The following is a 144179-nucleotide window of genomic DNA, read 5'->3' as shown; positions in this document are numbered from 1 at the left end:
CAACTTCATGTGTTCATTTGACGTTTCCAGCCTATTAACCAAAGTCCAGCTACAGTAGACCATTAGTATCTGTGTTGACTCACTTTATAATAGCAATCTAACTCTCCCACCTTTCACTAAGAATGTATTTGTTCAACTCATGTTGATCTCTACTAAGTCAGTGGAATTCAGCTTTGATAACGTTATGTACAGTCAAATCGACAGGGTTTAGATGGGAAGCGCCCGGGTTCTGCACGAGCGGATATTTTTGTAGGATTCTATGAGTCAACACTATATTGTAATATATTGAAGCCCTCAATATATTTTAGATACGTCGATGACACTTTTGCAGCCTCCATACAGCATTCTTTTTTGCTTTGGAGAAAGAGAATGAAAGTTGCTTGCCTTTCCTAGATGTCTTGATTGAACGTAGTAAGAATTCTTTTCTTACTACAGTTTATTGCAAACGATTTTCACCGGTCTTTATGTGAATTGGGGTTTATTTGTGCCTACCTCTAGAAAAACAAGGTTTATTAAGACATTAGTACATAGAGCCTTTAGAATTTGTTCTTCCAACAAACTCGAACACGAACTGAATATTGTCAAAGACATTTTCATTCATAATGGTTTTCCAGAGAATTTGATTACTTCTATTATTAGTAGTAATGAAATAGAAAAATACAATTCTCCTATAGCCCTTGGTCCGTCCAAGTGTCCTGTTTATTTCAAACTATCTTGGATTGGAGTTGCCGGTCAGTGTTTGGCCAGACAGATTATTAAGTCTGTAACAAATTGTTTCCTGTCTTTTACGGTTAGATTTTATTGTAAAATCTGCATTACCCCTGGTCATGAAGGACAGATTGACCCACATCACACAAAGCAATATTGTTTATTAATTCAATTGCCAGTGCGCTGCTTGCTATATGGGTCGAAAACTTGCAAACACGCATCAACCACCATATATCGGCAGAAATTAGACAAGGCAGCCACGTCGTTTTTGTCCCTCTTCTATCTTGGAACTGCCATTGGCTAACATATAATTGAAAATCCAGCTTGTGTCAATGCTTTTAAAATGAACTGTTTCAGAATATTGCACTGGGCTGACTGTCAAAATCATTTAAAGATTTTGGAGTCAGTCTCAATTTTTTCATGCAAACCGTCGCTTTGCTGACAGAAAGAATTTGTTAAATCATTAGACTTTCTCAGAGATATATTTTAATCGTTCTCATACCCATTCAATCTCAATTATACATGCATTTTATTTTATTTATATATATTTTACACGAATTCTCATTCGTGTTTCTTCTTTCTTTTTTTTATTCGTGTATCTTGTGTGACAGTATAATTCGTTTATTTGTATCTTTTGATAACCAACGATTAACTCCTGATGAATTTGTTGGTGAAAAGGACCCCTAGCTGTAAAAGCACCAGATAGTTTTTGTACCGTAAAAAAGTTATATATATATATATATTATATATATATATATATAACTACTTCATTTACTCACATAAAATTAATATATGAAAGTATAAATTTATGCGTAAACTTTAAGTATTTACTTCAAAAGTGCTCAATACGTAGGTAGAGCTAGTTAGTAAGTTATAAAATATATATGGCGATTAAGCTACACTGAATATTCCACGTTTCATCCACTTTAAGACTCTTCAGGCTTATGCGCATAAGCCTGAAGAGTCCTAGAGTGGATGAAATGTGGAATATTCAGTATAGCTTAATATATTTTATAACTTACTATATATATATATATATATATATATATATGTTTTACAGTAGCATTATATCCGAGTTTTTAAGAATAGTTTGTGTTACCGTAAATTTGATAGATTTTATACCTCGAGTATCTAGTTTAGTAATAAGAATGTTTAAACAAGTTGGTGAAAAAATATATTAAAAAAATATTAAAAATATATTAAAAAAATATTAAAAATATATTAAAGCAATTCAATAAAGAATTTATTTAGTATCCTAATGCTTTTAAATCATATCAAATTAACTAAAGTAGATTAATAGAAATTATCCAGAACCACATGACTAATGTGTAATATATCTAAAAATGTATATATCTGAACAATATATACAATGATGTGTAAAAAAATGTATATATTTATATTATTTTTAATTTTATACAAATTTTTTAAACTAATAGTTATAGAGATGTTACGAGTAAATAAAAATGTAAATATATAAAAATAAAACAAATAACAAAGAAGAGGGTGATAGGTAGAGTGGATTCAACCAAACACTATATAAAGATGGTAATTTGTAAATAATTAATTGTGGAAAAATGAACGGATGACAAAGGTAAGAAGTATTTTTAGATGCCATGAATTTGTTAGCCTAAATTTATCTGGAGGGAAAAACTAGATCTAGTATCAAAAATAATTTTTTTATGCGTTTTAAAGGAGGTGGTGTTTAATCAAAACTGCTGGGGAGTCATGATTTAATATATTGTTTTGTTTCTAAATTCCTGAAACAGTGTCTCATATTAAACAACGGATGATCCCTTTAATGACATTAGTACTATTGTTTGTTCATTTCAGTAAAATTATTCAGCGATACAGAAGATTAATTTATTTACTGACAAAATAATGTTCGAATGGAGGACAAATTTTATTTTTCCCAAAAAGGAAACACAAATGAAGTGGATTGTCCTTAATCCCCAGAGTTTCAAAATAAATATTTTCCTTCTCATCAGAGGGTAGGAATTAGCAAAATGCGGATCATGGAAGTCATACATTTTTTTATATTTTGTACCACAGTCGTCACGGTTGAGAAGATCAACTCTCTCCAAACTCAACTCTGTACAGTCTTACCCAATCATTTGCTTATAAGTAGTCTTTCTTGGTTGTATAATAATCCAAGAGATAGAACACTCCACATGAGCATATCAGTTCAACAAATTCGGTCATAAAATCTATGCTTGGCAAGTGAACTGCTTTCAGTCGACCCTTTGAACAAATTTGAAGGTTTAGTACTAATTCACATTGCAGATCCCTCGAAACATGTGTCTGCCATCATGATGCACCCGGCTAAGAGAGGACAAGTGAGAGCCTAACACTCGTTACCTATTATGAGGTAAGCTGATCTACCGATTTTAGGAGTACTGGACTTACCCAGAGATTATAGATATAGTTATATTGATGTAATGATTAAAAAAACATTCATGGCAGTTATGGCTCCAGAATCATGATGTGTACTTCTGAAACCTACTTTTGTTAATACATGCTTTGTTAACTATACCATTCTGTTTGTATTGATTATTAAGGCTACAACAGTACAATATAAAATAATAGACAATAATTTTTAAAATAGCTTTTTTCTCACAAAAGTTATATTCACTTGTAAAATTGCACTTTTAAATATTTTTATTTCTTAATCGGGGATTAAATAGAAAAACAAATTGTTTGTGTGCTTGCATTTAACTATAAATTGCGTATTTATTTTTAAAAAATAGTTGGGATTTTATCTTAATGATTTGTTAATTTCTCTTTAAACATAATTTACAGTTCTATGATTTACATTGTAAAAGAGGGGGGTAATTTTAACCTTTACCAATCAATATTTTTATTTGTTTTTTCCTATATATTAGGCGATGTAGTAGTATTTACCCCCCTTTATGCGATCTCTCTCTCTCTATCTCTCTCTCTCTGTATATATATATATATATATATATATATATATATATATATATATATATTAATGGCCTGGCAAGGCCACAGGGGAGACAATCTAAGCAAGAAAACTGAAGCTGACTTGCAGGACACTATATATACAAATGTAGGCAAATTTGAGCATATTTTATTAGTTTGAAAATATAGGTTCTTTTTTACCAATTATCATAAAATTTTAACCAGAGAAACATATTATAATCTTCAAAAAGCCTGCAAATTTTAATGCAGTTTCGTCTTAAAGAACCAAAGATATGAACATTTCAATATCCAATTTGGCTACCAGTATAGATATATTCATATATAGATATACCACTTTTTTTGTCAATTTTATAAGTTTCAAATCTCAGCGAATATTGATCAGAATTTAACAAATGAAGGCTCGTTGGAAAGGTAATTATCTGAATTATGTATTGGGCTTTTGACATTTGCCCTTAAGGTCGCACATTAAGGGGGCCATCCATCATCCAGAGCCTATTTTTAGCACTTTTTTACAGCAATAAAATGTTTCAATTATAGTCATTTCTTTTTCTAGTTTTGCATATGAATTTCAAAATATCTGATATTTCTCCAAAACCTCTGGCCTCGATCGAGGAGAGACTAAAATTTGCTGTTATGGTTTCAAAGTATCTGAAATAACAGCAAGGGGAGACTTGATTCCAAATATTTTTCATATGTTATATCTCCCATCTTTGGATTTCATACATAAAGTGAATTTCACGGTGTATAAGGATTATTTGATACTGGAGATATTCATAATCGTAACCTATTTCAAAAAGAGGGAAGATTTAACATATAAGAAATATTTGGAATCAAGTCTCCCCTTGCTGTTATTTCAGACCATTTGAAACCATAGCAGCAAGTTTTAGTCTCCCCTCCATCAAGGCCAGAGGTTTTGAAATATATATATATATATATATATATATATATATATATATATATATATATATATATATATATATATATATATATTTGAATTTCCATAAATAGAATTTTCAAGAAATGTGGGACACGTGCAGTGACATGAATTAGTGAATGAGTTTCTGCTCTTGGGGAGATTGGGGAGGGATGGGATAAAGAGATGTAAGGAGTGGGGAGTTGACTTTAAGTATTATAAAACAGCAATAAAAAAATATTTTAAGAGTCGATTTGTTTTCATGTGTATTTTACTTGTAATAAAATATAGAATCTCATCTGACTAAACATAAAAACGAGTAATTAGTGCTGTTATAACATTCCAAAGTTTTTATACTTAAGTAAGAACTGCCTTTGGTAGACTTCACACGAATGTATTAAACAGAAGAGACATCATCTCCACGATAAATATCAAGATCTACAAAGCTGTCGTGCTCACCAGCTTACTCTATGGATGTGAGTCGTGGACAGTCTGGCAACGGCATGCCAGGAACTAAACAATTTCACACCACCAGACTAGGGAAACTGCTTGACATAGGCTAACAAGAAAGAATACAAGACACAAAAGTCCTCACTCATGCCAGCCTCCCAAGCAATCCTACTATCCTGATGAAAACCCAACTTCATTGGGCTGATTATGTAGCTCACAAGCCAGGCTACAGACTGCCCAAGAAAGTTCTTTGTGGAGCTCCAACAGGGCAAGTACTTCCATGGCAGCCAGAGAAAATGATTTAAAATCACTTTGAAGGCATTACTGAAAGCCTTCAACATTATCCCTCATCAGATAAAAATGAGTGACAGGCCACTGTTCACAAAGGCCCCACCGATATGAAAGTGATGGGAAAGCTGTTGCAGAGAAAGGCAGGAAAGACAAGAAGAACAATGCTTTGAAGTCCTCCACATCTGCTACCATTTCCTGTTCTCACTGCAATTTTGTCATTTTCTTGTTGTTGTTGTTGTTGTTGTTGTTGTTGTTGTTCGTCTGTTAGAACGATCAGGACCGTTTGATGATTCCAAAGTTTTTATATTTAAACATAAAACACAATTGTCATACGGGTTTATTTGATTCATGTCCAGTAATGGAATGGTTCATCTGTTGATTTCTGATAACAATGTCCAATTGCAACTCTTAAGAGAATAATTTTAAACTTCTCTCCTTTCACCAGCAATGCTCGGATCCCTGTTTTGTCCCTAGACGAAATGAATAACACTCCCCTTGAGGAAGCCTCTTATTTAGATTTCTATGACTGACTTTCACTACAGATCTAAAATGCAAGATTTATATCCAATCTCTTATGGGAAAAATGATTGGATTATTTTATCACTCCAGAAAGTACCTGACTCCTGATGCAAACCTCTATTCATATAAGAATGAAACATACGTTCTTAGATGCAGTAATGTTGCTACATCTGAGTTCTCTTGCTTTTGTTATATATATATATATATATATATACATATATATACGAAAGATATTTACTGCAGGTTGACAATTGAGGACACTTCCGGTAGCTGGGGCTTTCGGTAAGATGGTGTTCTGGAAATAAAAATTGTTTTAAACTACTCGAAGTCAATCTCAGGACATCCTGATCCCTACTCACTCATAATGATACTAAATAAGTATCTGCACGGTAAGACAAACTTATTTTATTGTCACGCTCACAAATAGATAAACTTTGCTTATATAAATCACATACATAATGACGTATGTATACAACATGATGTCAGAAGTTTAGGACCCATTTGCTTTGTTGACGAAAAAAAAATAATAATAAATAAATAAAAATAAATAAATAAAATGGATTCGCATTTTATTCCGCCTCCTCCACCTGATTTTTCCTCAGAAAATCTTTCTGAAGACTGGAAGGTTTTTAAACAAGACCTTAAAATATATTTAACAGCAACGGAAAAACTCGAGGAAAGTGACAAAGTTAAAACAAGCATTCTTTTGCAATGTCTAGGCAAACGAGGCCGCAGAATTTATAGAAACTTGGATTTTCAAACTGAGGAAGACAGCCTTAAATTTGCAACAGTTTTAGACAAATTTGAAGAATTTTGTAATCCTCAAAGAAATGTAACACTCTCTCGTTTTCAGTTTCTCACTGCTCGTCAGGAAGATGCGGTATCGTTTGATGAGTTCATTACTAGGATAAAAACACTCAGCCAAGAATATGAATTTGGTGAACCTGTGAAAGTTTAATAAGAGATGTAATAATAATAGGTACTAATGACTCAGTTTACAAGAAAAACTATTGGCCGAATCTGATTTCACTTTGGAAAGAGCTATAAAAGCGGGTCGAACGGCTGAATTAACTAGACAAAGACTGGGGGTTCTACATAAACAATTAAAATCGGTGAACTTTACAAAAAAAATGTTCGTAAAAAAGGAAAATACCAATCAACCACAACAACGATCCGGAAGTGATTTACCACACTCGTCAAATAATAACTACAGTAACGACAAAATAAAAAACTGTATATTCTGTTCATTCTCCCATTTTAGTGGAAACTGTCCTGCATATGGTTGAATCTGCAATAAATGCAAGAGACAAAATCATTTTGCGAGTAGATGTCCTGCTAAAAGAGTAGTACAGAAAGTGTATCAGGAACACCGTGAGGCATCTTCTACAGACGATGATAATTATGAAAATTATGTGGGTAGCATCTCTGCCAAATTCTCATCCAAGGAGAAAAAAGTAACAAAAATCCACAAAGTTAATGCCTTAGCTGAAGATTGGAACATTAATTTACAAGTCAATGGGACGAACATACAATTTAAAATGGACTTCGGTAGTCAAGTTAACATTCTTCCAATAAAAGATTACTACAGATTATCGGTTCATCCAAAATTGCATTCAACCAACATAACACTTTCTGCTTATAACGATACAGTAATACCAGTTCAAGGTAGGTGTCTTGCTCAAGTAATAAGAAACAATGTCACATATCATGTCATGTTTGTCATAGCAGATGCATCTCCAATACTAGGACTAAACACCTGTACTAGTCTCAACCTAATAAAAAAAAAGGTATGCAAAATTAATACAAATAACAATGATTTTCTCTCTGAATTTAAGGAATGCTTAGTATTCATCACATCACAATGGACCCAGAAATTAAACCTATCATAAACCCTCCATGGAATATTCCAGTTGTACTAAAGAAAAAAATTTAAAAAAGGAACTTATAAAAATGACAGAGTTAGGTGTCATTAAACCTGTATCAGAACCAACAGAATGGTTATCATCACTGATGGTAGTGGAAAAACCCAATGGTTCCCTTTGTGTATGCCCACGGAATCTTAACAAGGCTATAAAAAGAGAGCATTATAGGTTACCAACAGCATCAGACATAATACAGGAAATGGCAGGTGCAAAGTTTTTCACTAAGCTTGATGCATCTAATGCATTCTGGCAGATTAAAGTTGATGAGGAAAGTTCCAAACTTGTCACTTTCAACTTACCTTGTGAACGCTACAGATTCACACGTCTACGATATGGCATACACAGTGCCAGTGAAATATGTCATGCAAAAATAGCAGCTATCATAGAACATGTTGAAGGATGCAGAAACTCACAGGATGATATCATCATTTGGGCAGACACTCCAGAACTCTTAAAAAAGAGAACTACTGAGGGTTTGAATGCTATAAGGAAATCCGGCATGAAACTAAATCAATTAAAGTGTCAGTTCAACATAACTGAGTTGATATTCCTAGGACACAAAATATCCATAGAGAGGTTGAACCTGATGACAAAAAATGCAAAGCGATCATGAACATGCCAAATCCAGCAAACAAAACAGAACTCCAGCGTTTTCTAGGCATGATAAATTACTTAGGAAAATTAATTCCTAACTTATCAAATGAAACTACATCTCTTCACCTTCAATAATTATTCATTGAACTTTTGAATAGTCAAGTCGCTGCCTGATGATATCTGTTGTTTGATTGAAACAAGTGGCTATTTGTAGCAGCGGGATGTGAGCATGTTTATATAACAATAAACAAATATATATATATATAAATATATATATATATATATATATATATATATATATATATATATATATATATATATATATATATATATATATATATATATATATATCCATGTATAATATTTTGATTGCAGAAATTCCCCTCTGGACTAAAGAAAATACAGTAAGTTTGCAACAAGAGATGACACATACACATTCAATACATCTACCCTGAGAGCCACTATTTTCTGTGGATTACAACCACCATTTCTGCCACGTTCAGTCGTGATAATAAAATGCTACATTACATCTGATAAGCACCACCATCACAATAGCCACATCTATAGAGGAAGAAGTTCCTATTTTTCTCTCTCAATATTTAGTGCTCCCACAGCTACCAATTGAGACCAGATCAAATTCTATTTTTTTTTTACATAGGCATCACCACTTATCAAGGCCAAGAGCCCACTCGAGGATAAGGATTAAAGAGTGTACAGTAGAAATTGGACAATATAGTAACCGTTAGTAATAGAGATTCGGTAAATTTGTTAACTTATATGGAATGGCTCATCAAACCACCCCCTACCTGACTTTCCTATGCGGACAGACGCCACACTAGACGATCTGAAAACCACCCCTGCTCAGGTGCATGCTATCATAAAAAACCTTGACACCTCAAAAGCATGTGGACCCAATCTTATCCCAGCTGTGCTATTAAAAAAGTGCTCAGCCGAAGTAGCTCCAGTTCTCTCCAAACTCTACAACAAATGTCTTAATGAAGCTTGCTTTCCGGGCTGTTGGAAAACTGCTTCTGTTGTACCAGTATTCAAGAATTCTGGCGAAAGGACAGACCCATCAAATTATCGCCCCATTAGCCTCCTCCCACTTTTTGCCAAAATATTTGAAACCATAATTAACCATGCTCTAGTCCATCATCTTACAGATGCTAAACTACTGACTGACAAACAATATGGATTTAGACAAGCCCGTTCCACAGCAGACATGCTCACTGTGATCTCTGAACGTATATACCATTCACTGGACAAAGCGGGGGAGGGCAGAGCGATAGCTCTAGATATATCTAAGGCTTTTGACAGGGTATGGCATGAGGGTCTCCTCAGTAAAATCAGATCATACGGTATCACTGGTAGAATACTTAACATAATTAAATCCTTCTTAGATAAGAGAAAAATCCAGGTTGTCCTCGACGGTTGTACATCTAAACAATATGATATAAATGCGGGGGTGCCCCAGGGTTCTATCCTTGGACCTCTATTGTTCCTGATATTCATAAATGACCTCCCCGACAACATTGCCTCTGAGATGGGTATATATGCTGATGATACTACACTCTATGGCAGGCACGACAGGAAGACGAATGAACACATTTCTAAAGAAATGGCAGAAACACTAGAGGAAGACCTCCAATCTGTAGTGGAATGGGGACAAAAGTGGTTGGTCGCGTTCAATGCTGCCAAGACTAAACTAGTTTCATTCAATAATTACAAGAAACCCTCTCTACCACCCATAGCAATGGCCAACGACTCTTTATCTGAGAGTCCATCTTTCAAACTCCTTGGCCTAACGTTCACAGGAAACATGAGTTGGAACAATTACATTGAAGGCATTGCCAGGGCCGCTGCAAGAAAGGTGGGCTCTCTCTACCGTGCTAGAAATCTACTAACACCCGAAAGTATCCTGTACCTCTATAAGGCCACCATTCGCCCATGTATGGAGTATTGCTGCCACATCTGGGCTGGTGCATCTGCTACTAGTCTCTCGCTCCTTGACAAGGTTCAAAAGAGAGTCGCAAACCTGATAGGCCCTGAACTGGCATCTAAGCTTCAGCCTCTGTCCCATCGACGAAATGTTGCATCCCTCTGCCTTTTCTACAAGTATTTTAGTGGTGAATGCTCTGACGAACTGCAATCACTTGTGCCCCCACGACGCGAGCACCCTCGACAAACCCGACAGGCTACTAAATCCCACCCCCACACTGTAGAGATCCCTAGATGTAAAAGATCTTTTTACTCCAATAGTTTCTTCCCCAGAACCGCAAGACTCTGGAATTCCATTCCAGGTCCCTGCTTCCCCAACAGTACTGACGTGCAGAAGTTCAAGTGTAACGTGAACCGACACCTTGCTGCCCAAATCCCTACATAGTACCCCAGTAGTTGTTGCCCCTGATAGTAGCCCCCTACACCAAAGTGGCAATTTGCCTTGTTTGGGGTGAAAATGTAATAATAAAAAAAAAAAAAAAAAAAAAAACTTGTTTACGTTAGACTTGAAGACAACCATATTGTAGTGAGTTGGAAAGCAGAAAAATGGAAGACAATTCCATAGGCGTGCAGTTCGAAGAAAGAAGCTTTACTCATGGAATCTACGCTTAGGTTTAGGCACAGATAAAGAGTGTGGGAAACTAGTGATAGTGTTTTCTGTTAGGGTGCTTCTTGTAAAAGTTTGGCGAGGGGGGGGACCATAGAATGGAGCTCAGCCGAGCACTTGCCATGAAAATAAAGATAAAGCGGAGACAAACTCGCAACATCTCTTCTGTGAGAAAGAGGTTGCAGGGAAGAGAAAAGGACATCCCCCACAAGGCTACAAACTCTATTTTGAACTCTATTAAGGCAGGATAAGTCCTTTCTAGCAGCTCCTGCCCAGATGTAGCAACAGTACTCCATCCTTGGACGTACCTGGCTCTTATATAGATAGAGAATAGCATCAGCAGTGAGATATCTACTGGATCGATAGAAGGATACCACCATTTTTCCAGCGGTCTTGGCAACGGAGTTAATGTATGTATTCCATTTAAGATCAGGAGTAAAGGTCAAGCCCAGAAGCTTGTCAAAACATGAGGCCTCCCCAAGACGAGTGCCATTCATTTCAATTGATGCCAGATCGGGATCAGAGCGTTGATGATGTAAAGATAAAAGCTTGGTTTTGGATGCATTAAAAGTAACAAGCCACCTCTTTTCCCATTGTACCACTTCCTCAAGATCAGAGGAGAGAGAATCAGAGAGAACTTGGTCGTTTAGGGTCTTAGATGTGCTACCATAGATAGTAGTGTCATCAGCATAGATGTCTACAAATGATATCATTTAGAAAATCATTAATATAGATCAGGAAGAGAGTTGGGAACAGGATGAACCTCTGAGGGACTCCAGCATTAACACTGTGAGCCTCTGATTTTTGCCCATCAACTACTACTCTTATGCACCTATAAGAGAGAAATGATTTAATAATTGAGAAGACATTTCCAGCTATACTGTAGCTGGAGATCTTGTGAAGTAAACCTTTATGCCATACTCTATCAAAGGCCTTTGACATGTCAAGAGCAATTGCCCTAGAAAGGTAGCCTCCATCGAGAGATTCGCTAATCCTATGAGATATAACTGTAAGCACATCTGCTGTAGATCTAGCAGAACGGAAACCATATTGCGTGTCATTAAGAAGGTTATTTTTGCTAAGATGGTTGATTACTTCTCTATTTAACACAGATTCCAGCAACTTACTCATGATGCACAGGAGACTTATTGGCCTGTACTGTGAGGGAGATGAGCGATCTCCTGAATTCTTAAATACGGGGCATACTGATGAGATTTTCCAGGATGACGGGGAGCAATTCTCCTTAAGACAACGTTTAAACAGTTTTGTAAGTATGGGCGCAAGTTCTGGTTGAAGTCTTTTGAGTACTATAATTGGAATAGCGTCAGGGCAGATTGCTTTACTGGAATCAAGGTTTTTGATTAGCTTGGTAATATCACGTACAGATATTTGTATATCACATAGAATGTTTTCTGATACAGGAGGAAATATTGGATGTTAGCAGCCTTGGTTGCAAAGGGTAGAATTAGCTGCAAAGTTCTTGGCAAAGAGTTTGGCTTTGTCTAATGCTGACGAGATTACCTCACGTCCATTTATGAGAGTTGGGATAGAGCACACGCTTCTGTTCAGGATTCTCTTTGCTATTTTCCAAAACTGGTTGGAATCAAGCCGCTGCTCAGCTACTTTGGACTTGACGGACTGAACATACAACTCTCTTGCATTCTTTATTACTTTTTTTCCTATGATATTGTGCTTGCACCACCATTAACTGGTTATTACATACATACACATAATATTTTTTTTTTTTTTTTTTTTTTTTATTACATTTTCACCCCAAACAAGGCAAATTGCCACTTTGGTGTAGGGGCTACTATCAGGGGCAACAACTACTGGGGTACTATGTAGGGATTTGGGCAGCAAGGTGTCGGTTCACGTTGCACTTGAACTTCTGAACGTCAGTACTGTTGGGGAAGCAGGGACCTGGAATGGAATTCCAGAGTCTAGCGGTTCTGGGGAAGAAACTATTGGAGTAAAAAGATCTTTTACATCTAGGGATCTCTACAGTGTGGGGGTGGGATTTAGTAGCCTGTCGGGTTTGTCGAGGGTGCACACGTCGTGGGGGCACAAGTGATTGCAGTTCGTCAGAGCATTCACCACTAAAATACTTGTAGAAAAGGCAGAGGGATGCAACATTTCGTCGATGGGACAGAGGCTGAAGCTTAGATGCCAGTTCAGGGCCTATCAGGTTTGCGACTCTCTTTTGAACCTTGTCAAGGAGCGAGAGACTAGTAGCAGATGCACCAGCCCAGATGTGGCAGCAATACTCCATACATGGGCGAATGGTGGCCTTATAGAGGTACAGGATACTTTCGGGTGTTAGTAGATTTCTAGCACGGTAGAGAGAGCCCACCTTTCTTGCAGCGGCCCTGGCAATGCCTTCAATGTAATTGTTCCAACTCATGTTTCCTGTGAACGTTAGGCCAAGGAGTTTGAAAGATGGACTCTCAGATAAAGAGTCGTTGGCCATTGCTATGGGTGGTAGAGAGGGTTTCTTGTAATTATTGAATGAAACTAGTTTAGTCTTGGCAGCATTGAACGCGACCAACCACTTTTGTCCCCATTCCACTACAGATTGGAGGTCTTCCTCTAGTGTTTCTGCCATTTCTTTAGAAATGTGTTCATTCGTCTTCCTGTCGTGCCTGCCATAGAGTGTAGTGTCATCAGCATATATACCCATCTCAGAGGCAATGTTTTCGGGGAGGTCATTTATGAATATCAGGAACAATAGAGGTCCAAGGATAGAACCCTGGGGCACCCCCGCATTTATATCATATTGTTTAGATGTACAACCGTCGAGGACAACCTGGATTTTTCTCTTATCTAAGAAGGATTTAATTATGTTAAGTATTCTACCAGTGATACCGTATGATCTGATTTTACTGAGGAGACCCTCATGCCATACCCTGTCAAAAGCCTTAGATATATCTAGAGCTACCGCTCTGCCCTTCCCCGCGTTGTCCAGTGAATGGTATATACGTTCAGAGATCACGGTTAGGATGTCTGCTGTGGAACGGGCTTGTCTAAATCCATATTGTTTGTCAGTCAGTAGTTTAGCATCTGTAAGATGATGGACTAGAGCATGGTTAATTATGGTCTCAAATATTTTGGCAAAAAGTGGGAGGAGGCTAATGGGGCGATAATTTGATGGGTCTGTCCTTTCGCCAGAATTCTTGAATACTGGTACAACAGAAGCAGTTTTCCAACAGACCGGAAAAAAATATGACGACATAATATAATCTTTCCATTTCCCAATTCAAACAAAATAAATTCTCTCTTCTCAAATTCCACCCATTTTGATTGGCTGACACCTGACTATACATCGGAATCCACTTCTACAATAAATAAATGAACGCTCTAGAAATTATGCAATATGGCATTGCTCTCTACAGAAGAAAATCGTGCTAAAAAAACTAACTATATTAAATGTATTAATCGATTGTCACTCTATAGATTAGAATCGTGCTAAAAAAAAAATTGAACATATTAGCTGATTGTCATTGCACAATTAAACACATTAACCGATTTGCATCACTAAAAAAAAAAAACAAAATTAAACATATTAACTAATTGTGGTCGCACTCTACATATTACAATTGTGCTGAAAAAAAAGTTAAACATTAACTTATTAGCATCACTCTATATAGAAGGCAATAACATTGGGGGGGGGTACATTTTTACATTAGCTCCAAGTCTACAATTTTCTTTAACATACTGACTTGGATAGGTTTTCAACTATGCTGATTACGAAAATCTCACTTAAATTTGGCAGAGACAATTACTTTTCGATGGTTGGGGGTGTCTATTTCAAAAGCAATTCTTAACATGAGGCAGTTGGGGTTGAATATTCCGAAAGACATTCTTAACATGGGGAAGTTGGGGGTGTCTATTCTGAAAGCCGTTCTAAACATGTAGAGGTTGGTGTTGTCTATTCTGAAAGCCATTCTTAATATGAAAAGGTTGGGGGTTAGCCACCAACAACAACCGTACTTTAATTTAAACTTTAATAATGAGGGGGGAGTCTGCTTCAATCGGGCAATGCCAGTTAACGTGTCCTGCTAGTATATATAAATATATATGCCTCCCAAAATGCAATGCAAAATAATTGTTTGTTGGGCATAAATCTTGGTCTCAATATTGAAACCTATTTTTGTCTCCACTTGAAATCGTCATCATTTATTTTTGAATTAATCCATGAATCATCGTTGCATAAATTGTTTTTGAAATCATAAACTGCTAGCAAAACTAACTGATTTTGTTTAAAAAATAACGATGCTTTCATACTAGCAAGGATACTCGTCCCAAGAAAGGTTCATGGCATTAAATCACATTCGAATCGTTTAACAAGTGCACGGAGTTTGAACAACAGAATATCTCAAATCAATATTGAGTTTATCAGTAATGAAGAATAAAAACCCTAACGCTATCCCTACCCCTATAACTTGAAACCTTCAAATTATGCAAAGAGTTTGAACAACAGACTATTTCAAAGCAGTATTGAGTTTATAAGTGCAACTTTACCCAACACGTTGTAGCCTCAGTCACAAAGTAGACAAAGAATAGGAAAGAACTTCAACTCGCTTTTCCCCGTTGTAACAATGACATTTATTTCCTCATTCTCTCACCATGTGTTACTTCTCATTATCGTTACGTCGTTACACACGTCTCTAACGTCATCCACATCTCGGAGGTCATTCACATCTCTAATGTGATCGTCTTTTCTAACGTGCTCTTTTTCCTTTTTATAGTATTTTTCTTCACATCTGATGTAATTTCACATGCATTTACATACGCATGTGCCTGCTCTATTACATAAGTAATGAAGAATAAAAATAAAAAATGCATCTTTGATGCTGAATACGAAACTAAAGTGCTTTAAATAATCTTGGGTAAGGTATTAAACCCAACACTCCCCAAATCTCTTCTCATCTTTCTAAGACATTCTTACTTTCCTATTTTTTTTTTTTTTTCACAATCCTATCAATTAATAAAATTTTATCTATTCCAATCCAGTTCTGGATATAATCTTAAACTATACACGTATCTATATGATGAACCCTTTATGTGAGATTTTTTGGCAGAAGAGGAAGTTGGGTAGAATCATCTCTTATTTTTTATTACTCTCAGATCCACTTTGATACATTTTTATCTGTCAGGTTTCATCCATGAATGAAATATTATCGATCGTTTGCCAATTATTGATTGACAAATTAATAAATGACCTTGAAGCTTAATAACTTTCATCAAAATGATTGATTTCAACGTTGAGTGACCCCCCCAAAGAAGTTTGACATCATGGTCTTCTCATGAAAATAAAATCATATCGTATTACTGGATGAATAACAACAACATCAAATCTTTCTTAGATAAGAGAAAAATCCAGGTTGTACATGATATATACATGTGGGGGTATCTCAGGGGTCAAACCTTTATTATTTCTGATAGTTATAAAAGATTGTCTCTGCGATGGTTGTATTCGCTGATGACACCTCTCTATATAACAGATGAGAAAACAAATGAAGCCTTAGAGGAAGACCTCCAATCTGTAGTGGAATGAGGCCATAAATGAATGGTGACATACAATGCTGCAAAGATTAAGCTTCTTTCCTTTAATAATTACAAGAAACCTTTTCAACCACTGGTTGCCAGGTCCTGCATTGTCAGCTAAGCTTCAACCTCTGTCTCATCACCAAAATGTGGCATCTCTGTACCTATCTGTATTTTAATGGAATGTGCTCTGACGAACTGAAAGCACTTGTACCCCCTCTATACATAAATACTCTCGACTAGCCTAACAAGCAGTAAAATTCCACCTGTACTCTGTAGAGATCCCTAGATGCCAAAATGCCTTTCACTGAAATAGCTTCTTCCCTCAAACTGCTTGACTTTGGAATTCTCTTCAGGACCGCTGCTTCTCTGGCTATACTGATATGCAGAAGTTCAAGCCGAATGTGAACAGACATCTCATTACTCAACTCCCTGATAATATCCCTGTAAAATTTGGTCCCAAATAGTATCCCCCTTACATCAAAGTGGCCCTGTGTTTGTTTGTGATGAAATAACAAATAAAAAAAGTTATTTTGAATATAATTAACAAATTTACCATGGGATGTTTTCAAGTTACGGTCAGGTAAATAGAGATTAGAGGAATTTAACATCCATCTTGGATTACTGTGTGAATCTCCTTGAAATCGGGTTGTCAGTCTTTCTTCTGATGTCTTTGTTATGCAAATCGCTTCAGACATAAAGCCACTTGACCTAAGGGTCTAAAAAAATACTTCAAGGTCAAAAACTTGCCTACGATAAGTGTTAGATGGAATATTCTAACTCAGAAAACAGTAATTCTTTCTTCTTCGTCAGAAACATTGCTCATGGAATGTGAGGACTAAAGGATAAAAAAGAAAGTAAGAGTTATACGACTGCCGAAAGTAAACCAAAGATCCACTTCCTACTCACCTTTTTTATGTGTCTTTTAGTGATGGGACAATTCCAATATTTTTCTTGATTCTGATACAATTGCTAATTCTCTTTTAAATTCCTAATACCGATACAATTACCGATTCTGATTCTTTTAGTTATATAGTTGCCCTTTTTAAATTTTTTAGATTACTGTAAAACCAATGACACAAATGTACAAATGCACTTGTGGGGATTGATCTATAATTTTTAGTTTTACTGGTTGTTTGAAATCAACAAATTATTATTATTATTATTATTATTATTATTATTATTATTATTATTATTATTAAAATAAAATACGTATTATGTACGTTTGAAGCCAAAACAACGCATTTATAACAGACATTTATTTATGAACAGACATTTATTTTGTTTGAAATTTATATTGAAATTCATAAATATATTTCGAAGTAAAGCTTCATCTTCAGTATGTATTTCTTTCTTTTTGCCATGTTGATGTTGGAGCAGAGAATCAGAAATCGAAATATATTTATGAATTTCAATATAAATTTCAAACAAAATAAATGTATGTTTATTTTGTAATAATGCATTGGTTTGGCTTCAAATGTATATAATATGTGTTTTATTTTATTCAAACTCAACCAGCGCTTCTAAGTAACAAAAATCTTAACGTAAATCATCATCATCATCATCATCATCATCAGCAGCAGCAGCAGCAGCAGCAGCAATAAAAAATTAAGTTTTAAACAAATTAAAAAAGCATTTGTAGTATCGGAAAATAGGCTCAAATTTTCAAAAAAAGTTCTGATTTTACCAATTTCCAATTCCAATTAATCGTCCTAAAATGTGATTATAACATCCAAGATAAGAACAGTAATAAAAAAAATCCAAAACAAAAAGCAAAGAAATAAAACAATTATTTAGAAAAATTACTTGAGTTTTTTTTTTAAGTTAAAAGACAAAAAGAAAGTTACAGACAACGCCTGTGAAATGCTTGATAAATTTTATGAATTATGAACTTCTGTTGAATAAATAAGCCTTAACCTACATCTTGTTGGCCAGAATAAAATAATAGACCTCCCCTCCTCCTCCCATAAAAACACAACTTGCAACTTAAGTGTAGGAGTAGAGTTAGGGTTAGGGTTAGAGAGGTTTTTTTGGGTTTTTTTTTGAGAACTTCAAGTAAGTTAAGTCAAGAGCTGGCTGACTCTACTTTATTCTGAATTGCAAAACCAGAGAAACTGCATTTATTTATTTTTTTTTAACCCACCCAAACCCAAATTTCTTCTTCTTCTTCTTCTTCTTCTTCTTCTTCTTCTTCTTCTTCTTCTTCAAGGCCAGCACAGTTATTTACTCGTCAGCAAGGTTATGTATGAAGTCATTTTAATGTATAGAGGTAATCACGCTTCCACAAATAGGGGCACTCTTGACGAGTGCATAATTTTCCATGATAAGACAATGGGTATTCTTGGTGGATGTGCTTCAAACGACTGGCAATACCCCTCCATTCCAAAGAAAAGGAGAAGATAATTCCTGGGATAATGGGCTCCCAAGACGAAACAAAGGCATCATTTTGATTCATAAGTCAGCATCCATCAAGCCGGAATAGGCCATACAAAAAACAGATACTACATCTTGAATTATTTTTTTTTCTGCAAATAAAAGGTAAAAATATTAGTCATTTACAAATGAGGGGATTGGTGGGTTATTAATTACCCCCTCGCTATCCCTCCTCCCTAGACATATTCTGACTCGATGCCTACGAGACACTCGAGTGTCTAAGGTCTCTCTTTATATGGGTTTGTCAGAACAACCTGGCATAGTATACTTTTCCCCACAAGAAAACCCTGACTAAATATTAAATCACACATAAAATCGACACAATCCTTTATCTGTTCAGTGCGTCCTATCTTGCCTTGATGTAGTTCAAAAAACTGATTCGAAAACTAGTAGGTAATGCCTTTTCCGCTCCCCCGCAACTTCTTTCCCACAGAAGAAACTTTGAGAGCCTGTCTCTGCTCTATCATTATTTTCATGGCAAGTGCTCGTCTGAGCTCCAATTTATGCCCCCCCTGGCAAAACTTTCACAAAAAACACTTGACTAGCTACAATCATTATCAACAATTTTCCCCACTCTCTATTTGTGCCTAAATCTAAATGCAGATTTCATGAACAAAGCTTCTTTCCTAGAACTGCCCGCATGTGGAACATTGTTCCATTGGACTGCTTCCTGGCTGAATACAAGAATTCAAGTTCAATTTAAACAAGTTCTTATTAAGCTGTCCCCTTTAAATAATCCAAATTCTACTCAATCTAGACCATTAATGGTTACTACCACTTTACATTCATTAACCCTTATCCTCAAGTGGCCTTTGGGCCTTGATAAGTAGTTACTCCCTTATTATAAAAAACGACAAAAAAGCATAGTATTCGTGGCCAGCATAAGATCTCACTATGGCTAATCCACACTGCTTTTTATGAGGAATGCTGCACTTTCTTCAAGTGATGTTACCTCAAGTATTATCAAGAAACTGGATAATCCACCAGACTAGATGAATTCTTGTTCTGGAAGTCATTAAGACCAATAGACCACAAGAAGGTTATACTACAACATATTTAAATGGTCAACTGGGGAGAGGAAAATTATGTTCTCAACTTTTTTACTAACTCAGTATTGAAGATGTAAACGAGAACTTTAATGGGATATTTGAATATCTATGGATTTCATATAAAGATAAAGTGTTAGCCCCAGTTAGGAGGCCTTTGATTTCTGAAAACTTAGAAGTAAAATGAAGCAAGCATTTTTTCTTTGTTTCCCCTTCATCACCAGTCCATCATTTTCACTTCACATATTACCAAAATACCACATTTTTGTATTGAGCAACTCTACTTAAAATATTCCCGATGGTTTCAATATAATTTTGTTTACATATATATATATATACAGTCAACCATATACAGTACTGTTTTGTTGTATCACAACTCATCAGTGCGGCTAGACTAGCACCTTTCTCTAGCTGTGGATTGAACCTACATCGCGTTGATAGTCGACAGTTCTAATCATATCAATGTTCATAAACATCTTATCAAATGTCCATTAAATAAACATTTGCCCATCGCTTTTCAGTGCTCAAGCTACTTGTTTGTTTGTAAACAAACAATGAGCCATGCTTATTGGACTCTCCTGTAAATTTCGACGTATGAGGTTCCAACAACTTATTGTTTAAATACACACACACAACTGACAGCTTATCCGTTTGAAGATTCTCTATGGAAGTGAAATAAATTGATATTAAGACAAGTTTAACTGATTTTTCGTTATCTTTTTTCCTTTAAATTTTCTTATTTGTATATATATACTAAGTATTTTTCAGATGAGGTGTTTTCATTGATTGAGATTGTCGGACTGATTTCCTCATCTTGGTTATTATTGTTACAACGTTTCGGTCGTTTTGCCCTCAGGTGTTTTGTATCGAACTGGGGAACTGTTTGTTAGGAGTCTCGAACCCAACCCTTTATTATTATTACCGTGTTCGGACTCCAGCTAGGCTTTGGGACATAGTTGCTGATTCTCTGTTTTGAATGTTACTTTTTCACTGCCTTCGTTCAGGATTGAACTCAGCACCTTTTGATAACTGTAAACTTTAATACAACGTCTAGGACCACTCGGCCATATGTAACTAGGACAATTCTTAGTTGGTTTTTGTTAATGTTAAACCTATGCTATTATTCAAGGTTTTCTCTCTCTATCAGAGGTGTCCAAATTGCATTCAGCTCTATGCTTGGTTTGCTCAGTAGGTTGTTATGTCCGAGCATGTGAGCTGTTTCTTTAAGTTTTCTCACTTTCCAGTGGGTCTCTCTGTTTATTATTTTTACTTCATCCCATAGGGGGCGATGGTTCCCCCTTCTCCATCCAGACATGGTTGGCTATACCCGATTTTTCCGTCTCCCCTTTAGTTATCGCTTTTCAGTGTTCTTCCACCCTTACTTTAAGGAGGCGGCATGTTTCACCCTTGTAAACCTTTCTGCAACTGCATGGGATGGAGTATATGCAGTTTTTGGTCATGTTCTCCTCCATGCGGGGTTTCACTCGTACCAGGTGTCGTCTAGTATTCAAGAGCGAGTCAACACTCAGACGACACCTGGTACGAGTGAAGCCCCGCATGGAGGAGAACACGACCAAAAACTGCATATACTTTCATGAAATCAGTATCGTTTTGAAGCTTGACCCTTTGGATGACAAATATCAAAAAATTAGCTAAAAACATTATTTCTTTCACCCTCAACTGGGCACTTTTCTACAAAGAGGGGGTGTTTTTTTTTTGCCAATATTTTCAAAAGTCATCCCCTCTTTTCGATTGTCTAGCCTTAATTTAAACCTTCACCACTTCCGGTTTGGCGATAGATGCAACGACAAAGACATCACGTTTTATTTTCACATTCTTTTCCTACTTCGTAGTACAGGTTCGAGCCTACCACTTTTTTTTTTTTTTGCTCAACACACACCTCCAAACAGCCGGGCAACGCCGGGCACCCAGGTTAGTATTATATAAAGTTGATTTATTTAATTTATTTTATATTTAATTCACATTTAATTCGATTTACATTTAATTAAATTTATTTTTAATCATTAGTATAACCTACATCAGCTGCGTTTAAAAACGAAAGTAATTTTTCATTTAACCTATACGATTTTGTTTCACTGTTTGAATTTCATACATGAAGATCACTGTTTTATGCTTCCAAAAATTCAAAATATGGTCAACTCTCAGAAAATCTAAAAACTTAGGATATTTGGTGCATCTAAAATAGTATGTGTACGGCACAATCACGTTGACCCACCCGGTTCTCACCAGATCACCAAAGTTAAGCAACGTTGAACTTGGCCAGTACCAGATGGGTGACCATTTGGGAAGGCTAAGCACTGTATGTACCTTCTGGGAAGATTGGACGTGGGGCCAGCACCCTCACCCTGTAAAAACTCTCCACTACAAAAACATCTACAAAAAGTTGTTGATGGCCTATGCCCCTCTAGGGGCTCAAGGGCTATGGATGGGATGGAAAATAGTATGTGACGAAACCCTCCGCCCGGCAAGGTGTTTTTTTTTTTACCTGGCAATGCCGGGTATGTACAGTATATGTACTGTGTATAGAGAGAGATGGCTCATGTTGCCGAGTTCGAATCTGCTTCCCGAAAAGATTGAAACACTAGTGTCTGTAGGTATTTAATTATTATAGTAAAAAATAATTATAACAGCCCCTTTAAGAAACTCGTTTGTTATCGTTAAGCACGTTCAGTTGAATTAAGTCGGTCAATTTAGCTCTTATGCATAGATCATCGTATAATGATTAAATCACTGTTCTGACGTAAAGAACGTTTAAAATTAAAATGTTTTAATTCAACGTTATTTCACGCAGTTAATGATAGCCGATTGGATACTGTCTTTGCTAATCGAGCCAGAGATGTCTCGTGTTGCGGAGTTTGAATCTGTCGACTGGTGTCATTCGTGACACCCTGCACTGAAGATTCCCAAAGAATGAAACACTGGTTAATCAGAATCAGGAATAATATCAATCAGAACTTTTTAAGATATTATAATCGGTATCAGAATCCGAAAAATTTTAGCCTATTTTCCCATGCTAAAAACGATTTAAAAAAAAAATTGTTTTGTTTTTATTTAAAACTTTATTTTCACTTGCTAGCATAAATAAAAAAAAAAAGATGTTTATTGATTTTAAACTATCAATAAATGTAAAATTTATAGATCACCTCTTCCATAAATGTATTTTTACGTTAGTGAAAATATATTCACATATTATACAGGTTGTTACGGAAATATCGCCCCCCCCCCCAATCATAGCTCAATATTTAGAGATTTTAAAGGGATCAGAATCGGTAATTGTATCTGAATCAGGAAAAAGTATTGGAATCGTTCCATTATTAATATATTAAAATTTACAACAGGAGTTTTGTACATCAATATAAGGTACAATGATAACCCATTTTCTAACCAGAAAGCTTTTGTCCACATAGCATAGAACAGAACGAGGAATCATTTTTTTTCTTTTTGTATTTCGAAAATGACTGTCATTTTAAAAATTACTAGCATATTTTAGATTTATTTTTCTTGAATTGCTACACTATTTTGTTTCATTTCTTTTTGCGAGCACAGACTTATGTTTAGTTGTTGAGTTAATGAAAAGTATATAAATGTGTTTGCTGAAAAAATATCGGAAGCCCAACTTGGCAATTTGAAAATAAAAATTAAATTAAAATTCAAAGCCATTTTGGAAACACAAAACATAGTTACTCGTTCTGTACTATGCTATTTGAGTAAGAACTAAGTGATTATTTTAATTTAAAATTATATAATAAACTGAACCGTACTTTAAAGTTTAAAATATATCCTATAACATTTTTTTCACGTATTTGGATCTCAATTTTTTCTGATTAGCAGATACAAAAAGCACATTGGCATACAAAATCTCTTTTTGACACATTCACCAACCCTGACGGCAATTTCACATACACTCATGACCTCTACTAATACTTTTTAACAGTTGGCTATCATTTTTCCCAATGATTCAGCAAACTTTCTGCCAACACAGTAGGCAAAACAATTTTACATGACTCAATTGTGACCAATGATTTCAAATTGTAGTCATCATTCTTTGAGTTTAAATAACTGCTTAGTGTTCAAACACATTAAGATAACTGCTTATCACCCCTTTGCCAATAATCTACTGGAGAGATTTCACCAATGTCTAAGATTAAACTTAGGTAGATGATTGATCCTAACTTCTCTGAATCCACAACATGTTCAAGTACAACCAAGGATGCTGAACTAATTTTAGGCATGACACTCTCTTTGCCTGAAAATTATTTCATTGGTATGACACTTATTGACCCAACCTCAGTAACTCTTTTCGCTCAGGAGTTATGTCATGGAATGTTACAGTTGAAATTTATCAGACTAAAGCAGTTATATATTACTATGTATGTCCCTCACTAACTTTGAAAGAAGTCAGGAATGACACAGTAAATATGTAAGTTATGTCAACCAAAACCTGTTCAAAGTGCTTAACCATTTGGATAAGAACCTTCCTATTAGCCGGGATTACTTTACTCTCACCTTCATTGATCAATCTGCTTAGAAAATCACCTGTTGTGATATCACCAACTTCAACAAGGAGATGACAGTGGTCAAGTGGTTAACGACACAAAATTACTCACAAAATTACTTTCAAAATTACTTTCAGTTAGGATATTGGTAACCTTCATGAGGTCCCTCTCGCAAGTACCCAATGTCTTTCTAGAAGGAATTCTGACTAGAAAAATACTAATGCTAACAATAGAATCTTCAGATTTATATGATGATGATGATGGTGGTGGTGGTGGTGGTGGTGGTGAACTTTAACAGCACCCAAATACAATGAGTGATAACAGGAGAGATACAATCCAGCTCAACAACACACAGGGATACCAGCAATTCCAGTTAAGCCAACACTTAGAAAAAATTAAAGATTTATTTTCATTTCTAAACGATAAAATCAATTAAACAGAAAGAGGTCATGATCTGCCTTTAGGTTAACACTTTGTTTTATTAGGTTGGTGCAAAAATGAAGTTGAGCATCAAAAACGACATTATTTTTGCACCAACCTTATAGTAACATAATAATAATATAATAATAACATAATAATAACATAATAATAACTAACCTTATAGTAACATAATAATAACATAATAATAACATAATAATAGCCAACCTAATAGTAACATAATAATAACATAATAATAACATAATAATAACCAACCTAATAGTAACAGAACCCTGGATATTATTGGACATAAGTTTGATCTTCACTTGTCAATTTTCTTTGGTTTCTATTTAAACATATCGTGTCTATATCAAGTCAACACACAGTCGAGAAATAGATTAACTGAACTGACATATTTAACACAGCAGCACATTAACTATATAAGTTTATGTTATTGTGGGGGGGGGGTGAATACATAATAAGAAACCCAAGGAGGCCATGGGTGAATTTTCCCTTGCACCCCTCCACAGCTACCAGAGTCATCAGGCCACTATTGAGGTGGCCTGTTCTCTGTTGACTGAGGTATAGCCCTGTGCAATTCTAGGAGGTCCATTCTCCTAGGTTTTACTTTCTCACCCTTTTAGAAGGAGTTAGTTTATTGCTAATCGGTTTTAGTGTCCCTACCAGGAATTCCAATGGGACTGCTCAAGTATTTTTGTAGGCCAGAGTTCTCTTTCCCTATGGTGTTGGTTTTTTAAATCCTACCTTCCGACCTTGTGTCACATCCTTTTGCCATGGGAGGAAGATAAATACCAGCTATCCTTGGCAATCATTCTGAAAACCTAGGGCCCGACCCTTTTTTGTCTGAATGAAGTATGGTCTGTCTCAATCCTAGGAGGTCCACTCTCTTAGGTATTAACCCCTTCTTTGAAATTGGTGGTGGATTTATTGCTAACCACCCAGGTCCATTCATGCTAAAGTTTTTTTTATCAACCAATGTAATCTCTTGGGGAAGCTAGGTTTCTTCTAGATTTCAGCCTTGTGCTATATCTTGCTGCATGGGAAGCAAATAAAACAAAATTGTTCATTAATATGATTCACTTGCATCCAGCTGTCAACTTCCTGTTATCCAGCACTGAGATGTAACGATGGCTAAATGGTTAACGGAATGAACTGACAACCTGAGTGTGCCAAGTTCGAATCTAGTTCATTCCACAGAAACACTTTCACTTAGGGATATTAACAACCTTCACATGTTTTTTTCTGTAAATATCTGATATCTTTCTAGAAACCTGCTTAGCAACAAAATCTCACCCCTTCACTGTTGAGGTCCCTAAATGTCAGAAAGCTTTCTACTCTAATAGTTTCTTCCCTTGAACAGCTAGACTTTGGAATTCCCTTACTGTTGCCTGCCTCTCTGACTGTGGTGATATGCAGAAATTTAAATGTAGCCTAAACCCTTATTAACCTTTCATAGGCATGGTTTCATATAGTAGGCTTTACATCTGAGTGGCGATATGGCTTGTTAGGGCGAACGTGAGTAAAAAAAAATCAGAAAGATATCAGGGAAACGAATGCCAATAAAAATCATTGGATTCATAGGCAATGAATTGGATGCTCAACAACAACGAGCAGAAACCCGATCACTCATCCCAGATTCTAGACTTTCCATCTCTCTGTCCCCAAACGAACCTTTTCAGGGCAACCCACTTTCTACACTGTTATGCGATTCAATCTGCCCTTTTTAGAGCAGCTCATATTCTCCATTATTGCATGATTCAACACGGTCTTGTCTGGACAACTTCTGTTCAAGTCTGCCCAGCAGTAACCCAACTATGGTATAACATCTAGACCAAACTTGACCCACTTCGACTTCAAATGATAACCCAGCAAAGAGAACTGATTCTTCAACCTCAGCAGAATCACTCCCAACCTATATTGATTAACCAAACCTACTGGAACCTTTCTCTAACCTTTGTGATTTTTACATTTGATTACCAATGTAGAAACACTGAAGCGACCATATTATGAGCTGTTTCTCTAACATCAACGACATCTACGTTCAATCACCAATGTTGGAACCCTAACTCAACCCGCTGGGGTTTTTCCATCAGCACCAAAGCCTACAGAGTTTAGACCATTATTGAGATGGCTTTTTGGCTTTTTTTTTTTTTTGAGAAGGGGTTAGTTTATTGCTAATCACCTGAGGGGCTTCTACCAAGGAATGCTAATGGAGTTGCCCAGGCACTTTTTGCAGGCCAGAGAGCTCTTCCTTTAAAGAGTGGGCTCTTTAAATTCTACTTTCAAATCCTTGTGTCACATCCTCCCGCCACGTGAGAGAGATAAATATCAACCCTTTCTGTGAAGTAGGCAACCAACAATCTTTCATATCATGTTCTAGTAAAAATATAGAAATAAGACGTGTTTCATTATACACATGAACCACCAAAATGAAAACTAGACTGGAAAAATATAGTCGCCATCTTTATGAACAGATATACAAAGAGGTTAGTTAAGGAAGCACGATAACTCAAGTTCATAATTTTCTAGTTAAAAGACAGGATAATAAACTTGTACTATTGTACTACTTCAGCTAACTTTTTTTATTCAATTTATTAATAAGAATAAATCGCTTCTTAGTAAGGAGAAGGTAATCTTTGATATTGTACTTATTTATTTTCCTGCTCATGAGGGCAAAATTAAATCCGAAAATGCCCCCCCCCCCACCCTACAGGCACTCTGGATTTGGACAAAAAATTAAAATTCTTCTTTTAACTGACGAAAGAACAGATAGTACACTTTGAATTATTTATTCACAATGAAAATAATTTATTTACAAATTAGGCACAAGGTCATCAAAAGTGGGGGAATTGGGAAATCTGTGATCATCCTCTGTTCATTCTACTCTTAATTTGATGGATTCTGACCCATTTGTACAAGTATTGCTCTTTTCATTTTTTAACCATTTTCCCATCACTTTCATTTTAGTAATCACCCAAATACCACATTTACTTCATTAACAAAAAACTGCTTTTTCAGTTGCCATACCAGTCGAGATTTGTCTTCACCTCATTCGCCAACCTATGGTTTGACTAGAGCCATCAAACTCTTCATTGTACGAATGAAGTATGGTTCAGCTCGGCCATAGAAGATGCAGGCTCCCAGGCATTATCTCCTCTTGTGAGAGTGAAGGTTAGTTTATTGCCGATCGCCTGAGACGTCCTAAGTAGAGAATGCTGACGATTTCAGTCTTGGCTAATTTTGTACTCAACTAGATTATTCCTCTCGGGAGGGAGGTTTGTCTCTCTTTTTACCCTTTATGACTTCAAATTAATTTTATACTACACTTTGAAATATTTATTTGTTGACATTAACAACAAATTATGCAAAAGGCCATTCAAAAATGTGGGGCGAAAATAGGTGTTGTTGTACTTCTTGGTCACAAATACTAATACATGTCTATCCTAGAATCATCTCAGTCAGCAGTCACCACAACAATGCCACATTCACATTGGGAGGGGGCCGTCCTACTTCAGATATTGTTAAATTGATTAGAAATTTTATTGTTCATAGATATATATAATGCACGGATTTCCCGGGATCTGTTAACGAGAAAGAGAAGTTTAACAGCGATGCGGAAGTTTTGTAAAGGCCGTAGCGGCGTTTGAACGCACGCGTTAATTAGAAGGCATATTAGCCACGCACGACAGGCAGAGAGAGAGAGAGAGAGAGAGAGGGTGGGATATTATGATACAGTTAGTAGTAGTAGTAGTAGTGTGGCGCGGCGGTCGGTGAATTAAAGTAGTAGCTGTGATAGATGATGATGCTTATATGAAACAGAGTATTTTGATGATTGTGATGATAGTGGTGGTAGTAGGTTTCCATGTTGAATGTGGCTGCTGCCCTCTCAGTGGTGATGCCTTTACCCACTGACTACTAGGGAAGAAGACGGAAAAAAAAAAAAAATACGGCGAAACATTCAAACCTTCAACTCCTGCCGTTGGATTCATGCATATGTAATTAGTTTGTGCAAAGTGCTGACGAAAACACAACAACGATCATGTCTTTCTCGCACGACGCTGATATTATATCAGTATAGATAAAAACAAGATTTTTTAAAAAAGAAAACGTCAACAGACTCAAGTGTTTTGTCTTGTAATATTTATTTAAAAAAATACTTATTAATTCTACCGTTATAAATTTTTGGATACTTTCCTGTCGTTTTTCAATACGGAGAAACCCCATCTTTCATTTGGCCATTATGAAGCAAGTTGATCATACGCATATATTTTCTTGTCAGAAGGTAAATATAATTTGATTATTTAATTGTATAGTTTAATGTTTATAAATAAATGTTATCTGTTTTGTTTCAGTAAATAAATAAACTTATTTTCATTTGAAGGATTACGAGTTAGATGTTTTGCATGTTTGCTTCGTTGACACTAGCAACAAAACCGCATACTCCTTCTTTCGAATTTGACAATATTTACTTAAAATATTGATATTTTCGTCCGATTAAAAACTTAATTTTTTATTTAAATTTTATTTAAACCAAAAACTATTACGATTGCTTATATAACGTTGAAATGTTTGTGTTTTAGATAATTTCCGTTAAATATACATTTTTGTTTATTTTTACAAAATTAACCTTTCTTACTGTATATACATATAGGAAATATTTTTTTGTATAATGTTTTCGATATGTCGATAGATATTTAAAGATAAGTAATTTTACTACTTACGCAGAATGCGGTCCGTGCGTTGCGTCGCCTGTGATATTTTTAAAGATAATATTTTAAAGTTAAATTAAATTTTTACAGTATCTTATTATAATTGTTAGATGAAAGTACAGAATAGTTACAAAACACCCTCCCCCTCCCACCCATATCAGGAATGTGTTTTTAAATAACGTTATTTCAGCACGGTCCGTATTCTTGGTAAATGGTACTCATCGTGTGCTTATTGTACCGCGCTATTTTGTTATTTTTTTTAAAATATTTTCAAGTTTTACGATATCTTTTTTTTTTTTTTTTTTAATTGTTAGGTGAAAGTACAGAATAGTTACAAAACACTCTCCCCTCGTAATGTTAAAAATGGCTTTCTAAATAACGTTATGATTTTATCAAGGTACAATAAATGTAGAAATACCGTATTTTAAAAAAAAATGTAAACTATTTCTTTTATTTTTAAAATCATATATGTATTTCTGTTGACTGTGAACCCGGAAAACTAATTTTACTCGCTGATATATTTGGAAACACCCCCACGAAAACGTGTAGTAGTTTTCACCTGTACAGGTTTTTGAAAAGAGGTTCACCCACCATCACGCCTGTTTCTTTTTTTTTTTTTTTTTGCCGCGTAATTTATTTCCGTGTGTGTGTGTGTGTGTGTGTGTGTGTGTGTGAAGCTTACCTGTAAATACAAATAAGTTTCTAAACAATTCAACTTCACGTAAGACTAATAAGCACGAATACGTTGTATTTATTAAATATTTTAAATAATATTTAAAATATCTTAGAAAAGATTATCAAGTAAGTAAAAGGGCCACGTCGTCATAACTGCCCCCCCCCCACTTTTTTTTTTTCGTGTGCCAACCCGTTTTATTTATTATCCTCTTTTTTAAGCATTACAAAAAAAAAAAAAAAACGAAAAAGTGATAAAAGACAAATAAACAAATGCTACCAAGGCAAGATAAGTTACTCTTCTACCTACTTAGATATTTTTTTTTTGCGTGTTAACTCATTTTAACGCGTTTATTTACTTTGAAACATCAGCACAAGTAGTGTCGAGTCTTAAATTTGAATAAAAAACATAACCGTCACGGGTCTCGATAATAGCTCCAAAATCGAAAATTAAACAATTCTTATAGAAATCCATTCAATTCACAAATCGTGAGAAAATGTAATGTTTTTAGATTTTCGATCGATTATCGAGACTCTCCGGATAATTGTCTCCTGTTAGCCATTTTTCTTCTTGATCTAACTTAACACTCGACACTACTTGTGTTTCAAAATAAACGCTTTAAAATGAGTTAAAACACCCACAAATATTTATCCAGGTAGGTAGAAGAGTAAATTATCTTGCCTTTGATAACATTTGTGTTATAACGCAAAGGCAACTTGTATATTTGTTTCTGATCACTTTTTTCGTTTTGTTGTCTACTGCAAAAAATGCCTGTTAAATAAAATAAATAAATGTGTCTACTCGGCGTTCTCGGATATAATTTTACTCCCCCCCCCCTTAAAGTTCCTGTGTACTTGGTTCCCCACGAACACGGTTAGACACAAGGCTAAAGTGTATATCAGAGCAAATACTACACTTTGATCCTAGCCAAAAGATCAAGAAAGTAGTAGTATAAATATTTTATATATCTAAGCAAATCGGGCTTGTATTATTGTACACATAGATTCGAAAAAGTTGTCAAAAAATAATAAATTAGACAAAATACTGTTAGAAATTCGCTGAATATATGTTACTGTGACATAAGTTGACATATATTCGGTGGTTTTTTAATAGTATTTTGCTTAGTTTATTATTTATAACACCTTTTCCCGAACTTACCGTGTTAAAGAGAAAGTCGGGCGCCATTTTAAATTTTCCAATACATTCGGTAAACACTGCATGTTTTTCGAGCTGAATAAAAATGTTACATTGAATAAAAACACAAAAAATATATCCAGTTTGGTAGAAAAGTAACTTATCTTGCCTTTGATAACATTCATTTGTTATATATTTGTTTTTTGACAACTTTTTCGAATCTGTGTACAGTAATACAAACCCAGCAAATTTTTATTAGAAAAAAACAAAATTGGATTCTGAAAGTAAAAGTTAATTATAACTATATTATTTATCCCATTAAATAATTAATTGAACCAAATAAAACTATAACTAATGGTTTTAAATAACTGGACTTTCTGCTGAAATAACATTATTTAGAAAGCCATTCTTAACGTGAGGAGTGTTTGGTAACTAGTTTCAACTAACAATTTAATAATAATAAAAAAAAGACAAAAATTGTATTTAATTTGAACACTATTTTAAAAAATAGCGCGCACTTTCATAATTTCTAAAGCTTTCAATCTTTTAATTAATTGAGGATTTGCTTTTCGACATGTTGCTTCTTGCATGTTTCCAAGGGTCACGAGATAAGTTTTAGTTTCAACTATTAAAACGTTTAAAATGGCTGACTTGTTGACGAATTAACTGAAATGCATTCTGGTGTATTTAATTTATTCAAACAGTAAAAACGTTTTTTGGGTTTTAATACTAATACTGTACACATAGATTCGAACAAGTTGTCAAAAAACAAATATATACCAAATAAATTTATCAAAGGCAAGATAAGTTACTTTTCTACCTAACTGGATAATTTTCTAGTGTTTTTATTTAATGTAGCATGTTTATTCAGCTCTAAAAACAGTGTTTACCGATGTATTGGGAAATTTAAAATGGCGCCCGCCGCCCGACTCTCTCTCTTTGACACGGTAAGTTTTAGAAAAGGAGTTATAAATAAAAAGCTATACAAAATACTTTTAGAAACTCGCTCAATATATGTTACCGTAACATAGATTGACATATATTCGTGGGTTTTTAACAGTATTTTGTATAGTTTTTATTTTTAGCTCCTTTTCCCAAACTTACCGTGTCAAAGAGAGTCGGGCGTCATTTTAAATTTTCCAATACATCGGTAAACACTGTATGTTTTTCGAGCTGAATAAACATGTTACATTAAATAAAAACACTAAAAACATATCTAGTTAGTTAGAAAAGAAGTAACTTACCTTGCCTTTGATAACATTTATTTATATATTTGTTTTTTGACAACTTTTCGAATCTGTGTACAGTAATACAAATCCTTATTTAGAAACCCATTCTTAACAGTGTTATTGTTTTGTAACTATTCTGTATTTCACCTAACAATTTAAACAAAAATATCGTAAAAATTTAAACTTGAAAATACTATTTTAAAAAACATAGCGCGGTAATATACGTGCACAAGTACCAGATTTTCAAGTTAAATTCAATTTGTACGGTATTTTGGGGGTGTTTACTGCTTATGCACTTATGTTACCGTGCTATTTTTAATATTTTCAAGTTGAATTCAAGTTTCACGATATCTTTATTAAATTGTTAGGTGGAAGTACATAATAATCACAAAACACACTTCCTATGTTAAGAATGGCTTTCTAAATTATTTCAGCACTGTACAATAAATGCATAAGTACCGTCTTTTGTTTATTATTCGGTGAGAATAGTTGCAGAGCACTTTCTCCTCATATTAAGAATGGATTTCTAAATAACGTATTCTGCATGAGTACTATAATTTCTTAAAAAGTAGAGGTACTTATGTATTATACGGACCGCGCCAAAAATATACGTGCACTTACAGCAATGGTTACCACTTAGAACATGAGGAATTACATTGCTTAATTAATTACATTGTAATTAATACATTGCTAAAAACTATTTGCAGCAATATTAAATGTTATATTCGTTTTCAGCATACCCCAAAACCTATGAAAATTGTCATTCTAAAGGTGATTGTAAAATGGAAAATAAGTAAATTTTACCAGAATAGGTTTCTAAATAATAACGTTCTTTCAGCACGGTCCGTATTCTACCCGATTACCCATCTTTTAATTTTACACGACTGCATTTTTTTTTTATTTAATCGTAAATATGTAAATCACACAGAGGCGAGAAACACAGACACACAAAGTTATCTCATAATTTTATTTTAATCATAGCTTCTTAACTCCATATATGTTTGTACTGTCAATTTATTTTTAACTAGAAAATTTCATTGATGGTTTACGCGAAACTGTAATGTGTTTTTCATGATGATGATGATTGCTTTGGATGCTGAATTCTTCATTGATGAAGATGCTCGCATTCTTGAAACACGTTGTTATTCGAAGAATGTTGATGTATTTTATTTTTTTACTTTTTTTACTATCTTTTAAGCGAATTCTTGCTGATCGTACAGTTTTGTACACTTAATGTTTGTATCCGTCTGGCGTCTATAAATGATGTCTATTTTTATTGTTTCCAAGATTTTTCTTTCAATATCTAAAAGTTAAATAATTCGTTATTTAAAAATTATTCATTTGGTAAAAATTTTATACATTGCCCTCACGCTGTTAATGAAAATTCTATTCATATAATTTCAGTGATATGACCGATTAATAACATCGAAATTAAAAATCTATTTTTAGAATGCGAGTTCAATTTGTAACGTAAAATGATCGCCCACTTCCTAACCAGAAAGCGTTAAGTCACTCGTTTTTTTAACACATAATTTAGGGTGGAATGGACAACCATATTTTTTATTTTGCAAAATGCTTGCTAAAAAAAAAAAAAAAAAAAAAAAAAAAAAATTCTTTCCGTATTCCAATCCCCACATACTTAGGGTTAGTGTTCAGGTTAAGTTCTGATTTTATTTTGCTAATAAAAAAATTAACATTCAAAGTATAGCGGGCCGTTGCGCAATGAGTTTTTAAAAATTACTATTTTGAAAATACAAGAAATGTCGTCCTGTCCTATGTTTTTTCCCCCCGCTTGCGGGGGAAGGCAGATCGGTAGCTCTAGATATATCTAAGGCTTTTGACAGGGTATGGCATGAGGGTCTCCTCAGTAAAATCAGATCATACGGTATCACTGGTAGAATACTTAACATAATTAAATCCTTCTTAGATAAGAGAAAAATCCAGGTAGTCCTCGACGGTCGCACATCTAAACAATATGATATAAATGCGGGAGTGCCCCAGGGTTCTATCCTTGGACCTCTATTGTTCCTGATATTCATAAATGACCTCCCCGACAACATTGCCTCTGAGATGGGTATATATGCTGATGACACTACACTCTATGGCAGACACGACAGGAAGACGAATGAACACATTTCTAAAGAAATGGCAGAAACACTAGAGGAAGACCTCCAATCTGTAGTGGAATGGGGACAAAAGTGGTTGGTCGCGTTCAATGCTGCCAAGACTAAACTAGTTTCATTCAATAATTACAAGAAACCCTCTCTACCACCCATAGCAATGGCCAACGACTCTTTATCTGAGAGTCCATCTTTCAAACTCCTTGGCCTAACGTTCACAGGAAACATGAGTTGGAACAATTACATTGAAGGCATTGCCAGGGCCGCTGCAAGAAAGGTAGGCTCTCTCTACCGTGCTAGAAAACTACTAACACCCGAAAGTATCCTGTACCTCTATAAGGCCACCATTCGCCCATGTATGGAGTATTGCTGCCACATCTGGGCTGGTGCATCGGCTACTAGTCTCTCGCTCCTTGACAAGGTTCAAAAGAGAGTCGCAAACCTGATAGGCCCTGAACTGGCATCTAAGCTTCAGCCTCTGTCCCATCGACGAAATGTTGCATCCCTCTGCCTTTTCTACAAGTATTTTAGTGGTGAATGCTCTGACGAACTGCAATCACTTGTGCCCCCACAACGCGAGCACCCTCGACAAACCCGACAGGCTACTAGATCCCACCCCCACACTGTAGAGGTCCCTAGATGTAAAAGATCTTTTTACTCCAATAGTTTCTTCCCCAGAACCGCAAGACTCTGGAATTCCATTCCAGGTCCCTGCTTCCCCAACAGTACTGACATGCAGAAGTTCAAGTGTAACGTGAACCGACACCTTGCTGCCCAAATCCCTACATAGTACCCCAGTAGTTGTTGCCCCTGATAGTAGCCCCCTACACCAAAGTGGCAATTTGCCTTGTTTGGGGTGAAAATGTAATAAAAAAAAAAAAAAAAAAAAAAAAATGTTATCTTTAATTTCTAAAGTGGATTCCAAACTTAAGTTCGAAATGGTATATATTTTAATTAAGTTTTCCAAGCATGAAATATAATGGTTTATTATTCTCTGACAACGTTGAGACACATGGTAATGTATTTAAAACAAACGATATTGACTTTTCTTGCTCACACGCCTTTATTCCGAATTCGTAGTCATGGAATAGTAATCCACTACTGGATCATTATCAATAAATTGATCTAATACACCAGACGGTGTTAATAATAAAAAAAAGTGATAACATTTTTTTTTTTTAATTTTTAATTAGGTCCACCTCCACAATCATTTAAAATGACGATTTGACTATGCTGAATAAGAAAATCTCACTTAAATTTTTCAGAGACAAGTAATTTTCGAGATATTAAGACATGTATTATGTACTGCAATTCGCTGGCCGCCATGTTGTACACGTGCGTGATAAACAAATATACTTTCTGCGACTGACACTGACTGCTCTCCTCCATTTATTTTTATAGTATTTGCGGGTGGGTATGCTGACAACGAATATCACAGTTAAATTTGGGGCAAATATTTGTCGCCCCCCCCCTCCATGGGGTGTTTATTCCGAAAGCCGTTCTTAACATGAAATTACTCAAGGAAGTGAAAAAAGTCGTAATTGTTTTGTTTTACATGCATGCACGTTATTAATTTCTCAGTTGTGAAAAAAAAAAAAAAAGTGGATTTGTTTCCGCTAGGTGGCAGTGTCGGTTGCAGGGAAGTATGTTTGTTTATTACGCACGTACAAACATGGCGGCCAGTGAATTAGAGTTCATAATATAGGTTTTTATATCTCGAAAACTACGCCTGCAAAATTAAATAGATTTTCTTATTCAGCATAGTCGAAAACCTATAAAATTCGTCATTTTGAAGAAAATTGTGACGGTGGGTGGACCTAATGTAAAAAAAAAAATACTTTTCTCTTTTAGGGAAAATTTGATAAATTTATTAAAATTTACTGGAATGATTTTTAAATGAAAATTAAATATAAAATAAAAATTAAACTTATCTTAAAATAACTCGATTAAGTTTTTTTTATTCAATATATCAGTTTAAAAACGTTTAAATCACTTTAAATGTTGTCTTTTCCCTGCTTAATAGGGCATCTCACGGCTACGAATTCGGAAGAGGAGTGTGTGAGCAATAAAGTTCAATATTGCCTAAAAAGAATTTTGTTGCATATTTTCAACAAACTTTACTCTGTACCGATACAATTAATTTAAAAGAAATAAAGGATCTCATTGGCGAATCCCTCGACGGAGGCTTTCCTCTCTAGGGCAATTGCTCTTGACATATCAAAGGCCTTTGATAAGGTATGGCATAAAGGTCTACTTCACTAGATCTCCAGTCATGGTATAGCTGGAAATGTCTTCTCAACTATTAAATCATTTCTCTCTGATAGGTTCTTAAGAGTAGTGGTTGATGGGCAAAAATCAGAGGCTCACAGTATTAATGCTGGAGTCCCTCAGGGGTCCATCCTGGGTCCAACTCTCTTCCTGAGCTACATCAATGATCTTCCAAACCACATCCTTAGATCATTCGTAGACATTTATGCTGACGACACTATCATCTACGGTAGCACTTCGAAGACTGTAAACGACCAAGTTCTCTCTGACTCTCTCTCCTCTGATCTTGAGCACATGGTACAATGGGGGGAAAAAGTGGTTTGGTTACTTTTAATGCATCTAAAACCAAGCTTCTATCTATCATCAACGCTCTGTTGCCCAGCTGCCATCAATCAAAATGAATGGCTCTCGTCTTGGGGAGTCTTCATGTTTTGACAAGCTTCTGAGCTTGACCTTTACTCCCAATCTGAAATGGCACACGTATATCAAATCCACTGCCAAAGTCGCTGGAAAAATGGTGGGGTCCTTCTACCGCTCCAGTTGATATCTCACTCCTGATGCAATTCTCTACCTATATAAAAGCCAGGTTCGGCCAAGGATGGAATACTGTTACCACATCTGGGCAGGATCTGCTAGAAGCAGCTTATCCTGTCTTGACAAAGTTCAAAATAGACGTCGTAGCTTAGTGGGGGATGTCCTTTTCTCTTCCCTGCAACCTCTTTCCCACAGAAGAGACCTAGCGAGCCTGTTCCTGCTTTATCATTATTTTCATAGCAAGTGCTCATCTGAACTTCAATCTATGGTCCTCCCTCGCCAGACTTTCATGAAAAACACGCGTCTAGCTAGAACTACTATCAACAATTTCCCACACTCTTTATCCGTGCCTACACCTAGACGTAGATTCCACGAACAGGGCTTCTTTCTTAGAACTGCTCGCCTGTGGAACTCTATTCCGTTTGCCTGCTTTCCAGCTGACCACAATCTGATTGTCTTCAAGTCCAACGTGAACAAGTTCTTATTGGACCGTTCCCCTAAGTAATCCAAGTTACAAAATTCCGACGAATGTATACCCATTAATCCTTATCCTCGAGTGGCTCCCTAATGTATACCCATTAATCCTTATCCTCGAGTGACCCCCATGTAAAAAAAAAAAAAAAAAAATGGCTACATGTTTTTAAAACGCTACATGGTTCCTAAGTGAGTAATCGCTAAATCTACTCACTCTACACTATAAAGTATGTTACACTTTATTCAACGAAACATGTGTAAGACGTACTTCATAAAAAATGAATAAAATAGGACAGGATTAAATACACCTGATTTTGGAATGTTGACTAACAATATATAAACTATATATAAATATGTGTGTTGGGGTTATGAAGCAAAGTTTTAGGCGCTTCTACAGAATTGGAACGAGACTTTGTAGTCGATAAATTGAGTTTTCAGATAAAAAAAAAAAACAATGGTTTCAGCTGCTTTTTGTCAATTCTAATAAGTTACAATGGTAGCTTCCAAATTATGCAGTCGAAATTACCTAAATATTACTGAATTATTAAACAAAACAACTTTGATCATATTAGGTGAAAAATTACCGCCATCTTGTTTAAATCAAAACGGAAAATTACCTCGCTTTTGAACTCCGTGTCTTATGATCGTTTTCATCAAATTCTATTTTCTATTTCCTTTAATAAATAATGTTCTACCTTATCGATTTTCGTAATTTTTGGATATAATCATCTTAAAAATACGAGGAATTCGTAGATATCATGGTTTTCATGTGAAATTCAATTTTACGATTTCCTAAATTTCGTCCAAATAGTGTAGAAGAGCCGCAAAACAGTTTTATTAATGATCAGTAATAATTACCTTTTTAATAGAAAATTTGGCGAAATTAAAAGTAATTTGTGATAGGACGATTCCAATGCAATTGCCGACTCCAATTCTTTTTAAATCTCTAAATATTTAGCTATAAATTGTTTTTAATTTTCGGATTACTGCAAAATAAACCATATATATATGTGCATATATTTTCGCAAACGCAAAAAATACATTTGTGTAGGGGGGTGATTTCTAGATTTTAGTTTTACTGGCAGTTTAAAATCAATAAATATTTATTTTATTGTTATTATCAGCAGACATTGGTAAAAAAAATAAAAAAATAAAATCTTTTTGCATCGAAAAATAAGCACATTTTCCCGACAACCCTAAAAATTGCGATTTTTTTTTTCGATTTCGACTAATATAATCCTTTCAACAATAGTAATAATGGACTTGTGAGCTATTTTGCATTTGAAGGATCTCTATAGTACACTTGAACCGCCCCCCTCCAATTTCCCGATTTCTATCAACAAAAGATTTGCAAATATGTTGCAAAATCATGTGAGAGTTGAGCTAATCGATAGTTGGTGAGTTGAGAACGGAAATTCCTGGTTTTAGGATTTCTGTCCTACATTGACCATCGCGTGCAGCCGGGAGATCTCGCCTCTTCTCTCTTTCTCACACACAGCCCCCCCCCTCTCTCTCTCTACTAAACTCTGTCGACTTGAAAAAAAAAATTTTTTTTACAAAAAACAAATCTCTCAATAGATTTTGTGATATTTTGGTTATGAAGCCAATGAAAACCTATTTGTTCTCTTATCAAATAAATAGTTCTTTGCAGACAAAGGCGCCGCCCCCCCCCCCCACTCCCTATCGCTTCCCTCGTAATATGCAACCTGTCACGTTTTCCGAATCGTGTTCTCTTGCCGTGCTATTATTCTAACCATGCACAAGATTCTTCTCCGTCTTCTTCTCCATCTTCGTCTTCTTCCACAGACATCCAATACTCTTGCAACCTGTCACTGTGTCACAAACCCTGGAGATCAGTTTCGTTCAATTGTACTATAGACACATTTACAATATCTCGCCTATTTTTGCTTAATTTTAACCTGAATTTTGGATACAACTGAGTGTTGATCTCGAATTAAATTTTTCTCGTGCTAAAAAAAAAAAAAAAAATAAAATAATAAGGCTTAATAATTCTTTTAAATCTTGGAAATGTAATTTTAATTTAGTATTTTAATTTTCTTTTTCTTATACCAAAAATGTTTATTTTACAAAGAAAATAAAGTTTGGACATATTTTGATTTACGTAAAACAGTAATATCGAAGGATTGTAACAAGTCATGTCGATTGAATGTGATTGTTAGCACTTTGTCACTGGTATTACCCCCACCTTCAGATGGATTATTTTCAACCTGTAACCAGCATTACCGTAAAAAATAATTAAAACAAATTGTTTTCATTAAGTTTATGAATGTATTTTGTATTCATTAAATTCATATTTTATTAAAGACAACTTCTTCGCAAATATACTTTATCCGGCACGGAATTATTATGACGTGTATGTTTCTAATATATTCAAACAAGATGTCGTTTGTCACATTTTAAATTTATAATATTTACAATTTATTTATATTAATATAAGATAAGACACTGAAAAATGCTGATTTTATTTTCACAATAAAAATGAGAAATTAAATGTGATATCTTTATTTTTACCGCAAAATTCAGGAACAAAATTTGTCAAGGTAGTGCAAAAAAAAAAATATCTATAAACTAGATGTACCCGCCATTGCTCCCCGATATTAGACGTAACGTTAAATTCCTTAAAAAAAAAAAAAAATGAAGAAAAAACACAAAGAAACCGAGTCATGTGAATGCAAGTATTGTTTTTTTCCTAAACTCTATTACTTCTTGTAAATAAAATAATATATGCACATATATACTCGAGCTGAGATCGAAATCAAACCTAAAGACAGTGAGTAAAGTAAGATAGCTTGCCACGACTTTTAAAAAGTGTTTGTAAAACGCTTGACAAATAGATAAAATTCCTATGATCCTCCCCTTCCCATGTACATATTTTTCAATTTTGACCACTTAGCAGCCTTTTTATTTATTTATTTTTTTTCAGGATGAAAACGAGTTAAAGTTTTCCACTTGTCTGAATACCTTACATACTAAATTTTAAGTCTATATATATATACACAAAATTCGTTGAGTATATAGGTTGAGAAGTGTTCTTCATAACCACACACACACACACACACACACACACACACACACACACACACATTCTCGCTTTTATAGATAAAATAAACGGCCTAAATAATCCAGCATTTTTTTGTTGTTGTTGATGGGGTAATTATTACCTATGTCAAAATATTGAAGTCATATTCGGTCGTCATTGACTTGTACAATTCTGAAGAATTACCCACTAGATTAATGAATTTAAAAGCAAAAATATAGAAGTTAAGACATGTTGAAAATTTAATATAAGCGTGCGTGCGTGTGTGTGTGTATATATATACACACACACACACACATATATATATATATATATATATATATATATACGCGCACACAATTAGGATTAAGAATAATGAATTTCCTCCCACATTTTGATAACAACTACAAAATGAGTGAGATATCCCAACAGTTCCGACACTACAATTTGACTTGCTTTCTTCTGACTTGGTAATTAACTGAGATTTTATGATGGCGAAACTGGTTGTTGAAGTGTACCTTCTTCACCGTGTCAAGGAAAATCTTGTCGGATCCAGGGGAATATTTTCTCACAAAACCAGGTTTATTATTTCAGGGTGAAAAAAGTTTATGCACTTGTTCATTTTTTTTTTTTTCACACTATGTCTCAATGTTTTTTTTTGTTTGTGTGAAATTCAATAAAATAATCTCTGTAAAGCTAAATGGGTAAATTATGGCTAAAAAAAAAAAGAAAAACGCGCACACACTTGTTCGCCTAACATATAGTTCTCTTTTCGAATTTTTAAAATAAGTTGAGTATCATTTAAATTAACAAAACAAACTTTGTTTCTGACGAGACAATTTTTATTTTTTATTGTTGTAACATGTTATTGGCGATATAATGATGTAATTTGATACGATTTATTAAAAAAAAAACAAAACAAAAAAAAACAAGAATGCTAATCCAAACCAGACTATTACTAATATGAGAAATAGTCACTGCAAAAATAAAAATCAGCAAGGCAAATCTCATTTTAAATTAAAGAATATCCATCTAAAGTGATACTACGTTTAGGTGGGTTTAACCGGCTTCCTCCAAAGGAGGAAGTCTCATGGGAGTATGGAATTCACAAGTGGTCCCCAGTTGCATGTATATCCTTGTTAGGTTTTTGCAGCTCTTGCAGGGAGATCTACATCCTCCTACTTAAAACACCTGGTATTCCCAAATTGGTCACCCATTTGGTACTTATTAGGCTCAATGTTGCTTAACTTCAGCATAATCATGTTGACACACCGGTTCTTGTTAGAACCACCAAAGTTAAGCAAATTGAAGAATATGGTAGGAACTTTTCTATATCTTAAGTTTAAAAACAGGCAAACAAATAAAATCTAAAAAAATGAATGCATCCCGGACAATGCCGGGTAGGAGCAGTTAGGTTTCAATTCTGCTGGGATTATTTCATTACTTTCACTAATACCTTTGGAGAAGATATGAACACATAATCTCCCTCCATTTATAGATTCTTAAACTTTGGCTGTGCAACTACTCTAGAATGGACCAAGATCAAAGTGTAGTATTTGTTCTTCAGATGCTACACTTCATTTTTTTGTTCTGTCAGCGGAGGAAAAATCATTCACGACTGAGGCAATTTTTATTTTTGTTCTTTTCTCCACGTTAAAAACGACCGTGCTGTCTAACTCTGTCCTGCGGGGAGGCAAAGTAAATAGGTACTCTAGACTGAAAACCCTGAGTCAGTTTTCGCTTATTCAGGTGTTGTTTTCAGTTGTCTTGGATTTTTCCTTTCCACTGAACTCCAGCAATACCATCAATTCAGACAGGTGCATACAGGGATTGCACAACCCTGGTTCCATTATAGTCTCTCCATGCAGCTAACATTAAACAGTTTTTTGAGACAAAATCGATCCACATCTCGTTTACTAACTTAATTTTTGTAGTTCACATCCACTACATGGTATTTTTTTTCTTTTAATAACACAATAAGATGGCAGCCAAGTTCCGTTCAAATTTTTTTTTTTTTATTCAACCGTATTTTACAACCGAACAACGCCCCCCCCCCCACTAATCTATTAATAAAGAGGAATTGTCTCTGCATATGTGTTCATCTAAAAGGTAAAAACTGCATCACACACAACCACAAGGCTGATATATTCTTCTTCAGCGTTGCCTTGGACAAAATATGGACACATTTGTTTTTGTTTTTTTTTTTTTTTAATTTATTTTCCATCAATTACAAATGGTTTAGCAAGTGTATATGCATGAGAACGAATTGAATTTTTAAAAAATAAAGAAAACATGAAAAAAATTCCAAACTCTTCTCCTCAACTTGGAATCAATAATTTAACATCCTCAAAATTGACTTTATGTGCATATTTTCTAAACTTGAATTGATTCACTTCTTTAAAAGTTGAAAGAATTCACAACGTGATGATCAATATACAACAATCAACAAAATTCAGTTGAATGGATGCAAATCAAAGCAAAAATAATCCAAAAGAAAAGTCTGAACAAAAGGTTTTTTTTTTTTTTTTTGCAAGCGAGTCACCACTTATCAAGGCCCAAAAGCCACTCAAGGAAAAGGGTTAATGAGTGTAAGGTGGTCGCTGACAAAACAGCATAGTAATCTTTAGTGTTGGAAATTGGGTAGAATTTGATTATTTAAAGGGACAGCTCAACAAGAACTTGTTTACATTGAACTTGAAGATGACCATGTTATAGCCAGCTTGGAAACTACCAACATAACATTTCCACAGGTGGACAGTTCTAGGAAAGAAGCTTTGTTGATGAAATTTGTGTATGGATTTAGGCACTGATAGTGTGGGAAATTGTTGATAGTGGTTGTAGCTAGATGAGTGCTTTTTAAATAGTTTTGATTTGATATCAAAGTATTATGCTAACAAAGAATAGTCCGTTTTACATCCAATAATTTGTAATAACCCTGATAAATTCACAAATATTTGGTTTCTGCAAGCTACTATTCTCATTTCGCCGTGGCTGACAGTGGCTTTAGGTGTGATGAAAAATAATTAACGACACAGATTGTATTAAATAATCTGCATGGAATTTCCAACAGAATTCTCTATTTACTCCATGTTATCTATCATAATATTTTGGCAGCTTTAGCAAAGAAAAACTTACACTCGTTTCTAGAATTTAAATTCAAATAGTAACACAAAAATCTCACCATTTTCTTTTTCCAAATGAATTTTTATTTTCCAAGAAATTCTGATGCCTTGATTTTTATTTTATTTGAATTTAATATACGTTTTAAATTCTCCTAGTAACATGTGTCAGTTTTTCTTTGCTTCGAAACTGAGATTAGATCATTAAATCATATGATATAAATCTGATCTCTCATATATATATATATATATATATATATATATTTATAAAGTGATGGTTGTGTGGTTCCAGCGAGAGAAAAAAGTGTATATTTAAAAGTGTAGCCAGCAACAATTGTAGGTTATTCAGACTTTTATCATTTTTTAATAGTTTTAAATATTTAAAAAAGTAACAAGTCTGAAAAACCTACAATTGTTGATGGCTACACTCTCATATATATATATATATATATATATATATATATATATATATATATATATATATATATATATATATAAAAGCTTATTTAATTGAAAAAATGAATCAACAGAATGTCTTAAAACTATCATGCATTCTTATTTGCTGCCTCTCCACAAAGGCTGGATGTGATATTGATTTGATGTGGGGAAAAATCTGGATTTTTAAATGCCTGTACAGAAAATGCCTGGAAACTTATTGAAGGCAGTTTCCTAACATTTTCTGTACAGGCATTTCAAATTGTCATAGACTCTTGAAACTTCAATATATTATTGCTATACATCATATGAGATGACCAACCGTTTTTTATGATTTCAAGTTCAAATGAACAGCTACAGCAGAAATTTGAATACACTCTACTAAAGTCTGATTGTCACAGCTGATCAATTTTAAAAATACAATCTGGATGTGAGGATACTTAAGAAGAATGCTATGCAATAAAATTTATTTTTAAACTTGGGAAAAAAATGCCACTCAAATGTATGGAATGCTTGAGACTACTTTTGAACCATCATAAATCGAGTATCTGTTTTTGAGTAACATGAGATTCAAGGAGGACAGGGAGTATGAGGGATGATGAGAGGTGTGGGAGGAGTAAGGAAGTCAGAATACCAGGATTGATTGGTCAAATAAAGAATTTCATGAATATGGACTGTCGTGTGTCTCTAGAGACAATAAGTGCACAGCTTGATGTCAGTGTGGGAACTGTGCACCACTTATTGGAAAATTTTCACGAATTTGTCCCAATAGTGCATAGAGAAGATCAGAAAGAAAAAGGTTGTCATGACCAAGATGGGCATAAAGGCAGTTTGTCAGCCTCCTTATAGTGTAGACCTTGCTCCCTGTGGCTTTTGGTTATTTCTTAAGCTCAAGGAAAACCGTAGAGGCTGTCGTTATGAGACAATTTCTCACCCAGGAGGACTTCCATGGGGCCTTCCAGAAGTTCTTGGAACGGTACAACAAGTACATTGCGGCCGAAGGAGATTACTTTGAAGGGGACTAGTTTCATGCATGTACTATCAATAAAAGTGCCATTACAAAAATGTCTGGAAATTTATTGAAGGCATCTCGTATATTATTGCTATAACGCTCTGTCTAAAAGGATATCGAGTCTTTGTGTGTACAAGATCTGTTTTCTTAGTTTGCCTCAATTCCTATTGCGAGTAATAGTTACTTTTTCATGTTGTTGGTGTAATTTTAATGACCTTTCAACCATGTAGCATTTGGTCTTTTATTTTTCAATGTATATGGTGCAACTATTTCTCGGATTGAGGTTAAATCTGCCTCTCCTTTGATTTCCCATGCTCTTTTGTTGCAATTGTTCAGATCTTTTCAAACTGGTTGGCAGAAGCTTTTTCTCCCCTTCCACCGGTTCTATACAAATAATTGGCGCTTGGGCGTTCACACTGGTTTTCATTAGAATTTATTAGTCGACCTTTGTGCATCAAATCGGAATCACAATGTTTTCATGCTTCTTGTAAGTATTTCACTGCACAGTTGTTTTTTTCCCCTGAAAATATGGCACATTGGTATAAAAAATTTTTTCCATTTTTATTTTTTATTTGAATGGAAATTCCTTTCTTTTTATTTCAATGAAAAACAATTTCATTTGAAAAATTTCCTAGAATTTATATAAATAAAACAGTAAATGTATCATATACTATATATATTAGTATATATATGTGTATGAAGATTTAACCGATAAAATCTTAAACTACTGGTCACACAACACTGAAATTAACAGGAAATATTAATCATGCACCAACGATCGTTTCTAACAAGTAAAATCTTGGTTTGGATGGATGAATATGTTGGCAAGTTGGAATACAAAATGTTCATTTCACATTGCTGACATATTTGCACATGCGCAAATTCATTCATGGATTGAGGTTTTGATTTTAAATCTTTATTTGTCGATAGCTCAAATGGTAGAGAATGTGGCTGTAACATTAAATGTTTTGGTTTCAATTTCGACTCCTGGCACTCATGGACTCATTCAAGTCATTTTTTTTTTTTTTTTAACTTTTTAAATAAGTACTAATATATATATATTTCAAGAAGTTTAGATGAGATAAGTCATCTGTATTGTCGGTTTCAAACCTTATAGATCTAAAACAGTCCCCTATTATCAGATTTGAACCCAACGGTGCCGATGATTTATCTTATCTAAACTTTCTGAAAATATAAATATGCTCTTGTTTTTTGGAATTTTTCCTTGAGCACTTTGCTGGAATCGTTTTTTCCAAAATATAACTAATATATATATATATATATACTAGCAGTTCCGCCCGGCTTTGCTCAGGCCCTATGTACTGTTCATAACTTTATGTACATATGTATATATTAAAAAGTGTGAATATGTACGGTAATGCCTTTCTATATAATAGGCTTTCTTAACTACCATAGAGAAAAGTGGGTAGAGACCGCAGACATCAATTTTTTTTTTTTTAACTTTCATCGTTGAAATTTGACCCCTTAACAGCAAAATTTCTGGCCGTAAACCGATTAAAAAGATTTTCCCAAATCTCAATACCCCTTATGCCAAATTTCGAGTCTGTAGACCGAAAATTAAGTTATTTGGTAGGAAAATGTACAGACAGACATTTTTACTTATATATATATATATATATATATATATATATATATATGAACGAATGATTAATAAAACATGTTAAAAGACTATCCACTTATCTTGTGCTTCCTTTTTTAAGATTAAATATGTTTTTAACTCTTTTTCAAGATGTCTTTTAACATGTTTTATTAATCATTTGTTCATATTATAAGCTCTATTTCCTTTTCGGTTTTATTGAGCTTTTACATCTGGTTGAGATTACTTGTAAATATTAACTCTTTAATATTTATAATATATTTTAAGTTTACCATTTTGATTACCTTGGTAAACTTATTGTAATTTTTATTTTTTATATATATATATATATATATAGATTACACTATACTGTTATAGAAAAGTCATTTTGTGTGTGTGTGAGTTCCTTCCTCTTAGGTTATGAAACAGTTAAACCTATCTTTTGCAAATTTCACACAAAGCTAATTTATGTCTGGCAGTGTTCTTCGATATGTTCTGTACAGAAATTCATCTGATAAGTATTGGAAGTCGAAAAAATCCGATCTTAAAAATAGCATTTCTCTCTTATAGATAAAAGATAAATTTTACAGGGAAATATTTTATGTTACAGCAGCAAAGGAAGATAATAAAATTTCAGCAAATTATTTTTCTTAAAGAAAAAACAGGTTTATTATAATCTGGAGTTATAGCATTTGACTACAGATCGGATGATCCCCTGTTCCAGCTCGGGTGCACCTCGCCATTTTATTTTAATTTTTTCTTATGAATGAGTTCAATTTATGATAAAAAAAAAAATCATTAAGTTTAAAATCATCACAAATCGTTTCTTCATTTGCATATTTTAAAACTAAACATTAATCAGAAGTGACTTTTTTAGGACATTCATCATCAAGCCCAAATATCAGCCGACGTGATATTGTAAACAAACATGACGGAATTTAATGAACGACATTATCATTATTTTTATAGATGTTTTATTTTTTTCGAATTAGTCCACCGGGCAAATTATTCCTCATAATATATAACATTCAATAGAGGCTTGATTCTATAATACATACACAATCTGCATAAATTATCATGTTTAAGCGTATTGTATGACCAGGCAATGCCGGGCTGCCAGCTGGTATATATATATATATATACATATATATATGTATATATAAAATGTGTGTGTGATAAAGAATTGGATCCATATTAAAAAAAGATACAAAATCTGCATGAATTTAAATATAAGCAAGCCTGCTAGTTAGAATGTAAACGCTAAGAAAATTAAAAAGATTTTTTTTTCACAAAATTTTCTCAACGGCATCACTTTTACATGTTTGCTTTAAAGTTTTTTTTGTTTTTTTTTTTTTCTTACTGCTATCTGGGAATAACTTTGCTAACTTTAATGCACCAAACCTTTATGTTATTGTTTTCTTTTTTTCTTTTGAAAAACTCATGTTCTGCAAAGCCAAAAACAAAAACAATTTTTCTTCGCAACCAGACTAAACATCATAAATGAATATTTATTCGAACAACTTGAATCATAAAATCTTTTGCCAAAATAATTGAACCCCAAAAGGGCTGATATGCTGTAAAAGACCTCCCCCCCCCCAAATCTTAATGCTAAGGATGATTGTTTTGACCTTTTCATTTTCTTTATTGGATTTAATTTTATATTTTTTGATAACGGTATATCAGCCACATTTCTAGATTCATAAATATGTTTAAAGAAAGTTGCTGTGTTAATGTGAATGTATAAATTTATCTATATATCTATAAAAATGAGAATGTGTGTATGTGTGTGAGACCACTTTCTCAATCTATATAACGAAGTTTTGATATACAGACATTTGAAAAACCTTAATTCATTTTCATCCGGCGAAAAAAGGGCTAAGGGGGTCAAAATTGAAAATTTATTACATTAGTCATTGGTTTTTATCTGTTTGCTGTTTCACGAATGTGCATGTGTGAATAGTTCACATTACAGACTATTTATGTAAAGAAAAAATAGTTTGGAAAACGCCTTTTAAATTTGATGTCACGCTGGACTAATGGTTGTTGTACTTTTAATTGCATTGAAAACTTCCAATTCATTTTATCATGTATTAAAGTTGAAAACAAGACCTCCCTCCTTCCCCCAAAGGTAAGAAAATTATAAATCCAATTAAATGGAAATTTTTGTTGTTATATTCACTTTAATGTCTGTATTTTAAATAATTTGGTGCATAATCTTTAAAAGATCTTCGGACATTTTTCTGGATACAATTTTTCCATTTTCTTCAGTGTTTTGCTAATCGTTTCATCATTAATCAAGGAAATTTTAAATCACTATGAATCTATGAGTTGAGTGCTTTGGATATCTATTACAAGGGTTTTTACTGGTAAATTCTTCCTTGAAATACTTGGTATACATTGGTTTATGTGACTGTGGACCACTTGTGAACGATATTTCACTGTAACTTCTTCCTTTGGGGGAAGTCGGTTCAACCTGCCTTGAGTGACTGCTACTAACATACATATCGTATATACGAGGTGTATTCAATAAGTTTCCAGACTTTTTAATATGTGCACTTTTATTGATAGTACACACATGAAACTCTAGTCACCTTCGAAATAATTTTCTCCGGGTGCAGTGCACTTGTGCCGTTCCAGCAACTTCTGGACGACCCCATGGGGGTCCTCTTGTGTGAGCATGTCAATGACCCTCGTCACAGCTTTTTCATCTCCTCAATTGTCTCATAACGACAGTCTCTAAGGTTTTCCTTGAGCTTAGGGATAACCAAAAGTCACAAGGAGTAAGTTCCTCACCCTCCCCATAGTTCAGACCTATCTTGATGCCCATCCTGGTCAAATAGTCTGTGAAAAGGATGGAGTTATGGACGGATGTATTCGCGCATCTTCAGTTCCTTGTGAATAATTGTGTGTACAATTCCCACACTATCATCAAACTGTGCACTTATTATCTCTATAATCACACAACGGTCATTATCCATGAAATTCTTTATTTGGCTAATCAACTCTGGTGTTCTGACTTTAATCTTCTCACACCTTTCATCACCATCATCCCTCACAAACTCCCTACCTTCCTAGAATCTCTTATGCCACTCAAAAACTAATGCTCAATTCATGCAAGATTAATCAAAAACAATCAGAAGCATTCCATACGTTTCTGTGGCATTTTTCAAAAATTTCAAAACAGTTTTATCGCATATCGTTCTAACGTTTTCTCACGTCCAGATTGTATTTTTGAAATTCACCAGCTGTAATAATCAGGCTTTAGTAGGGTGTATTCCAATTCCTGATGTAGCTGTTCATTTGAATTTGAAATCATAAATATTGGTCAGTCATCCATTAACATGTATAGCAATAACATACTGAATTTTCAATTTTACAAAAAAAAGTCTGGAAATTTATTGAAGGCACCTCCTACATCAGTTTTAGGACTTCTTCAGACAACGTGGCCAAAACAGTCCAGTTTCTCAATCTTGATATCATTTTTTTAAATGCCACTTAAAAGAAAAAAAATCACTTTTCCTTGTCTTTTAATTAAACAACTTTTGTTTTTAAATCAATAAATTTTCATCTTTTTAGACGATGATTGATCAGGAATGGATAGGTATTTCTTTAAAAATTCACGGTTTGTGAATTTTCATCTTAACTATCAATGACTCATTAAATTTACCCACGAAATGAATATCCTTGCTTGCTATCTGAAAAGTGTGTGTGCGTGTGTAAGGGAGGGGGTCTTTGAAACAGAATGCACTTGAAAGTTTCCTCCTTTAAAACATGCACAAAAGCCAGGTATCTCATTTGCTGATGATAGTGGAGCAGAAAGTGGTTACTGGCATGAACTGTGTGTTTAGCATGCCGGGTTCCAGTTCTCTTCAGGCTACTGCATTACTTTCTCTAAATAATGAATTTAACATATTGAATTTCAAATAAAACCAATGGTACCTACTTAATTGCTATGTCACAGTAATGAACATATCCCAAAGTTAACAATAAGTTAGAAAATTAATTATTAATGAAAATAGTTTTCAAAGGCAGTGAAAATTGAGTTCTTCTAAAAAAAGAAATTGGAAAGTTTGACTCTTAACAAGGAAAGAAATTTTCTGAAATCTTGGGCCAATTTAGCAAAACTCAATTTTTGCTAACATTTTTTGAAAACTGTTTTCATTGATAATTAATTTTCTACCTTATCGTTTTTATTTTTTTATAATTTTTTGATATGTTCATTACTGTAACATGACAATTAAGTAGATACCATTGGTTTTATTTGAAATTAAATATTTTGATTTTCGAATTTCACTCTAATAATGCAGACGCACCCATATTTTAAAATTTTATTAAGAGAAACATTTTCACTGAATTAATGAATTTGGTAAAATGTACGTAAGCATGTTTATTTAAAAAAGCTTTATGAATATATTTTTATTATATCAAAAAATAATATGCGAAAATTTAACAAGTAATTGTGTAACATAATTGGATGGAATCACCAATTTAACTAACACCGTCTATTTCCTATGACGGTGTCATGACTTAGACAAGAGACAATGGCTCGAGTAAATTAATATGTGTGATAACTAGCATTTCTTTAGTCTGTCACTTAAAAACTGCTGGATGCGTAAGAATATCAAGTTTTATCAATTTAAAAAAGACATAACATAATATGTATGTTGGGTATTTAGCTAGTTTAATGATTTTAATATTTTACTAGCAAAGGGATCCGACGTTGCTCGGGATTGAATGAGGATCAACAAATATTCCACACTTCCAATACTTCTATTGTCATCCAACTCACTGAAATTGCCTTTTTTTTTTTTTTTCTTCAATCAAATCAATTATCTGCTATAGTTGGTGACTCATCGCAAGGATAGTAATTATAGAGCAAGCTTCACGTGCTTCCATGCAGTGACAAAGTTCATGATACATTGTAGTCTAGATTGCATTGTAGAAATTATTTTTGTCTAACGACTTGAATCAAAGTTTGAAATGCAAAAGTTAAGTATTCATGGTTTAGTTTTGCTTTAAACAGAAACCTTCATTTTGAATGTCTTACCAAAATTTACTGCTGATTTTACATGCCGGATCCATCTGTTTGTTCAGTGATAAAACTTATCAAATGCACTTGTGATGTTAGGTTGTATATGGGTGTTAACTTTGGTCAAAATCGGACCGCTTCTTCTTTAATCGGATTTTTTTTCAATTCTTGATTTTCAATACTTATCAGAGGCATTCCATTACAAAACTTATCCAAGAACACTCTCAGAAACATAAAATACATTTGTGTGAAATAAAAAAAATTGATTTAGCTGTTTCTGAGTCCATAGGGAACGAACTCGCGTGCGCGCGTACACACAAAGTGCATTTTATATATACAAGTAGATAGATTTGGTGACTTATATCGGTCCTTTTTTTATTATTTATTAAAGTGTGAGGGGGGTTGGAGGCACAAAAAGGATGTGAGCACTTGTGTTTTTATAAACGTAATCTTTTCTTTTTATTCTTTTGCTTATTATGTTGGTGTGTCATTAAAAAAAAAAGTCAACCACATTTATCAAGGAAGTTTCGGATTTTTTTAGTTGCATGCTCAGGAAAATCTAACTCTTGAAACGCAAGTGGAAGAGGAAGTGAAGTAAGCCGTTAAAATTGAGTGTCTGGCCGTTCAGGAAAGAAGTGTGCCACATTAAAGTTGCCATCCTGTTTGTCACTGCTGATCTGAAACCGAATAAAGAGGACAGTTTAAATTAGAAAAAAAAAAAAAAAAAAAAATAGGAGACATTTTCTTAAACACTGCTTAATCCTTTATGATCTGAATTATGATGTAGATGATAAAAAATAGTGATTGTTAATTTTAGTTTAAAGAGTAATGATGCTATGATTTTAAGACTTTTTCAATATTTTTTATTTTGAAGTTCAATAGTTAATCTACGACTGAGAATTTTTGCATTCTATAAACTTACCTTGATCCATAGTGCTTGGAAAATAAAGTGTGTTTATAACAACAAACGAAATCCTCCACTCTCTGAGACAGATGATGGCATACTGAATGTAAGCAATGGATAGTTGCAATCTGGAGTTATCTGGTATCTACCCAGATTCTGAACTATACGTATAAAGCATGTTTGAATCAATTCCCACTTTATTTATGCCGTTGTATTCATTTATTTAAAACTGAACAAATTAGTTCAACCAAGTCATAAAGGGTTCACAATAAAAATGTAATTTTCTAAGTGTTATGACGCCTTAAAAAAAAAAAAATAAATAAACCGATGCTTATTTATATTGGTAATCTTTTAAACAATACATTTCAACTGAAAACATTACGTACTTGCATGTCATGGCAAAATTATAAATTAAAAAAAATCTGAAAAATCATCAGCCACAATTACATTCCCGAATATTGTGTTCAAAGATGGTGGGCCAGTAAGTTGATGCAAGTCAGGAGTTATCCCCCTTTGTTTGTCATACTGAATAGGCCGTACATTTCTTTCAGATTCCAGCATGCGATAAAACTTGATAATTGGATAAATTCTAGTTTTACTAATTATTTTTCTACGGGATCATTTTTCATCATTTTTTTGAATTTATACTAATTTTGCAGTGACACGTAAAACTGTAATGTTTTCACCTGAAATGTGTTGGTTTCAATGTAAACAAGCACCACTAAACAATATACGTGGAGATACTGGGGTTTCATCAGATCACTGAAGTTAAGTGCCATTGAGCATGGTCAGTAATAAAATGGGTGACCATTTGGCAATACCAGATGCTGCTTATTTTGGCATCGTTTCCAGTTATCTTGAATTTCTCCTTTCACTGCAATCAGACATTGCCGATTTCCGAGAAGTGTGGTTGGAGATTGTGCAATCATGACTTCACAATTACATGTGCGTGGGGTGTCCATTGTCTCTTGAGACTAAACAGAGACCATGAATGAATATGGCACCTTTCAAATTTTTGTATGGGCATTTTAAAGCATATCAAAATTTTTTTTTTTTTTTCATTTTTGATTTAAAAAAATTCATTTTTATTTAATATCATAACACAATGTCTACTATATACCGTTAAATTAACACAATGTCTACTATATACCGTTAAATTAACACAATGTCTACTATATACCGTTAAATTAACACAATGTCTACTATATACCGTTAAATTAACACAATGTCTACTATATACCGTTAAATCAAAAAACGAATAAGGAAAGTGGATGAATTAAACCATTAGAGATCTTTTAAGTAGGTTTAGAACCATGGAGTGAATGCGGTATGTTGGTGAAAGAATCCTGCTTAGAGTAAGCACAAGCTTACCCCCCCCCCGCCTCATCAAATGGCATAATATCTAAGTTGAAAGGGAGTTTTGTAAATTTTAATTTGACTAAATAAATCTTTCAGCTAGGAACAAAGGGTAGTATTTGTTCTGATGCTATACTTAGTCTAATTCAGCCGCAGTCAGTAAAGGAGAAATCCTTCCAGATTGAGGTAATTTAATTTTTGTTCCAATCTGGAGTGCCTCTTTTTGTAGAGCTGGATTTTAACCACATTAAAAACCGAGAAGTGAGTAAATAGACGGGTATGAGTATATAATTGAATACAAAAGTTCCAAAACTATTTATAGTCAACATCACAAACAAGGATACTCTTGTTTTGTTTCAAAATCTGCATCACAACAGTCAGTTTAGTGTGCAAAAATGGGTACATATAGTAAAATTTTCCTTTTGGATATCTAGGCTATGTTTATCGAGAAATCATTTTGACAAAAGCATGCATTTGGTGACAAATTCAAGAAACAACAAAATAATTATCAAATATACCAAAAGGTTATTTGAATAAAAATTATGAACCTAACATAAGCACATTCTGTAAAGAAACAAACTTGATCAATTGTCAAAAAGATGTTTGCAAGGTCGTTTTTGGCAAAAGATTACACAGGTGTAATCAAAGTCAGATGAATCCAGTGTAACGATGATGACTAAATAAAACGACTTTGTTGTTACAGTGACAATGCTATCCCAAATGGATGTTTCAGGGGGTCACAAATGGTTCGAAAAGGATATCGGTTGGTTAATGATTTGGTCCAAGAAAAATGAATCGGACGAATTCCCATGTGTGTATCTCCCTCCTAACAACTAACTGTCCATAACCATTACTGGCAATAAAGATATGTTATATTTTCATATATCAGTGTGTCATTAGAAGTACAACATTCCTTCAATTTCAAATTGTGAGGATTTATTTATTTTTTCAGTTTTATTTTGGTAAAATTTGGTTGAAAACAAAATTAAACCTTTTCTGTCTTAGTTTACTTCATATTAAATTACCATTTTCATTGAAAAGGACTTCTTTTTTTTTATTGATACTTTGAAACACTGATGTACATAATATTGTGTGGCTCAACGATCGCATCTTATAGAGAAAAAGGGGCATTCACCAATATCATGGGTTTAATACAGTTTTAAGTTGTTTCACAAAAGTAATTAGCAGAATAGTTTCTTGCCTTTGAAATTCCCTTTCTGCTCCCTGTTCCACCAACTGTACCAACATGTAGAATTTTAAATGTAATGTGAAAAACATCTTGCTGCACAACTCTCCAAATAAGATGCCTCCTATAAATATGTCCCCTTAACTCCTTATGTCTAAGTTGCGATACTCATTCTTGGGGTGAATTAATGTAAAACAAAAAAACTGTTGAAATGATTTTCATTGTCTGATTTTGAACATGTTGTTTGTTTCTGCCAGTCCACTAAATTTATGATACTTATGTGGTGTGTAGCACAGCATTGTTTTTGAAGAGTAAGCATTTTTATTTTGAGAAATGCTTGGGTGCTGGTAAAGTAGACATAAACCTGAAACCTGTAGTGCAACCAGTTCATGACTAATGGCCGACCTTAGAACATCCAGAAGATGTATTTTAAAGTAAAAATATTTTTAGGCCTTAAAGTACATTAATTATAACTTGTGATTGAAATTCAATGATCTTCTACCAAAGTACATAAGAAAAACTAAAACAAAATTGCGGATAAAATGTAAAAAGGATTTGGACTGCTTTTATTTATTTGATATAATTTTTGTTTTATTGGAGATATATATATATATATATATAAATATAAAAGCGAAAATGTATGTATGTATGTATGTTCGCTTTTCCTCGATGTCCATGAAAGGCTTCTTTCAAACAAGCGCTTGCTCGCTTCACAACTTTTAAAAACTTATTATATCATCTATAAATTGTAATATCTACGAATTATCCACGGAGCTCGCCTCTCTATTTAATTTTATTCACTTTCAAACCTTAATTATTCCACATTGGCTTGACCATTACTCCTGATCTTAAATGGAACACGTACATCAAATCTGTTGCCAAGGCCGCTGGAAAAATGGTGGGATCTTTCTATCGATCCAGTAGATATCTCACTGCTGATGCTATTCTCTATCTATATAAGAGCCAGGTACGTCCAAGGATGGAATACTGTTGCCACATATGGGCAGGAGCTGCTAGAAAGGACTTGGCCTGCCTTGATAGAGTTCAAAATAGACTTCGTAGCCTCGTAGGAAATGTCCTTTTCTCTTCCTTGCAACCTCTATCCCACAGGAGAAATGTTGCGAGTTTGTCTCTGATGTATCGTTATTTTCACGGAAAGTGTTCGACTGAGCTTCAATCTCTGGTCCCCCCTCGCCAAACTTTCTCAAGAAACACTCGTCTAGCTGTAACACTATCAATAATTCCCCCCACTCTTTATCTGTGCCTAAACCTAAACGTAGATTCCATGAACAAAGCTTCTTTCTTAGAACTGCACGCCTGTGGAATTGTCTTCCATTTTCCTGCTTTCCGGCTGACTACAATATGGTTGTCTTCAAGTCTAAGTAAATAAGTTCTTGATGAGCCGTTCCATATAAGTTATCAAATTTACCAAATTTTCATTACTAATGATTACTATATTGTCCAATTTCTACTGTACACTCTTTAACCCTTATCCTTGAGTGGCCTCTTGGCCTTGATAATGTGGTGATGCCTATGTAAAAAAAAAAAAAAAAAAATTTCCTTCGTCATATCAGACTGTAGCTTGGGAGCGGGTTTTTAAAAACAAACAAACCCATTTATTCAAAACTGTCCCGCACAAAATAACTGCTGAATACCTATCGCCATCACGTCAATCAAAAACGCGCACCTGCTTTTTTTAAAAAACACGTTACTATTTTCCAACTGCGCGTTGTCAACGCTTCGTTTTTTTTTTCACATACCCCGAAAAACACCCGGGCAACGCCGGGTACCCCTCGCTAGTATATATATATATATATATATATATATATATATACTAGCAAAAGTACCCGTTGTTGACTAGGTTCAAAAACAGCCTACAGAAAATGAACTCTGATTTATGAAATTATGATAGGTTATGAAAAGGAAGGGTTGTAAAAAGATAGCTTCGAATTTGGGGGTATCAAAACCAAAGCAAAATATGATGAAAGTAAAAATAAAATAGATAAACCCCATAATTTATTATACCATACCTGTTCACACTGAAACACTTATCACAATATTCTGTGGATCTATATTAAAAAACCTTGTTAAACTTTGTGACATATTTCCATTCTATGGAGGTCAGGTGCGAACGAACACCCCATAATTTTATTATACCATATTTCTTCAAACTGAAACATAATTATCAAAGTATACTTACGCAGATAGATATGGAAAGTCTTTATTAAAATTTGTACCTATTTCCATTCTATGAAGACCAGGTGCGAACGCAGACCCCACAATTTTATTATACCATCCCTATTTAAGTTAAAACATACTTATCAAAGTATTATCTACCTCTATATCAAAAACACTTGTAAACGTTTTTTTTAATTTTAAATTTTTTATTTCCATACTTTGTGGACCAGGCGCGTACGCAGACCCCACAATTTTAATGAATCATCATTATGCCAGATCAAATATACCCATTCCTGTGTCTTGATACATCTTCTATCATTATATGTAATCAGTTTTCTATAATAGTCAACCATATAGGAGACTATTCGTGACCAGACACACACACAGGCATTCAGCTTTATATTATATATATATTAATGCCCTCTTAATTTCATCGCAATTTTGGGAAATTGCCACCCTAAGAAATGTCTAGAATTTACTTGGAATTTAAAACCAAATTTTCCCATGTGTGATGCAGACACTAAAAAGCTAAAGGATTAACCTTGTATCAGATACCATTCGTTCAGTTTTGTTTTTTCTTTTCCAATTTTGCGCGCTCATTTACATAATTGGATTCCCTTGGGCTCTTTTAATACGAAGTCTATCAAAATATTTCAATGTGGCTTAAAAAAAGTACTTTAACCAGATTAATTTAATTTAGAATATTTAAATCTTGATCATGCTTTTTTTTTTTTTTTTTGCCTGCACTACTATCCAACCAAGTTACCCTCAAAATAATTATCAGGCTTTTTACTAACATTTATATGACTATCCAAATGTTGTAACTCATAAAGTTACAATACACACACACACACACACATATATATATATATATATATATACAGGGTAACCCCCCAAAAAACGGGCCTCAACTCTAATTAGGCCCCGTTTCTTAGTGTTTTGTCCGAATGAAATGAAACTTTGGTTATAACTAGTTTATTATATTCAAAACATCACATCAAAACATTAGGGTCTTTGGCCTTTTTTCTCCGTTCTACAGCATATGTTCTAGATGGCCTCCATTTAGCTTTTGTTTTGTTTTTTGGCCACCCTGTGTGTGTGTATATCTATATATATCTATATATATATATCTATCTATCTATCTATATATATATATATATATATATATATATATACATATAAAATCTCTTAATTCATAAAGAAACCAAGACATATCATATGCATGCGAATATTATGTTTTTTCGAAACAGTTCACTTCTTGTAAGTTAACAACAAACAAAAAAAAAATACTCAAGCTGAGATCAGAAACAAAACCTAAAGACAGTGAGTCATGTATGATAACGATTAGGCCAGCTTGACACAATCTTTAAAAAATGTTTTCAAACCTATTCATTCCTAACATAAGTAATCTGTCACGTGAATGGTTGACATCTGCACATTCGTGAAACAGTAGACAAACAGATAAAAATCTGATGCCCCCCCCCCATGTACTAATTTTCAAATTTGACCTCTTAGCAACCCTTTGATCCGGATAAAAACTGATTAAAGTTTTCCATATGTCTGAATATCCTATATACCAAAGTTCAAGTCTGTAGATAAAAAAATTGGAGTATATAGGTTGAGAATTCTTCACACACACACATTCTAATATTATAGATAAACTAGTTGGTCGTCCGACGTTGTCCACTCGTAAAATGCGTATAAATATTATATTTTAATTCATATAGAAACTGAGACATGTGCATGCAAGTATTGTTTTTTCTAAACAGTTCACTTCTTGTGAGTAAAAAAACAATACTTGAGCTGAGATCGAAACCAAAACCTAAATACAGTAAGTCAAGTACGATAACCATTAGACCAGCCTAATACTGAAAAGGTGTTTTCAAAGTACTTATTTTTAACATAAATTATAATGCAAACAATTCACACATGCACATTCATGAAATGGTCGATAAACAGATAAAAATCCGATGACTTCCACCTACCAATTTTTCAATTTTGACCCATTAGCAGCCATTAATCCGGATGAAAATGGATTAAAGTTTTCCACATGTCTAAATATCCTATATACCAAATTTCAAGTCTGTAAATCAAAAATTTGTTGAGTATTTAGGTTGAGAAGTGTCCTCACGCACTAACACACACATTTTCACTTTTATAAGATACTAGTAGGCTGCTCAGCGTTGCCCAGTTATAAAATATGCATAAATATTATATTTTAATTAATGCAGAATTCTTATTTATTGTAAAGAGTAATACCGTAAATTTAAATGTAAATTTAAAAAAAAAAAAAATGGAAAGAAATCGAGACATATACATGCGAGTATTGTTTTTTTTCTAAACGGTTCACTTCTTGTAAGTAAAAAAAAAAAAATACTTGGGATGTGATCGAAACCAAAGCCTAAACACAGTGAACCAAGTATGATTATCTTTCGGCCAGCTTGACACGCTATTTAAAAATGTGTTTATAAACCGACTTATATTTATTTATTTATTTATTTTTTACAAGGAAGTCACCACTTATCAAGGCTCGGAAGCCACTCGGAGATGATGGTTATTGCGTGTACAGTAATCAATAGGATAATATCGTAGTAATCGTTAGTAATGAAGATCTGTTAAAGTGTCTTACTTAAGGGGGGGGGGTTCATCAGGAATTTGTTTATGTTGGACTTGAAGACATCCAAGTTGTAGTCAGGTGAGAAACAGGCAAACGGAAGAGTTCCACAGGCGTGCACTTCTGAGAAAGAAGCTTTGTTCATGGAATCTACGTTTAGGTTTAACATAAAGAATCTGTAATGTGAACCATTCACGCATGTGCAATCGTGAAACAGTAAACAGAAAAATTTGATCACTCTTACATATCAATTTTTCAATTTTGACCCCCTTAGAAGCCCTTTAATCCAGATGAAAACGGATTAAAAAGTTTGCCACATATCTGAATACCCTATATACTAAATTTCATGTCTGTAGATCAAAATTCGTTGAGTATATAGGTTGAAAATTATCCTCACGCACCCACACATTCTCACTTTTATCTCTTTCTTTCTCTCTCTCTCTCTCTATATATATATATATATATATATATATATATATATATATATAAACACATTGCCCAAACATGACCAGTAAAAACCGTTAAGGCATACATAAATTGATATGTATGACTAAATGGTTTTTATGTCCTCTAGAAAAAAATACACTGGTTTATTATTTAGGGAACTCTTGCCATTATTAAAAACAAACGTGTTACTGTTGTTGACCAAGAGAAGAGTCTACTGGTCATGTTTGGGCAATGTGATGATGTTGGGAAACGAAACCTGAGCAATAAGTGTTGTGTTGTATGAGGAGAAATTATGAGAATGATACGATGTATGTATGATGGGAGTCTGGAAATCCGGCTTAGATCTGATCTCGGAAGATTAAATCTAGACAGTATAGGAGACTTTGATTGTTTGGTTACATTGAAAGAATAAATGGAAGTTCTTTGAATTAGCAGATATAGAATAGTTAGGGTGAAAGTGTAAGTCAGTAGGCCAAAGAAAACTCCAGAGGAAATGATAAGAATGTGTTTGCGAGAAAGACGGATAAATAACGATCTAAAAGAGAAAAAAAAAAAAAAAAAAAAAAAGGTAGGTTAGCTTGAAAGACAATTCATAAAAGTGGTTCATCACATGCCATCATGTAAAACGGATTTTAAACTTAATATATATATATATATATATATATATATATATAATTTTCACATCTATGCACTTTGGAATTCCCTTGTGGGCCCCTGCTTCTCTGACTGTACTGACATGCAGAAATTCAAGTGTAATGTAAACAGTCATCTCTCTGCCCAACTCCATAAATAGTATCCCTTCAAATCTGGTCCCTAATAGCAGCCTTTCACGACTAAGTGGCCCTGTGCCTTGTTTGGTGTGAAATAACATATGCTTTGCCTATAGAAGAAATTATTTCATGAACATGACCCCCTCTACTTGTGTGATTAATCAAAATCTTGTGGTGCAATAATTATGATAACTGGAATTTTAACTGCTTTCATTTTTCTATTATGTTTTCGCATTTAATCTCTTTTTCATCGTCGTTCAATTCTTTGTATTTTGCCTCAAGTGTTGTTTATTTACGTGATGGTTTTCAACCACTTAATGCAAAAAGTAGGCCAAGCACAATTAGTTGCTGTTTTCTGCTTCAGGTTTCTTCATAATTGCACAAATCTATTTCACATTTAACAAGAATTGCCTTATTTTCCCTTTGAATTGTTAATGATTAAAACATTTGAACTCTATTTAATTCAAGTGTCTTTTAAGTGATTAAAATAAAATGTTTTTCCTATTTTATTTGCTTTTTTTTCTATTTTATTTGCTTTTTTTCTATTTACTATTTAAATTACTGTTTTTTTTTCTATTTAATTTAGTGTTTTTATGTTTAATTTGGTGTTTTTTCTATTTAATTAATTTTTTTAAAAATCTTTTTCACTTATTTCTCATCTCTTTTAGACAAAGTGCAGCAAAAAAGTTTCTAACCTTATAGGTTGCACATTATCTAGCAAGCTCCAATCCATGTCCCATCATCACAAGGTTGCATGCCAGGGCTTGTTTTACTAGTGCTTCCACAAACTTTCTGCACTGAACATAAATATCCCAGACAAGCCTGACTATTTTTCCGAGCCCAAATAAGAACTTTGCATCTGGACCATGGTATTAGTTATATGTATTTGTATATACCCTCTTTTGTGCTGTGTAGTGACCTGTTAGGAACGGCCATTTAGCTTGTTTTTTTTATGACCGATTATGAAACCGAAAAAAAAAGCAAACAAAATTGGTTCAATTCTTGCATATGGCATCATGACAACGAGTGCTGCAATGAAATCTTGCACAATCACCTCTCGTCGATATGCAGCACTTTCATGTTTTACAATATTATATATATATATATATATATATATATATATATATATATATGTATATATATATATATATTTCTTTTAATTTTGTTGGACAAGTTAGGACTCGGCATTTTGAAGAGGAGGTTTGAATGAACGTTCTTATTTGTTCTCTTATTTATAAAGGTGACAACACCTGCATATGAATAATGGTGTCTTCTGTATTTAAAAAAATTCTTTGTTGAAAGAATATACATTTTTTTTTGGTACATTTTTGTGGTTTTTATTTTCATTACCTTCCCTGCTATCTCACATGGACCACAGTGGAATAATTAATAAGCAAAGTGTTGGGAGGGGCTATATGCCAAGTTTTTTTTTAGCCAGGCCTCTTTCTTTATCTTCTTTTAAATTTTATACTTTGGAAAGAAAGTGTAAGGATCACGTTAAATAACCTTTAAAATAAACTCGCATGGGAAACAAAGAAAATATGGCAACTTTGGTTATTTTTGATGAAAACAATGTTAATGTAAGCAGAAGATAGACACGTGCAAAATGAATGCCGATACTCAAAATATATGAACATTTTGATCCCCCCTCCCTTTACTTAAAACTTCATTAAAAATCAGGAAATAAACTAATTTTAATGAAATTTTCAGTATTTATAAATAATGATCATGGGATATAATGCATTTTTTTATTTGAATCTTAGTGGAAATGTATTATTTTATTTAAACAAAAGAATACCTTTACTAAAGTTATGGTTTTCTGTAGTAAAAAAAAAAATGAATTTATTTTTGCTTTTTTTTTTATGAAAATAAAATATCGTAAATTGTAACAATACGAAATAAAAAATTAATTTTTTCAGGAATATTACCAAAAACGCACTTAAAGTCTATTAACAAAGATATAATTTGAAGAAAATTAATTTAATCGAACTACCGATATTATCATTGAATTAAGCATCGTTTATTTAATATTTTAACACACACACACACACACACACACACACACACACAAAAAAATATATATATAATTGCAAAAATATTTCCCTTTTTTTGTTTTAGATCTTGAAAAAAAAATAATGAAAACAAAAATTAAAAGCAGGAACATAGAAAAATAATTAAATTAAAAAATTATAAAAATTATACGAACGTTCACAATAGGAATGTACGGATGCATGGCTGAGTAAATAAAAGAAAACCAGTTTGTTTTACAGTCCCTACTTCTCTCCAACTATCTGACGTCATTTTCAGGCAGTCTTTTGACTTTCTGATATTTTAGGCTTCCATAGAATCCGTACTTAGACGACTTCATTTTGTTTTGTTTGCACGAAGCCAGAATCTTTCGCTTTTGGGGCTAATAAGCTATTTTTTGTACAAAAAAGGTGTTTTTATTTAAATCAATATGTTAATAATTTACTTTACTAAATATCTTTGATATACATCCAGAAAACTAATATTTATCTTTCAACGGATTTTTACAATAAATTTATTTAACTTCAGAATTTAGCTGAATTTGTCAGCGTCTGAATGTCGTCGTGAAAACATTTTTCAGTATAACTCTTTTTTCATATGTACACATTTTCTTTTTCCTTTTAGAAATTAACTTTAGGCTTTAATCTTTCAAAAGCAATAAAAAAAGTAATCGGAAATGTACAAAAAAATTGATAAACCGGCTTTCATAACTATGTCCCCCCCCCCATCATTTTTTTTCGCCATTATTGCCCGTACCTAGTAGAAGAGGATCAGTGAAGTGAGCAATTATGGGTAGAGGAAGAGATGCTATAAAACCCGAAGAAAAATGAGGAATGAGAAATTTTTTTTATTTTTGTGAACTAACAAGGCAGAGAATAGTTACGAGATAAAGACTTTCTTTCCATACTTTGTATTGATCCATCTCTGTTGATTTCTAATCTTTTGTTTTTTCTTTCAACCGGTAAAAAAAGAAAAAGAAAAAAAGTGCAATCTATGGAATCTAATGATTGGTTTGCGAAGGTTGAAATATGTCCAGCAACATAACAAATATGTCCAGCAACATAACAAATATGTCCAGCAACATAACAAATATGTCCAGCAACATAACAAATAGGTATCCGCAACATAACAAATATGTCCAGCAACATAACAAATATGTCCAGCAACATAACAAATATGTCCAGCAACATAACAAATATGTCCAGCAACATAACAAATAGGTATCCGCAAATTCTTGTAACATCTGTCGAAGACTGCTTTAGGCCAGAATTAATTGGTCTTATTAAACATAAAAGAAAGAAGTCTACAATGATGAGACAAAGGAATCAATACTCGATAATGATTTCTATCGTAGTACTCTACTGGTGACAGTTAATTGTATTTCCAAGCGTATTCAAACTTTCATAGAGTTCGGTGAAGGTTTTTCTTTTTCGTCTTTTGCCCCCTTTTCTTCTTTTGACCCTTTTTTATCCCTTTTCTTTGCCCCCTTTTCTTTGCCCCCTTTTCTTCTTTTGTCCCTTTTTTTGTCCCTTTTCTTTGCCCCCTTTTCTTTGCCCCCTTTTCTTTGTCCCCTTTTCTTTTCTTTCTATGGGGTATCTGAGTAAAATTAATGGTGACATCAAAACACTGTTTCAAGTCAATTCGACTTTCTACAACAGCAATAATTTTTTTTATATATTATGTGTAGGATTATGACAAGAGGATATTCTTTTCATTATTTTGACTCTCGAGTATATATCAGTTAATGTTTTTATATAGACTGATGTATGTGGTTCTCGATTGGTTAACTGTGTCTAACTGTCATATATATACTAGAGTCAAAACAATAATACCCTCTTGTCATAGCCCTTATGTGTGTACACTCTAAGTTGCAACATTAACAAATTTACATAATGGGTTGGAAAATGGCTGCCTATTTAGAACAGTTTGTTTTTAATTCAGTGGTTATTTTGACTTAAACAATTTTTTTTTTTTTAATTTTTAGCAGTTGTTTAGGTGTTCTAATCTGGCCTTTTCTGTAGAGACTAATTTAACTTCATTTCTAAATTGTGACCCCTCCCCCCACCTCCATACACATACTACCTAGGCAAATTGAATTCTCCCTTTTCTTATTTCTTATCAAGTCCGAAGACCACTCGAGGATAAAGGTTAATAAATGCAAGGTGGTAGTGTAGTGATCACTAATGGTATACATTGGGTAGAATTTGATTATTAATGGGGACGGCTTAAGAATTTGTTTACATTGGATTTGAAGACTACCATGTTTTATTCAACCAGGATACAGGCCAGCACAAGTGTTCCACATTTGGGCAATTCTGGGAAAAAACTTTGTTCATGGAATCTGCATTTACATTTAAGCACAAATAGTGAGGAGGGATCATATATAGTAGTTGTAGCTAGTCGTGTGTTTTTGTAAAAGTTTGGCAAGGGGGGGACTACAGATTGGAGTTCGGTCAAGCGGGCAAGCGCTTGTCATGAAAATTAAATGATAAATTTGCATAGAAATTCTCCAAAACGTTAATGTCTCTTTACATGTGGAAGTGTTTCGTGTTTACAACGAAGTTGTGAATGAAATGTTTATTATCCCAAATTTGTTTAAAATATTCTAAATATTGAATTTTGCGATGCGAGCTAATACATTATTTGTACATAACGATGAATATTCGGAAGCCTTAAATAATAAAAGCTTAAAAAATTTTATAGTCATCGACTCGCCTATAAAAGTAAATATACTTTGATATTTGCCGAGCTTCAAATATCAAGTAAATAGACAACTTAAGAGCGGGGGAGGGAAGAGGTTAAATACTGTTTACACTTAAAATGATTAAGAAAATTAAAATAAACATTATTGAAATTTAAAAAAAAACATTTTTTGTTTTTTTTACTTTGATAGTCAATTCGCCTATGCATGGAGTATTGTTATTGCATCTGGCCTGGTGTATCTACTACTAGTCTCTTGATCTTAGAGTCCAAAACAGTCTCAGAACTAACAAGTTCCACACTATCAGCGAAGCTCTAACCTCTGTCCCATCACTGCAATGTCGCATTTCTGCGCCAGTTTTACAAGTACTTTAATGGAATGTGCTCCGAAGTTTTAACATTTATACCCTCTTGGTGTACATACCACTGGCTAATGCAGCAAGCAGCAAAATCCCACCCCTTCACTATTGCGGTATCTAGTTGCTGAAAAGCCTTCTAATCTAATAGTTTCTTTCTTCAGACAGATAGATTTTGGAATTTTTTCCATTTTCTGCTTACCTGGTTGTACTAACCTTCAGAAGTTTATAAGAACAGACATTTTGTTGCTCAACTCCCCACAGTCCGCTGTTATACATGATCCCAAATAATAGCTCCTTACATTCTAAGTGGCAATATGCCCTGTTTGGGGGTAAAAAAGAGTAATATATATGATTACACACACACACACACACACATATATATATACATATACACACACATAAAATTTAATTTTAGCCTTATAGATTTTTTAATTGAAAATCACTGCCAAGAATTACATTTCATTATCATTTGGATTTTAGCTTTATATCAGACTAAAAATGTGCATAGTCAATGTAATGACTATGCACATTTTGTAATGTTTGAAATTATGGAACTTGTGTTTTTTTAATGGAAATCACTCCAGACAGTGCATGACGGCACTTTTGCACACTAAATTTTAAGTTAGTTTTTGATGCCTACTCGGATTAAAGTGTTGTATAAGTGCTCATCTCTGGTATCTTCTCTTTTGATGTCTAAAAAGAAATCGATCATATGCCATTTTTTATTTTCTTATGGAATTCGCTTGAGACAAGGCATGAATCCACTTGATATAAGTAGCTAACAAGAATGAAAGCTGATTATTGCAAAGATAGGAAATGCCTACTGACCTTCATTGAACTCTTGCATTTTATCTAAGCAAAAGAATAATTGTGACCAACAATTGGAATTTTCACAAGCTAGATGTTCCACAGTTTTGATTAATTGAACGGCACAAACTATAACTAATTATATATGTGTGTATATATATATATATATATATATATATATATATATATATATATATGTATATGTAATCTCACATATTTTTATGATAGACTTTCTGTACCTACACAGTGTTGCCTGGGATACAATGTAGTTATTTTAGTCCAGTTTGATGTGTATTCACATTTTTAAACTTAACTCTTATAACTAGCCTAGGTACCTAGCGTTGCCTGGCTTTTTAGAGGTGTGTGTTGAGCAAAAAAAAAAAAAGTGGTGGCAGGCTCGAACCCATGCCATGGAGGCATAAAAGAAAATCTGATGTCTGCATGATGCGACTGGAAGTCAAAAGCATTCAAATTAACCAAAGTTAATCCAACGGTGACGATAACTTGCTAAAATGTCGGCGAAAAAAATTGACCCCCCCGTTTACGAAACGGTCGCGTTTAGGGTGATTGAATTAATGTTTTTTGCCAGTTTTTCGATATTTGTCATCCGAAGGGTCGATCTTCAAAATGATACTGATCTCGTGAAAATCCATCACCTCTGTCGAAGGTTTTTGTGATACATACATACATTTAAACAGATTTGGAGATTTTTATTATAGATGAGTTCTAAATATCATTCACTGATTTGTATTTTTAGGTGATTATTTGAAAATGTTAAATACTAGCAGTCACTTGAGTCGAACTAAGTAATTAAAACAAAATAAATTGTAGCTAAGCATTATATTACCAATAACATGGTACAACAATAACAAATGAAAATAGTCAAAAGCAAGTTTGTCAATTTAATTGCTTTTGACTTTAAAAATCAGAAGAGACAACTTCATATGTTAAATTTATAAAATCTTTTTTATTTGTTATCTGAAAATATTGAAATATGATCTCCTAGTTTTTTGGGGTTTTTTTTCTGGTCACGTTTCTTGCTTCTGTAAATATTTCAGATGTGTCTGTTGTAATTCGGTACTGGTGGGAGTCGGCCATTATGAATCATTGTTTGCTTTTTGTTTCTAATGTGGGTCAACTCTTATTTTCTATTTGTATAAAAAAAAACAAAGTCCATTGAAACTTGACTTTTGTAATTCATTTTTTGTTCTCTTTCTTTTGTAGAAAATCTCTGACCCACAGAAACTTACATTAAATCAAATGTTTGACATGGCTGGTAGTGGCTATGATGGCCCCCATATACAATGCGTGGACGATAATAATGATGTGAGTAGAATTATTACTTTACTTATTTAAAAAGATTTTTTTAATCATCTTATTTTTAAATTATCTTTGATGGTCTAATGATAGCTTTTGTTGCGATGTAACTCCTACCATATGATTTCTGATCATCCGGATATATAAAAGAGCATATATTTCATTTACATAGACTTGTATTAACACTTATTATTTGAAAATAAGTCTTCTTCTTGTACTTAATAAAGTAGTTACCTAAATTTTATTGTACTAGCAGGTCACCTGGCGTTGCCCAGTCCTAAAATATGCATAAATATACTTTAATCAATGCACAATTCTTATTTATTATAAAGAGAAATACTGTAGGTATTAAACGTATTATATAATATTTTTTTATTGGAATCCTTTGAGATGAGTAATTTTGTATTTATCTATTTGCAATCTGTTATCCTCCTCTTCGGAGTTGTTGATTCATCACGTTTTAGCCAACTCATCCTCTGGCCTTCTTCAGGTGATTAAACATGGCGAGATACGAATGCTGAGTCTTGTAACTGTATCCCCAGTAATTACTACCTTCCATAGTTGTTGTCTTAATCATGTTTTTGGTCAACTAATCCTCTGGTCTGCTTTGGGTAGGATTGAAACTGTTATATTCAGACAATGCTCACCCGGAACCATAGAGAGTCGGTACCTCTATTCACTGTACCACGGGCCCTTATTGGCGATTAAAGCTGGTGAAAATGTTATGAGGCAACAGCTATGGAAGGCAGTAACTACTGGGGATACAGTTTGCAGACTCGGCATTCTTATCCTGCCGCAATTAATCACCTGAAGAAGGCCAGAGGATGAGTTGACTGAAATATGGTGAAACAATAATAATTATGAAGATGAGAATAAGTTCGCAAATAAATAAAGGTATTAAACATAACATAAAATTTCTTAAAAAAAATATGAGATTAAAAAAAAATGTAAAATGAGACATTTGCACGCGAATATTATGTTTTTTTTTTGTTTTGAACAGTTCACTTCTTACGAAACTCTAGCTGAGATCAAGACCAAAAGCTAAATACAGCGAGTCAAGTACGATAACTATTAGAACAGTGTGACACCATCTTAAAAAATGTTTGTCCTTTACTCCTGATCTGAAATGGAACACGTACATCAAGTGTGTTGCCAAGGTTGATGGAAAGATGGTGGGATCCTTCTACCGCTCCAGAAGATATCTCACTACTGATGCAATTCTCTATCTATATAAAAGCCAAGTACGTTCAAGGATGGAATACTGCTGCCATATCTGGGCAGGAGCTGCTAAAAACAGCCTATCCTGCCTTGACAGAGTACAAAATAGACTTTGTGGCTTAGTGGGGGATGCCCTTTTCTCTTCCCTGCAACCTCTCTCCCACAGAAGAGACGTTGCGAGCCTATCCTTGTTTTATCGTTATTTCCATGTCAGGTGCTCGTCTGAACTCCAATCTCTGGTCTCCCCTCGCCAATCTTTCACGAAAAACACCCGTCTAGCTGAATCCACTGTCAAAAATTTTCCCCACTCTTTATCTGTGCCTAAATCAAAACGTAGATTCCATGAACAAAGCTTCTTTCTTAGAACTGCATGCCTGTGGAACTCTGTTCTGTCTGCCTGCTTCCCACCTGACTACAACCTGGATGTCTTCAAGTCCAACGTTAACAAATTCCTAATGAACCGCCCCCTTAAGTAAACACTTCATTAAATCTCCACAGTAACATATTGTACTTGCAATAACTCTTATCCCTGAGTGGCTTCCGGGCCTTGATAAGTGGTGTCCACCGTGTAAAAAAAAAAAAAAAAAAAAGTTTGCAAACCTACTTATTCATAACATAAGTAATCTGTCACATAAACGATTCACACATGTGCATTCATGAAACAGTTGACAAATAAAAATTTGATAACCCGTGTATACCAATTTTAGCAGTCTTTTCTCTGGATGAAAATAAATAAGTTTTTCACATGTCTGAATACCCTATATACAAAATTTCAAATCGGTAGATCAAAAATTCATTGAGTATATAGGTTGAGAAGTGTCCTCACACACACACATTCTCACTTGTATAGATATATAGATTATTTTTTGGTGGAGGTTGATATAACAGCCTGCCTATAATAAACACATAAACAAATGTTATTTGTTTCTTGAGCACATTATGGATTTTGATGTCAGGTTGGTGCAAAAGTTTTGCCGTTTTGTAGAAGCATTTTACACCATTATAATTATGTTATTGCAACATAATTATAATGGTTTAAAATGCTTCTACAAACAAATACAAAAGTTTCATTAGTGTTAGATACTAACCATGAAAAACCTATTTTACTGTTTTTAATAGACTTGGTTAAATGTAGATAAATTAGTTAATTAATAACCTTTAATAGTTAATTATGAATTAAATAAAAAAACACCTTGTTAGTTTCAAATAAAATTCATATTGGAAGTCACATCGATGGTTCACAAAGATAAATCAATTAACATGTAACATGCTTTAGTTTTACACACACAGGCATGGAGAGAGACATGTATGCTTTTATTTACATGATCGGACATGAAGAGAATGATTAAATGTAAACACTCATTTTTATATAAACTAAAAAAGGGGAGTAAGTTATTCAAAGCTTAAAAACATGTCAGCTAAACCCAGAAAAGGGGATGCAACTCCTTCAATAGTCTGAGAGACAAAACTTTTGTAGTCTTCACAGTATTAAAAACTCGACTAATATTGACAAATTTCCAATATTAAACTGATGCAATTTGATGAAGACACATTTTTGATTGATTCCACCCGAAACAAGGCATATTGCCACTTGGATGTAATGGGACTACTATTTAGGATCTTGTCTAACTAGGGACTGTTTGGAGTTGAGCAATGAGATATCTACATTATATTTAAACTTCTGCTGGCTAGTACAGTTAGGGAAGCAGGGGACAGAGAGGGAATTTCAATATCTAGCAATCTGAAAGTAGAAACTATTAGAGTAAAAGGCTTTTTAGCATCTAGGAACCGCAACAATAAAGGTTAGGATTTTGCTGCTTGTTGGGTTAGTCAGGAATATGTATGCAGGGAGTACAAGTGGTAGGAGTTCATTGGAGCACATTCCATTAAATTAGTTGAAATAGTGATTGTACATGTTTGTTCAGATTTGAACAAATCTAAACAATGTCAAAATCTGGTGAAACTTTTGTTTTGTGACCTTCAATACATTTTATTTACTTATTTATATTTATCTAAAGCTGTAAAAAGCAGGTAGCACAGGTGTTATCACCATGAACTCTGCGTGGCATGTTAATTGCTCTTGATAATACCTTGAAAGCTGTTTATCACCCTCATGGCCAGATGATATGACACAAGAGTCAGAAAGTGGGATTGAAAACCCAGCGCCCTAGAGATAGACTTTGACCTGTAAAAATGCTTGGGTAGCCTCGTTAGTAAAGGCATCTCAGGTGGTTAGCAATAAACCAACACCTTCTCCAAGGCTGGAAGGGTGCACCACCTAGAACTGCATAGGATCAGCAATATATTGCAGTCAACACTGTCTTGTACCAACCAGCCTGATCCAGTGGCAGGACAGGGCCAAGGCAGCTGGAGGGAAAACATGTGCGATGAAAGAGGTACCTAATGTGCCAACATTTTCTTACATGCAGCACCTGGTAGTTTTAAATGGTTACCCATCTGATACTGACAGACTCCACATTGCTTAACATCCATGATCTAACAAGAACTAATGTGTCAACGTGATTATGCTGCTTAAGTACAAAAATAATAATAAAAATGTTTATCTATTTTTATAATTGAACTTTGATTATTCAGCTATCTTTGAATTTGTTTATTTAGGCTGTTTATTAAATGTATTTTTTTACATTCTCCTATTAGTGTATGTGATGTTCCTCTCTTAACATACCCCTTTTCTTTTCTATCTAACTTGCTACTGTGTATGTTTGTGAAGTGTGTGCATATGTGTGGGTTTCTCTTTTTATTCCCTCACAGTGTGTGTAGCTCGCTACTCCTTCTCCATGGGTGTTGATATGACATAAAAAAACAAATTGAGCTCTCCAACCCACATTGATGGGCATGTGCCTCTTTCCACTCTACTAAGTGGGTACATTTTTTTTTTTACTTCTGCTTTCTTGTGTGCCAGATATCATCATAGCTCCTCCACCCCCTGTTCCACATATCTCTACTTTTTATTAAAGTTAGCAAGAAGATCCGACATTATTCAAGAGTAAATAATAAAATATAAATACTGTTGTACCCAGCCCATAACATTATATAACTTGTTTTATTATTTTTACACTTAAAATTTTTATTTTTAGTTTTTTTAATATATTGTTTTCACTTCAAAGAGACATAAGAAGCTATTATCAATTGGAGAGCAGATTTCTTAGAGCATCCTAAGAGGGGAGTTGTGCAGCAAGATGCTTGTTCACATTACATTCAAATTTCTGCATGTTGGTACATTTAAGGTGGGGGTGGGAAGAGAATTCCAAAGGCCAGTAGTTTAAGGGAAAAATCTGTTAGAAAGATTTCTGGCATTCAGAGACCGAAGAAATGTCTGATTATATTAAGTACTCATCCAGTAATACGGTACAAATTAATTTTCGAGAAAACCTTCATGCCAGATTTTGTCAAGAACTACTACTTTAGCTTCCTCTGCATTATCCGTGTTTAGAGATAACTGTTAAGATATACGCAGTAGAATGTGATTGCCTAAATCCATACTGTTGGTTAAAGGTTCAACATTTTTAAAGTGGCGTACTGCCATTAGATTGATTGAAAGATTATAGTGAAAAGTTGGAGACGACTTATCAACCCATAAATTTGTGGGTCAGTCTTTCTGGAAAGGTTCACTATGAAGCAAAATGGGGTTCTTTAACAATAACTGAGAGCCCCTATTCACTCCTGTCCCAACCAAGCCCCTTCACATTTTTATTTTTAAAATTCCACAATTGTTGAATGAGAAATGAAATAAAGTAAAACATTTTCTCTTTGAATACCAATCACCAATGGAGACCCGATGACAGTTTTTCAATCCAAATATACTTATCTAAATATCATGTTTCACAGATATATATATATCGTTATGGAGATCTATCGCCAAAAACTTAGGAGTTTGAATAAACAAACTGTCACTGTAATTTTATTCTATAGATTACTTTCTTTTTTAAATATGTCCTTTATGATTGGTAAAGCCTGACTATTTATCCCATCTTAAAGAAAGATGATATAGAGGATCCAGGCAACGATGGGTCAATCTCCTCCACTTTTGTCATCTGCAAAATCTTTAAGACTCTTAAGTCATAATATTCAACTTCTGATCACAGCATCAATCTCTCTAGTCCAACATGACTTTATACTGAAGAGATCCTGCTGAACAAATCTCTTGATTATTGAGGAGTGGATCACTAAAATGGTAGATGATAGTGATGCAGTAAACATTGTCTTCCTTGACTTTGCAAAGGCCTTTGATTTAATTCTGCACTACAATCTCATGTGGTGAGATGAATTAGAGCCTCCCTTGCTATCTCTATGGTGACATTCTTCAAGCTTTGGTACTGGATCCCTTGGTGTTCATTAATGATCTGCCAGATGGCACCTTCCGGAATGTTATTTTTGCTAATGATATCAAGATCATTGCTCTCAGAAGTATAGTCATAGATCACCATAGATGTTTCCATCAAGTCTAGAAAAGCTCAAACCTATGGAATTTATCTTTGACTGTCAACAAATGCAACCATCTTCCAGTTCTTTACTTGATTTTGAACCTGGCCGGTCGCTTGAGTATTGTGGTTATTTCCTCCTATACTCCTAATGCATTCAAGTGGCAAGCCAACCGCTCCTTTGCCACTAGCCGACTTTTTATTGTTATATGTACCTCTTGTGCAACCTTTTATAGAATGTACCATAAAAGCTTCATCCATTAGAGAGGTCCAGCCAGCACCTGTAATAAGTTCAGAGACTTGTGATCTGGATGGGCCATAGACTTGACAGAAAGTCTTACAAATAACAATTAAAGATTGTCAAATGTACGTGCTGCAATATAGATGTCTGCGTTAAAACTTTGTCATTTATTTAGCATCATGTGTGAAACTACAATATGACCTTCACACTAGATTTGCAGAGAAGTCTTTGGGGAAACTCAGATGCTGTACCCAGCACAATTTTGGCATAATTGTTTGAAAACGCCTTTTTGGATTTGAGTTGGTGCAGCATGGAGCAGTCTGTCAGAAATTCTGGTCAGCTTGCAGACAATCAAAACATTCAACACTGTTAGATATATCATGGCTGTTGATCTCTGTACAATTATCTCTCACTTGAGCAGTGCAGGATGTGTAGGGATGCGATTCAGAATGTGAAACTTTGTCAACCGAAATTTAAATATATTTTTTAAAGTTTTTCACCCCAGCACAAAGTTGTGATCTTAACATGACTGAGCAAAGATGTCCCATAGCTTTTGTTTCAATAGAAGAAATGCAATATTCTTGGTATTTCTGTTCCATGGATCAACCTGCTAGATGTAGTGACGACGTCTTCATATTTAGTTTTAAAGTCAGAAAAACATTTAGAAAGTATAAATAAATATACGTCTTCTGTCCTTTTACATGGCTTGTTGCACATTTTTTTGCTAATAAATTTGATTTGATTCATTAAAAAAAAAAAAAAAAAAAAAAAAAAAACATTTTTGGAAAATCATCATGCCTGTCTGTTCATATTAAAGGTCAAGTGGTTAATTTTATTGAGTCATCGTCCCTTGTATAAACCTACTTACATTTACAAGTGTTTCGGGTAAGAGTTTCAATATGGATGACCAAAAATGACAAAGCACAATAAACAATAAAAGTGTATGTGTACACACACACACACACACACACACGCATATAGAGAGAGAGAGAGAGAGAAAGAAATATAGAATTGGCAATAAAGCTGCACAGAATTTTCTGCATTTAATCCTCCTTCTCTAATTCATAATTAGTTAATTAGTTTAGGAGTAAATCGCACACTGAAATATAAATATATTTACATGCATAACTTTAGAGGAAAAAAATATAAACATTTGACCTTGTTTTAACATAATATTGTCATATGAGAAGAGAATCCATTTGGCATTGTGGTTCTATGCAGTGATAATGAAGTTGACTAGCAAAGTTTAAAATCCAGTAAAACGTGTTACATTCAATTTTGCGATAAGACGATCAATGTATAAATTCCTTGGTTGTGTGTTCTGCTAGCATATTTAGTTTTGGACAGATGCTGCTGTGCGATACATGCTGCATAGCCAGTTGGGTTCTTCGATGGGAAAAGATATAAGAGCCATTTCAGATAATTCTTCCATGAAAAAAAAAAAAAACAATGATTCTGAAAAGAAAACATTTTCAGAAATAAATGAATCAAATTGTAAAGAAATTTCATATATTTATTATTTATTTGTTTTTGGATAATATTTTTCATTTGAAAGTTAATTTACTCTTAAGAAAAGCATCCGCTATAATCAAATGAAGAATTTAGTATATTCTACAATTTTTTTTTATCTACTAATTTGCGTGTATATATATATATAACAGCAGAAGTCTACGTAGATCAATTAACGTTTCAACACGTTGATAGTCTTGTAGACTCCATCAACGTGTTTTATACAGGGTGCGTCCGGTGTTTGAAAACATTTAATATCTTTTTATAGATAATAAAAATACAAACAGCGCATCTGTAATTAAATAAAACGACATTGGGACATAAGCGACACCTTCACTTAATAATTTCATCCAATGAAATCTTCTCTCTCCCCGCTTCAATGACGGCTTCTATTAGACCTAAACCTTTGGCAGGTGTGTATAAGATTGTCCTCGGCTATGTTGTTCATTACTCTGACTATGGATGAAAATTATACAGAAATGTATAGATCAAAAGGATATTCCATGTGGAAAGCATGTAAGATGAAGGTAGAAACAGTAACATTCAAAATTGTGACTGAGAATGCTTTTTAATTATATCCTTGAACATGAATTTAATACTTTTGCAAGCAAAATCTGATCCCGCATTTTGCCAAATCTTACCCTCTGATGAGAAGGAAAGTATTTCTTTGAAACTCCGCGGATTAAGGACTATCCACTTATTTAGTGTTTCCTTTTTAAAATTAAATATGTTTTTAACTCTTTTTCAAAATTTTTTTTAACATGTTTTATTAACTACTTGTTCTTATTATAAACTTTATCTCTTATTTGGTTTTAGCGAGCTTTTATATCTGGTTGAGATTACTTTATATATATTAATTCTTTAATATTTATAATTTACTTTAGTTTTGCCATCTTGGATCATTTTGTTAAACTTAACTGTAATTCTTATTTTATATATATATATATATATATATATATATATATATATAATTATTACAGAAATGGATTTAGGCATGGAGTAGGGCACATGGCAATTGCTTCCTTAGATTCCCTAGAACTGTGGGCATGAAAGTTATGATTGAAGCCACATTTTGTTTTTCAAATATTTTTTATTTGTAAAAACTAAAACAAATATGAAATTGATAAAAATTTAAATTAATAATCAATAATAATAATAAACATTTTAATAGATTTGGCTCCTCCTTCGCTCTCCAATTTTTCAATTTGAACCTAAATATCTTATAAGGAAACATTTTACCAAATGTTTCTCAAATCATTTGAATAAATGTAACCTTTTGAAGTGTTGTCGATATTGTTCTTTGAAACAACAAAGGTGGAAATTCAGATAAAAAAAAGAAAAGAATATCCATATTATAATGAAAGGATAAAAAGGTTTATTCTAATAGAGGGTATAATGAAAGAAAGGCCGACCTTTTAGTGAGGAATTAATTACTAAAGGTCTGAAGCCAAGATGAATATGTTCTGTGCTCCTGAATATATAGTTATGCATGGGAAAGTTCACATAGGAAAAAAGGGGTTAAACATATACTATTGTAGTAATAATACAAAAAGCTTTGATGAGCAAACTAGTTTCACTGTAACCTGATTTTGAAAGAAAACATTTGCAATGAAAATGACAAGCGTTTGTTTTTTTTAATTTTTTTTTATATCCTTTTTGCAGTGTAACCATGACAACAAAAATAACCCTTGATATTGCTTGTTATGAGCCTTATGGCTATAAAAATGGAAAACACAATTTTCACCTTTTTGTCAGAATATGTCGATGCATTATGATTATATACTAGTAAATTTATATGTATAGCCCAGATGTCAATATCTAGTAGTTTTATGAATTCACTAGCAGTCTGCTCGGCATTGCTCGGTCGTAAAATACGCTTAAATATATTTTGATTAATGCAGATTTCGTATTATATTATATAATCGGTTTATACCAAACACTTAGTTTAAATAAAACTTAGTTAAAAGTTTTATTTGAAGTTTTGTTATTTTATTCCAATCTTAAAAATAAACTTCTTTCCAGTTAATCAAAAAAAAAAAAAAAATTAAGAAATTTACGTGCAGAGTTTAAATCTACAGACCACGTCATGCAAAAAAAAACAAAAAAAAATGCTATCAACTTACCCACAGTAAAATTTTCACGGTTGGTTTTTCTATCATTGTTGCTAAGTGATTACACGAAAAAAAATGGCTTTGCCGATGATAAAATAACGGTTTCGATTATCAGTAATTATGGGGGTTATTCTGAAAACAAAACTTAACTAAGATCACTCCCAGACTTATACACTAAAGTTCTGTAAATTTTAAAGAAAATTTGTTTAGCCGTTTTGGAGTCTATAAGAACGAACACACACACACACATTTATATAACTGTAGAGATAGCGATATATAAAGTTTTTTTATTTTCTTTTATTTTGTTGCTTTTCTCACAGACATTCTGGTTAACTGTATAAAACTACAACAAAATATGAAATCAATAATACCGGAACAAGATTTCTTATGGAAAATGTTAAGATTAGCCACATTTATTAAATTCCATCTCATCCATAGCTTTGCGCCTCTGGAGAGGCATAGGCCATCCATAACTTCATAGATGCTTTTGTAGCGAGGAGTTCTCTTTTCAGGGTGAGGGTGCTGGCCTCACGCCCAACCTACCCAGAAGGAACATACAGCGCCTAGTCTTCCCAAATGGTCACCCATCTGGTACTGGCCAGGCTCAACGTTTCTTAATTTTGGGGATTTGGCAAGAACTGGTGTGTCAATGTGATTCTGCCATACATTTATTAAATTATTCTTCCGAAAATAATCTATAATAAAACATAGTAAATAAATAATTTAGACAATGATATAAATAAAGGCAATAATATATGATAATAAACACAAAATGTTAAAAATTTAGCTATATGAGTTAATTTCATTGGTCTGTCTTTTCTACATTTTGATTGCATATAAACTTTTTCTTATATATTTTTATTAAATCTTATTTGAGTTATTAAGCATGTTAGTTTTGAATTACAAAGCAAATAAACCAAGTTTAGTGGAGTTTCTTTTTAGTTTTCTTGAAACCTGTTGCAAATTGCTTGAGCTCAATAGCATATTGGTTAAATGAGTAAGAGCTTTTATATAGTTTAAATGAGTAGATTTAATACATATTTGAATCTTGCTTCACAGAAAATAATTCATATGCATTCTGTTTGCTATACATGTGTTTCTGAAATTTCGAACCCCCGAATTTGTGCTCATTAATTCTTGGATAAATTCCTAGCATCAGTAGATTTTGATAGATAAGGAGCATTCAAATATGTTAAATCAATGTTCGAAATTAATTTTGAAAAACACAGATCAAGTTTGTCATAATTCTGTGACGAAGAAGCAGTGAACAAGTATGATTTTAATTTGAAACCAGAATAAAAATCATTTGTATTGCAAAAAAAAAGAAAGCCTATTAATGATTTTTTTTTTTTTTTTTCAAAGCAAGATTTGAATATGCATACCAATATTCCCTGAATATATTCGGTATGCTTGAGCTGAGCTGTTAGGGTGAGCTTTCTCTGTTCTATAAAGTGGCTAAAAAAACTGCAACCTGATCACCTCTACCTAGCAACACTCCCTTCTCATGTGTCCATGTCACGGCACTAGCGCCACCAAACTGGGTTCAGTGTACAAAGTGAAAGTGTCTTGCACTGTCTTCATAGTGTATATACATGCAGATGGCGAAACACCACCCATGAACTCACGACTAACGAATTGTCACATGAACTGTGACTGACTTTTTATCACCACAGCTTTGGATGCTGATCGTCCAGCATGGTAGGCCATGATCCAAGATGTTGTGAACTCAGTTGGTTTAACTCCCACTGGGTGAACACCGTTGCGAGTAAATTCATGCGTTTGTGCATTTTAGCCTCATATATATCATAAAATGAAATGCTGTGGAGACAGGATGTATGAAAAAATAAATTAAACACAGGAAGGAATCTCTCCTTTTGATGATTTCTTTTTGGGTTTAATTTGTTGTTTCTTTCATCTTTTCTGACAATATATATATAATATATTGAATAAAGTATTATCATCTTTTATGATATATAATATATTGAATAAAGTGTTTTTATTTGGTCATAACCATTGGTTTTACACCATGAGTGATTTATCAGATGATTCTAACATGTTTAGGATATAATTATACTTTATTTGTTCAGAACTGTATTGCTAATGATTTACTTGGGAGCCATTCAGTTTTACAATCAATGCCTTATATGTAAAAGACTGCTTTTTAATGAAATCTGTTTATATTTCAATTGTGACAGTAAGTATAAATATTAAAATAACAATCAAATCAAAACGATTTGTATTTTCCATATTCGACTTGTAATGATTATCTGTTTTGATTTCTATTTTAGACTTTAATATTCCGTGATGGCAACCTTGTTTGTGGAACTCTTGAAGCACTCATTCAACATCTCATCCCAACCAGGGATTATTACCCAGACGTAAGTTCAGCCTTTTTTTTCATTCATAAGATGTTAACATGTAGAAAATCATGGATTTTTTTTTTTATTAAAACTAGATTAAAATTTATGCATGTAAGATTGAATAGCATTATATGTTTATTTTAATCTTTGTGAGAAGACATAAAATTAGTTCAAGACCTCTGTGTCAGGAATTAATTTCACCTATCATGGGACAGATATTTTAATTTAAAAAAATTCAGTATCTTTGTGCATATCTATCTACATTTTTTTCTCAAAGTGTATCTCCTTTGAGACACAAGGTCACAGAGCGGTTTCAGGTAGATCAAATGGTTGCATTTTTTGTGGACCTTTTTGTGGGGTTTTAGCTGGTAAAAGTAGATGCTAAAGGGTCAAATTTTTGTTGACATAAGTCGACAAAATGTGCTATTTGTACGCATGTGCAAATATATACAGTTATGTTAAAGTCGGTTTATTTTTAACTATTTCTTATCCATCTCATGATAAATTAAACAGTAACTACTAAAGCTGGAGCGCTATATATTTTGGTTTCGATTCTAGTCGATAACACCCAAGTTATATGTTTTTACTTTTGCAATCACTACAATACATAGGTACAATGTATTTTATAATACTCCTCACAGAATGGATCTTATATTAATAAATATAAAATCTTCATAAATTAAGATATCATATTTGAGCATATTTATGACTGGGCAACGCCGGCCACCTACCTAGCTACTAAACCTAGTAGGTGATGCCCTTTTCTCTTTCCTGCAACCTCTTTCCCACAGCAGAGATGTTGTGAGCCCGTTTCTGCTCTATCGTTATTTTCATGGCAAGTGCTTGATTGACCTCCAATCTATGGCTCCCACTTGCCAAACTTTTACAAAAAACACTCGACTTACTATGACCACTATCAATAATTTGCTCCGTTCTCTATCTGTGCCTAGATCTAAATACAGATTCCATGAACCAAGCTTCTTTCGCAGAACAACCTGTCTGTGGAACATCGTTCCTCTGCCCTGTCTTCTGGTTGAATACAACATGGCAGCCTTCAAATCCAATGTAAACAAGTTCTTGTTGAACTGTTTCCATAAATAAAATTCTATCTAATTTACACTATTAACGATTACTACACTACCATCTTACATTCATTAACCCTTATTCTCGAGTGGCCTTCAGGCCTTGATAAGTGTTGACTCCTAAGTAAAAAAAACAAAAAAAACAACCAAAAAAAAAGCTAGTATATTTATTTTTGTCCTAATTCTCATGAATATGTAAAGGATTTTAGTCACTTTTCTTTTTGTGGTTGTTTTTTTTTTATGTGCTTTAAAAAACCCAACTTTTTCTGTTTTTGTTTTAACTGTCATCTTTAGGATGTTCCATTCTTGACAGTCCACTCGTGAATTCTCGTCATTAGTTTTATTAACAAAATGCCTCTGGGTATTTAAAACCTAAAATGCAGATAATGATGTGAGCAATTAGTTACCATTGTCATTGGAACAACAAAAGAAATAGCATTATCCATAATCCTGCTTTTCATCGCAGCCAAATGCTGCAGGGGGGAGGGGTGAGCTGCAGTTTTGGTGTGGGAGAAAATTTGATTCTACCTGTGTTTTTTTTTTTTTTTTTTTTTTTTATTTTTTTACAGGGTATAAACATTCCAACTTAATAATGAAAGAATCATATTTCACATTTCCACGCAGTTTATTTTAGACCTGTTAAAAAAAAAACAAAAAAACGCAGCATTGCACTAAATCTGAATGTTGTGACCCCCCCCCCCCCAAAAAAAAACCCAATGCTTTTTCTTATTAGTAACGTTATGGTATGTATATCTTGTTTATCTATAAAAGTGAAAATATGTGTGAGGACACTTCTCAACCTATATACTCAACAAATTTTTAATCTACAGACTTGAAATTTGGTATATAGAGTATTCGGTACTTGTTTAGTTTAACCAAGACATTAAAAAATGAAAATAATGAAAAAATGATAATTTACATACTCGTTATGGAATTAAGGAAAATCAAATTTTAATGAAATCAATCATGTCCCAGCCATCTTGCCTATTTCGCAGATGAGAAGGGTGGCGGCAGGGGAGATAACTCTAATCACTGCTTTAAGTTTGTCAAAATTTGACGAGATTATGGGAAGAAAAAATATTTTTGTTTTTTCACTTATTTTGCAGAGTTTCTCTTTTTTTTTTTATCCTTTTTTCATTTTTTCCTTTGTTAATAACTTTTGTTTAAAGGCACCTCTCTCCTCGTCTGCAAAATAGGCAAGATGGCCGCAGCATGATCGATCTCATACAAAATTTAATTTTCCTCCATAAAAAAAAACAAAAAACTTCTTGAGTGATTTTTTTTTTTATGAAAACTTTATTCCATAAATTAAGTACAATATATTTGTTTTTCAATATTTTCATTTTTTTTTTGAGGTTTTGATTAAACTGAACAAATAACGAGTATTCAGACACGTGGAAAACTTTTTAATCGGTTTTCACCTAAAAAAAGGGGGGGGGGTTGCTAAAGGTCAAAATAGAAAAATTGGTACGTAAGGAAGGGGATGATCGGATTTTTATTTGTTTGTCAATTGTTTCATGAATGTGCATGCGTGGCCATGAAACATGTCAGCTTCTTTATGTTAAGAATGAATAGGTTAGAAAGCACTTTTTAAAGATCATGTCAAGCTGGTCTAATGGTTATCGTACATGATTAAATGTCTTTAGGTTCTGGTTTTGAACTCAGCTCTCATATTTTTTTTTACTTACAAGAAGTGGACTGTTTAGAAAAAATATCATACTTGCATGCATGAATCTCAGTTTCTGTATTAATTAAAATATATAATGCATATTTTATGACTGGGCAATGTTGGGCGGCCTGCTAGTATATTAATAAATGATAACTTTGTGTTTTATTTATTAATTAATTTCTTAATAATATATAATTTTTATGATATACTTGTAGATGTACCCAGAATTGCCCAGTATTGAATATATAAAATTCCTTTTAAAAAATAAAAAAAATGAAGTTTAAAAAAAAATGAAATTAAAAATAGTTCTAAATGCGTGAAAAAAAAAATTATTGAATATTAACACAAGCTTAAAGAATAGATTTTAAAACAAAATAAAATTAATTTCAGACTTTTTCTTTCAATTTTTGTGAAACTGCTTATGTTTACAATAGCCCTCATATGTATGTTTGAACTAAAGCTGAGCACATATCTGAGGAAGGGAATTTCCCTGAAATATCATACAATATGGACTCTCATTTGATGATGGCTCAAGTACGAAGACAATGCAAATATAAAATACAATAAAAAATATACTTATATGCACTGTATTAGCGGGGGTGGGAGCACCTGGCTTTGCCCGGTCGTAAAATATGCTTATAGATAGTATTTTAATTTGTCCAGATTTTGTATATACTATTATAGTTGTGATTTCAAAATTTAAAAAAAAAGCATTTGGGTGCCATCAGCTAGAATCGAAACCGAAAGCAAAACTAGCATTCAAAGCTGGTGATGTTACCACTGTGGCAACGTGATACGCATATGAACTGATTAAAAATTAAAAATAAGATGAATGTACAAAATTTATAACGATTTTTTTTCAATTTTGACCCCTTAAAAACTAAAAGACTGGTTCATAAAAAATCCAATCATTTGAGACCTTTAGTTTTGGAAGAAATAGTTTGAAAACATGGAGACAGACAGACAAACATATAGCTTTTTATATATTAATAAAGGTGAATCTGCTTGTTTAATCATATGTAAATTTGTTTCAGTTTGTGTCTATCCATTACACATCTATACATTGCACTGTTTTGTGTAAATCTCTTTTACGTTGAATGATTTTTTTTTAATCACATTTATTGAAATCAAAAAGATTAAACAAAATTTTAAGATTTTATTTAAAAAAGAATAACTCAATTACAAAGTAAAATTGACCAGGATGCATTTTGATTTCTTTGGAAACAAGTCAGTCATTTTAATCTTCTGTTCGATAGATGAAAAAACAAATAGCAATTACTTTGTGACAATTTTAGAATTTGAAAGAAATTTGGAAGCCGTTTAACTGTTTAATAGAAAGTTAGAAAATCTTTTCTATCTTTGAAATTCTTATCAAATGCATTAAATGGAAAATTTTGGTTAACTACTAGTTAATAGTGGTAGAAATTCTATGAACCTTACCCTTTCTAAGTCTTGCAATGACATTAGCACCTGCTCCAATCTGTGCTCCAATGGTATCACCATCTCCACTACATTGTGATGACAAAGTTAATGACATTGTGCGGCATTCTATGGGCAAATTTATTTTTAGTTGACCTTTGGCAAATAAATATTTTCGTTTTAGTAAGCAAATAGACAAGTTACTAGCCAAACCCATATGATTTTTGGAATATGAAATTTTCATTCTAAATATGCACAGAATATTACGTTGAGATTTAAACATTCTTCAGATTTAAACATTTCTTCAGTTTTTTTTTAAACAGGTTTTGTTAAAAAAGAGTATGTTCTATTGAATCTTTTATTGTTTTAATAATATGACTATTAAAAAAAATGAGAATTAAAGACCTTTTTCACTGAGATTGGAAGATTGTCTGTGAAAAAAACAAAGCAGTCACCAAAAGATAAGCATTTTATTATTTCTAATTGCCACTTTGAAAAATCACTCTCAACGTAAAAGCCCTCTTGTAACTCCTTTTCAGTTTATCATTTCATAATAAATGCAACACTTCTTCATAGCGCAAAGAAATATTTAATTTTTAGAGATGTGATTTATTTTCCATTTTTTTTTTTTTTTTTTTTTTTTTTTTTTTTGTGGATATAAAAACCCAAACAAGTAGAGCATGACCATTTTTGTTAAATTGAACATTTCCACAGACAAATCTGTACAGAAACAAACTTAAAACATGTTTAAAAATTTCGGTTTTAGATTCTTTTCATGCTGTATCTTATTGCAATGAAATGTATACGTTTCAGTTTAACGCAGATGATCGTCTCAAACAGAATCGGTTGACTTCAATTTTCATTTGTTTTACAGCTGTGAATTGTTAATACACACTGAAATGCTTAAAATACATTGAAATAATTCATGCAATCCAGACCATGTCAGAAAAAATAAAGAATCCCATGGACATATTAGATTGCAGTATTTCATATCAGACAAGACTTCTTCTTTTTTAGATGTAATTCTTCATGATTGTATCCTCACATCTGTGAAGCTCTGTCTGTCAATCAATCAGTCACACCAGTTTGAAATCAAATTTTCATTGTTAAATGCTCATGTGATACTATCAACGTTCTCCCTCCCCTCACCAAAACAGAACGAGTCTTGGGAATTAAAATAAAACAATAAAAAGAGAAAATAATTTTATCAGCAGAACATAATTATAGGAAGTTGTTCATCAAGGTACACAAAAGGCAGTTGTAATAGTATAGTTAATCAAGGTGTGGCGGGCAAAAGACCGGATATAAATGTAGATGTATTTGTTTATAGGCAGTTTGGAAAGTGTAACAATGAGGGATAGTTTATGGACTGTCTTGGGTTTGTGGCAGTTGAGAACAATTGAAGTCATATCATGGCTTGGACAAGATCAGAAAAGCTTCATGAGGTCGAGATGATATGAACTGATCAACTGACTCACAAACATGGCACCTGACAAAAAAAAAACCTAAGATGGTCGTATCCTGTGATGGTGTCCCACACACACCCAGAACCTAACTGATATATATGGAATGTATTTGTGTTTTAAGTTATTTTATTTTTTTATGCTTGTGAACCTGTGTGTGCATCCTTGGCATCCACCAATGTGACAGATGACAACATGGCCAGAAGATAAGACTAAGGAAAAGAAGACCATTGAAACAGCATTGAGGTCGGTGGCGTTTTCTGTTGAGTAGGATTAGCACATGCTATCACAATCAGATTGAGTGAAATTTGCAACAATGCAAGTGGTATCTAATTCCTTCCAACTGCAGAAAAATGTGACCCCAGGGCAGAAGGTTGAGGAGAGTCAAACCAGCACTCCTGAAGGAGCTCTCTGGCCTATTATAAACTGCCTGGGCATCTCCATCCGTGTTCTCTGATTGGGGCACCTTACACAGTAAGCAATAAACTTACTTCATTTCAAAGACAGGAGACAACGATCTGGGAGGGCAGATCTTCTAGATTCTGAAGGAAAACAGGTACTGCTTATAAGTCTGGTGAGGGATAACCTCTTTTCCTCACGGGCCCTTTCTCACAGCTGAAACATAGCTAGATTTTCTCCTTCAAAAATTCAAATATAAATTGTTTTATAATGCCTTTCCCTCTACAAAATTTGGTGACCCCCCCCTAACATTAGAGGAGACACAAAAATGGTGATTGATAACTAAAACAAACTTTCGGCAATTCTAAGGATTTGGTTCTTCTAAACACTCATGCCTTATTATCGCAAACTGAAACGATGAAATATTTATTGATCAAAAAATAAAATTTTTATCATTATGAACAATCTAATTTATGACCGTCAATAATCAAAGAGTCTGATTTCATCTTGATAAAAAAAATAAATACAAATGAGTCACTATATATATATATATATATATATATATATACTAGCTGAAGTACCCGTCGTTGACTGGGTTCAAAAATAGCCTACAGAAAATGGACTGTAATTGATGAAAGTATGATAGGTTATGAAAAGAGGGGGTTGTAAAAAGATAGGTTTTGATACTCAAATATTTTACTCTAAGCAAAATATGATGAAACTAAAGATAATTTTCGTGAAACTATATTTTTTATATCAACTTTGTTTCTATTCGTAGCCAAGGGTGACCAACAAAATGATGTTTCCTTACAAAGAGAAAATGTTATATATATAATAATATAAATATAAAAGAAATTAATGTTACCATAGTCAATGAAAGTTACTTTTATGGTAGAAAAGTTCATTGGTTTGTATTTTTAAGTAGTTTGCAAAAAACCTTTTTTTTTAATTCACGAACCAGTTTAAAAAAAAAAATCAAAATGGCAGCGACTTTGAAATGGAGAGCCCCGTTTTCAATTTGAAGGAAGTGCACTTGAGCATTCTGTGTTAACAATTTAAGAGAGTTCCGTCAACGTAAGGAATATTTATAAACATATTTTAATGTTTTCCACTATTTTGTGCTTGAGGAATATTCGATTATGGCATGTATATAAAAACTCATTTAAGTAGTTATCGCCTCAAATTTCATTTTAATTTTGGTTCGCTGAAATTATTTCAAGTAAAGAGCATTAAAAACTATTTCAAAACAAAAAAAAAAAACATGAACTGAACTTTTATTGACTATGGTAACATTTATTTCTTGTATATTTATTTTTTTCGGATAGTTGTTTGTTGGCTTTTCTGCTAAACACTCTTACTAAATATCAACGAAGTATCGAAAAACAAAGAAACAAAAACAGTTTTGAAAAATAATGAAACTTTACTTACTTTAGTAAAATAATCCGAAACAGCAAAATGAGATATTAAAAAAGTAAACATGTAATTACTTTAGTTTTTTAAAGCAAAGAATCAATATAAATATGAATAAGAAGAAAATGGTGCCCTTTTCAAGCAGAACAGCTTTGTTTCAGTTTTACAGTATTGAATGGTGTAGTATTGCACCATCGGATTCAGGGTTGTACTATTGTAATGTAAAGAACACACAGAAAGTGTTGTAATCAACTGAATTCCTTCTAGTACACTGACAAAAGCTAAAACAGATATATAAATAAAAATAAAAAGGTTATGTAAATATTTTTAAAAAGATACGTAATCACGTGAGCAGGATTTTTTCCTTCCTTTGACATGATAACAAGTAACGTTCTTATTTTTTATTATCTATCTATTTATCTATTTTCGAAAGATGGCCTTGTGCAAGTGGAGAAGAAAAAAAACAGAGTTATGCAAAATTTGTGTCGAATTGTCTAAAGTTCCGAATTTTGTTTTTGGCTTTCATTTTAATAAGAACGTGAATCTATGAGGTGAATTTATTCGACACAATATGATTCAACTCAAAAAAATAAAAGCTAACATGAATTAAGATTAAAGTTAAGGTGTTATTGTGGACCCTCACCCCTTTTAAAAAACCTTGTTAAACTTTGACATATTTACATTTGAACACCCAATAATTTTATTATACCATATTTCTTCAAACTGAAACATGATTATTAAAGTGTACTTACGCAAATAGATATGAAAAGTCTTTGTTAAAGTTTGTGCCATATTTCCATGGAGTACAGGTGCGAACGCAGACCTCACAATTTTATTATACCATCCCTATTTAAGTTAAAACATACTTATCAAAGTATTCTGATGTACATCTATATCAAAAACACTTGTAAACGTTTTTTTTTTTTTTTCATTTTTTTTTTTTTCATTTTTTTATTTCCATTTTTTTATTTCCATACTTTGTGGACCAGGCGCGAACGCAGACCCCACAATTTTTATGAAGCACCATTCTGCCAGATCAAACATACCCATTCCTGATCCTCGATACATCTTCTATCATTATATGTAATCAGTTTTTTAAAATAGTCAACCATATAGGAGCCTATTCGTGACCAGACACACACACATACACACACACAGGTTCAGCTTTATGTTATATTAAATTTATTTATACAAACATTGATGGCTACATACGTGCATACATGTTTCTGTAATCACCCATTATTGGGGAGATTACGTCTTCAGGCCAAGTATTACCCTTGAAAAATGTATGTATGTTTAGGATAAAAACATTTTTGCAGAGTAATTCTTGACCTGAAGATGTAATCTCCGCAATAACGGGTGATTACAGAAACATGTATGCACATATGTAGCCGTCAATGTTTGCATAATATAAATAAATTTAATATACCTGCTCTGTTTTCTCATTGAGCACTTTTTGATAGACACATGTTGTTTCATTGGATGTAATTCTAGGAAACTAAACTCTACTGCCATAATATATATATATATATATATATATATATATATATATATATATATATATAGGATTATTTAGGATAAAAAATATGAGCATGTACAATTGTCAAAATGGTGTAGAAATTTTAAATTTACTCTTGCAGCTAACACATAATGCAAATAAATTTTCCTTGTTTAAATTTTGTGCAAAATAAGTGTAATTAACATTTATTTTATGTAGCCCACCTCAAAAAAAAAAGGGAAAAAAATAGTTGCAAATCAAGACTTTACATATTTCCTTCCATATACTATACAAAACAAATACGTAGCAACTGCAAATTAGACAAACAAGCTATAAGAAATTAAACCTCCTCCCAAACCCCTGAAAATTGAACTATTATACCAAATTTAAAACATCTAACCTAATAAAATATAACACTGCCCCCACACTCTGAAAAATCTAATAGGTCCCGTACTATCGGTTAAGCTCCAAACCTCTGTCCCATCACTGCAATGTTGCATCTCTGTACCTGTTTTAAAAGTACTTTAATGTTCTCTGAACTCATAGCATTTGTATCCTCCTGACCAATCTGACAAGCAGCAAAATTCCACCCCTTCACTGTTGAGGTCCCTAAATGTCAAAAAGTTTTCTACTCGAATAGTTTCTTCTGTTGGACTGCTAGACTTTGGAATTCTCTCCCTGTTTCCTGCTTCCCTGAATCTCTCTGGTTAACTTCTCAGAATCCCCTGTTAAACATGATCCCAAATAGTTGTCCCTTACATTCAAAGTGGAAATGTCTTTTTTTTTTTTTTAGTGTGAAAAAATCCCTGAGTGGCTTCCGGGCCTTGATAAGTGGTGCCCACCGTGTAAAAAAAAAAAAAAAAAAAAATTCTCTAACTGCAAACGCTAACAATATACTACATACAATGGCTTATTCCAACCATCTCACACATCACTTATTTAAAAAAAAAAAGAATGCTATTAAATGCCATGTAACTCCAACAAAAATTACAATCACTGAAAAATTCTAGCTTCCAACACTGTAATACACAAAAAATAATTGCATGAAGTAATAAAATTAGTTCTAATATCTTGGATACTTTCAAAAAGAAACAAAGGCATTAAAAATCTAATTAAATAGTATTAACATAATGAATAAAAAACTAATTAAAACAGCTGAAGATCAAATTAAATGAATAAAACCTAAAATGAATAAATCAAAGTGTTCCTGGTGAAACAGGATACTGAAACGCTAAATTAAATATCAGTAAAGTATGAAAATATATTTTTAGCAACTAAACTACACAAGAGCGTCTGCACATTAGCCTGATGGTTCTCTATGGGATGAAACACGTATGCCTCTGTAGTTTATTGCCATAAATGTATTTGATAAAGTATTGCTGAGATCTACTTGCATATTGAGCACTGAAGTATTGTATCATATACATGTATACATGAAATATGTGTTACAGTTAAAGAAATAATTTATATATATATATATATATATATATATATATATATATAAGCATTTAAAATATTATTCACAATGAGGTGAATGCCATCGTAGGTGTGAAGGGATTATTGTAAAAAGTCAATAAATGTAATTTATTCAATTTTATTTTTCATCAATTTTTCCTATTTCTTTAATTGCTGTATCTGGTATAGTGAGCTTCTTATTTTAGTATGTTCTTAGGTTAAAATAATATTTATCTTCGTAATTATATATAATTATATACTGAAGAAGACTGAAGGATCGGTCAAAAATTATGAGCTTTGGAAAGAAACATTTTCGGTTTTTTTTTGTTTTGTTTTTTTCAAAAGACTTTTTGTATTCCTACACGTCAACACATAAGAAATAGAAAAAAGATATACACATTTATTTTTCGAATTAATTTTTAATCCATACATATATATATATATATATATAAATATATAAATTCCAGGGTAATATTTTTCAGAGGTAAAGCAACCAATAAAGTTTTAACAAGGTTAATGCAAGACTGCTCAATACTGAAGTTGGGCAAATGTTTTTGTCAGCCAGTTACAAGTAACTAGTCACTTGTAACTGGCTGACGGAAACATGCTCATGAATATGTAGCGACATTTTAATGCTTATGTAAAACAAATAAAAAAAGTATATTTACTTATATATTATAGAAAGTAATAGACCAGAGTCTAAAAGAGCAAAGCTTCAGTTAAATATATTTAAAGGTGCTATGTATGTATATATGTGACTTTGTAAAAAACTTAATTGAATTTATTTATTTATTTTTACAGAGAACTTATGTTTTTGCATTCCTTCTTGGTTCAAGACTATTTATAAAGCCTCAAGCTCTTTTTTCCCAAGTTTGTCAGGTAAGTCATTAAGATTTGACATTGGAGGGAAATGTTGTATTTTGTAGTTGCATTTGCAATGGAAATATTTTCAGGTTCCTACTAGATTTAAACAATAAATTTATGAACAGATGTATATATACGTATATCTGTAGATTAGCATGAAAACACAAGCGTAGTAATTTGTAAAAGAATAGAGTTCTCTAGGAAGCTGGTAAAACATATTAGTATTTCTTTTTTTTTTTTTTTGCCTTTTGTAGGTTTTGCAAATGGCACAGAAAGTATGATCGTTGCATCTCAGCTTGAAGTATTCGCTTATCATACCACATAAAAACTGTCTGTGCACGGCACACGTACACGTGTGTATATGGACACATTTCATTAAATATGTACCATTTTTGTCTGCATTTTTTGTATAGATTTATTCAATAAACGATTCCTCTGTGTATTTTGTTTGAATAAATTGCTTTGACTTTTCCGGAAATAAAGGATCGTAGTTATTCCCCTTGGCCGGAATTAAGGATTCCGCCATATTGATTTCTCGAAAACCCGTGTATACTTTTAAGTTGATAAAACCTTTACGAAAGGAATTCCTGTTTATTCTTCTTTTATCTTTACTTATCATTTCTATTTTAGCAACTTAAAAAAAAATGGACAAACTACTGCGGCTGGACAGATTTAACGTAGAACCAACAGCTCCGAATTCGGAAAAAATCTATAAACACTGGAAATTGACGTTCGAGTATTACTTACGCACTTTAAACAACGGGGAAATAGAAAATAATGCACAAAATCTCTTCACCTTGATTAATTCAGTCTCAGTGGCAATATTCGAAATAATAAACGATGCTACAGATTACAATGGCACTATAGAAACGCTCGACACTTTTTACATAAAACCGTAGCATTTGCGGACCCCAATCATCATGCCAAAATCACTGTGAGTCAGTGCGGAGATCGTCCAGAATGCAACGATTTCCAAGTAAATATAAGGACTTCTTAACCTAGTACTGAACAGACTAAATTTAACTTTTGTAATTCTATACTTAAGTATTGTTGAAGGGGAAAATGTTAGAATAAATTGCTTTGACTTTTCCGGAAATAAAGGATCGTAGTCATTCCTCTTGGCCAGAATTAAGGATTCCGCCATATTGATTCTCGAAAACACATGTATACTTTTAAGTTGATAAAACCTTTACGAAAGGCATTCCTGTTTTTATCACTACTTATCAGTTCATATTTCAGACAGCTTAATTATTGTGTTAAACTCATATGTAGAAATCGATGGGAGAATCCATATATATATATATATATATATATATATATATATATATATATATGAGAGGGAGACATAAAAGGAGATACAGCGTTTACCTGATATAAGCAATGGTAAATTTCGATCTAATATAAATACCAAGTATTTATATATAGATATTTAAATCCCAACCAAAAAAAAAAGCTCAATACTCAAATAATAGAGTAGAACTTCAGAAATTAAAACTAAGTTGAAATTTACAATCAAATTTATTGTTTGACTGAATATTCCAAAAAACAATTTACAAAGTTCTTATTCTGCGGAGTTTAAAAGAATGCTGTTCTTTTTTACTGTTTTTTTTTTAAAGGACATGTACATTTTTCAATTTATGACTATAATAAATTGCAGTTTCATTTAATGCTGTAACTAGCAAATTCTAGCATTGCTACAAATATAATTTGCTAATTTCTTACTGTCCTCTGCTGAGAAGAATAGCAAGAATAGCATTCTTTGAAACTCTGCGGAATAAGGATTTTGTTAATTGCTTTTTTGGAGTATTCAGTTGAGCAATAAATTTTGATTGTAAATTTAAACTTAGTTTTAATTTCTTTTCTCTTATATATATAGGTGGCTTCGTGGATGGGTTCAAATCTCATGACTGGCAAGAATTGTTACCCTACACTGATGATTGCATAAGCATGAAACACTAGTGTCTGTAGATAAAAATGAATAATTATTATGTAATTATAAGTGTGTGTGTGTGTGTGTGTGTGTGTGTGTGTGATGTATACATCAACTGCAAATAGTTTTCATGCATAGTGTGGAAGTTCTTTACAGTTGGTCCTCATAATAATGATTGTCGGATGTGTGGATTGAGGTTTTTCATGCATACAACTCGTCAGCTAGCTGCATGGAGATGGGCATCAGTATGAATGATGCTTTTTAACCTATACATTAGAAAACCTTTGATGATGACACACACACACACACATGCTAACTTGTGCACATCTATTATATAACATTATATGCACATTTATTATATAACACTTGAATTATTCATAATACAATATTGGGTATCATTGTTAGTTAATTTCATATGCTTTATATTTTGTAAATGATTGAAACAAAAATTGTATGATTCATCATACAATGATTGCTGCAATAAAACCACACACGGTGCTCAGTGTAGCGTAGAGTGCACGGATGATTGCAGTTACATTTAAAATGCTGTTTCATTACTGTATGACTGTTACCTGTGCGTGGGGTGTTTTGATTAATGGTATAACTGTTTTCTCTTGTGATGTCATTTACATCAGTACTGCCCAGTACACAGGTGACAGTTATGCTCAAAAAATTAATTTAACTATGCTGTACTACCCATAGTGAACCTTACAATCCTTCATACTAAAATTACATGTTAAAGTAGTTTTGTATAATTATATATATATATATATATATATATATATATATTGTTCCAAATAAGAGTATACACGAAGGGATTATAGTTGTTTATAACTGTTTCAAGGCAGTGTTTATTTTAAATCATATAATGAAACATTTCTCAAAACCTTGGATCATCTTCAAAACAGAATTGTCGTAAGTATTCTGTAAAACAAATCAACAATGTCCAATTTCCACCAAAAGCAAAACAAAAATTACAAGAACAAATTCAATTTTAAATCACTCGATAAGTTATTAAATTTCATATAATGATGCAGGATTTTAACTGGAAAAGATTATGACACCAGGTTCTAGCAGTTTGTATTAAAAATAAAAACTTTTTGATATTTTCAAATGAATATTTGGAAACCAAATCTAATTCAAAATCTAATAGAATTCATTATCAGCTCAGTTTGAAATTGTTTGAAGATGTAAATGATATTATTGATGCACTTGTGATAATTTCATTTGCTATGAAACTGCAGTAAGGTATTGAAATAAGCCGACATTTATGCAGTATAATTCACAGCTGCCAACACAATTAACTTTTAGGAAATGTATAAATTTTTTTTTTTTTTTTTTTTTTTTTACTGACCTGCATAGTTTTAAAATTCTGAAACCGAATATAAGATTTTGTCTATAGTCGCCTCAGTAATGTTATTGTTGCTGTTTGATTCCTTAAAAAATTGTTGAATAATAATAAAAATGATTTACTCATAGCTTATCCTGATCCCCCCCGACTTAAGATAAATTCGAAGATAATAAATCTTATAATCAGTTTCCACACTTAATGTAGAACATTAACTTTTAATGCATTTGGTAAAAGTGACTTTTGTATATTTTGTTTGTTTTTGATTTTTTGGTTAACTCTGCTGCATGAATGACAATATCATATGTGGTTTAATGTCTCGTTTAAAAGCTGGCATGCATTGGATGGCTTGAATAAATTGACTCCAAACTAAGATATCATTGACTTTCAAGCAATCGTGGGCCAGATTTTTATTTATCCTACTTTTTTAGCATTTCCTCTCATATTTTCCTTAATCTTCTCCTGCCAACTGACCCTGCTACCTCAACTGCTCTACATAAACTTTAATCATTTTCTGTGTTCGTTTCTATAATATATATATATCATGAAAGTCTCCTGTTTTGCACACATATCTCCTCAAACTGTCCAGATTTAATCTTGCTCTGAAATCATCAGATCTAAGCCTCTTTTCAAGATTCATTACACACCTATCATGTCATTCTTGTGTCATTTCTATCCATGCAATGTATGTCTGTTTAATTATTTGCTATTCATATTATTTCGATTTTTTGGATAACTATTTTCATCTTGAGTGTCACAATATTTTGATGGACCTTCGACCTTCTTCAGGTGTACTTTGTTGAACTCTGAAATGGTTTTGTTGTTAAACTCGGGAATTTGGATGGAATTTTGAATACAACTTTATTTATTTCATGGGGGTAACATGCTCTCATTCCATTAGTCATGATTGGATAAAGGTTCTAAGTAATTCGCACCCACACTTAGAATTGGGCCTTCAATCTTCAGGAGAATATCACTTTTATAATTTTCCAAGTACATTAACCACTGCGCCACAGATCCTTGCATACATAAGGTCAGAGGTTACATCAACCAAAACGTGAAGATGACATTCCAGATGAGAACAGTAGAGTGAAAAATCTAAATACGAATAACCAATCCTCATCTCAAAAATTTAGAAACGTAATTGTTTGACCCGTTTGAATGAAATTTTCAGAAATTTGTTTTTCAATTTCAGATGTGTGTTTGTCAACAGAATTTGGTGGCTGACAGAGTGAAAAAGGTAAATCTTTTATTTTAAATTTATTTATTGGTCTGTCAGGTTGAATTTGAAATATCATTTGCATCTCTAAATGCCAGATTGGATACGTGCATCCTAGGAACAATCTCTGCACACAAACCATTCTGAACATCTCATGGGAGGATTATTGCACCAACCTCAGTGTCCTCCAGGAGGCCAACACCATCAGCATCAAAGTCATCATCATAAGAACCAGTTGAGATGGTCAGGTCATGTTGTCAGGATGTTGGATTCCCGGTTGCCGAAACAACTCTTCTATGGGCAGCTAAGAGAAAGGTGCATTTGAGGAGACCAGAAAAAATGATAAAGAAATTTTCTGAAAGTGAACCTGAAGAAGTGTGTCATCATCACAGACATATGGGAGATCTAGGCCAAGGACAGGCAAACCTCGAGGCAAACCATCACCAAAGGCACAGCCACCTTCGAGGCGAACTGACGCGTGTATTTCAAGAAGAGGAAGAGAAGAATGCTTGCAAGTCAACCTTCGAAATGGAAATGGAGCAACCTGCCCACTCTAGGAAAGGCAGTTCAGTGCCAGGATCGGCGCTGTCGACCATCTCCGCACACACTCAGAACATGACTACTACTGCTGAGGGGTTGCCAAGAGAGAGCAAGAATATTCATTAGGAAGGAGTTTTTCCTTCGATATCATAGCTAACATTAGAGGCCATTGTTGAGATAGCTTGTTTTCTATTGATTGAGGTATGTCTCTAATTCCGTACAGTTCTAGCAGGTCAACACTCTCAGTCTTTGCCTCCTATCTTTTTGGCGGAGTAAGTTTATTGATTAGTGCTCAAGAAATGCTGAAATAGGCCAGAGTACTCCTGGTTTAGAGGTGCTTGCTTGATTCTCTCCACCTTTTGACTTTGTTACATCTTCATGTGGAGGAAAAAAAATAGCCATTTATTTTTTAATCATTTGACTCTAATAGTTTTTCATACATTTTGACCGATGAAATCTTTTCTTTTTGATTCACTGTTGAAACACAATGAAGAACATAGTGTTCAATGGCTCAATTTTGCTGAGGTAATAAAAATACTGATACTCTATTTTTTCAAGTTGATAAACACAACACATACCAGATAATGAATTTCTTTAAGCATTTTTGAATCTCAAATAGATTTGAGACATATTCACTTTGCTTCAACTTTATTCATAAAACCTGGCTCTAATATGCATTATTAGCTATCCGTTTGGAATGTGCTTTTTAATATCTATTTATCTCTTAATATAATTTGATATTAAACAAGAATTTCTGTTGGGATTGAACCTGAAACTAAACATCAACTTTATTATTTATCTGATGATATGAACATCAGAAAAACCTGTCATGGATTGATCAACATTTTGATGATATTCATCTTGTTAAATGTTGATGAAGCAAATAACATAATTGAAACGTAGATTAATCCGTGGTTTTTCTGATGTTTTTCTGATTTCACTTATAATAACTCTACACTTTTGAAAAAAAAAGTTTTTTAGTTCGATACATTTCAACTTATATTCCCTAAAACAGTTTTTCATGGTAAACAACTGATGTTCCTGATCATAATATTAGGGTTAGCTTAAAATCTTGGAAGTGAAATAACACACAGTTTGCAAGAGGTTGATTTACCATCAAACAAGTTTTCCAATGAAGAGTTTGGAACTAATTTTTTTTTTCACTATTTTAAAGGTTAGAATCTTCCAAGTATATATATATATATATATATATATATATATATATTATGTGTGTGAATTCAGTGAAATAACAAGAGTGCTCAATCACTTGTTCAAGAGCACATATATATATTTTTTTTTATTCAATGAATGCAATATATTTTGAATGTTATTTTCACGTTTCGGTCAAACTTACGGAGGTTACATCAACCAAAACATGAAAATGACACTCAGTAGTCCGAAAAATATTGTATTAATAAATAATAATAAACAATCATTATGAAAAAAAATATATATTGAAAAATTATAAAGTTTAAACAAAACACTGTATAAAGACTAGTCTAAAAGTCGCTTACCTTTTAATATTAATTTTTAAAAAATTAATAAGAAAGCATTAATCTGGCTTTCAGGCTGAGATCTGAGTGTAGTATCTGTTCTGGTGCTATACTTAAGTTAATTTGTCCTTAGAAACCCTTTGTATTTTTGTCTGCAGTCAGTCCCCCGTTTTTGGGGAGCTGGTTTTCCCCACATAAAAAGGTCTTTGTGTCATATTTTGCTCTCATAGGGAAGCAAATAAATACAAATAAGAAATCACCACACGCACACATAATCTTACACAATATCTCATGAAACGTGATGTTTTATGTAAGTTGAAACCTGAAGTTTTAATACACTGATATATGAAAAACAAAAAACAAAACAACTGTTACAAAATGTCTTTTCTTTCAACGGTCTTTTTACATCTTTTTTTTAATAGTTTAATGTTGTCCATTATGCAGATGTTTTTTTGTTTTTTTTAATAAAATAGAACTAAAGATTATAATTTGTTATTGCATATTTGTATCCCACACCCATGTTGCAGCAGCAGTAGCAGTAGTGTTAACAATTGATGAACACACGAACACAGTCCCCACTCCATCGGGTTTACAGGATCCAATTTCTTCTGTGGTGTTTTTGTTTGTTTGTCGTTGTGTGATTATTGACATGAAAAAAAAAACCTGACAGGAAAAGTGAAACTGAAGCGATGCCATTATCGATTTTTGCTCAGAGATCAAATTTTCTCTTAAGCAGCTGTTCAGGAAAAAAGTAATTGCATGGCTGAACATGAAAAATCAGCATGTGTTTTCAAATTGCTGGTTGGCAATCAAGAATTTTCTTTTTCTATTTCCTTAAAGAACTCCCCCCCCCAAAAAAAAAAAAATTCTGGAAAGAAAAAGACTGAAACTTGTTTCATCTATGGATAATTCATTCTGGTTTTGCGATTTTGAGAAAACAAGTAAAAATGTTTAAGATTGAAATGGTATTTTCATCATAACTTAAGTCTGCCACATTTTAAGTTTTAAATTGCATTTTCATAATAAAATATGCAGATGGAATGGATGCATCTCCAGAATGGATTAGTTTTTGGTAGTTTTGTTTCCTCAACCTGTGTACCATGGCTGTTACGTTTGAACCGTGTTTGTTACACTTCAAACCTCTCTCTGACCCCAATGCCATCCAGCCCATCGCAAAGGAACAAACAAATACAGAAAAAGGAAAAAACAAAAATCCAACTCTGCTTTTTCTTCTGGTTTTAGCAAAAGGCATTTATTACCGTGATTGTAATTATTTTTTTGGAATGATTGTAATTATTTTTTTGGAATGATTGTAATTATGTTTTTGGAATGATTGTAATTATGTTTTTGGAATGATTGTAATTATTTTTTTGGAATGATTGTAATTATTTTTTTGGAATGATTGTAATTATTTTTTTGGAATGATAATTTAAATTCTCATCACTCAAACTGTTATCTTTATTTTGGCTGTTATTTTCACAACTTTTCAGTCTTTGTTCTCTGGCCTTCATCAGGCACCAATTAACATCATTGATAACTTTTTAAAAATTTCAAAGTAAACTCTAATAAACTGGCTTGGATTGCTTTCAGTTTTTTATATGTAAAAATTCCAATTGAAATTCAAGGAAAAAAAATATTTTTTTGTTCATATGAACAAAATTATGAAATCGACACATTTTTTATTAATCATTTTATTAATAAATCTTTTCAGTAAAGCAATGAAGATTAATTTGTGATTTGTAGTTTAAGAACTTTTATGAACTAACTTTGTATATTCAGCCTAGCAACCGTATTCAGGTTTATATATCTTGGCTCAATTCGTTTTTATCTTTGTTCCTTCATCAGGAATTGGACTCACAACTAGCAGACAGAATTCAGTCAATGATTTATAAAGCTAATGTATAGCATGAATTCTTGAAAGTTTTTCATGTAATATGTGCAACTTGGCAATTAAAAAATTCCTGACAACCCCTTTCTTATACAATGAACTCACCAGCATAACATATCAATAACAATGTTTGCCTTGAGGAGTATAATAATTGTACAAGTACAGCTAGGTCATTTTCCATATACATTACAAACCCAACTTGCATTATTGCATTTTTCACTTAAATAGTTTTTTTATTTGTATGTTGGCCATTCAAGTTATTATTACATAACTTAACAAAAAGGCATCATAAAAATGGTGACAAAGAATTGCACAACACAAAAGTTGCTATGAGATTACAATTCAATCATGAACATTACAAAAGTAACAGCAAAAATGTTTTTATTAAGAATTGAACTTAAAATAAAATACAGGAGCTATATACAAATCTTTATGTACTTGTCATGGAACGAATATCATATTCCAAAAATTATGTCAATTTATCAAGTAGTTTTTTTAACTACAAAAATAATTTTTTATGATTAAGACTATAGCATGCACATTTTCAAATCTAATTTAAATCGGTTTCTGTTGAGCTGTACTTTTAAATAATCAAGCATTCCCCAAGTTCCACCATTACTAATCATGTTGTGTCATCATCTGCCTAACACTTATTAACTCTTATCCTAGCATGACCTCTGGGCCTTAATAAGCAGCGACACTCAAAGTAAAAAAATAGCGAGGCACTAGCTTTGATCTGCCATCTTTTATAAATATTTTATTAATGAGGGGGAGACAACTCAATTTGAACTATCAAGATCAAAATAAGCCTAATGATGTATACAATTTATATGTCAAATTGCTAAACATTGTAAAATGATTTTCTATATAAAAAACTATTTGATCAATTCATGTGATCTTTAGAATATGGCATCTTCTTCCATGAGTACATACATCATAAAAATTTTTCTGTATTTTTCTTTTTTAATTAAGTTGAATTCTAAATAAAAACCAAAAGTTTAATCAAGACAAGTATTCAAAATGGAACTCGTTATAAAATTTTTTTGCTTAAGTTCAGTGCTTCTGTCGCAATCTGACAGTTATGCGATCATTTTTATTTCTAATTCTGCTTTTGTTGTTTGATCTTGTAGGAATCTCTCGGACGTTTCGGACATCATCTTTTACGCTTACTAAAGTAAGTGCTTTATATCTTTTCTGCATTTTTTAAATAATTTTTTAAAATATGTTTTCATCTTTTTGTTTTATTAAAATATTATATAATATTTATTAAAATATATATGACTATTTTTTTTATAATTTTAAAATGAATAATTTTGTAATTTGGTTGCATAGAATTAAAAATTGATTTTTAGTTGGTATAAATGAATGACACCTTGGGGAAAAGTAAGTATAAATTGGAAAATGACAGAAATGGGGGAAAAAATAAAATCAACAGAAGTAATTTAAGTAATGAACTTAAGAGACAAAAACATTAAATTGTAGAAGAATGTTTCAAACAATGGAGAAATGAATGTGTAAAATTTCCAATTTAAATTAAAAATAAAATAAATTTTTATGTTAACATAAACTTATGAAAATCGATACATTTTAGATTAAAATATTTGCATTAAAGCAATGGAAATCAATTTGTGTAGCTTAGGTTAAGAACTTTTATCAATTAATTTTAAATATTTAGTGTAACAATCGTGTGCAGATGTGCAAGAAAAATATGAAAGATTGTGCTGAGTTGTTGTCTGTCTAGAATTGAACCCAGAACATTCTGCTTACAAGATTGGATCTTGTTATTTTTGTGCAATGTCGAGAGTTCACTTGTACAAATGAGCATTCTTTTTGCATGGGAGAATTCTTGTTGGGATAAAAAGAATACAAACTTTATCTTGGTGTGTGGTGGTGGTGGTGGGGGGGGTGATGTGTTGAGACCACTGCAAATGTTCAGCAAGAGAGAAGATAGAGTTGACATCGTTTGTGCTGGGTTATTTGATTGATTATTTGTGTTTTGGAAAATTGTCGATACAATTTCAGAGTCAAATTCTTTTTTTTTTTTTTTTTTTTTTTTTTTTGCATATTTTCATCTTTTACTATGACATTCAGGGTAGAGAATGAAGAGGCATTCAACTAGTTTAGAGAGAGGTTGACGAAGCTTAATTTTAAACGAAAGCCAATAGCAACCAGCAAATGTTTCCATATCTTTCAATTTCAAAATTTTACTTTTGTAAATAAATTCAAATTTTTCACTGATACGTTTAGGAATGTGTGATAAAACTTGGATTTTTATTGTTATTTTAGCATTCTATACCTTGGAGATGTAACATCTTTTCAATATCTGCAAAAATTCTTTGGTTGACGACAGTCGAGAAATTAGAAAGTTTTACTCAGTTATACGATATCAACAGTTGAATGCTAAATGTGTGACTACAAATGGTTTAATGCAAAAAATTAGACATGCCATCTCAATCTTCCAGTTGATCCTTCCTCATTGCACTAGAGATAAAGTTGATAGTCTAAGGAGCTGTTATTCCTTCTCTTCACTCATTTAAATACACTGAGTTAATTGCAGTATTAATTAATTTGGTTCATTCTATTTGTCAGTATTTTTAAGACTAGGGGAGGGGGACAGCTTTGGCCGGTCATAAAATACATTTAAATATAATATTTTAATCTGTTCGGATTTTATTATCATAGTGTTGTGATTTTATTATCATAGTGTTGTGATTTTATTATCATAGTGTTGTGATTTTATTATCATAGTGTCGTGATTTTATTATCATAGTGTCGTGATTTTATTATCATAGTGTCGTGATTTTATTATCATAGTGTCGTGATTTTATTATCATAGTGTTGTGATTTTATTATCATAGTGTCGTGATTTTATTATCATAGTGTCGTGATTTTATTATCATAGTGTCGTGATTTTATTATCATAGTGTTGTGATTTTATTATCATAGTGTTGTGATTTTATTATCATAGTGTTATGATTTTATTATCATAGTGTTGTGATTTTATTATCATAGTGTTGTGATTTTATTATCATAGTGTTGTGATTTTATTATCATAGTGTTGTGATTTTATTATCATAGTGTCGTGATTTTATTATCATAGAGTTGTGATTTTATTATCATAATGTTGTGATTCCAAAAGTAAAAACAAAAATTGGGGTGGCATCATCTAGCACCGAAAGCAAAACTTTTGCATTCAAAGCTGCTGACGTTACCACTTGACACGCATTTGAACTGATTAAAAATAAACTAAGATGAATGTACAAAATGTGTGACGACTTTTTTTTTCAATTTTGACTAATTTTTGTCCAATTAAAAACTATTTTAATCGACTAAAGACACATAAAAGAATGGTCCATGAAAAATCCAATCATTTGAGGTTCCTAGCACTTGTCTGTAACTTTTAGTTTCGGAAGAGATAGTTTGAAAATATGGAGACAGATGGATAGACAGACAGACAGACATATAGTTTTTTATATATTAGATTTGTATTATTTCCATGTGCCATCCTCCATTTTGATGGTTGTCTGCTCACAATATTTCTGCTGTTGTATTTGTATAACAATAGATGAACACGTAGTAATAGGTTCAAAATGCCCACAATGTCTTATGTTTCGAGCAACGATTTGCAAAAGAGAAAAACATGCATGCTTATATTGTTTTTTTTTTTTTTTTTTTTTTTTTTTTAAAGTGTTACTAATTTGCATGCATAGACATCAACTTTCCTCTGGATGGGTGTCCTAGAGAAAAATAATTAAAAATCTATATTTTTTTCAAAGACCTTTGCCCTACAAAGCTACCACCTAGGCAATTCCGAATAAGTACAGCTACTGAATAATAATTCACTGATACTTAAAATTTGAATGAAAACAAATTTGAAATTGCTAGGTTACCCATGGCTAACATCCTCCTGAAAAAAGCGAAATTATATAAAGGTTGAAACATAAACATGAAAACAAGTTGAAATTATGCTAAAAACATGTGAGACTTTTTTATGTAAAACCTGATTTAGAAAAGAAATTTTCATTGAATTCTTATTTAAAATTTTTTTTTTTTTTTAGCCATTGGACAGATCTCTTTGCATATGATTTCCTTGATGAACTGATGATGAAGTCGCTGAAGGACATTTCACACAGGATCGTGAATATTTTCCCAGAGTTACGAAAGGACGTCACAACTATGATGCACAATTTACTACATCGAGTGAGAAACAGATTTTATTTTTTTTCGTTGAGATTAAATGTATTAACAGTTTTTTTTTTAATCATTTTTTTTTAATCATTTTTTTAAAAAAATAGTTCATTCAGTGCATATTATTTTGATAATTTTTTAGTTTTTATTCATTCAATCTTTTATTTTTTTTTACCAAACTATTTATAGAAAATTCACAAAATTTTCTTAGTCACCTGCCCCTCCAATAAATGAATCTCTTTTTGTGCAATAGAAGACTCAAAATATATTTAATTCATTTTTGGACCAAAAATCTTTTAGGAAATTTGGCTTCCAAGCTATGAAAGAATCTGTTAGAAATTGGAATGGGATTTTTCCAGCAGTCTCCTTGTGAAAATTTAACGTCTTGAGTGCAGAGATATTCTTGTAATAAAAAAATAATGCAAAAATGGTAAACGAAAGAAATAAGTCGATTGTAGAAAAAAGAAAATTACTTGCAATAATTGGTGGTAGTATTAATCCAGTCACCATCAGAAGTGGCCTTCCTTTTAATGCCAAGATAAAAACTTTGAATAAAGAATTCAGAGATTCAGTATATTTTTTACAGTGATTCCGGTATCTGATTAATTCATTCTTATTAACCCTGGATATAATCATCCAAATCTTTGTTATTATATTCAATACGACCATACCAAAAATATTACAAGACAAGGTTATAAAAACTTTTTTAGCTGGTCATCTTCAAACCATTATGGGCACTGGCCACAACAACAACAGCGTTGTAGGTCACATCATCAGCATTATTACTCCAAAGAAAATGTTATATCAATGAAAACTTATGGGAGTTTTTAGTGTGTGTGTATGCACGTTGTGAATTGCTTGAGTGCATAGTCTTGTAGACATACCTTGCTTTCAATCTTGATTAAATAGACACAAGAAATAAGGGAATAGAAAAAGCAGATATTAATAAAGGTGTTTTATTTCTTATAAATATTTAAATATATACAGTGAATTATACCTTTTGAAGACAGATTTATAACAAATATAAAACTTTGAAACAAACCAGCAGTGTTATCCAGCATTGCCTGAGGCAAAACTGTCGTATAAATTCTATCCTTTTCTTATTACTTGAGTTGACGTAAGGGAAATAACTCTGTGAAAACAATGTTATTTTATTTATTTATTTATTTTTTACTTAACATTAAAAAATACATGCATTGATAATATTGAATGATATAAGTGTCCATTAGAGCCCCAATTAATAAATCTTTTTTTTTTTTTTTTTTTTTTTTTTTAATATTTTGGGTATTATACGTCTGGGGTTGATTTTTTTTTTTTTTTTTTTTTTTTTAAATTAATTTTTATTTTAATTAAGTTTTTATTTTAAAGAAAACTTAGTGGGTGTTTGTTGTGTAAGACATTACTCAATGTTGACTTTCAGGATTGTCATTAACCTTTTTCTCAACAAGCTCCACATAGTAGTCCAAAGGATTAAGATTTGGAAAGCTAAGCCAAAAGTTAATGGTCATGTGATCATTACTCTGATGAACTGATTTTGATTAACTGATTTGCTTTCATTTTTATGGACAATATTTCCGATTATTCATTCCGACACACCATGTTCTATTGGCATCAATCTCATGATTTTTTTAGTATTATCACTAATGGTGTGCTGTACTAGTTGAATGAATTTGACTGTTGTAATGCTATCAGTGTGTCTTAAATATCTCTAACTTTTTGATAATGGTGGCACCTTTCTATCTTCAGTATTTAATTCTTTAGGGATTTTGTAAAAAAAAAAAAAAAAAAAAAAAAAATCAAGTGACTTATAAAAATGGTTCTATTTTTAAATTGCTGTATTCAACTTTCATCATCTTTTTATTTGTACTGAAAGTATATGCGCTGAGAATTCAGAAGTATAGGAATCATAGTCAAATAATATTCTTGCTACTGTGAAAATAACCCATTTATTCATATACTTTACGCGCACTGTATATAGTGGTCCAAAGGATTAAGATCTGATAAGCTAGCTACAATTTGGTCGTCTTCAAGTCCAACGTAAACATTCTTGATGAGCCATCCCCTTAAGTAATCCAATTTACCAAATGGTCACTACTAATGATTACTATGATATTGTCGCATTGATTACTGTATACTCATTAACCCTTGTCCTCAAGTAGCCTCCAGGCCTAGATAAGTAGTGACTCCTATGTAAAAAAAAATAAAAAAGAGGCATTTCATCATATAGCCTATAATGTTTGTATAAATGAATAAATTTATACTATATATATTTATATTTTTATTCATAGAAAGTTTAGATAAGTCATCGGTACCATCAGTTTCAAATCTGATAATAGGGCACCGTTTTAAATACCCATATCAAGCTCTTTTCAGCCAATGCTCATCTGTTTTAATAACCAGAATTGGAATCATATAGATACCTTACTAGATCACATTCAAATCACATAAATTAAAATTAAAAAAAAATGTCTGAAAGAAAAAGAGGAATTTTATATGTGTAAAATTTTCCGTTGTATATGATTTTAATATATTTGAACTGTTTATTGTGTCCTTTATGAAAAATGTTTTTATTCTATCAGTTTTAAACACTTCTCGGTCCCAAACAGAACCTTTTCTGAATGAACCAGTCTAAGTGAGATAATCTTGCAAGTTCTGAAATCTATTTCATAATTTATAATAAATTATTTTATTATATCTTTATATTTAACTTTATTCCTCTTCTGTATATCGTATACCATGTTTATATTCTTTCACCCATCCTATTTAAAAACCTATTATGTATAAATTTTATTATAAAACTCTATTTTTATAAGATAAGACAATTTTATAATATTTAAAGCCTAACTTTAATTATTAAAAAAAAAACAACATTTCTATTAATTCCAAATTTAAAATTAAACCTTTCCGATTTTTATTCCAAATTTAAAATTTCAAAATTTAAAAGCAAATTCGATATCAAATTAAATTTCTATTTGATTTCTATCAAGAATATATTTAAAATTTAAACATTTCAATGTAGTCCTATTTTTTTTCTTGAATGTTTATCTAGCCTAGGGGATTTGTATACTATATAAAACTCTTACAATTATATTGCTTTTGTTCCAATATAATAATTTAAAATATATATATATATATATATACATATATATATATATATATATATGGCATAATCACGTTGATACACTGGTTCTCGTCAGATCACCAAAGTTAAGCAACAATGAGCCTGGCTAATACCAGATGGGTGACCATTTGGGAATTCTAGGCGTTGTATGTGCTCTCCGCTTATCTCGACATTTGTTTCCAGTCGTCCTGAACATCCACTTCACTTGCCACTGGTATTTAACAATGTCGACTCAGGAGAGGTGTGGTTGGATATTGCGCACCTCCTGCCACAAAAATTTCACACTCAGGCATTCCTACCGTGAGTGTTCATAATCGGTCAAAGACTGAAGGAAGTCTTTTATATACACACACACATTAGGATAAAACCAAAATATGGTGTATAAACATTTTGTCATTAATATATAAACATTTTGTCATTAATATATAAACATTTTGTCATTAATATATAAACATTTTGTCATTAATATATAAACATTTTGTCATTAATATATAAACATTTTGTCATTAATATATATAGATTTTGTCATTAATATATATAGATTTTGTCATTAATATATATAGATTTTGTCATTAATATATATAGATTTTGTCATTAATATATATAGATTTTGTCATTAATATATATAGATTTTGTCATTAATATATATAGATTTTGTCATTAATATATATAGATTTTGTCATTAATATATATAGATTTTGTCATTAATATATATAGATTTTGTCATTTATATATATATAGATTTTGTCATTTATATATATATATTTTGTCATTTATATATATATATTGTCATTAATATATATATATTTTGTCATTAATATATATATATATATTTTGTCACTAATATATAAACAGTGCTTAATAAACAGTTGAATAGAGATATTAAATAAAATTTAAAAAAACATGGATCGTTTTATTTATGTAAAATATACTTATATATATCTGTGTGTGTTTTGATTGTTTTCTATTCTGTTTTTTAAATTAATTTTATTCCTTAAATATTGTAGTTGTCATGTGTCCAGGAATTTGAGGACTACATTTCAAAAGTGAACACAGAATCCATGCAGAAATCCCAAAACCAAATTATTCCGACGGTAAGACATCAAATCTGTTCCTTGAATTATTTCTTAATAACTTTTTGTGATTTATCCAGGATATTTAAAAAAATAACTTTTGAAAAATAAAATCTAACTGCAGAATACAATGTATTCTTTTCGTGTGTGGGTAAAGAAAAAGTAAGATCTATCTCATAGTTCGTCCATTAAATTATTGAATGAAGGGAAATAACTCTTGTGGTATTTAAATGTGCTTGAGGTTTCTTCTTTTAAATTACCTGCAAAGTTTGCAAATTGCTATACTAATAAAATTGTGTATGACTTTCGCATTTGTGTATTTATCACCTCATTGTGACTTACACGTTTTGTTTTAATCAAATAATCTGTTATTTATTGAAATCAAGAATGCAATAAGCTTAGTAAAACTTGTGTAAATTTGATGGCTTATTCTAAAAAAAAGAATTAAATTACTAAATCAAATCCATCATAATATATTTCATTTTTTATTTTTTTATTTTTGGGAAATAAGTCAGCCATTTTAATCTTATTTTAATGTTGAGAGAAAAAGAATTATTAAGTGACTCTGAAATTTGAAAGAAATTTGCAAACATTTAACTTGGTGAATAGAAGAATGTTGTATTCTTTGACTGTTTGCAAGCTATTTCCATCCTATAATTTTACAGATTAGAATATTATCTTTAAATAGTTATAATTTTATAATTTGGTTCAAATAATTAAATTATCAAACATTACACCAATAATTAAATTTAACTTTCAAAATTCTAGTAAAAAAATGCTTTTAAATGTTTTGTATTTAAGTTCAGATTTTAACTGCATTAAATTTCAGGGATAGTAACATTCTTATACTTCAAAAACTCTATATTTTTATAAAATTTATTTTATGCAGACTGACATAATTGAAATGTGTCCAAATCCCTTGATGCTTGCACAACAACTGACCAATATCGAAATTGTAAGTATAAATTTTGTTTTTTAGTGACTCAGTTTTTGTAATTTACATTCATGATATAATTTTAACTTGGATAAAATACTTAATATAAAAGTAATACTCTATACTGCTTTTTATAACAAGAAAACAAAGTCTTATAATCCTATGAAAAAATGTTTATAATCATATAAAGTTTTATAGTAACATCACCCGCAAATGATCCCCATTCATTTAAAGAGTTTGGATTACATTTGGAAGGCTTTGATTGTAAATTTTATTGTCTGCACATTTTGATTTATTTTCAATATTCTTTCTTCATATTTTATGCGTTTCGCTTTTTTTTTTATTTGTAATATTTTCATACAATTATTTTTTTACTAGGATCGGTTTTCACATATTGGAGCTGAAGAATTTTTTTGTGCATGTTCAGAAAGCAGAGATAACAACGGGGTAAGTAAAAGTTTATAAAATTTCTACTTTTTGTCCGCATGAAAGTAAACCTACTCCATTTCAATGAACGTTCTTATTTCTAACTAACATTAATACCTCTTGTTACTCATTGATTGCATATTAATATTATTACTGGTTTATTATATTGGGTAATATTGTTATTACTGGTTTATTATATTGGGTAATATTGTTATTACTGGTTTATTATATTGGGTAATATTGTTATTACTGGTTTATTATATTGGGTAATATTGTTAGAACTGGTTTATTATATTGGGTAATATTACTGGTTTATCATTAAATTATATTGAGTATTGTTTTAACTGGTTTATTATATTAAATTAGGTAATATTACTAGTTTATTATACTAAATTATATCGGGTAAGCTTTGTGAGTAGAGATACTTTAGGTCATTCCTTACTCTCCAAATGCCAATGTTACATGGGTATAGCCATTTTATACTAATATTTTACAATAAGACACAAATAGCCAACTCGTTTAATATAAAAACAAGGTTTTCTATATATGTCATACAGCGGTTCTATGCAGCTCTGACAGTCTATGGATATCCACTGTTAAAAGCTGCCTGTGCATGAAATTTTTGTGGCAAGAATTGTGTAATCTCCAACCACATCTCTCCTGAGTTGGCATTGTTTTATTCCAGCAGCAAAAATTCAAATTGACTGGAAACAATGCCAAGATAAGCGGAGAGCACATGCAGTGGCTACTATTCCCAAATGGTCACCCATCTGGTACTGACTAGACTCATTGTCATTTAACTTTTGTTGTCTGATGAGAAATGATGTATCATCATGATTATGCTGAAAATATGTTAAGGAGAAATAAAAATGTTTTGCATAAATGTTATCCAAACAGTATCAATAAAATATAGTTATTTATCGGCATTTACTATTTGAACTCCACATCATATTCAATTTAACAGCCATTTTACATACTGATGTACTTTTGATGGTTTTTAAATATCTAGAAATTTGGATGGTTTTTAAATATCTAGAAATTTGGATGGTTTTTAAATATCTAGAAATTTGGATGGTTTTTAAATATCCAGAAATTCCTAATTAACCTGAAAAGATATTTATTTCTCTTTCAACTTCATTTTTATTACTGCATCCCGTATTCTCCTTGGTTTTCCCCGATTAACTGATTCTGCTACCCTAATTATTACTAATTGTTTACTAACCCTAACTATAACGTCAAAGTCTATTTACATTTTTCTATATTGCAGATTAAATCTTTCTCTGAAGTCATCAAATCTAAGCCTGTTTCGAACACTAGCATTAGACATTCATCATCTAATTTTCTTATCATTTCTCTTCATGCAACACATATCCTCAATTTTCACTGGCAAGATTTCCATACATCATCACACATGCTTGATAGACTTTTCCCTTAAAAGTACTAAATAGCAACGTCTATGAACACCATGCTGCATCAGTGCCAACTTGGCCGTGATTAGATTGCTGCATCCTATTTGCTTACCTTGTTTTACTTGCCTCTTCATGGAGGCAAAGATTTTAAAATGAGGGAAAATCCAGCTACTCCAAAAAGATTATTTTACATTGGGACAAAAATAAGTTGCCTTGATCTTAAAGGATTGCATTCTAATTAGACATGGACCAGACAGAGACAAGATAGAATAATTTTTTATGATAACTCGCACATGACCATGGAATCCTTTTATTTGCTTTTATACTCAGGTTTGCTATTGGAGTGCCGGTCAAAATGATCAATCATTTGGAGACTATATTTCTAATACAGAGTTATCAATAAGTATTTTAAGACGTTAAAACTAATTTTATTTTTTATGTTTTTTACTAAAATGAATGAAATCGATATTTGTAATTTATTTTAACACCAACATTTACAGAATTATAAGAATTTCAGCATTTATTCAGTATAAGATATATTTTATTTAAATACAAGATTTCTAATTGGAAATTATGTAATCAAGCTTTTTTAAAAAATTTTTTATTTTATTTAAAAGATTATTCTACAAATTTTTTTTTGGGGGGGGGGCATTTTAAGGAGAAAAATTAGGCGAACTTCAGAGCATAACTCAAAACCATCTCTTGATAACTATTTCGAGGGGCAAATACAAAGGGAGGGAATTCTTACTGCAAAGGGAGGTAATCGATTTGGTGTTTTTATGTTTTGGCTTTCATAGAATATTTTCAATTTTTCAGAATTGTAACAGTAATAAAATGGTATCAAACTTGGAAAGTTATGTTCAATGGTTCAATCGACTCAGCTATTTTGTAGCTACAGAAATATGTTCAGTAAGTAGAATTCAATATACTAAAAAATTATTTGAAAAAATAACCAAAAAACTGCAATGTAAACAGATTTTGTTTGAACAGAATGTTTCTAGCATCTTGTTTATGCTAACTATTGAAATAAACAGGTTTAGTGTGCTACCTCCTTTAATATCACTAAAGTTATCTCATGCTTTTTTAAATGTAAATAAAACTTCAAATTGATTTGTACTCAGTATAACATTTTTTTCTATAAAAAACAAAAAGAAAACCTATATAAAATAATTGCATTTCCATTGATTTTTATACGAAAAATCAAGCAGTATTATTTAGAAGAATGCATTACTTAATATTTGAAAGGAATTGGAAACATTTAAACTGCCAAATAAAAAGTCATTTAAACTGGTTTTAAAATTCTTGGCAAATTCTCATGTGTTAAATAATGGAAAGTTTTGGAAGCTATTTTCATCCAATAATTTTATACATAGAGATGAAAAATGTGTAGTTTTATAATTTTAATGAATAATTTTAAATTGATTAAAACAATTGTGATTTTATGATTTCAATAAATAATTTTAAATTGATTAAAATAATTGGTTTTATGGTTTCAATAAATTTTTAATTGATTAAAACAATTGTGGTCTTATGGTTTCAATAAATAATTTTACATTGATTAAAATAATTGGTTTTATGGTTTCAATAAATAATTTTACATTGATTAAAACAATTATAGTTTTATGGTTTCAATAAATAATTTTTAATTAATTAAAACAATTGTGGTTTTATGGTTTCAATAAATAATTTTACATTGATTAAAACAATTATAGTCTTATGGTTTCAATAAATAATTTTAAATTAAAACAGTTGTGGTTTTATGGTTTCAATAAATAATTTTAAAATGATTAAGACAATTGTGATTTTATAGTTTTAAATAAATAATTTATAATTAAAACAACAATACTTGAAAAAATTAATTGTAATTGTATAAAGATTTGATTCCATTTAAAAATTTAATGACAAAATGGAATTATTGCAATAGCATTTTATCTTCAATTCCCATATTTAAAAAAGTTAATTTGTGAAAAATAGAATGAAAAGCAAAATGGAAACAAGAATAAAAAGACTCCTAAAAATGCTGCGTAGGTAGAGAGGTAGTATGAAATAAAAGAATACTTGAATTGAATTATGCAATTGAGATTCTTTGAAAACCAGACTATTTAATAACATTTGTTTTTACTTTTTCACTAAAATTGAACCATTTTTCTTTTTCAGCATTTAAAAAAGAAAAATCGCGTTCGAATGATAGAATATTTTATAGATGTGGCAAAAGAATGCATCAATATCGGCAATTTCAACTCGCTTATGGCCATCATTGGTAAGTAGCAAATCAACATGATTATTAAAGCTGAATTAACATTTGCTTTCCTTTAAGACTTTATATTAATCATACGAAATATATACAAAACTATACCATCAGTTTCAAAATAAGTAATGAAGTAAACGAAGTTTACATCTAGAATAAAAATACTTCAAATGGTTTCTGCACAAACACTTTAAAACAAGTAAAAACATTCTTCTAAGCCAATCAGATGCATGTCTCTAAATGTATAAAAATTTGCAGTTTTGATCCACCCTGAAGGCATAAAAAGCCGGATTTTTCTTTAATAAACAGTTGAGCCCAAATCAACTACAAAGCTTGCTCCAATCCCGCTTGCTTCTCTATTTGGCTTGAAGTTGTTATCTTAACTCCTGCACACACGGTCATTAGGATTTGCTGCAAACATTAACGAACACACACGCACACACCCAATTACTCCTTTACTTTTCTCATTGTCTGTACAATAAAAACAAATGTATAAAGTTATTCATTTAAATACTCTCAATTTTATAAAATTGGTAAAACTGTAAATATTTGTGCATGCGTATGTTAGTGGTACATATTGTTTCATTTGTAAGCTGATAAGTAGATAGATGTAAAAGAAATTGTTTAGGTGTTTTCCCATTTTATTTATTTTTTAGTTTTTATTAGTTTTAAAAACTATTTTTACTTAGACTCAATAAACTAAGAATTATATTTTATGTGCGTATCAACTTGAGGCAATACTGACCAATTTTCTTGTCTTTTTTTCTAACAGCTGGAATGAACATGGTTCCTGTTGCCAGATTACGAAAGACTGTAAGTCAGATTTTAATTAATGACTTTTAAATTGTCCAATTTCTGTTTCTTTTTATTTTTATTTATTTTTTTTTGTCACTGGAACTAATAAAATTTTCCTTTAGAGTAAATTTCTCCCTTTGTTCAGTTTCCTTGTCAAGCATTCTCGCATTTTTAATTTTTTCGTTTAATAAAAGAAATTATCAATCTTATTTGGATTTCAAATTTTTATTTCTTCATTTTAAAGAATTTTCTATAAATTTTATGCATTATTTTTTTTCTTTCTTATTTTACAGTGGGCAAAGGTCAACAAGGCTAAATTCTCCATACTAGAGGTAAGAATATTTTTGTTTGAAGCCATATTATTTATTTATCATTTTTTTTACTGCTTTTTCACACCAAACACGCACAGTGCTATTTGGATGTAATGGTCTACTATTTGGGACAAAATCTATAGAGATACTATGTAGGGAGTTGTGTAGCAAGATGACTATTTACATCACACTTTAACTTCTGCATGTCAGTACAGTAAGAATCAGGAACCCGAGAAGGAATTCAGAAGTCCAGCAGTTTGAGAGAATTATTCATTTGAGTAGAAGGCTTTCCAGTCTCGAGGGTATAGGAGTGGTATTTAGCTGCTTGTTGGGTTAATCAGGAGTATTTACGTAGAGTGGGTACAAGGGTTTGGAATTCTTCAGAGCACTTTCTATTAAAATACTTGAAAAATAAGAACAGGGATGCAATATATAATTACATGATTGTAAAATAATTGTGATGATATAATAAAATATAATAATGATATAATAAAATATAATAATGATATAATAAAATATGATAATAATATAATAAAATATGATAATAATATACTTAAAAATCAGTTCGCGATGTATATCTACTTGTGGAATACTTGTCCTTGGTTGGGTTGCAACAATGAATTCATGTTTGCTGTATTTACTTGTTTACGTTTGACAAATGATCACCAGTTATTCTTATCAATGGATTGTTGACATTCAAATTTGTTCAGAATGGTGGAGTTCATAGTTCTTGTCCAGTGTTTCTCCAATATTAAAAAACAAAAATAAAAATCTAGATGATGTACGTATCTGTGATGAAACAAAAATATCATATTCCAAAAATTACATAAATTGATTAAATAGTTTTATTTTTTATAACAAAAATAATTTTTAAATGATTAATGGAAATTCATAGGCATTACAACATAACTCAATTCATACTTACTCCCTTGTTTTTGAAATTTTTTTTTTTTCAAAATAGCTGGCCAGACAGTCACTTCTTGAATACTTATAAAATTTGATTCTTATTTAAAAATACTACTACTTGATCAATTTATGTGATTTTTAGAATATGATGTTTTTGTTTTGACACAGGTACATACCTCATACAATTTTTTCTTTATTTTTGTTTTTTAATGTAGGAGAAATTTTGGACAAGAGTTGAATTTATAAATGATAGCTATGCATTTATTTTCCATGCAGAAAACAGTAATTTAGGTTTAAGTAATCGAGCGTAAAAGATCTCCATGCCCCCCCCCCCTTTAAAAAAAAAAAAAGGAAATATTATGGAATGTTGGGAACTTCAAAAGAAAGATAAAACAAAACAGTTTATTTTAATCTAACTTGTTTTCCTCTAGCAATTCTTGTTTACATTATTTAAAAATACCAATCATCAGCAAAATTGAAAAAATTTAAACATAATTGAATTTTAAACCAATAATTTTTAATCCTTTTTCATTGTTGATTTACTTGGTGCTTTTTGCTTTAAAAAATAAAATAATCATTTGGATAAAAAAATGGTAGAAGTAAAATGGATGTTAATTTCTTCTGTTCTTTTAATAAATTTGATTTCATTAAAACCTGATTCCATCCCTTTTTTTTTTTTTTTTTCCAGCATCAAATGGATCCTTCGAATAACTTCAGCAGTTATCGTTCCTGTTTAAAAGCTGCCGTCTGGCGATCAGAAGGAGCAGTTGATGATCGAGAAAGGGTAAATCATTTTGAATCATTTTATTAAAATAAAAATGTCTTTTCGATATAATTTAATCAAGCAATTATGACTCTTCCTATTTGTTAATTCGTAATAATTTTTTGTGGAAAATTAAAAAATTTTACTTTCGGTTTTCAGGTTATAATTCCATTTTTGAGTCTTTTTGTGAAAGACGTTTATTTTCTAAACGAGGGATTTCCAAATCGGTGAGTTATTTCAATTGTGAAAATTGTAATTTTAGTAATATTTTTGTGAAATAATATAAAGAAACAAAATAAAATCATATCAAAAGCACAAGAGAATATCACCTTGCCAATGTCACTTAAAACTGGAAAAAACTAGAATAATTCAGATTATGAAGGAAGTTTTTCTTTTCTATATCTTGAGATTTTGTAAAAATATAAAATGAAAAATTTGTGCATATACCAATTTTTCCTAAGTCATTACTTCTTTCAAATACTAGTGAAAAACAAATGTTAAAATGTCCACATATGCTTGCAGAATAGTCATTTCAAGCTTATGAGGGTTTTTTGAAGCATGAAAATGTTTTTTATATTTAATATTTAATATAAAAAAACATCGTTTAACTGATTCAAAAAAACCCTCATAACCTTATAATGAAAAACAAACACTATTTATATTGTACTCTTGGTTAGAATTAATTACAAACTTTTAGTAGCTGTAGCAAAACTTTTTTTTTTTTCTTACAAATAACTGAGGTAGGGGATCAGGACCGTTTTTTATCAATGGCTGATCGGTGACCCAGTTTGGCCTCTGTAATGGTTAGAGTATCATTTCCAATTGGAAGGTTTACACTATTTTTAATCGCTTCTGCCTAGTGTATAAATAGGTTGAGTGACTTTTTTATTTTAGATGGCGGCCTGCCAGTATATGATTTGTTTTAATATTTCATGTACCAATATAGCATTGTATATATATATATATATATATATATATATATATATAAATATATTATAAAAGTTCCCCAAACTACATGGATTGAAGCAAGATTACATAAAGGTCCTCATTCATCTCTGACAAAGTATTTTTACGTGTATTTATGTAAATTATAAAGAAGCATCAATATTGTTTAATCTTTGTTGAATTCAAGTCTTTTACACAAACAGTCGTTTGCCTATTTATGTGTTCTTTCATTTTCTACAAGAAAATGAAAATGTCTGTTTCCTGTTTTCATTTCCAATGATTGACATTAACTGATAAAAAGTAATTGGTTTCTTTCTCTTACAGAATGCCAAATGGTAACATTAACTTTGAGGTACGTTCTTTTCTTTTTTTAAGTAAACATTTTTATAAAAGTTATGAATGTATTTTTGTATGGGTATCAATGTATGAAGACCAATTGAAAAATCTGCAAATTTAGAATTAAAAACAGAATTCATCAAGAAAAAAATGCACGTTTAATAATTAAAATTGAATTATTTCTTGTTAATAAATAGATGGAGGAAAATAACTTAAAATTTTAATGTTTATTACTTATTTCTTGTGTATATATATATATATATATATATATATAACTCCTTGGATTTTGCTTGTCTTCGACGATCTGGCGATTCCATATTTTAAAAGGGAAAGACATATATATATATATATATACACACCCACACATATGGGCGTGGCTAAGGAATGAGGAAATAAAGAGTTGTATGTTTTAGTTTCAGTAGTTTCAGTACTAGCTGATAGTAACCTAATCATATATTGTGTTGGTTTTGATCTCGCTATGCTATATTAAGTTTAAAATAATACTCAATAGATAATTGTCTCTAATAACAAATACCTAATCTCTATGAATTAAAAAAATATCATATTTAAGCGTATTTTTCGACCGGGCAACGCTTGACGGCCTGCTAGTATATGTATATGCAGGTGTCTTTAAGACCTCGTGTTTGATTTAATATCTTTTAGTCAGTTATTTCTTGTGTGTGTGTATGTATGTATATATATATATATATATATATATATATATTGTAGGTTTTATATTTAAATTTTTGAAAAAAAAAATGTATTTGAACAAGGAATGCACAACATTTTAAACCATGGATTTTCAATGTAAGGTTCATCTCCTCAGGGGAATGTCTTTAGCAAAATGTTTATAATGGTTAGACATAATTTTGCTTTTTAGCACATACATTGAAAATATATTAAAGATAAACATCTTTTAAAGAAACATAGAAAAGGACGCTCGTGCAGTAAATTGTTTCCGTTAGTGTATTTTGATTTAGAGACGCTAACGGAAACAATTTACTGCACGAGCGTCGCCCTTTTAAAATTCATCATTCAATAAAATAAAAAGCTATAGCAAACATCTAAATGACTACTTTAAATATAGTTCCTGATTTCAAAAAAAGAAAAACCAAAAGATTCATCTACCTTACTTTTAATGCTAGGTTTATTTTTGGTGTCTTTTCAATTCAATAGAAATCCTCCTAAATTTGCTGATGAGGAGACCGTGCTTACCAAAAAAACTATGTATAATTATTCTACGTGACTTCATGTATACCACAAATAAAAAGCACGGATTTCCGAAACGATCGTACAGATAATTGACTTTGTTGTTGTTCCTTCTTATGAAACTGATTTTTAATTTAATTAAATTTTGATTGTTAAATTTTAAAAAATTTTAAAACTTTTAAATTATAAATCACATTACTTAATATTGAATTAGCTCTAGGACATTTAACTATCGAGCTTATTATATATCTAAATTACAACGAGCATTTCCTGTATTTTAATTAAACTAGTAATTTCACTATTACATTAAAATACACTTAGCTCTTTAGACTATTATTCTAATCTCCTTTATATATATATATATATATATATATATATTACTTTTTATTGGTTTTACATAAGCATTTATGGCACTACACATTCATGAGCATGTTTTGGTCAGCCAATTACAAGTAACTAAGAACCGTTTTAGGTGATATTCCTTATACAAAAGTGAAGTACGTTTCACATTTATATAAGCAAGATCGCCTGAAGAAGTCCCTAGTTCATGATCATGAATGCGTAGCGCCATAAAATGCTTATGTAAAACAAATAAAAAGTATATCTTGCTCTACTTCAGTAGTGAGCACTCTGGAATTAACCTTCAAACTTCATTGGTTGTTTCACCTATGGAAAAGTTTAACCTGGAGTTATTTATACACACACACACACACACACGATGCCTTACTTCGGTTTAGCATATTGGTGAGTGAAATATCAAACTCTCAAGCGTATAATGCAATGCTCTTTGTCTAAATAAATGGAGCTTACAGTATTTGTACAATGTTTATCATTGTAATTTCACTTGCCTACTTTAACAGCAGTCAAATGGCTTATGAATTATAATTACCAATTGTCATCAAGATGTTGAGTTTCTATCCCAGCTTAAGAGAGTTGCTTATTTAGCTGCACTGAAGATCTGTCTGTAGAAGATTATAAGTGACCTTGTCTGTGTGAGGAACACTTTCTACCAAACTACTGTCAATTTTTGATATACAGACAATAAACTTGATATATATAGGGAATTCCGGCCTGTGGAACAAATTTGATTTGGTTTTTAGTTAGTAAAAATACTTGCTAAAAGTGTCAAACGTGATAAAATTGGAATTTGACAGGCATAAGTTAATTTAAAGTGCTTCTTTAAGCAAATATACATTTCTATGTTAATGTTGGTTAATTTTAGCATTTTGATATTCATCTGTTTGCTCAAATGGTGATGAGTAATACTGCAGTGTTAGATGTTTTGGTTCTAGCTGATGGCCAAGTAATATATCCACACCCAAGTAATGTTCTTTTTAAACATCTGACATCACTACTATATATTGGGTACTATATAATAATTGATAGTATTGGCTCTATAATCTATTATATAAATCTCAAACGTCAGTTTATTCGTGTGTTAATTTGTATGTTGGCTAAAAACTTTTGTCAGCCGCATCAGACTGGGTTAAAACTGGTACCATCCTATACCTCGGACACATAATATGTGAAAATTAGAAAAAAACAAACAATTTTATGATGGTCAACCAGACAATTTCTTGCAAGGTAGAGTTACTTTTTGCATTGGGATTTTCACAAGTCACGCACGCGTAGCAAACTGAAAATATTTAAAAACGAAATGTTTAAAAAACGTTATTTTGCAGGGTCATCAAGTTATAAATCGTGGTGGTCTGATGGGCAAAAGCGTTTTCCTCTTTCACATTTCAGGCTAATTTTTTTTTCTTTTTAATTTTTTGTGGTTGCACAGGCATTCGCTATTTTGATTGAAAGAAAAGTTGTTTTGATTCATTTAAAGTTTTTTTTTTTGGGGTGGGGGGTCGGTTCAAGCACACGAGCTGCTGAAATATCTGGTGGGCAAGTTGTCACCTACTTTTTCTTTTTTTGGGCGATTCCATTCTTTTGTGGGGGTTGCTCAATATCCTTAGTATAGCAGCTGTGTCCAAACCGAACACCATATTCATCTGGGCAACTCCGGATATCCATGCTAGTAATAAATAAGAAATCTGCAAGAATTAATTTTATGATCGGGTCACACTGAGTGGCCACAACTATATGTTGGGTAAAAGATAATAATCATAGATATATAGAATTGGCTCTATAATAATAAATACAAAGTCTATATAAAGTAAAATATATTAAATGTATTTTACTATATGACAACACTGGTTGGCTTGCTAGTATGTGTGTATATTTATGTATGTATGTATGTGTATGTATGTGTGTATATATATATATATATATATATATATATATATATATATATATATATATATATGAACAAATGATTAATAAAACATGTTAAAAGACATCTTGAAAAAGAGTTAAAAACATATTTAATTTTAAAAAGGAAGCACAAGATAAGTGGATAGTCCTTAATCTGCGAAGATTACTTTACTTGTAAATATTAACTCTTTAATATTTATAATATATTTTAAGTTTACCATTTTGATTACCTTGGTAAACTTATTGTCATTTGTATATATATATATATATATATATATATATTTCCACTGTCAAACACAAGCAATGAAAGTCAACAAATATATCAGTAGGCAATAAAATAATGTATATATATATATATATGTATATATATATATATGTTAAAACAAACTGCTTAATACAGAAGAATAAAGATGTATACAAATAATATTTTACTATTTTGATAAACAAAAATATTTAATTTCTTTGATTAAATTTTTTTTTTGCTATATATAGTTTTAGATTTTATCTAGTAATAAATTTATTGTTTCTAATCTTTTTTCTAGAAATTCTGGCTGCTAGCTAAGAAACTTTCCGAATTTGTGTCATGGCAAAAAGTTGAGGTAAGTTTTTAGTTTTCTAATTTATTTCGCCATTTCGTATTTTCATGTTTACTTTTGTGTTTTAAAAAAAAAAAAATATTGTCCAATAATAGCAAGTCATATAATTATCTGCCCCTCTCTCTTTCTCTCTCTCTCTCTCTCTCTCTCTCTCTCTATATATATATATATATATATATATATATATATATATATATATATAGTGTTTCATGGTAAACAACTGATGATCCCTTAAATTATCATTGGTACTATAGTAAATTCGAGAAAGCAAGTTGATGCAGGTTATTAAATGATTTACGTACTAAATAGTTTTTTAACGAATGATAAAAAATAGAAATTAAGTAGTTTTTTTTTAATATAGTTTTCAAGGTTAAAAAACTTCCAAGACTATATATATATTAATGCTCAATGGTCTACAGTAATTTTCTAGATGCTCTTTTCTTATAATTTAAAGATACAAAATTGCAGCTAAAATATTACTTCTACCTGAGAGTCAATCATGTTTGAAAATATACATATTCATTTTGCCATGAAACACATATAAAAATTAGCAAAATCATACGTTTCTTTACTTTTATATTATTTGTAAGAATAATGTATAAGTAAACACTTATTCTTTTATGTAAGGGGAGAGTGTAAACAAATGTGTCGCAGTTTATGTATTTTCAAATAAAGTCAAAATGAAATAAATAGTGGTTACAGATAATCTAGTATATGTTCTTAATATAAAAATTGTTGGATACTATAAGTGGCTCCCATAGCATGATAGGTTAGCGTTTTTTAGTCCAATATGGAGAAATTAAATAATTTTAAAATATTCTATTATGAAAATTTTGGCATTTTTCAATGAGATATTTTATTTCGTAGAAATTGATCTTGAGTTTTGTCTCAAATAATTATAAAAATAATAAATTAAAATATTTGACTTTAAGAGTTTGTGGTTTTATATAAAAAGAAAAAAAAACAGATTGATTAAAATTCTTACAAACTTTAATTATTTTTCTAGTTATTTCTCGGCTGAAATATTTATCTTCAAAACAAATTTCCAATCTTTGCTTTCCTTGTAACTTCCACAAATTCAAATTTTTTTCCAATATTCACTGGGCGTTTTAAAAATAATTAATACATTTTTCATTGTCCATATGAAAAACTAATAATTAATGTATTTTTCAGTGTTATTATGAAAAAATATTAGTTTATGTATTTTTTCAGTGTTATAAAAAAAAATTTGTATTTTTCAGTGTCCGTATGAAAAGAATAGTGACATCCTCAGTTACATCCTCACCACACCCGTCTATTCTGAAACACGTAAGTAATTAGTGCTCTTTAGTTTTTTTCTCAACAGTTTCTTACAAAATTCTGCACTGATAATTCTTCAGCTTCTTTCACTCATTAAATTTAAAAGAAGAAATCAAACTTATTTTTGATATCTTTTCTATTTATACAAATATATTAAGGAAAACTTTGGAATTAAGAAAAATAATTATTAAAAATAAATTCGATTTTAACTTTATATAAAAAAAAGTGCATTTTAAGTAAAAACGCTATTATATAATTAGTAAAAATTCCAAAAGTTATAAAAAATGATTGAGTAGAAAAATAATTACAAGAAAAAATAAAATTTAGTGAATATTAGTGTTGTCTAATGCGACCAATCTCGTATGACAAACTGACTTATCTCCCTTGTTTTAATTCAACTCGCTATTTCAAATTAGAAAATGGTGGATCGATAATAATTTAAAAAAAATAATTCTAGCAGATTTTCTAGTCAATCATTTTTCATAATTTTTTTGAATTTTTATAAATTTGAAATTACTTAATAATATTTTTACTTAAAATGAATTTAAAATATTTTAGATATCCAAATACCAATATTTTTAACAATAAAAAAAGATGAAAGCAAAAATGAAATGTTACCATTTTAAAATTTAGTTGTAATTATTTTAAGAAAATAAATGATCAGTGAATCAACCAATCAAGTTTTAAGGTTAAAATAAATGTATGGTTATGTTAAGTGGTACCGTCTGACCTAGTCTAATATATGAAAAGCACTATGTCTGTCTGTCTGTCTCCATATTTTCAAGCTCTCTTTCGAAACCAAAAGTTGCAGAGCGGCACTAGAAGTCTCAAATGATTGGATATTTTATGGACTGTTCTTTTATGGGTCTTTAACCGAATAAAATAGTTTTAAGGGGTCAAAAAAAGGGGTCAAAATTGAAAAAAATCATACATTTTGTACATTCATTTTAGTTTCTTTTCAATCAGTTCATATGCGTGTCATGTTGATACAGTGGTAACGTCACCAGCTTTGAATGCTACATTTTTGCTGTTTTCATTCTAGATGACACCCCAGTTTTTTTTATTTTTTTTTATTTTTGAAATCACGACTATAATATATAGGAAATCTGAACAAATTAAAATATATTTAAGCATATTTTACGATCAGGCAAAGCTGAGCTCACCACAGAGATCCGGTTGGATTTGGTGTTGTGGTGATATTCTTGACGTTTGACCAATGAAGTAGTTCAGCAGTTTCATATCAGGGGAGGTGGGAAGCCAGTGAGAGAAGGGTACAAAGTTGTAGCACTCCTACTGAAGCCAAGCCTGGGTCTTTTTGGACTTGTGGGCCTGTACTGAGTCCTGCTGCCACATTCAAAGTCTGCCAGCAGCCACCTGATTGCACCCAGAGATCACCACACTCTTGTAAGCACATCCAGGTACACTTTGGTGTTGACTTTCAAGCTGACTTCGAAGACGTGAGGTGGCATGATGTGTCCCTCACTTGAAACAACACCAAAGACTATAACCGTGGCTGGAAACTTTGTTGAGCTGTGCCTTCAAACATTGAACCGTCCAGATTTGCATTTTGAGGGTGTTGGCAATATAACTTGGATCAGTAGAGAGCATGAGTTGTACAGTGGCACATCTCTGATTTTGTTCATTGAACATTGTGTCACTTTCAAACATGATAGAAGGCTCCTATTGCTCTTGGGATTTGTACACAACTGGCCAACTAGTAGATGGTCTACGACAAAAAAAACAAAACAGTTTGCATCAAATGGAAATGGAATCATCATTTTTTTCTAGGGCGACAATTTGATTATTTCACCCCGTATTTTTACTAAGGAAATCAACTTTTATAAGTCAGCAAAGAGGTTATCCTGCATGCATCACTATCTTAAAAAAAAAAAGGGCAGATAAGTCTGCACTTATTTCAACTTGTGAGATCAGCCTTGTAATGCTACTGATTTCATATTGCTTTAAATATTTTTAAAATGATTTTCTTTATAAAAATTAGATTACTTGATTTTTGGAATATGACATTTCTGCTCTGTGAAGGTACATGAATCATAAAAATGTTTCTGTAGTTTTGTTTTTCAATCAAATAAGAACCCTTAATTCTTATTTAAAAATTAGATTTTTGTAATACAACATTAAAACATATTGCAAGTTTAATCAACTGCAAAAACGTGGACAAAAGCAATCAACTGGAACAATCAACTGGACAGTATACAATAAATCACAAAGAACGAAAACTGCAAGTTTAACTCTTTATTTTACCGTTCTTAATAATAGCCAACTATATTCTAGGACATTACTAATGTACCAACTGCTTTAAAAAATGATTCCTACAGTGCGACTTGGTGTGTGAGCACCAGTTGATTAAGTTTGCAGTCATTTAAGCAAATAATTTTGCAAAGAGAATTATATGCAACCATTTTAGTTCATTTTTTTTCTTTTCATTTTAGTAAAAGCTAAACCTATGAAATGTTCTGATTAATAAAGATTTTTTCTAAAGTTGAAATAAAATTTTATATATTTTTTATTTTTTAAATTAAAAATTTTTTGTTTTTGTAGCTCTCCTTTTGGCATCCTTTGAATGTGAAGCTCCTGAAACGAGTTACGACAAAGAGAAACACAAACAGCTTGCAGACAAAGGCCGACATAAGCACATGAAGTAAGCAAAAAAACTTTTCTCATCGTCTACTAATCCTACTCCTATCAGCACTATCTTGGCATTTTGCTTTTTTGATCAATACGGCCAATGCCTATATTACTTGTCTTGATCAGAATATTGTTCTCATCTTCAGTGTTATTTGTGTAATGTTTTAGTTGGATTGTCCTTCGACCATCGTTTGGTATGTTTATTGTTTGGAAAGACAATTTGACTGAAATGTTGCACAATCCCTCTGCATGTTCTACAAGTACTTTAACAGTGAATGCTCTGATGAACTGCAAGCACTTGTGCCCCCTTGACGTAAATACCTCCCGACAAGCAGCTAAATCCCACCCCTTCACAGTACAGATCCCTAGATGTAATGTAACGGGACGGGTCACTCGCATCACGTTGTGACACAAGAGTCACGGCAACAGATCGTGATAGTCATCGGCACCAGATTATAACAGATATATGTCACTGGCACGTGAATGTGACACTTTCGTGTCCCAGGCATGCGTCGTCTAGTAGTAGACCCCTCCAGCGTGACCAGACTCGTACTGGTCCCTGGAAAACATACCTCCGCTGCTCAAGGCACGTTAAACGTGTATGACCCCAAGTTCGTGTGGCAACATTGTCCTCTTCGGCCGTCACTCTGGTTTTGTGTATATGTCTTCGTCGTCTGGCGTCAGGGCATACCTGAAATAAACTGCATCTTCACTTATGCCGGCAATCGAAAAACAAAGAAAAAACTCTGAGGTCATTTTCGTTTAAACCAAATAAAATAATTATTTGCAATCATTCTACATTTGTTTAAAGTCGTGTTTTCGTTATCCGCGCTTCGTGATGCAGGTTGTATACTTGAGATATCAGGTTAATTCTCTAGCTAAGAACAAGATCTTTTCAAGTTAGTTCTTATTGAGATTTCTGCCCCTCTCACCCCCAGGCGGGGCGAGAGCCGATGTGTACGCTTCGCTCGCTAGCCAAAGACTGCTAAAAACCCTTCTATCTATTTTCGAGTAGGCGATCGTTGTTTATATCAAAAGCATCTTCCTTCCTTTTCTCCATTATCTTCTATTCCCCCCCTCTTTCTTCTCTTGTGAATTTCTTTTTCTATCCCTCTATTTTTCTTATTCTTTTCCCTTTCTCTATTGTTTTGTGAACATATCTGTCAAACTAGCTTGGTGGTCTCCGAGTTAAAACACCCCGGGTCCCCGACTCCGAGCAAACATTTTGGAACCCAAATTCTCGAGACTGTCCGAATCAATTACGTTAGTTAAAACTCATTCTCACCAGATCCAACTAGAAAAATAATCTCTTTGTTCGAAATTGCCATTTTCAGACTTACCTCTTTTTTTCCGCCATTAAAACAGATACCATGTCTCCCGAAAATCTCATAAACGCCTGTCTTAATCTTTGACACAGTATCAGCACGCCCCCCCCCCCCCCCCCCCGTCCATAAGCATTCTTATCTTCACCTAGCTGAACGGGACACCCGGCATCGTCCGGTGTCCCGTCACAGTAAGAGAGTCTTCTACTCCAGTAGTTTCTTCCCCAGAACAGCTAGACTTTGTAATTCCCTTCTGGGTCCCTGCTTCCCCAACTGTACTGACATGAAGAAGTTCAAGTGCAATGTGAACCGACATCTTGTTGCCCAACTCCCTACACAGTACCTCTAATGCCTATGTCCCTGATAGTAGCTCCCTACAACAAAGTGGCAATGTGCCTTGTTTGGGGTGAAAATGTAATAAATAAAAAAAAAAAAAATGAGAACAATAGTCCGATCAATACAAATATAAACAATCATCTAAAAATATTTAGAAGGTCAAGGCTTTTCACTTCAAGATGAAGCAACTTAAAAACAGCCATGTTGGTTAGTTTTTACCTAATGTTTACATATTTAAAATGTGTATTTCTCAAGTTTAGATGCTTGAAATAGAATTTTAACTCTAAATGGCTCCTCCTGTAATAATATTCAACAAAAAAAACAAAAACATTTTTGATGCCTACACAGAATTATTTTCTCACTATTGACTCAATACGGTATTTAGCTAAATTATATGTAAAAATATTTTCATGCAAATTCTTATGTGGAACCATTTTTTAATTGTATTTTTTCTATTTTAAAAATCTTTTGAAACACCTGCTTTTTCTACCTGAAATTGTTATTTCCCATTCACTATTGAAGAGTTCTGTTAGAGAAATCATATAATCTATGAATTATCTCCCTTGGATCGATCATATTGTCCATAGAACGTTTTATTTTTTAATGTCATTTTAAGAAGTTATTAACATTGACAGTATTTTATCTAAAAATCTTAAAATGCTGTCAAATTACTTAAAATATCATATAAAGTGCAGTAATTGGAAGAAATACAATTTTTTGAAAGTGGAAAAAAACTAATTTCTGCTAACAAAACTCTTCTACTTTTGGCAGAATTCAATTTTTCTTTTTATTTTCTCCAAATTTGCCTTTAGTGCAGTTGTACAATGGGATGGAAATCTAAGGGCGATAACTTCATTTTATACTTTTGCATGATTGGACAAAAGGCAATTACAATTTTGAAAAGCAACATTTTTTTTTTTAATTTAAATTAGGAAATTAATTTGAAGTTTTTTTTTGTTTATTGTCAATTAATATTAACTGAATTAATGTTAAAGAACAAAAACATGTTAACATTTTTTCGTTTTTTTTATGATGTTAAATAAACTTTAAAATTACTGTTCTGAATTTTTGAGATGAGGATTAATTGGTCATAGCAATTAGATTCTTTAGATTACTGTTCTCATTCGTTTGTAATTGCAGAATTCGATAAGGTATAAAAAGGTTGGAGGTAACATCAATCAAAACATTGTGAAAATAAAAATCGAGATGAGAACAGTAGTTTGAAACATCCAAATAATACAAACTTGAATTTTGTCTGGAGAAAAACTTTGAAATGAAAATGGACATTGAAAATCTGTATGGACTGTATAGAGAATTTCAGACATTTGATGTCATGGTAAAAATATAGAAGCAACCCAGGCGGAAGCGAAAATCATTGGATACAATACATTCTTTATTCTTTGAGTTGACCACAGATTTGGCCTACTTTTAGGTAGACCATTTTATATATTCTAGACATAAGGTTTAGTGGTATTATATTTAAATTTTAATCTTTAGAAGTAAACATAAAAATGGTGTAAAACTGTTTTGTTCAGAAAATTTTATCTGTTCTGTGACTAGTATTCCTTTATTTTTATAAATTTCATTTTTTTGTTGTTTTTATTGATTTGCTTTGTTGTGACTAAACAATTAAGCTATCGATAAATAATTATGATATTGCTTAAATTAAGTAAACTCATAATTTAATCATGTTTTTGTTTTTAACAGAATGCAAACTGGATCCTGAATTTAAGCCAATCATGTGATTCCTGGCTGACTCTATGCTGACTAGACTGGAGCAGTTAGTGTTGATTTCTCCCTTCTGAAAACCAAATTCATAAACCCCCTCCAACAACAACTGTGAAAAAGGGGATATATAAAATGCTTGAGATGCAATGACTTTGTCCAACTTCAGTGTGTAAATGTTTTGTTCAGTGAAATTGTTTTTTTTTAGTTGTGTATGTATATATAATTATACATTTCTATTTGCGTGCATCCGTAATGATGTTGGATGAAAGTGAACATGGTCATCTCAAATTTTGGTAGTGCTATGATTGTATTGTGACAATGTTTTTTTTTTGTATTTGTCATAAACTTAAAAACTGTTTATGCAACCAACTTTTCTTACAAGCACTTTAATTTGTTAGCAGATACAAAGTCAGAGATAAAAAAAAGAACACAGTTTTAACTGTTAAAGCCTTTAGAAAACTTTTTGATTTAAAAAGCTTTTATTTAAAAAGTTCTGATATAATTCTCTGCAATTAAATCAACACTTAGAAAGTGTTCTAAGAATTCTTCATAGTTAATAAACCTTTAAAGAAGCTTTGTGCTAAGTATTGTGAATTATTCAAGCTTTTAAGAAAGCTTTGATAGACTTACATTATCTTAGTCAACAAAACCCTAAAAAGCTTTGATAAAAGTCGCCACTAAACCAACCGATTCTATAAAAGTTGTGTAATCTTCCATCGCAAAAACATTTTATAATGTCTGGTTAAAATTACTTTCCCTTAGCGTCACTGTTTATTTCAGAGTGTAGCAATTTTTAAAAGATAACTTTAGTTTTGACTTAAAAATGGTGTTTATAAACGAAAACATTTATTCTAGTACATTTATTGATCTTTGAAAATCATAAAATCCAATTTAATAGGCAAAAGGAAATAAAAACGAAATAACAGAAGCATGAATGAAAATTTGTTTTTGATATCAAGAATGTTAAACTCACAAAAGTGTTTTCCCATTATTAAGCATAAATTATTTGTTTTGTTTCAAATTTAGAAAGTCCTTTTTCTCAAATACAATTAATCACCATAAATAAGTGATTTCTACATTTTGAAAAATTCACTCGATTGCCAATTTCACACAGATTTAGAGTGATATGAAAATAACTGTCTAGGTTTCATGAACTAAGAATCTTTTACTATTTACAAAATATAGCCTCCTACAAAATAAATTAATCTACAAAACAGTTATATACAAAGCTTATATTTACGGCATGAATAATATCTAAGGATGTTAATAAATTGAAGCATAAGATTTTTGACCAAAATGACTGAATTCAGCATTAAATGCCCCTCATTAATGTTATGCTGTAAAACAAAATTACTGTTCTTTTATTAATAGGTGATAGAATCGTAATTCTGTAGCATCTTTCGTGCGATGGGTGCAGTTTTAGTCTTGAGTAATGCTGAGAAGTAAATAGAGTTCACTCTTTGAAATTGTTAGGATCTAATAAAACAAAATTTTGTTTCTTGAACGAGGGATGTTTGCCAACCGCCATTTTCTATTCCAGCATTGCTTTGTAGCATCTTAGAAGATTTCTAGATTATTTATCTTGTAAACAAAGAAATTCTTTCTATCATATCTTCTTCAATGTTGGCATTATAAGCAACACGACTCTGATGCTTATTATAATATGACATTGAAATGTTCCTCCATCATTTACAACAGAGATTTCATTTTTATATAATTTCTTGGTTCTTGTCCAGGATTCCTCAAACAAAAATAAAGGCAAATCTGTAAAATGTACATATCTGTGATGACACAAGGATATATTCCAAAATTCACGTAAATTAAGTTTTATTTTTATAAAGAAAATCATTTTTAAGTGATTAATTTAATAGGAATTCATAGACATTGCAACATAAATCTCAAGTTCTAATTTTGTTGAATTATCTCCCTTTGTTTTTAAAATGGCGAGCAAGACAGCCGCTCTTCAATTACTCATAAAATGTTTTTTTCTTTTTTTTAATAAAATAAAACTATTTACATGAATTTGGAATATGATATTTTTGTTTCGTCACGGGTACGTACATCATACAGATTTTCTATTAATATCGGGTGAATACTGGAAAAAAAAGTTCTTTTCGAAGTATATCCCATGAAGACTATTATATTTGACATTTGTCAGATTGTGATAGATTAATTTAAATTGAGGATTTATATGAAAGTCTTTGATAAATACGTTTATGATTGGCATATTCAAATTCGGTAAGTTTCATTTTCAAATTTGTTGTGGGCAAAAAATAAATGGTTTCTTCATGCCAGCTTTAAATGGAGTTTAGTATTTGAATAAAATAATTGCATATTTTTAATTCACTTTCATCAATATGAATAATTAATCATTTCATTATTTATTTGACTGAAGATTTATTTAAAAGGAGACGATTTCTTATATAGGGCGATTTTCATATTTATCAAATGAAATCATTTTGTGATTAATCATAATTTCTCTTACTTTGAATCTGAAATTTGTTTCACTGGGGGAAAAAATAACCTTTTTTCTTCTTATACTTGTAAATTTATGTGAAGTTTTTCATAGTTTATCTGAAAATAAAATTGCACTTGTGAAACATTTCGTGCCTTAAGTTACCCCACACTTCTGTCTCTTAATCGACAATTTTTGGGCATCTTGAAAAGAAGACTCCGAAATGCACAGTAAAAAAAAAAAAAAAAAAAAAAAAAAAAACTGAAACAAGGGGAACAACTCTGGTTAACTCAAATCACAGTTTGGAAGTTTGATACTTGTTTAAAAAAGATATTTTTTTGATTAAAAAATACTTTTTTTTTTTTTTTTTTTTTTTTTTTAAGATTTACCTCAAATTTAAGACAAAGATTATTTTAAAAATAATTTTACTTTTTCTTTTAAGAAAAATGATTCCAATATAAATTTTTCCTTTTTGTTAAATTTTTATGTAATCTTAACAATATATATATCTGATAAAGAATATTCTATATTTGATGTCAATATTACTCTTCATTTTGCTTTAGTCATTAGAAATTTAATGACGAATTCTTAAGTCTTAAATTGAATAATTCCTTCCAGTTTTTCTAACCAAATAATGGAGTTAGCTCTAAGTTCCTTTTATGGGTCAAGGAGTGCAATTACAATTTAGTCCAGCACATTTAAAATTTTCGTGTGTATTTATTTTTTGTCGATATTAGATTTCAAGTTTTGTAGCCATTAGAATAATTGTAAATTTTGAAAAAGAAATATAACTATTTTTAATGATTATTTAACTGGTTCTTCCTGACCTTTATGGTCTTTTTTATGATGTTAAATTTAAAAAAAATATTTTGATAATTTGCAAATATGAAGAATTTTAGGTCTTGTAAACTGCAATTAACACACAGCATAAAAGTCATCTGTTATCCTGTTTAACGCATGCAGAAGTTTATTTCTCATTATGAAATTATCAAATTGAACTTATTTGCTAACAAAAATGACTAGTTTTCTCTAACAAAGTGCACTTTAATTAAAAAGAATGAAATAAAAATAAAAAAAAACTAATTAAAAAGAATGAAATATTATAAAAAACTAGAAAAAAATTCTTAAAATGTGTATGTTTAACGATGAAAATTCTATTTCAAACTTAACTTTGACTGACAAACATAACTTTTGATTAAAAAAAGTTCAATCATTTCTAAAATGTTAAAAAAAATAGAAAGAAAATGAATTTAGTCATAAATTTTAATATCTTTCTCCATACAACAAAAAATAGTCATAACTTTACCATAAAGAAATAACATTTATTATATAGTTTTGATTGAAAAATCCTTAATTTCCCTTATAATGAAATGACTTAATACAATATCACATAAATCTTATGATTAAATTATTAAAATTCAAAATAAAAAAAAAATTAATTTCTGTAAGTCTATCACACTTCTTTTTTCAGAAACTATTGGGCCAATCTGGCAAAAATTTTGTTTGGACTTTTATTATAAGGTGCAGGACACTAAGTATTATGGTATTTGTCAGATACACAGTTAATAATTGCTAGGAATTAATAGCAATTAGTATTTAATGCAGAAAATGAGTACAAATTTAATCATATTCAGCCATCAATTTTCCATAAAGCACTCATTCTAAGTTGATGCACTATAACGTTTTCCTGTTTTTCGACTAAAAATTCCATAATAATATGTCCTTCAGAACCAAACAAATCATGAGGTGATATAATATCCAAGTAGCAAAATGGCACTTTTATAATTATAAAATCAACACGTTTATAGTAAAGTTATTCATTCATAGAGAATAAATAAAATCTATAAGGTCTAACTACTTGAAAAGTCTGCACATTTTTTATTCAAATCTATTATTGTAGCATCATTTAATCTGATGGGAAAAAATCTTACTCGTGTTTGTTAACAGCATAGCAGAATATTCATTTTAAGTCCATTATAAGATTCATTTCTGAAGAAAAAAAAACGTCCATTTAGTAAGCCTTTTCATTTTATTTTGATCATTTAATGATTTGTGACCTTAACTAAAACATTCCTATTATTTTTATAATTTGTTTGTGCAAATGTCTCATACTTTTGTCTTGACTAATTCAGATTTTGGTTTCGAAAGGATTTTTTCTATTGTCTGTAGTTCCTAGTTAGCTCAAGGGCAGAGTCCAATATAAAGTGGAGGAAATCCAACTTTTCCAGAAAAGGCATACTCTGGATTAGGATAAAAATAAAACTTGCCTTAGTGTAGAATGATTTCTCCCTCACTGAGGATAGAAAAAGTGAAGTGTATTATCAGAACATATATTACCCTTTGCTCTTAGCATAACTTTCTGTTGTCTGTACTATATTTTCATTGTATTTTGTAAATTATCATTGTAATGTCCTAGAAATAAAAAGAAACTACGAAATTGTCTGCTAAGATTAAATCCACATTTAAAAATAATAAAAGTACAACAAAGAGTTGTTTCTGGTGATTTTGGTTTTGTGAAACATAAATCAGTACATGGACCTGGGATCTTGTTTAGTGAAGATATATAGTTTGCTAAGAAAGGGCGTCTCTTTTCTTGGAATCATTATTGACGGTGAACTAATACATCTTAGCGTTTGTTTTAATGCATAGAAATGCCAGAACAAATTTTGTATAATGAGTTTAAATTCAAACTATCCTTTTAAGACCAGAAGCAAAATGTAGGCTAGTTTGGCTCCCTTTTTTCTAACCTGGTTGACTTTTTGTAGATGAGTCCAGCTCTCCTTGTAGATGAGCTACAACACCTCATTCGATTAATTATTTTTTTCTCTGGTATGATTGTATTGAAAGGAAAAACCTCTCAGCTATAACCACTTAAATCAATTGTCTCATTGAAAATTTATCTTTACTATAAACAAAACAATCCATTGGCCAAATAAAGTGTTTTTTTCATGTCAATCATTAATAAAAATTTAGTATATAAAAATTATCTTTTTATAGGACCAAAGAGACCATTGCACACTTGATATTCACACGAGTTTCCATTGCTCTCTATTAAAGGCGATTATTTTCCGCTTTAGCAGTGTAATTTCCATATCGTCATCTATTTTCTCTACCTAACATCTTCCGAGAGGTCTTATCACCCAGGAAACTTATCTTTATAAGACACTAGCAAGGATATCCTGTGTTGCCCAAAAGTGTAACATATTTCAATTAAAAATTCTTTCTATTTTTCTCTTGTTACCCTTCACTTTTTACAACTTCATCACCGCAGAACCTTCTTTCTCTTCCGCCAAGCCCATTCCATTCTATCTTGAAATACACTCACACAAATCTCCTTTCCATGGAAGTTGTGGCATTTGCTTTTTAAAGTAGAACTTAATACTAAAAACCAACCCACCCTAACAAAACCGGTTCAGTTGACCCCAGATAATTTTTTTCTAAATTTTAGATATTATTCATCCAGGGCTAATAAAAAAAATATACCAACTTTGTGGGTCTTTGTTTCGTAATTTTAACTTTTAGCTAAACATACAAACATTTGTCCTAATGTACTCATTTTCTGATCACATGTCCAAATTAGTTTAATCTGTTTAATAAGTATGTGTCCTATTAACAGTCGGTAATTGTTATCTAACAAAATTGCTTTTAAATATTTTCTTTTTCTAAGTAAAAAAATGAATTATATAATTTTTTAATTGAGAAAGAAAGAATTTACTCTTTTCAGATTATTTTAACCTCTTGAAAATTTCTTAGCTGAAAATATAAAGAATATTTTTTATTTTGAATCTAAAAAATACTTTTCTCTTCATTAAATTTGTGGTGTCTTCAAATATAAATATCATTTAAAAATGTTCTGGTACAAATATTTTAATTATTTTTCAAACACTTAAAATGTTGGATTTGTAAAATCTGATTTTGAAATAGCAATTCCTGTCATATTTCTCATTTGTAAATTCCATCTTTTCAATTAAATAGTTGCCTCTTCATTACTTTTAACTTCCTGCCGTAATTCTTAATAACCGTCTCAGAATTTTTTCTTTCTTTTAGTTGAAGAATTCTTTTCTTCCTGGCAGCAGTTTCATTCTTCACCATTCCATTCTCATTTTATGCATTCTTTTTTTTTCTATCAATAAAAAAAAAAAAAAATGAAAGCACTTATAAATATTTTATTTTAATTTTATGAATCAAAGCAAAACATTTTTTTTTCATCCAAAATTTTGAGGAGATTAATTAATCATATTAAAACTAGTTCATTTGTTTTTGAGATGCTGTACCCTAAGGATGTCAGATATATCAAAATAATAACTAATTTCTAATTCAAGTTAAAATTGATTTTCTTTTCTCTAATCTTCATTAAACTGAACTAATTTTTCCTTTCTTATGGGAGATGATTCCATCTAATTTTCAGTAAGGGTCTGTTTGCTGTTAAATATTAAGCTAACCCCCCCCCATCTCATAAAATAACTATTATTGTTAGGATTACCGGAAGTTATCTCTTTTTACATAACATCAGATTTAAATGACCTGTTTGAATCCACGCCATCCTATCAAATTCTTTCCAACTAAATTCAACTTTCATCTATTTTCAATTAAAATAAATTTATTGGCATGATATAGACGGTCATGGAAAAAGCAGTCTAAATTCTAAGGAATACAAAATGATTAAAAAAATGACAGATTAACATGACTTGTACCATTTTTTGTTTGCATAAGTTTTCGTAATGTGTAGGCTCCAAAACTACTTGACAAAATCACACTAAATTTAACTCCGTTGGATTCTACATATGTCACTTAATTAAACTTGCGAATAACTTGTGATATTCTGGGTTCAAAATTATTTTGACACAATTGCTTCCACTTTAGCATGGCATGCTGGATGTGCCATAGTTGAATAGTCAAAATTCTACTACTACTACTAAGCACTTGCATTCTCCAAAAGTATTAGTTAGAATTGCAGTATATATATATCATGAAGAACTCTTGGGATACCTTGCACATCAGGAGCTGGTAGAATTAACTAACATACTAGTAGTAACCATTAATGGTACTAATTATAGTGTTTAAATAAAGATCCAATGACTCTCAGCAAATGCAGACTTAAAATTAAAGACTACAAAAAAAAAGTGTATCCCTTCTTTGCTTCATTAATCCAATATAGACAAGAATTAATTTTAATCGTTTGGGCATTTTGTTTAGTACTAACAAATGTTAAAAGCAAGAAATGCTAATAGTTATCGATAATAACATAACTCTTGTTTTTTTTTTTTCTTTTTTTTTTTTTCTTCTTTTTTTTTTTTAGTATTTCTCATAATTGATTCATCTTTTAAGATGATTATTTAAGAATGTCCGCATATTATCACACTACCAGACTAGATTATTTATTTTTTAATAAATTGTAGCAAAATATGTTGATGTATTGCAAATAACAAGGTACAACAATAACAAATGAAAATTGGCTAATCAAAAGCAAAGTTTGATTTTTCAACTTAAATGCTATTTAAATCCAATGTTTTAAATCTGTAACAATTTTCTTCAATGCAAAATATAAGCGAGGAAAATAAGATTTTTTAAACCATTTAAATTTTAGTTTTTGAAGTATTTACTTTCAATAACTTTAGTCTTATATTTAAATTCCTGTGTTTGTTGATTCAATGCTTTAGTATTGATAGGAGTGCTGATAAAGGTTTTGAAGGGACCTAATTCTAATATACAATCCTTCTTGGCTTTAAAGACCCTATGTGGGGGCGACCCCACAGATAAGACCTTGGTCAATGTAGGGGAAACCCTTCATACCAATTGTCACTATCCAACTCCCCTACTCCCCGGGGAGTTGGTCCCCATTTCCCCTTCACTCCTCACATTAAAAATCGGCCTTGTGCCTAATTTGCTCGTTGGGGGAGCAAATAAATACCATCTGTTCTTCAGATCTACACTTCAATTTCTTGTTCTCTGTCAGTGGAGGAGAAATCCTTCATGACTGAGACAATTTTTATTTTTGTTCCTATTCTCCACATTAAAAAACGACCCTGGTGTCTAACTCTGTCCCGTGGGGAGGCATTGTAAATAGGAACAAATACATATCCTTCTGAGAACACTGGCAATCCATACCATGCTACTGCCTCTACTTTCAAAAACATAAACATTTAATATGTCCTGTAGAACAAACATTTAAGTTTGTTGTTCACAATAATTTTTTATATTTTTCTGGTAGTGACTCAAAGGGTACAGCATCTGGAAAGTTTTAAATATGAGAAAAAAAAAATCCATAAAAAAAAAAAACTATAAAAAAAACTTGTCCAACATGTATATTGCAAGCAAACATCTGGCCTTCCGTCTTTAAAAAAACAACTTAATTATTAAGAATTAATTTCATTTTTCAATTAAATTGAATGCGAAAATAAAAAACCCCAAAACATCAGTTAAATTATATATGTATATATATATATATTTTTTTTTTAATGTTTGCACTTTTTTGTATAATTATGCTTTTTGAAACACTTGTATATTTCTGCTCTTTTTAATTATCCGTTGATAACTGTTGACCAGTATTTTAACGGAATTCTTTACTTTATCGATGTAAGCATTGTCACAATAATTTTAAGTGAAAACAGTGGAACAGAAAAAAAAAAATGTACGAACGTGAAAGTTATTTTGTGATGTCTGATTTACATGTAAAATTGGAGAAAAACATTTTGTATTTTAATTCAAAAAGAAAAGGTGAAATGAATTGATGTGGGTTCTTTGTATTGAGTCAGAAACTGTATCGATTGTGAGGATTTACAAATCAGCCGATAATCGGTTTGATAAGACTGGATTTCTTAGATGAATGTATTTATCGAAATATATGTGTTTTTTTTTTACTTGTGAGTAATATGTGATTGGTGTTAATGTTCTGATGAACACTGGTGAATTGGAGTTTGTCTAACTGATCTCAACTGCTGAGCCTTATGTTTTTGATATGTCCACACAATCCCTTTTTCTTTTCTTTTTATTTCTAAAACAATACGATGCACCCGAGATCGCTTGAGTCTCAAATGTTACTATCTTGATTCCATCGTACAACAAATGGAATAACCAGTTTCTAAGTTCAAATCAAATTTATTTGGCAAAAAAAAAAATAGCAAAATACAACAAACTATGTAACAATACAAATTATCTATATACAATCTGAATGTTGTCCGAAGCCACATAAGATTCATAGTTGGTACGCATTGTCTCAACCTCTGCGAGCAGGTTGTTCCATGGGGTTAAAATATGAACCAAGAATGTTGCTTTTTTTTTTTTTATGACAATGTAACATCTTCTGTGGGTGATCACAAAGATGATGACTTGGCACTAGGGTGAAAATCACGAATAAAATGTAGATTTTAAATTGTTGTTACTGATGTTGTATATCAGAATTAGGTCCCTTCAAATGCTTTATTGAATAAAAACAAATTTAGTGACTTTGAAGTCACACTAATAGTCTGAGTTTTTGTTGGTCAGATGAACCAACATTGGCATTTCTGAAGTGTATGATTAGCCTAACTGATACCATCACAACTACCAAGTTCAAATCCAATCGGATTTATTGTGGTCATTTATGCTCTGTTGGGAAAGGCATGAATCCATGTTTTTTTTGTTTTTGTTTTTTTTAGCTGTGGACAGAATAGCAACTTGTCTTCAATTGTTAAATATAAATCTCTTACAATTGATATTATTTCAACATTAAAAAAATTATTAATATTAATTTGCCATAAAGCAGACAAACCCAAACAAAAAGTCTAATAAAAAGCGATACTGTAAACATTTTTTTTTTTTTTTGTAACATTTATTTAAACAGAAAGTATTTTAGTTTAAAATAATTGTTTTTTGGACAAAATTTTCAAGAATGAATTTAAATAATACTAAACGAATATTTTAAGCTAAAAAAATTCATTCAATAAAAAAAATTCATTAAATTTTTGAAAGAACAAAATGTAATAAGTAAGGTTTATTGCAATCATTTAAGTAATTCTTATTGTAATTGATTATTTAAGTAATTCTTATTGTAATTGATTATTTAAGTAATTCTTATTGTAATTGATTATTTAAGTAATTCTTATTGTAATTGATTATTTAAGTATTCTAGTTGAAAATATTTTCTTTTCTACAAAATTTTTAGAAATGATTTTAAATAATGCCAAACTAATATTTCAAGCTGACAAAAACTATTTAATTCGATAAAACAAAATTAAAAAAAATGTTTATTAAGCAATTTTTGGAAGAATGAACTTATTAACTGTAATTATTATTGTAATCATTTAAATAATCATTCCATTAATCATTTAAATAATTGATTCGTTGACATATTTTTGTTTGAAAATTTAATTTACTTTAAAATTCATGTTTTTAATACAAAATGTGTAATTATCTCCATCTTATAAATACACTGGACATCTTGTGCAGGTCACCGAAAAAACATTTTCATGGACCACTGGTGGTACATGAAGCTGAAAGTTGAAAATGTGAATTATGAGCCACTGCTTAGATTAACTTGGGCCGTTATTTTTTTATTTTTTTTTAAATTTATTTTATTTTTTTATAATTCTCAATTTCGGCTTCGTATATGAAACAAAAAATACACAATTTCTTTTTGTTTGTACGTGATTATATTCTTAGAACACAGAAAAAAATGCACTCAAACTTTTATTTGAATGAACAGAAACAAGAAATACTTTTTTTTTTATAACTAGAAATTTGTGTCCATCACACACACACACACAAAAAATCTTGCTTTTGATTGCATCACAATTCCTGACCTTCCGGTCAGCTCCTCTCCCTCGCTAACCAAAGAAATAGCGATCATAAAGCAAGAATCTTTAAATGCATGGATTTTTCTTGTACATATTTCACGTGGTTGTGATTGTGAAACACAATCTCTAAATGTTACTTTTTTGTATATAAATGTGCAGTCTCCGTTTCTGTGTTAATAAATTCCATTTACTTCAAGTGTCGGCCATTTTGTTTTCTCTAGTTTTTTTCCCTTTCAGATTTCAAAGAAAACGTTTTTACTGAGTTTTATCTTTTACTTTCGTTTTTGTCGAATAAGATTGAATGAAAATGTGTTATTACTTTCACTGAAATTCGTCTCGTTTCGTATTAAAAAAATGCTTTTCTTGGTTTTATTTCTTCTACATAAGAATATATTAATCTGTAACACAATAGGCTCAGGTTTTATTTTTTGTCTGAGTCGGATATAAAGAAAATAATTTAATTTACTTGTTTCTCATGGTATCATAAGAAATATGCAAGACAGTTTTCTTTTGTTATAACAGGGCACTTTTTTATTTCTTAGTTAAATTTATTCACAAATGCTTAAATCAGGTTCTGAACTGAGCAGTTGACATACCAACTATCTCCTTTTTTTTATACTAAACAGCATTGCTTTAGGATCACAGTTGGCATCATGTGTAATTTGCTGGACGTGCGTGGATCTAGGTTGTCCTATGCTCGTGCGTCTGTGCCATGGAGTCTACAGCAGTACATTTCTCACCAGCTATTGCTTGCTCCTCTGACAGTGACTAGCAAATCATAGATATTGCTCCCTGATGGTAGTAGATAAGGCAGTTGTTGTTGTGTGATGATCTTGCTAAGATATAGTTAACTGTTCGTAGTATACGAGTGTATGTGCCGTTTGACTTTCTTTCCAATCTTTTGGTGAGTGTCCAAGTTGTAGCACCATAAACAAGGATAGACTCCACCACTGCTCTGAAGAACTGCCTTAAAGTCCATACTGACTGCAGCTTATACAGTGTGGCTCATGCTTTTGAGATGCAAATTTTAATATCTCTCTTTGTGGAACCTATGTTGCTGCCCAGGTACATAAACTCAGTGACTTCTTTCAGTGTTGTTCCATTTAGAGCTTTGATCTCCCCTTCCGCATTGAAAGCCATAAACTTATCTGCATTAATGAAAAGACTAATGTCATTTGCGGACTTCTCTATCTCCTATAACGGCATTTGCACACCAGCAGTGTCATTCATGAACAGGGCAATATCATCTGCTTAATCTGTATCCATTATGTGTGCTGATGGATGGCGTCAGCTTGTGGATTTAAGGTGAAACCCAGTGTGTTGTATATTTCAACAGAGGTGTGAAGTACACAGTCAAGAAAAGGGGCTAGAGTGTCTCCTTGAAAAATCTGGAATGAATGTCAAAGGATTCAGTGTCACTTAGCGATCTGATCATTGCTCGAGTATTTGTATAGCATCAAGATAGCATTAATGACTTCGTTTTGAATACCATATACCTTTAAGATTCTGGCCATTTTTCATCCTCTATGTACAAAGTCGAATGCGTTGGATAAATCTACAAAGAGTATGACTGCCTCAAGGTTTTTGGTTTTGACTCCTTCGATTAGTCTCCTGACAGTAAGTATTTGACAAATAGTAGAGCGACTCTTCCTAAATCCATTCTGGTTTTTCCTGAGCACTTTTTCGATCTTTGGTTTGATATGGTTGAGAAGCATAGCGTTGTAGATTTTCGTTGCAATTGGAGTGAATGTTATTCTTTTGTAGTTGCTTGGTATGCTTAGGTCACTTTTCTTGGGGAACGGAAGTATGCATCCTCTGCAAATACCAACCCCATGTAATAGTTATGCAGAGGTGGCAACAGTCCAGAATTGCTTCATTCGTAGGATAAAAGAGAATCTCATTTCAAATCTAAATTGTGGCAGAATGAGAATATAGTCTCCGGTAACCTGGTAGAGGCACCCATTGTGGGCAGACTGATGTCGAACCTGAACTGGCTAACGAGGCTCTGGTGATGTCACGGGGAGCAGTATGACAGTAGTGAACCTTGGCAGAAGAACTAAAGAATCCGTCAATCAGACACAAGACTCTGAACGGAAGAATCAATCATTGATCAATGGTCAACCAGTCTAAGTGAGAGACTACTGCGTTTCACTTGTAGACGTAGTTCACACGGGTGATATTATCCGAGCTATCAAAAGATTCAATGCGACTCAAAATCAAACCAGAAGTCCATACCACATTGAAGCATGTGGTAATTAAATGCTAACATTAATTAGACACTGAGATCAACAACTGAGACCGTTTACCCACTAACTGCTTTCTTGCACAAGACTATTATTTTACGTGTTGTGCTTTTTAGTATAATTATGCTATGGACAAGAAATGTTTTGCTTTGTTCATTTCTTTCCAAAATAATTTTTTGTTCTTTTTATTTTGACTTTGAACCCTTCTGCAGATGATCTAGGTTCAAAATCGACATGTTATATGTATATATTAATATAATTTCGTTTGAAATGATATAATGTTATATGTATATATTAATATAATTTCGTTTGAAATGATATAATGTTATATGTATATATTAATATAATTTCGTTTGAAATGATATAATGTTATATGCATATATTAATATAATTTCGTTTGAAATGATATTTTCTTCACTAACCGTATAAATAGACCTTCTCATCCAAAATAATTGTCAGATATTACCCATCTCCCTCCTCATAGCTGAATTATAGCGCATGATACATCGTGGAGAATGAGACCCACTCTCTTTACTAGGCAAGTAATGAATGTGAAGATACACAATATGCTGTGTGTCAGTTTTCCTTCTCTTATACTAGTTGCCCTACCAAAGCTTGACTCTAAGTTATTCTACTATTTTGTTCAAAGTTCTGATTGGAATATATTTATTCCGACCAAAATAACCCTTATCCCTGAGTGGCTATTGGGCTTTTATAAGTGGTGAACTCCATGTAAAAAAAAAAGCATTAGTGAAAGTGATGCAGCTCTTTCAACAGAATCAGTCACCGTTAAGCATGCCCTACAAACCAGAATCCACTGTATATATGTATATACTAGTTAGCTGCCCAACGTTGGCCAGTTGTACAATATGCTAAACATGGTATTTTAATTAATGCAGATTATGTATTATTATAGAATCCATCTTCTATTGATTATTATATATTACAAGGTATGATTTGCCCAATGGACTAATTCACAAAAAAAATAATAATGATAATGTCGTTCATCAAGTTCTGTCTGTGTTTGTTTAAAATATCGTATCAGCTGATATTTGGGCGTGATGGTTTTAAACAGTCTTTATCTCTTATAGATAAAAAAGATTTTTTACAGGGGAATATCTTGTTACACCGGCCAAGGGAAATAATAAAAATGACTTGGCTGGTGTAATGTAAAATATTCCCCTGTAAAAATTCTTCATCTATGAAAGAAGAAACGCTATTTTTAAGATCAGATTTTTTCGATACTTATGGGATAAATGTCTGTACAAAACATATTTAAGAACACTGCCATGTATATAAATTACCTTGGAGTGAAATTTGCAAAAGATAGCCATTTCGGA

General features: G+C 31.9%; 1 protein-coding gene across 1 annotated transcript; it reads left to right on the top strand.

Annotated features, from left to right (window-relative positions):
* The first annotated feature begins 28657 nt into the window (after positions 1-28657).
* On the top strand, positions 28658-130871 carry LOC145284943 (ras-GEF domain-containing family member 1B-like). Its single transcript, XM_080134041.1, has 21 exons — positions 28658-29202; positions 68864-68965; positions 80766-80855; positions 92034-92111; positions 96570-96614; positions 101645-101688; positions 104573-104714; positions 108831-108917; positions 109786-109851; positions 110209-110277; positions 112482-112574; positions 113823-113925; positions 114686-114726; positions 115002-115040; positions 116614-116709; positions 116848-116915; positions 117958-117985; positions 121983-122039; positions 123278-123344; positions 125895-125994; positions 129347-130871. Exons 1-21 carry the CDS (start codon positions 29161-29163, stop codon positions 129363-129365), a joined length of 1476 nt encoding a protein of 491 aa, XP_079990167.1. The 5' UTR covers positions 28658-29160; the 3' UTR covers positions 129366-130871.
* Positions 130872-144179: the final 13308 nt, after the last annotated feature.

Source organism: Euprymna scolopes, chromosome 9, assembly GCF_053919585.1.
Source record: "Euprymna scolopes isolate OS-2025 chromosome 9, ASM5391958v1, whole genome shotgun sequence".
NCBI lineage: Eukaryota > Metazoa > Mollusca > Cephalopoda > Sepiida > Sepiolidae > Euprymna > Euprymna scolopes.
This window is presented reverse-complemented; position numbering and strand designations above follow the sequence as displayed.

Coding starts and splice junctions, on each gene's coding strand:
- LOC145284943 (XM_080134041.1), top strand. CDS start 29,161: ATGAAGCAAGTTGATCATACGCATATATTTTCTTGTCAGAAG. Junction 92,112..96,569: donor TTTTTTCCCAAGTTTGTCAG/GTAAGTCATTAA, acceptor TTTCAATTTCAG/ATGTGTGTTTGTCAACAGAA. Junction 101,689..104,572: donor CATCTTTTACGCTTACTAAA/GTAAGTGCTTTA, acceptor TTTTTTTTTTAG/CCATTGGACAGATCTCTTTG.